Source organism: Tubulanus polymorphus, chromosome 9 (assembly GCF_964204645.1).
Source record: "Tubulanus polymorphus chromosome 9, tnTubPoly1.2, whole genome shotgun sequence".
Taxonomy (NCBI): Eukaryota; Metazoa; Nemertea; class Palaeonemertea; order Tubulaniformes; family Tubulanidae; genus Tubulanus; species Tubulanus polymorphus.
Window position 1 is genome coordinate 10,048,472 of NC_134033.1, and position 144,179 is coordinate 10,192,650.

Below are 144,179 nucleotides of genomic sequence, written 5' to 3' on the forward strand. Positions count from 1 at the left end.
GGTCTTTGCATATGGTCACCAGGGGGCGTTGAATACTAGAATAACTTAATATTTCCATATTATATTAGTAACTAGGCATAGTTTGTTACCGCAATCGATTACAAAATCGTAGCTGCTGACATGTTCTGTGATTGTGGTGAGTTTCAAGGTCATTGGTTTTGTATATGGCCACCATGGGGCGTTGAACAATTCAATAACTTAGTATTTCCATATTATATTCTTACATAGGCATATTTTGTTACCACTATCTTAATTGGAAAGTTCTAGCTCATGACATGGTCTATAATTGTGGTGAGATTCAAGGTCATTAGTTTTTGTATATGGCCGCCAGGTGGCGTTGAACAATACAATAACATAGTATTCCCTTATTATATTGGTACCGAGGCATATCTTGTTACCATGATCAATTGAAAAGTTGTAGCTCATGACATGATCTATGATTATTGTTAGTTTCAAAGTCATTGGGCTTTGCATATGGTCACCAGGGGGCTTTGAATAGTAGAATAACTTAGTATTTCCATATTATAGTGGTAACTTGGCATATTTTGTTACCACAATCAATTTCAAAATCGTAGCTGCTGACATGGCCTACAATTGTGGTGAGTTTCAAGGTCATTGAAATTTTTTTCAAGGTCATTGGATGGGGGCGTTGAATATTGAAATTGTTAGATTGTTGAGCATTTGAAACCACTTCCAGGTGGGCATGGTTTCTCTGGACCCCTAGTTATTTTCTTATGATGAACTGGAGCAAGTCAAACCATGGACGTATACGTCCATGGTCAAACTAATCGGATAGACGAGACCTTCAGTAAGTTGTGCCCTTGTGTCCTAATTAACCAGTCAATCAAGAGAAATCAGCACAGTGTTCCATGATGATAAGGATGACATTCCCAGCTATTCACAAAATGATTGGGCATGTGACCCTGGGTGTGTCTCTTGTATGCCATTTTATACTGCATTTGCTTAAAATTTTGAATTTTGGATGTTTTTGACAATGGAAATAAACAAAATTAAATGTCTTGGTTCTGTCCACTTAACCTACTATGGATCGAGTCTCTGGAAAACTCCGGCCCTCATATGGATTTTTAAAAGAAAAAACCTTCCGCCCTCGTCTGTTTGGAAAATATTAGTTGATTTCCACTTTTTAATTTCAAAAAAATAAACTCATAAACAAAAAAATAGCCCGCCCTCGTCATGTCTAGAAAAGAGGTTTGGATTAGAAATAATTAAGTTTGAAGGACATAATTATCATAATTAAGGATTCATTTGTCTTAATATTGAATATTAATCTTAATATAGAATCATCATATTGATGTGAGTGGAAAAGAATGAAAAATGAAGCTTTTCTAGATCATATTACTAATTACCATTTATTCGACAAAAACACGAATTGTTCAATTTCACATGCAAGTGCGTACATCTAATGATATTTCATGCACCACTAAAACTGCGTCCAACTTAAAACGAAACACTTAAATCAAAATACACGACACTGCATCATACACACAGCTGGGTTTATTTCATCAATTACACAATAACATACAGAGAAACTTGACTGAAACCGACTGTGTCTTATTAATATTCACAATGACCATCACTCACCATGGCTAATCAATATTCTTAACGACCGTACCTCACCATGTCTCATCAATATTCAAAATGGCGGTCAATGGTATTGTCACATTTATATCCAAAACATCGATCCCTCGCAATAGCTCATCTATATGACTCATTTTAGATTTAGACGAGTAAAACGATTTATTTCACTCGGTTAAAAGTTCCAAATATTAAAAATGGTGGCTGTTAATCGTAACAAATATTGAATATATTTATTTTGAAACACGTAGAATGTGTTAATTGTACGGGTTGTAGGGTTTATTTGAGCCATTGTAGGCTACAATCACTCCAGCTATATATAGAATCAATAGTACAATCCAAATCATATGACAACATAAACCAGTTATGAGTCCAGCGACACACCAGTTTTTAGCCTCATGAGACCTGGCAGCGGCCACGATGCGGTCACCTCTAGCGGAAGCATCTCGCGCGTCCATAGCTTTAATCAACCCAACAATACCAAACGGCAAACAGCAACATAACATAGTACAGATAGCAAAGCCAAGATGATCACTGACCGGAACATATGGGGTGGCGGCTGGTTGCTGCGTTACAACAACGGTAGTCGCTTCGGGCACTGACTGGTGGTAGCCATAACCAGGATGGGCCTGCGGAAAGTATTGCTGGTTTGGTAGTCCTATAAGAGATAAAAAAAGGTTGACATATATCAATAGGTAAGACATATTATAGGAGAATGATGGGATAAGATAGAGTTTTTTACTGACTACATGACTACTAGTCACTAGGACCTATACCTGACATTGACTCATCGGGCCGAATGTTGGGATGGGGTTATCCCTCAATCCCTGTAGGGAGAATGGGATAACAGAATCACTCACCTTTTTGAGGATCAGCAGATCCGAAGTCGTACGGGGGAGGTGCCGCCTGACCTTCCATATTCACTTATAACTCTCGGTATTGCTAAACAATTCTTATATAGAGTCAATTTGCGACGCAGTTTTCTTTCAGATAAAATATGACCGTTGCAATTGAAGATCGTGCATACATCTGAGTACGTCATACCCGTAGCCTAGTGATGATAAGATAACGATTTGAAAATAATGGAGCATTATTTTACTACCTGATAACACACATGATCCGGTGTTGTATGAGTGGTATATATATCACTGCACGTAGAGGCTATATACCCGGTACATACATGTGTATAGAGCTTTTGATTGATTTAATATAAGACAAACAAATTCAAGTCCAATGCCCCATTTTCTTTTCAACAAAATTATTTTAATACGTGGTATCTATAAAAGATACCTGTCTTGGGGTTTAGTGCCCTTCGTGAAATTAGAAACTGAATTGCCCCTGGGCTGTATAATCTCAGATAGTGATAGTTAGTACTGTAGTGAATAGATCCACCCAATCTGGCTGATCGCCAGTCACTTCACCCGATTGGTCACCAGTCACCATACTTGACTGGTCATCGCTCACCAAACCTGACTGGTCACCAGTCACTACACCTGACTGGTCATTGGTAACCACAAGTGACCAGACAAACTTACACGCCGATCATTACTTGGTTAGCACGCTGGAGGTCGCATGTTAATGAAAAAAATATGAGCGCTGCCGCGACGTATGTTTTTTGCAACGTTATAGCGTCCCGACATAAGAATTTGTATTTTTACAGCGACGAAATACTTTAATGCATTTGCGACGACGTAAGTTTTTGCGTCGACGTTAGTTTTTGTGACGACGTAAGTTTGTGAGACTACGTAAGTTATTTCCGAAAATCACCACCAAGTGGCACTGCAGATGTTGATTGAATTCAATTGAATTACATTTTCCTCCTGGAATCTATCAACCAGGTGTGGAAGGCTAAGACTAACCAGAATACCTTCCATCTCCATGATTTATACAGACGCGCCAAATACACATACACAGTCCGGATTTTCCGGTTATGTTTCTTCGAAAATTGCAATTTAATTCAATTCAATTCAATTGAATGAACATTTGCAGTGCCACCTGGTGGTGATTTTCGGAAATAACTTGCGTCGTCGCAAATGCATTAAAGTATAACGTCGCTGTAAAATATAAAGTCTTATGTCGGGACGCTATAACGTTGCAAAAAAATGTCGGTGCAGCGCTCATATTTTTTTCATTATCGCGTTCCATAACCGCTAGGATTATTTTGGTTTAATGAGCGCAATTGTTTGCCGTCAAATAGTATATATTTCACTTAATTAGGTTTAGCTTAAAGTCACGCACTACTGGGCTAGGTATTTCAACAATTTTCCGAATATGGCCTGGGCTAAATGTGATTAATAGCTATAATGATTGAACTCATTATCTATTTTGAAATACGTGTCTAATGGAAAATCGGGTAATGGATGGTTGCTATAGGTAACGGGATTGTTGGTAATTGAAATGGAAACTCATTGTTGAGAGAAAACCGATAGAATCTTGCAATATATTGCGTTTATTCTACGCACGCGCGGGAACTGTAGAAACAACGACTACAATTGTTCGGAACTACTCAAATGAATTTACTTCTTCTAGACTTCGATTTACTTCACAGAATAAGAAATGCATGTAAGTCATTCAATCATATTTTATTCGTAATGAGATTCCAGAGTGAAAGAGTGAAGAGTGAAATCATAAAATATATCCACCATTAGCCTCAGAACTTTAATCAAGTTATATTTTTTTCACATAACATATTTCGATCGGTCGCATTAGGTGACTCTGAGTGATATACTGTGAAGGCCAAGTGAGTTGAAGGTCAAATACAAGAAGCCACGGCGTAGCAGTTAGAATACATAAGTTGTGGCGACATTAAAACTGTTCTTACTAGAGCCGATATTTCACAGACAATGACAGCATGGAGTCAGCTACCCCTTTACAAAACTATAATAATTTTGAGAGAAATGTGAGAAGTTTATTTAGTTTCAGCGGCGTCGCGCACTGCCGGATTATTCTCGATGCCGCCGAGCAGTTCCTCGTTGCCGCCGAGGACGGCCGCGTTATTCTCGACGCTACCGCAGTCGTCACACTCTTCATCCGTTATGTTCAAATCGCTCAGCAAGTTAGCGGATTCGAACCCAACCGTCGAATCGTCCATCATCAAGTGACCGCCGGTCCTCTCCGTCTCGCTATCGATACCATACGTCACGGGATCACTCGACGATCGGTTGAGTTTCCCCTTTCCGTCGCTAGAGGCGCTACTCTCCGTTGAAAGCGTCCTCTGGCGGATACGAGTGTTTTTCTGGCGTTCTTGACGAGTTTTATTGAGTTTCCAGTCAGTATACGCTACGTGAAACGCTCTGGACAACTCGAGCGCTAACATATTCGCTTTTTCAGACGAACTACAGTAAACCGCGTAACACTGCATCTGCTGTTCAGCTTTATTATTATAGACCCATGAGAACAGTTTCGGGTGGATGTCAGTATCTGCACTGCAATAGGATATATATCGAATATCGAATTTATCAGTCATAGCGTGTTTCGAATGTTTCTCGCGTAGAAATAAACCGCTTGTATTCACCGTTATGACAGCTTTACGAAGGCTGCGCTCATCAGTCGTCGCAAGCGAGTCGACTAACTTCTGGACGGGCAGCTTCGTACACCCCTTACCGCTACTGACTAATGTATCCGTGTATCCGAGAAATCGAACCTGGAATTCAGGATCGTCCTCGCTGAATATGATTGTACCGCGCCAGTTAAACATGTCATCCCAGTTTTCGCGCGATTCGCAAATAGAGGGTTAACTACTCGTATTTAATGTCTTAACTCCAAGATGTACTCGTGAACCCTAAAGTGTACTCGTATGAAATCTAAGTTGTGTTCGTATCACCTTACGGTCTTCTCGTACGAACAAAAAGCGTGTACCCGCATGAAGTGTGTCTTGTATGAACTCTAAGGTGTCTCGTATGAACCCATAAAGATTTCTCGTAACTGAAAGGTGTACTCGTACGAAGTCTGAGAGCTATAATGAGCCTTCTATATCCATGTAACCAGGACTATTCATTCTGAAATCAGAACCCGCATCAGAATGATCGAGTTTCGTATGTGTCGCGTGGTTGTAATGATGTTCGTTGTCACGCGGAGACGTCTGGTGGGACAGGTAACCGGTATGAGTTGGGTGGGTTTCCGGTGTCACTTGACCTGGAGATTGAAAATTATATTATGAATGCCACTGCCGTTTTGAGAGAGCTCTTCTTTTAATAGGCCTATTCTATATTATTGTAGCCATTACAAACACTTGAAGATGAATGAATTTATGTTATCGAACCATTGCAAGGTGTACCCATACGAGTTATGTATAAATTTTACCTTAAAGTCTTTCAAAGAAACAGTTAATAGAGGCAGTAATATGCTCAGATATTTTTGCTGAATATATACATCGAAATCTTATCAAATTTCCAATACATGCGTACATCAGTTTCTAAACTCAATATAAACACAACACTCTTCCCAAAACCCAGGATCAGGAGTGGTCCTAACATCAGACAATTCATGACACATTGTCTATCCGCGTTGTAACGATAATATGTAGTCGCAGGAATAGAAACAGAGTCCAGGATAGGTCTACTTATAATTCCTGACGATGAAAGTAAGGAAACTAGTCGAAAATAAACCAATAACTGAAGGAAACATTCTTGCTCGCTGCTTATTGTAGGATTATATATATCATAATTTTGGAAAAGAGTTCTGCTTATATCTTACTTATATTCTGAATATAGCGTATATAATGTTCACTAATCACTATATTGTGTTGTGTATCGTTACCTCTGATACCCTTCATATATGAATTCATTCCCAGGGAAATTAATTGATAATTTCCATCTGTACAAAAGGCTCTAAACCATTGGTATCGATTTGAAGTGAAATTTATACCTCGAGCAGAGAAGGCTTTCATTGCGTGTATTACTGAGTATATGCGGTTTGAAGTGGCCATACATACGTAGTGTAACATTACACAGCGTGGATATGTTAAACATCTAATATCTTACAAATTCAGCCTTAAAACCGGTGAAATTACTTAATTAAAGTGTGAAAATGTAAAAATGGAAAAGTGAAATAAGTCGCCAATAACCGTTTCTATAGTACATGGGCTCAAAATAAGGATTTTAAGCGCAGACATAAGAATTGTCGGATTGACCTCAATCTCCCCTACCATATAATAGATACGTGCATCATACTTTAGGCTTGGCTTTCGTTACAATGAGGCGGATCCAGGGGTGTTTCTAGGGTTCCAGAACACCGTCGAGACTTGTCAGATCTTTGAAAAGATAAGTGCCCTTTAAATTAAGGAACACCTTCAAGATATAGCGCTGGATCCGCCCCAAATTTCTAAAACCTTAACCACAAAAATAGCAGTTCGAATAGTGTTGAGGATAGAATAGTATTGATGATAAGATACAAGTTTTACCGATTCACTTATCCTTAAATATTTCTCTAGCCACAGTACACACGTTACGTCGACAAATTGAGCCGATAGAGGGAGTTATCCGAATCATTATAGCGTAGTATGGTAGTGTTATTGCGAGAGGTAGTGAATATCCCATGTGTTCCCGCACGAACGCTTAATGACGCATTGACACGCACCAGATGCTGCTCGTGGGACGCGACTGATATGCACGTAAATACGTATCATATACACCAGCAGCTGCAGACCATAAAAATCGACAATAACGACACTCTGCGGCGATGCACGCGTACTTATAATGTGTGGTTTTTATATTTCGGCAGTGTTATAATGCAAAAATGTTTTGTATAAACTAGAAAAAGCGTTTAAACTCTTGCGTTTCTAGGATTCGAACCCACCAACCACCTAGAAGCACGGATTCGATGACGCATGTACACTCGAAAAGCTTCGCGAAAAGGAACCCACCGATTACTAACAACAGAACGGATTTCGCACAAATAGAAAAAAATAATTTATTCAAAATTTGGTGCATGTTTTTTCACGCATAGTCAAACTACGACTTACAAGATAATCAAAAGTATAACGAATTTTACAAACTGACAATAACTAACAAGGTAATGAATAATACAATAGGGTGCGCTGCAATTGCAGTTACACTACCTGTTAGATCACAACGGCCGTTCAGTGCAACGATCCGCACGGGGGCGCCACTGCCTCCTCGTATCTTAATTGGCATGACGACGGCTACAGCTCCAGATTCCCGAACCAGTTTCAGATTAGCCACGTTCTCTAGACCGTACACGTTATACGAGCCGGTTTTAACGTGTACTGGGAATAGAGTACTGGATCCCGGGTCCAGTGAGGGCGTGTCAACACCGATACCGAATGGCAAACGATTCTTCAACAGCCAATCAATAGCCTCGATACTCCATCCGGGATAACGAAGTTTGGACGTTCCGTCTTGCGCTTTCCAGTTTGTTACATCCGTATCACCGAACGTCTACCGAAAATACAACATATTCAAATACCCAAGATATAAAAATACTCAAAGATATTAATATATAATAAGATATAATAGAGGCAGAATATTAAAACATTTACAAGTTCTCATTAAGACGGTACAGAATGAAATAATGATGCAGCTTTATGGAAAAAAGACCATTAGGTCTCTTCTAATACTTCTATTCAGATGATTTGAATGTTTGCCGCCACCACTAGGTGCGCTAGTGTTCGGTCACCTAGGTCAAAGGGGAAATGAGAAGAAAATCGTCCGAAATCGACAGTGTGAGTAGAATTTAACGAAATTAACGAACTGTAAACCATAAAGAGCCACCGGTCACTGAAGATTGAAGTATTTAAATTATTTAATTTATTTTTCAGTACATGATGTGTAGCAGCCAGAAAAGATTCCACAACAAATTGTCTGTGGTCTAAACGAGCCGTTTATTTACGCAACATACCAAGCTGTTTCTATAAAAAATACAAAGAATGAATGCTCTAAATGACAATCAGAAATTGCCTATAATGAAAAAGCTTCAATGTTCGAAATAATTGAATTCTAGATTCTCAAATATATAAGGAAAATGAGCCATTAATTTACAATGAGTGAATAGTGAATACGGTCGAAAATATAAAACTTACAGAACGGTTGAGACATAAATCTAACGAATCAAGGAAAAAACAGCCACCAGCTACACGTCAGATCACAAGACTCAATATCAACTGCCCGGACAGTGACCGGAAGCATAACAAAGAAATAAAATTTTTATCAATGATAGCGGCGCAAAATACAGTAAATAGGGCGCCACAATTTGAATTCTGAAACTACTATTGAACGAGAGAAAAATCGTTTACAGATTGAACAACACGAATGTACTGTTATATGCCTTTGATTCCTCAAAAAATTACATTAAATAAGATAAATCAGCAATGCAATAACAAGACAATGATGGCAGCACTATACGGTCATTATTATCAGATATTTTGTATATCGGGTCGCACTAACCGAATTAGTGCCCGCAGTCAAATTATTCAGTATATTGGAACTGTCATATCCGTATTATCATAAATATATAAATTATTATCATAAACTTTTGATTTAGGTCCTTTCATATTCTATCACGAAGCTGCGGCAAGCGAGTATACGTGTTGCATAGATTATCATGTGATTGATTAGACTTCTCCGATAAAATTGTCAAATAGAGCTACGAAACCAATTCAAAATATAGTTTTGATCATCTCCAAAAAAAATAAAACACTGGAACCTTCTAGAATTTGGAGTTTGCAAGAGAAGGGGATCTCTGTCTAGATGTAGTTCTAGGAAAGTCACCCACAATTCAATGCATTTTGCCTTTGAGGTAGGTTACCCAACACTAGCGCCGCTAACGGCGGTGGCTAACATTGAAATCATCTGAATAGAAGTATTACTTTGGGTACGGATCCGTCTCCCGAAATTCTGCAAAAATCATCGAATCGAAAAAAACTAATTTTTCTAGTTGTTCGTGTGTTTATCGAAGTTTTTCAAAACCTTTTTGTTATGTCCGGTTTTCTTTCAATCTGGTCACTTCCAGAATTCATGGTTATCTTAATTCATCCCAACTTTCACTTCTTTTTAATTTGTTCTGCAGCCCTTCCAAGGTACCGATATTCTAATTTTTTCCCTGTTCCCTTTCATTTTAAAACGCCGATTATGAAAAAGATTCTTATTTTCATTATTTTTCACTCCCTATTTTTCTTGAAAAATCCGTACTTCGGGTTATTAAAAAGGCCTTACGACACTTCCTATTACACAGGGGCCAGTCGATAGTTGAGGCTTGAGTCAGAGTGACCCTAAATCTTAAGACCGGTCGCAAGTTATAAGATCGGTTATAGATTGAACCAAGATGAGCTTAGGCTGGTCTTAGATTGTTTGTTCAGATTGCTTGAGCTTAGGAATGATGTAGAATTGTTAGATTTATTATAGAATCAAATTGAGCTCAGACTGGTCCTAAAGTTAGATTGGCTTTAAAACCAAAATAAGCTTACACTGGTTTTAAGTTGTTGGATTGGCTATAGAACCAAAATGAGCTTGACTGGTCTTGACTTGTAAGATTGGCTGTAGAACCAAAATGGAACCGGCCTTTGGTTTGAGGGAGAAGGATGGAGGCAAGGATTCAGGGGAAGTGTTGCTGAAAAAGATTTGCGACAACCTCATTCAACCACTGGTCAATGTCGAAATGGCCTCATTGGCTTCGGTATACTAGTTGCAAGTTCAAAACGGGCCCCCTGTTCGGATCAATCAAAGTTTGATCTCTTTGTATTTGTTGTTTGGGGGGGGGGGGGTTACCTTTAGTCGATCAGGCCAAAAGTCTGCCCAACCAGAATCCATAATCACGATTGAGCCTTTCTTTATCTGACCGTGTTTCCGTTCCCAGTTTAGTAGATCGTCCACAGTGACGGCCACGTTTGGGTTTTCAGCAGCTCTGCGAGTGATATCGATTTTCACGAGTGGTCCAATCAGTCTATCTACCGGTATCTCGTGCACCCGCCACGCGTCTTTGTAAAAGTGAGCCGGTGAGTCTAAGTGAGTTCCCAGGTGTTCGGGTGACGAGAAAGTATTTGACTCGTACCTACATACAATACACAATACGCAAAACAAAATACAATACACAATACGCAATACACAGCATGCAATACAAAATGATCAGCTCCATCATCTGGGGTTAATTTTGTTTCTATTTATTCCCAAATCATCACTATTTTTAGATTTTATAGTCTTTTCACCTCCCATTTATATAACAAAAAAGATAGTTGTTACAACTAAAATTTAACTAGAATGTTACTAAAAATATACTAGATTTAACAGGCTAGTTGAATTATTATTGTTTTTATTTATTTTTTGTTGAATTGTATTTGATTTTTGTTGCAACTACCAACAACAAAAATTTAACTAGAATGTGACTAAAATATACTGGATTAACAAGCTAGTTGAGTTGAATTCATATTTAAATGGGTGTTGTTATCTAAATAATAATTTTGATCTGTTATTATTTTTCAATTTATCCATGTATTCATTATATAAATCATGTGGAATAATATCATTTTCCTCAAGTGCATTTTTCATTGATTTTCTATCTTTATTATAGAATAATACTAAAAATCAAATGTTTTCTCTACAATCTTTGACAATTGAATTATATTTTTGATTTAAAACCCACGTTGTTATTCCAAAATGTCTATATCAGAAAAAGCTAAATAACATAATTCACTTTCACTAATTTTTGAATCACTATCATCTATAATAAGGAATGTATTTGTTCCTTTATAAATATCAATTGCTATTTTAATACAATTATCTAAATTGTCTTTAACTGTTTATTATTTGATTTATCTTATTTACTTGGCACCATATATTTTTTTACAGAAGAATAGGCTACTGAACTCTCAGGATTATAATATGAATTTCTTAAATATTGTACTTTAGGATTAAGAGAGTTTTTATCTCCCATTTATATGTCATTAATATTATTTTTATATTATCAATATTGAATACTATGTAATTGTGGATTTGTTATACTTAATCAGCATCAGAATGTACATAAATATGCATTTTATAATTATCGACTCCTTTTTTCTTTTTCATGAATAATTCTATTCCATCTTTTGTATTTTGTAATTTTTTCCCAGAACCATGTAATAAGTCATCACCAGTTGTTCAAATTTATTGCCAGTATAATAATCAATTTGATTGATATTACAATTTTCAGATGATTTTTATTTTTTTTGTTTTTTAATTTCTACCCATTGATCTATCATTCTCATTCCTTGGCTAAATATTCTATTTGCTATACCTTCAATTACTTTTACTTTGTAAGTCTTTCTAGAATCAACATATATTCTATATTCTTTTAATTTTACCATTTATTGCTTTAGAAAATTACCTCGAACCCCACAGAAAATAATTTCAATGAAATTTGTCCTAAATACATGGTTAAGAAGATAGAGTGTGAAATTTGCAATGAATTACAAAGTAATATGGCAAGACATATGAAAAAACATGATGAAAATTATAAACCCCCTAATTAGTAATGTTTCTAAAATTTCAATCGCATCTTTTATTTCTAGCAAATCAATATAATTTCTAACATTTTCCATATAAGGTTTATTTGAAATAGATTTTTTTACTTGAGATTTATCATCAAGATATTCTGTATTATTTTAACTGAAATTTTGTTGATGTTTTTGTGATTCAAGATGTCTATCATAATTCCTTTTACTTATAAATTCATTACAAACATCACCTTTAATTTCATCTTTTTTTTTCATATTTTCTAATTGTTCTTTTCTTTCATTGGGATTTTCTGGTATCTCAAAATCAATAACATTATTTTTATGATTTGCAGATTTTTCATGATGAGATTTATTAGATTTATCAATGTATTTTTTACAACATGTACAATAATATTGATTTTTATTAACATCATTTTTTCTTGTTTGGTGTTCACTCTCTCCCATTTTATAAGTAAAATTAAAAAGTGTGATGAGTCATACTCTCGTACCCTGACCTGAAACCCTGATTTTGCAATTACTTCTACTGTATCTCAACAGCAAACGTCGACTATTACAATACGTACCAGTAATTGGGGAATTGTTCTCTAACACCGATCAAAAACTGGAAATAGGGATTTGTCGGAAATTGCAGAGAATCATTGGACAGCTCGTGCGTTAAATCGACCATGTTACATTTGTGCGTAGAGGAGACGACGCCGCTGACTGGAGCCGACCACATCAACCATAACACGCTGACAACTACACCTTGCATGATATTAGCCGTCATTTTTACCAAGTCACAATCTTCTCTCGACTGTTTCGGTCGCCGTTATTCTACTGGTAAATTCGGTCTGTTCTTATACCGAATTTTCACACCTGACCCTTATGGAAAACAAGTTTAATTGTTAATGTTTGAGACGCATTTATAGCACCAGTACCGACAAAATGTAATCCGTCAACCCTTTATCTAGTTACCACGCATCGATAGAGCCTTCAAGTAGAGAATATATGTATATATATATATATATATATATATATATATATATATATATATATATATATATATATATATATATATATATATATATATATATATATATATATATATATATATATATATATATATAAGCCCCTCCAGCGAATTGCATGATATTATGCTTAAATTGTGGGACTACCATTGTTCGAACATCGCCGAATCGCTGAAACGCTGATTATAATATCAATTTTGCTGATCCATAGAATTTATTCCTAAACACGCTGAATCCATGTCACCCTATCGCATAAAAAAACGTATATTATTTGGTCGCTTCATTGATAAATAGTGTTACATTCGTTAAAAATTCAGTTGGACTACGGTAACGGACGTATTTTGCAGAGAGCGGTAATGGCTTTCGGCAAACGTCATCGGTACTTCGATGTAGTCCAGCTTTAGTAGGGATTCGCCCTGGGAACCCGAGGTTCAGATATGCTAGAAAAATATACAAAAAATCATGACGATTCATTAAATCCCGGTGATTCTTAGAAGAATGGATTGGCACGTTTTTCTTTTTAAGGAAGTGGCGCTGTGGTGAGCTCGAATACATATAGTAAGCTCCACTATTAGATTCCCCAGGCGGAGGCGAATTGAGGTCACCTGCGTCTCTGTAGAAAAACAAGCAACAGCCAATGGAGCATCGCAGTAATCTCTACTATTAGATTCCCCGCGAGGTCACCCGCGTCTCTGTAGGCAGAGAGATGAATTGAGGACAATGGACTGTCATTGTTCAAGTTCAAGTTCAAATTTGTTAGCAAATTGTTGTGCTCCCTTGCTTGTATAGTGTTTATGCCTCTGTAATTAAGCCTTTGTTATATATCAATTATTCCCCAGCCTGGGGCTGCTTCTACAGTACTCTACTAATTGCTCACTCGGTGACTATTTTTGTTTATTTTACGTGTTAATTAGTGCTAATAAGTGTCACCACCTCTAAGATTGAAATTATATAATAATGACTCAGCCACTTGACCTCAACTCAGTTGTAAACCAAATTGATTTAGCTGCATCTCAAAATGATATCAACGATGACATTTTCAATTTTACGCCCTCTCCTTATTATGAATTAGATGCCTTAATTGATACCATTGAACTCCAGAAAAAAATCATGAGGAACCAGTAACCTTAAAATTTTGAATTGGAACTGCAACGGTTTAAGAAGTAAACTTGAGGACTTATCAACTTTCTTATATTTGCTCCAATCTAAGTGCAACTTTCATTTTGATGTTGTTTCTCTTCAAGAGACCAAATTAGATTCCGAAATGACTTCTGCCATTAATTTAGATTCATACAATTTTGAAGCCTTCTGTCGTAATGCTCATGGAGGTGGGATAGGTCTTTTTATATGTAGGAACCTTCAATACTCTATAATGAATGATTTAACATCCTGCAAGGATGATATCTTCCAGTGGAAATTCGTGAAAGTTTGGAGAAGTAAATTCAGAAAAGATTATAAGATCATTGGCTCAGTGTATACCCCCGAATAGCAACTTATCTGACTTCATTACTAAATTTAAACAAACTCTCACAAAATTAAAAAACAAAAATCAGGAAATGATTATCTGCGGTGACTTCAATATAGATCTTCTTAAGTGTAATGAGGAAAACTATAGTTCCCAATTCTTTGAATTGATGGTTGGAAATTCCTTCAAACCCCTTATCACTCTTCCAACGAGAGTTGAACTCTTCGAACAAGTCGAACTCTTTCTCTTTAAAAAATATCGCAATAAACTCAATGAGATAATTAAACTTTCGAAGAAACTCCATTTTCAAAAAGCACTTTCTCTTTCAAATGGGAATATTTAAAAAACCTGGAACATTCTCAAAACTATCATCGGTAAAACTAACAATAAGTCTGACATTATCCACACCTTCAACATTAACAATGAAGAGATCTCGGTATACGGTAAAAATGTCCCGGGAAAAAATGTCCCGGGAAAAAATGTCCCGGAAAAAATGTCCCAGGGAAAAAATGTCCCTGGAAAAAATGTCCCCGGAAAAATTGTCCCATTTGTAAAGTAGGAAAAAATGTCCCAGTCTATTATTAACAACTTGGTAATTCAGTGAATTCCACATCAAGCTGTCGGGTTGAGGAGTTGAGTTACTTCTTTGATCTTTAATTAATAATTATTACTTAAGAGTTATTTAGTCACGGAGCCAACCCATTTGATTTACAGTTATTAACTTCTTTGATTTTTTGGGCACTGGAGTGATAACCCCTAAGATGATTTAAGAATAATTACTGTAGAGACAAAATACTTATTCTAAGGGTACGAGTCAGTTGATTGAAATTGGTCATTTAAACTAAAGTGGCTAATTAGGAGTGGTCACTGTTGAATAATTATAACTTAAGAATTATCTAGTCGCGGAATTATCTAGTTTACAGTTATTAACTTCTTTGATTTTATCTAATGTACTTATGTATTCCTAAATAATGTTGAAAAAAGTTAATCTTTTCTACTCTAGTTTTATAGAAAAGTGGATATGGGGGGATTTTTACCAGGGGGGGATTTTTACCTAGGGGGGATTTTTACCGGGGGGATTTTTACCTGGGGGGATTTTTACCTTGTCGGATTTTTACCGGGGGGATATTTACCGGGGGGATTTTTACCGGGGGATTTTTACCTACATTCATTTAATTTAGCAACCGTGCATTCAATTGGATTGTAAAATCTTCTTAAATTTGGCGTACCATATAATGTAAATAAACATATACCAAATTATCGTGTTCACTTGAAAATAAGGCTTATTTCTTTTTAACTAATAACCAAGTTTGTTCTGTGGTGATCTCTGAGTTGGGTTATTTCACTAAGATATCCACTAATCGTTCCTTTTGATTATCAGGATTACCCTGAAGTTTGGTTTTGATTTTTTACTGAGTTGACACGTTCTCAATAAGCAAAATGAGTTGATGGGACATGTTTTCCTACCCTACAAATGGGACATTTTTTCCGGGGACATTTTTTCCCTGGGACATTTTTTCCTGGGACATTTTTTCCGGGGACATTTTTTCCGGGACATTTTTACCTACATTCAGAAATCTCGGGCCCTCATTTAATCACTAACTCATTCAACAAACAGTACAACAACATAGGGCCAAATCTTGCCAGAAAATTACCTACTCCAACGCAGTCATACATTGACTATCTAAATCGTACATTTAGGCACAATACTAATTTTTTTCTCACGCCAGTCACAGAATTGGAAGTTATTCGCACGGTTAACAGTCTTAAGTCGAAACACAGTTACGGCGATGACTTGCTATCCACATTTCTGCTACAACAAATTATCTTACTAATTTCCTCCCCGCTAACTAATCTTATAAACCAATCATTTAAATTAGGTATATTTCCAAACTCACTCAAAATATCAAAAATAATTCCACTTCACAAAACAGGGGATAAATCGAGCTTAGAAAACTATAGACCAATATCTTTATCATACTCTCTGTCAAAGGTTTATGAAATGCTCATGCATGATAGATTAATAAGCTACTTAGACAACAAGCTTTCCTCATCTCAATATGGTTTCCGAAAGGGCCACTCAACTGTACATGCCATTATGGAATTAACTGAGCGTATATCCACAGCTATCAACAACAAATACTGGTCAATTGGAATCTTTCTTGATCTTTCAAAAGCTTTTGACACGCTCAACCATGATATTCTTATTCATAAGCTTCAGCACTACCGTATACGAGGAACTGCTCTTAATTGGTTGTCCTCCTTTTTATCAAACAGACACCAATATGTTTCTTTTCAAACGGTTAATTCATCTGTTCTTGAGATTTCATGTGGAGTACCTCAAGGTTCTTTCCTCGGGCCATTATTATTCCTCGTTTATATCAATGACTTGTACATTTCAACACCTAACTAAGACTTAGTTCTTTTTGCAGACGACACTACAGGGTTGGCGTTATGACAGGGACATCAATTCTCTTCTAACAAAAGTTAATAAGGATTTAGACTCTCTTCACAATTGGTAACTTGCTAACATACTATCTCTCAACATGAAAAAAAACAAATTTATCCTATTCCACTCTAGTCAACGTAAGCCTTTCATTAGTAATGCATTGAGAAATCCCCTAAAACTCTTTATTAAAGGTAAAGAGATAAGTAGAGTAGACCACATTAATTTTTTAGGCATTATTTTACAAGAAAACCTGAACTGGAAACCCCACATAGAAAAAATTCACAAACGAATTTCACAAGGCCTGGGTATCATCTATAAATGCAGTCAAATTCTAAATCAAAATCACCTCATCCTAATCTACAGTGCACTTGTCCTTCCTCACTTAAACTATGGTATATTATCATGGGGTCACTCACCACACACGCATAAATGTCTTTTACTTCAAAAACAAATAACTCGAATTATTACTAAGTCTAACTTTACTGCCCACTCTGAACCACTCTTCAAACAACTTAATCTTCTCAAAATAAATGATCTCTACACACTTAAAGCCTCTCTTTTCATCTATGACACACTCAAAAACAACCCTCCAAAATACTTCAAAAACTTTTTTACTGCAGATCTTCTCTCAACAAATTACCTAATAATTAAAAGCATTCACTTCGACCACAACTATTCTTCGAATGTAGGTAAAAATGTCCCAGGGAAAAAATGTCCCCGGAAAAAATGTCCCATTTGTAGGGTAGGAAAAAATGTCCCATCAACTCATTTTGATTATTGAGAACGTGTCAACTCAGGAAAAAATCAAAACCATTATTTCATGAGAGAAACTTCAGGGTAATCCTGATAATCAAAAGGAACGATTAGTGGATATCTTAGTGAAATAACCCAACTCAGAGATCACCACAGAACAAACTTGGTTATTAGTTAAAAAGAAATAAGCTTATTTAAGTGAACACGATAATTTGATATATGTATATTTACATTATATGGTACGCCAAATTTACTTACAAACCCACATTTTAAAGAAACAAAATCACCGAAAGAATATCTTGCTTATATATGGGGAACATTACCAATTAGTAACGTTATCGACCTTCCAAGTAAATCATCCGTTAAATGTATGTTAAAGACCTATCTCATCTCCACTTATAGTAACCTAACTTTTTGAACTGCTATAACTGTTATTTAAGATTATCGAATCCCCAAACTGTATAACTATTAACCAATCACATAAAAATTACGCATCCACATTCTGCTGAGTCATATTGTTAATTATATTTGTATAATTTGTGTATATTTTTGTTACGGTACTTTGTTTGATTTTTTGAATGGGTGCTAGCGTTAAGAGGCCTTTCTGGCTTTGCTAGGCCTGTATAGATTGTATATATGTTTACATGTTGTATTCTATTCTATGCAAATAAATCTATTGAATTGAATTGAGGTCATCGGCGTCTCTGTAATCAGCGGTACTCGAAAAACGCCTAATGAAATACACCGTATGGGAAAACGCATAACGCCTAATTCCTAGAAAATGACCTAATTTCGTAATTGCACCATCTACTGAGACTCACAATCCAACTCATCAACGGAACAGTTTGAAAATACATGTGTTTTACGCTTCACGAAACGAGACTACTACTCTAATAAACTTCATTATAGGATGATGATAGAATGTCCGCCGTGCAAGCGATCAATCACATAACGCCATAGAAGTGTAAACTGAAACAGTTTACACTTCTATGATAACGCGAAAACAAACGCCGCGGTTATAAACCGGCTTTCTTGAATTTTGAAACCGGAATGCATAAATATGGTACAACCTTCGCTCGTAGGTACAACGCACACAGAGACTGATAAAATAGCCATTCTCAAAATTATCCTCCAAAAATGTTCACAACCACGCTAATCTTCCGAACCTACCGAACCAATGAGAGACTAAATAATGTCCAGCCCCTGAACTTCCTTGAACAAAAATAATAAACTATATGTTCCATAAAATGATGTCTTTTATTATCATAATACTCTGTCTTAATATGAAATAATAACACAGATAAGCCTGCGTAACCAAAGACAGTAGAAACGAAGATGGAACAGGCGGCGCTCCACGCACTCCGACGTGAACTATGTAGCGTTGTGTACATAGTTCACGTAGGGATTTAGGTCAATTTCTTGGATGTTACTTGAATTAGGCGTTATGCGTTTTCCGATTCGGTGTTTTTCATTAGGCGTTTTTCGAATACCGCTGTAATCAGGCACGCTATACAAAAACCGAGCAACAGCTGACGCTCAAATGTTTGTCTTGATCATCACGCGCCCTGGTTGTGAATAATGAGGAATGAAGAAGTCCCAAAAATCCAATAAGAAATTATTCTGAAAATTGATCGGATGCACCCATGAACCGATCATCTAATGGCAAATTCTTTTTTGAGGTATGCACTCCGAAAATAATCTAGAAAAAGGAAATAATAGGACGTCAAGAATTCGAAGATAAGAAATTTAAAGATGATCTAGTTCATATTTATTCATCACATTAGTTCATTTATAATCTCCCTCCCCAAGCAACATAAAGTAAATTGCGTAAACTGAGGCGCAACGCGTAGAAATCATTGTCTTCTCCACCGCTACATTCCGTCAGATGCCGCCTGCGTAGAATAGATTGAGAATTAGAGGTTATTTGCACGAGCCATTAAAAACTGGTTTTTCGGTGGAGATGAGGAAAGAAAAGCGACGTAGGGTAAAAAGAGAGAGAAAGAGAGAGTAGTGTGATCACGTATGTTGATAGAATTAAATTAAATTTATTGTTTTCACTTTAAGATAACAGTGAAATGAAAAATATAAATGCCGAGTTTTTGATTGAATATAATCGATACACTCACGCCTGCCCAATATAAAAAAGAAATGCACCTAGTTCCACACTATTGAAACCAGTTCAGGGCAGAGTTCTACAATTCAGGGCACAGTTCCGCAGTTCAGGACCCAGTTCCATAGGTCTGGATCCAGTTGTAAATTTCTGCACCCAGTTCCACAGTACAAGGCCCAGTCCCACAGTTCTGGACCCAGTTCCAGAGGCCTGGATCCAGTTCTAAAATAATGGTCACAGTACCACAGTGTTCCAGATAAAGTCTTACAGTTCAGGGATCAGTTACACAGTTCAACTAGTCCCACAGTTGTGGACTCAGTTCCAAAGTTTTGGGCCAAGTTCCACAGTCAGGATCTGCATTTAGTTTCACGGTAAGTTCTGCATTAGAATTTACCTATAGTTTTCAAATTAGCGCTTGCGTCATCTTTTTAAAATCCACAACTGTGAAACTGGATTCGTTTTGATTTTCTGGGTATTCTTAGATTAAATTAAAACTTTTACGTTCTTTGATAAGATGTCTCACAGAATGGCCGTTTTACGCATTGTTTAGAGCATAAAGACCACCAACGCGAAATAACTTATTTACTGGAGCAAAACAGCAAAAGCAAAACTATTACATTTTCGTATAAGTGAGGTTTCAAGAGGGTCAACAATATATCAAACCATTTGTCGGACGAATTCAGGTCTAAACCGCACATAACTTAGTCATACACGATATTAACATGTTATGTGTATTATGATATAAAGCATATATTATGATAACGCAATGTATGCTGTACAGATAGATATTAATTTCTGAAAATTTCACTTGTAAAAACAACGTTTACCGCAAACAGTATATGCGTATATATATATATATATATATATATATATATATATATATATATATATATATATATATATATATATATATATATATATATATATATATATATATATATATATATATATATATTATATATATATATATATATATATATATATATATATATATAATATATATATATATATATTTATATCCACTGACACGCTTTACACTAGCGCTTAGTTCGATGATAATGAATATAGGCCTACGTAGTTTTTATTTATTTTGTGCTCTATGTCAGTATTGAATATATCATACGCCATATGTATCCGGTTTTTGGTTTTTGTTTTGGTATTTTCGGATTCTATTCTCTCACCACCGTTAAAACTCGTCGTGAACATAATGCATATTCGTCGTGGAAATTTGTGATAGAATGTCGTAAAAAGTGTAAAACACAAAGTAAAGATCGTGATATTTGTCACTATTCATAGACTATATCCGGCAATATACCCGGAATTCGTTACTATTTCAGGTTGGGTTGTCTACAGGTGATCGCACGAGGTACTGCCTTATTTTAATGAGGTAGGCCTATAGGACCGACATAGTATACTTGATTACCTATAGTGTTTAAATGAATGCAGCTGGAAACATGATTGTTGAAAATTCTTATGCGACGGATTTTAATAACGGGTGATTGTTACCAAATGCTTCCTCTGATTAGTGCGGGCCGCCAATATTGTGAATTAAATTGACGCTAGGACACTTTGTAACTCCGAAGGAAACTCCGTGGCCAGAACCAGTGTTATGTATACATACGTATATGTCATTGAGATCATATGAATCATTAGAAAAAAACTAAGGTGTTGTGATAATTTTGAATACGTTCATGTTACTGGCGAAATGAATAACGACGTCAGAGGAGACGGTTCGACTTTCCTATCGCTTGGTATTTCTCCCCTCCGGCGCCTCCGACGAGATTTCCGTCCGATTGATCTTTGTATTTTACGTGCACGTGCGCGGCGGGAAAAACCGGCTGCCTGCCTGGCTGCTGTAGGTTATAATGTATAATCCCGTTCGATCGACCGATCTGTGTAAACTAGGAGGAATACGTACACACCGCCGCCGCCACCGCCGGTACCGAGGAGCAATAGACAATAAAATGATGCAATACGGCTACAGAAGTAGAGCTATTTTCTACAGCGTTTTCTCACATCAAAAACTACCGTTTTTCGAGGCGTTACTAGTACCATGGATAGAGATACCGTTTCTAGGATTTCTAGTCGTCGTTCTCGGTCGGAGCTGGCAGACATCTTGCTCGTTCATGGTCGACGGCCCTAAACGCAGACGCGACGCCGTCAGGTCAAGGTCACCGTCGAAAGATGAAAGTGTTACTGCGAGAAAAAAGCAACAGGTAGGAGGAATTCTGTTTGTGGTAGCTGTATAGATATGTAGTATTTAGACAAGACGAATTCCATCACGGAATGAAAAACAAAGATAGCCGTCATTCTTGTTACCCATAATGTATTCAAGATAGAAAATCAAAGGTTACATACAGCCCGATGAGCCAAGCTACGACGTATAATTTCCTAACCCATTCCGATTGCTTATAGCTAGCGATATCGACGACCACTATTGACCCCAATTCTGACAGAATAGAAATACAAGCCACCGCCACATCATTACTATATAAGATACACTACAGCGAAACCCATAAAAACATAGTTAATTTTGGATCTATATCTAATATGAAAAGCCATATTTAACCATATAGTGACAACGTCTCAGCGCTAGAAAAGGAATCTATTCAAGGAATCTGTTGTGAAGAAATCAAAAGAAACTTGTTCTATGGTTTTCTCCTTCTTAAAGGCGTAGGAAATATTAGGAAGTAAAAAGTGTTGAAAATCTGGGTCATTCCACCAACAAGTCACTTTTTTGTAAAGTTCTATGTCCACGTTTTCATTGTAACGGAAACTGACAAATACTGCAAAGTTTTGTCGCAGACAGAATCGAGGAAATTGCTCCTTCTCTGGGTGCAGAGTACGCAACAACGAGAGGCAGGAGGACTACACGGGGTAACTGTGACAACACCTCGGGCATCATTTCCTTCACAACAAGCAAATCATCAAATACAAAAATTCTCAGGTCCAATAAATTAAAGCAGGTAGAAAATAATTTCATCAATGATGAATGTTACATTTGTTCAGTTTTTGTATAGTATTTTATGACATGCGGTTTTGAATTTCAAAAAACTCTCGTATCATCTACGTTCGTTTCCTTAGACATTTTGGGCACTTGTTGATGATTCTGTATAAAAAATCGTTTAATGAAAATCAGTGACAAATAAAACGCAGGAATCATTGTTCTGGGTTACCCGCACGCAAAATACTCGTGGGTAAAGTGAGGAAAGACTTGTTCATAGTAAATGAAAAAAGAATTGTATTTGTCACTCCATCTATCTAGTCATGGTCGCCTGCCAACTCGTTGTACTATACGCATGTATTGTATATGTGTTTTATTAATTGTACGTGGTAGCCCGCTAACACAGTTTACCATGTGTCACCCGAGCATTAAATATGTGAACAGCCTTTAATGTATTTATACAGTGACAGTTATGAAACTGAACTGTATTCACTATTCTGAAGTCTATGAAAATCGCATAGAATGAGATCCATTAGCAATATAGTTTAAAGATTTAAAACAGTTTTCCTGACTGATAAAATCTCATCTTTAATTTTGGCTTCGGTATCGGTTATAGGGCGTTCAACTATCTATATTATTGCGACTTTGTCAAATGATGTACCCTGTAAATCGTGGTGTGAAAAGTGTCTAAATTCATGCCCTAGTGGCCCATATCCTGTCTTATCTGACCTCGTTACCAACCCATACTCACAACCCATACTTACAGAACACTCCACTCTCACACATACATACTAATTTTTTCTTAGTCTCATCTACGAGCAATTTTTGCTCGTAGGTCTCATCGAGGTCAATTCAGTAGTCTTGAAGACAAATTCTAATCTTGTCGAAATCTAGCCAATCAAAAGAGCCATCTTGGTCTGTGTTGGTGAAGTCTGCCATATATCAAAAACATGTAATATTTTCATTATGAACATAAATTATCTATGATATTCATAAAAATAGTACTAAAATCGATATATAAAATCACCATTAAAAAATTTATCGTATCTACGTATTACATATGTTGATATTCAAAATATATCAGGAATCGATATTTTTATAGTATTATATATAGCATATTTTATTAAGAGCGCAGCTGATCTTTTATTGAATCGATATTTACACTATTTCAAGTGTTTCCTACAACTCCACTATTCTATACATTTTTTACATGTATTACAGATTGAGTTGAATTGAAAAGGATTTTCTCGCCTGATATTTGAGATACTCGCCTGGTTTTTAATCACGTGTGGTTTTGGATCAGTAAGCATAAAGACAGTACTTAGAAGATTAACCAGATTCATATGAAGAGCGAGCTTTTGTTTGGATTTAATAATATGAGAAAATGAATTGTTACAAAGATAAGATGAAAATAGCTCATTCTGCTGGCTCTACCTAAGTAATGTCGGAACTGTTCAATTCAGGGATAACCGTTCAACTTTGATGTGTCTGAATCTATGAATTAGGTATACCATGGACGTATAACTACGTCCATGGGTATACACACCATCCTCTCAACCCGTACATCGCTCGGGCAAGTTTCCGTAGTCTAAATAAGATAAACCAACTCTCATATCGCTCTCCAATTCGGTTAACTTAGTAGTGACTTGAGTAGGGTTGACTGTTATAAAAATGTATCTGTCTCATAAATGGAATCAGTAATAACCCCGTGACAAGGCCACCGTGATGATTAGTACAATTACTACGAGTTCACTAGCCTCTCTCCCTCTCTCTCCCTCTCTAATCTCTCCCCCATCTCTCTCTCTCCTGTGAAGTTTGAGAGAGCATATGGCATAGAGAACCTTTCAAATTTATCGGATATCAAACTGCGTGCGTCTAGTCTAAAGTAGACACGGCATAGAACCCGGATTGAGGTCAACAACGGTCCTCGTGATGTCATCTACTGCTGCTGTCGACAATTCGACTATATACATACATATTAATATGTTTTTGCGATGACTAATAACGCGATAACTGTGATAACTAGATGAGCAATGTTTCTTTCGAATATCTATATCATATTCAGTTCACGGTTTAGTTCCACAATATACAAAAAGTTAGAATTAATGAAATTTAATAAATTTTCATTTTTTTTCAGAGAACGCGGAAGCGGGCCTGGTGGGCTTGCTGGTACAGTTTGTTGTGGGGATGGACGCAGTTCATCAAACCGCTATTCAATTACACTCCGAAAGACGATAACCAACCGGAAACAAGTGATATATCGAAACGTAAAAAACGTCGACGCAACCGGAAATCATTGCTCGGCTTTGACCTTGTCGATGCGGTTGAAATAGTACCAAGTTACGTGGTTCGCGGAAACGAAATTAGTGGCGAAATTCGGACTTTGAACATTAAAAATGTTACAAATGCTGAAAGTTTGGCTGAGCTACCGGGTCGAATCTCACCGGAGCTGTCCTTACCGGGACAGTCTCAATGGGTTCACAGACCGTCAGAGCTGTCCGCACGGGTGCAGTCTCCACGGGTTCACTCCCCATCGGAGCCGTCTCCACCGGTGCGTTCTGCGAAGGAGTCGAAAGTCGATATCAAAACAGTCGATCGTTTAATCGAAGTTTCGAGCGATTTATTGAAACATCGTCGGTTTATAGATGGCACTCATGTCGCACAAACGGAATTGAAATACGATGACGTCATAAAAGAAAATAGGTCATCGAGTAAAAGCGATGTTGATGACGTGTCCGCTGAAACGACGACCTCAACTCAATTCCATTCAATTAGCGCTGCAAAAATCGGTAAAACCGTCACGACTTCACCGAGACTTCCGGTTCCACTCCCTAGACAACCGAAATCAAATACCGCGATGACGTCAGCACATCCATCAACCACCAACAACAGCGGCGGGAAAAAGAAAAAAACTAAAAAGAAGAAATCTGTTTCTGAACCGTCGAGTGAAAATATAAAACCGGAAGTCACTAGCAATATAGAGAAACCGGAAATTGCATCGGATGTTCCGCCATGTTGGGATCTAGATGAGTCTCCACAGTTGAATAGTGATCTCACTCAACCGCTGTTTGTCTCTTCGTTACCGAGTGACCTTCACCCGATGACAGACGGTGGACACTCGTGTATACTGAAGAGTACGATCTCACCGCTCTACAACCGCCATATTACACTTAATGCTGCTGTATTACTTAATCCTGCTGCTCAAACTGGGTTAAATATTAATCCTGACCAACAGCTCAATATAGAACATGCTGATAGATACCCGCGTAAAGGCCATCTCAATTACAACCAATCAACGCATTCTACCTCAAATTCAAACGATAATTCCCGACTTCAGAAGTTCGTCTCTGAATCGGGGAATGGCTTGAGGTCAATTCCGACCCTGGATATCGACGCCAATTGGAAGGATGACGTCATGAGGGGAATTAGTGACGTATCACCACCTATCGTCGACTATGCGAAGATAGTTGTCGATTCGGCGGAGCCGCTTCCTAAGCGGTCTACTCCTACCGGCGGTAAAATTAGTCTAGTTTCGAAACTAGCTCGACTTGAGGGTGTGGATATTCGGGATAGGAGGACAATACAAAAACCGACAACACTTGCAGATTACATGGTGCCCGAGGTATCGGACCACCGCGGTCGGGAAAAATCCCCTAGAAATAGGCGGGGTAGGAGCCTTGAGCTGGATGGAGCAGAGAGATACCAGTGTCCAAGTGATCAGTCCAGTGTCCCAGTTGATAATAGTACTAACTCAACCTGTCAGTTACAAGATGACATAATGAATCACGATAAAGCTGGACCTGGTAATAACTTGCCGAGTCAGGAAAGCGCTTCGTTCACTAGATCTTACAATAAACAGGTTAAAAACGAATACTTGAATGCTAAAACGCGTGAAGTTCATGTCTCACTGATGGCGGCTGGAATTACGGCCATTCCTCAGAGAAGTCAGGATGATCACATCTTACAATCACAATCACAATCACGATTAGAATGTAAAATAGTTGATTATGTGGATGGGTCTGACGTCCACAGTAAACACAATTTCAATCACAGCGAATACAAGGCAGTTGAAAAACCTGAATGGGAAGAGTGCTCTAATCAAGACATTAAGGGGATTCGTAGTGGCGAACCGAGTTCAAAAAACATTCCGGAATTTGAATTAGCTCAAGCTGTCAGCGGTACAAATAACACGATAGAGAAATATAGGGCAAATACAGCAGAGAATATAGACAATATACAACAACCCGGACGTGATAGGGACATTCAGGATGATACGAGTTTAGCAGGCCCTATACACAGGACTGGTAGCGTGTCTAGGGATGTATTCAGTCCAGCTCGTGCCCAGGGATCTCACGAACGTAACTTTTGGACAATAGGAGCGAGTCGTGTCCATCAGACACCGTCACCCCGGGCGGTAGTACGACTCGGAGAACAAGCCAAGGATACTCGGCATAAGGGTAAAAATGACGCTCCTTCTACTGTGGATAATGTGACCTGTCGCAACACGGCAACCTGGGCAAATTGGAAAACGAGAATTAACAAGTCGGTGAAGGGAGTTCAAGTAGAACAAGAGCCTAAACGAGGTAGGTGTAGAAATCTATTCAAACATTCCGTGGACTGTCAAGTGTAAATATAGGCGCTTGACTCTATGTAGATAAATATCTTCAAAACCTTTATCAAGCCACAATTACCATCCCCTCCCACTCTTCACACACACATTGATGACGTCACCGCTGCATTCCAGAAAAGAATCTATTAGGCAATAATGAAACCATTAACTCTTTATTGTAGAGTTAATTATTTTGTTGTTGGAACAGATTAAATCAGAGAAAGGCGTTAATGAATTACATATGGCACTGATTAACTCATGTACAGCGCCACCTGCTGGTTGGCAGTTCACTTACCTTTCTCTGTCCCAGCAATGTTTCTTGTGTGTTCAGCTTTATTCAAATCACTGGTTTTAAAGTCTAGACTTGCGCATGAACTGACTCGTATATATTTTTTAGAAGTTGAGTTTTTAAGATTATTTAAGTCGCATTTTTATATATTTTTCATACTTGTTTTTCATATGTTAACATGTTTCTCATATCTATTTTTAAACTGCTTTTGATCCGGTTTCGCAGATGTATAGCAGTTAAATATCTGTGACGTGAGTTTGAATATTGAAAACAAAAATTACAAAACAAAATTATGAATTAGAATTAAATGATTCACCTGATTTTTTCCTAATTAATTCATCAACTATATCAATCAGTTTTGCATTATTTTTCACCCAATAATTTCAATGATTCATCACCTATCGCAATTGACTTTCATTAATTCATCGATCATCTCAATCATTTTTGTGTTGTGTCGTTTGGTAAAACACGAATTTCTGGCGCCATCTTATTCTATTCTGATCGAGTATTAAGATAAACACAGTTAAAATGTTTGCATGGCGCCTCGTTAAAAAAACCTAATCGAATTAGGTTTCCAAGTCTCAGAATAAAAAGTATCAGATTCTTATCTACAAAAACAATATTCGATTAGTCTTAATCAGTTATCGTCAATGCCAATAATTTGGGTGTGATAAGGCCCGGGGTTGGGATATAACAATGCTGAAATATTGCATTCGATTCGATTCAACTAGAATGAAATATAAACGAACAAATGCCACCCACAACTTAGTAACTCGTGAATCGTTATTAGGTATATTAATCGGCCTGCTATATCATCCGGCTATTCTGGCGAATACTCTGTATGAGTGTGCGTTTATGTCTGCAAGTATGTACTTTAATAAAGTGTACTGGTGTGCGTCTTGGAGAAAACAAATTCTAATACCCTCTCGTCGCACATCTCTTTAAAAGTAGCCTCTTGACGAGTCTCCTTGACATGAATGATAGGAACGACAAACTGATATCAATGACAAAAACACCGTGGAGCACTTGAGAAGTAAAATATGTTTATATACAGTACATGCATGCATACGATGCATAAAACAATTTTCCCAGTTTTAATCGGGGGTTCATTTCACATTGTGCGCAGAAGGATTTTTAAATGTCGAAGTTTAGGATTATAGAAACGAAGCAGGTATTTCATTCAAAAAAGCTTTATAAAGAGCATCTGTTCTAAGGTATCCGATAAAAAATATAATTTATTTGCTGTGGTGCGAAAAAGCTGTAAGTGAAATGATTTGGGGGAAATGCATTTTGCAAAACAGTTTGCACAATAGATGTCAAGACTGGATTTCAGAAGATGTAGGGCCTTTACTAATGCCTGGAGCAAGCCCACATATCAAATCATAGGTATAGGAGCCAGCCCACCACAGAGGTAGAGGGCCTGTGCCAGAAGCAAGCCCGCATGTAGGGCCTGTACCAGGAGCAAGCCGAACGAGATGTAGGGCCAATGCGGAAGCCAGGCGCAGACCCTTAGATTCAGGGCACGTGCCAAGAGCAATCGGATATAGGGCCGATACCGGTGGCTGTAAGGGAAATAGTTAAGGTTATTACATATTACAATATGAAAACAAAAAATGAGAATGATAATAATATCTGCTCTACTTCCTTAGTTGCATCAATCACGTTTTCATACCAGGCACTCCATACTGCATACTGAATAAATGTGCCTATTGCTTTTTTAAAAAACGTTTTTCTGTAAATAACATCTCCAGTCAGCCATCAATTGTACAACTGTTGTTGCTGCTTTTGTCTGAATAGGATTTTTATTCCTGTCTATAGTTTTATGGCTCATCGTATCGAGAAGAGCTTTAAGATTCTTTACTACGAGAATCTGGAATTGAAGATTCTATCCCGATCGATTGTCAGTTGACTCGCTAACATCAATCCCTCTCAAATGATTCTTGATTTATGTCACTGCCGTGAATCTAATATTGCCGCCGCTAGCTCGTGCCAAGACAAACAAAAACCTTATATCCTCAGTGGTGTAATGTGTGCACTCTATTGATACAAAAATTAACTCAGTTACTGTAGGTCAATAATAGAACCGTCTTTTAAACAGGTTCATAGCATTTTCAAGGGCTGCACGGGATATCATTCTACCAATTAAGGAAAACTTGTGGCAAAATATAAAGTTGGGGATGAAAATAGAGCATAACAAAAGTTAGAAATATGGGGTTGTTTGGCTATTTCTACAAAAAGAAACATCCCTAAACCTGTGTGGACACGATCCAGCGACCTCTAGCATGTTTGCCGAGCATGGTAACCAATAGAATATAAACTGGTTGCGATTAAAGGCGTTTGCAAGTTCGTCTGGCCAGTGTGGTGACCGGTGACCAGTCAGGTGTAGTTCGTTAACGGTACCCGCTGTAATTCTCTGTTGATTACGACAGTTTCTAGTCGGAACCATTTGTCAAGAATTCTTATCCGGTCAATTCTTCCACCGATAGAAGTAAAATTTAGAGAAACTTTAAACGTAACAATTAGAAATATATATGTATAGTACCGTATTTCACAAACAACGATTCTTAATGGTCTATCTACTAAGTCCTTATTTGGTTTTTCAATTAATGCATAATCTACTGACATATTACAATGCAGTCCTGTTGAACAAGGATATATAGGGCTGTATAAGGCCTGGGACAGGCCTACTCATGAAATTCATGTCCAACGATTTGCAATTCAACAATGCATGTAAATGACATGGTTTTACCATGGTAACGTTGTATATAGCAGCAACTGATGTATGTATACTTTGACTCAATGACTCCTCTATAATTCAAGCAACGATGCCGGGTAAAATCAATATGCAGCCCACGTTTGGACAGACCTTCCAATTAGTTCCACGAAAGAAGCCGAATTCTTCGTAGCTTCGGAAACATTTGGTTCACAAAGCAATGAATTCAATCATCTAGCTTTAATTTCTCGGCACCCTGGATACACAGAGTTCCACAGTTTGAATTACGATTTAACTCTATAGAATTAATTAATTCATTTGTTACTGAAAATGAACTGATTCAATTTTATATCAAGTCAAATATTCACCGAAATTTATAGAAGTAGATCTTAATCCAAATCCATATTTACGCCTTACTTACATCTTTGGTTGAAACTTTGAAACTCATTTTTCTCATGATTAAAAACCGAGAACTATGGAATTGGGTCATGAATTGTAGAATTGGGTCCAGAGTTTAACTTCGTCCTGAGTGATGGACCAGGTTCCTGAACTGTGGAACTGGATCCAAAACAGTACTGTGGAACTGGGCCCAGAACTGGGAACCAGGGTCATGAACTGTGGAACCTGATCCAGAACAGTACTGTGGAACTGGGTCCCAAACTGAGGAACTGGATCCAGAACCGCGGAAACTAGGGACATAGCTGGTCCTGAACAACACTTATATTTGGGCCCAGAACGGTGGAACTGGGACCGGAATATGGAACTGGATCTAAAACTATGGAACTAGGTCCAGAACTGTAGAACTGGGCCCCGATCTGTGGAACTGGATCCAGATGTGGAACTACTTCCGGATGATGAAACTAGATCTCGAACTGTGGAACTGGATCCAGTGTGAAATTGAGCCCTTCAGCTGGCTCTCGAGTTATAAGTGCAGTGAATTTAGTATTGAACAAGCCCTTCACGATGAAACCAGGCCTAGCTATCATTGTCTTCCTCCAGGTCCAGATATTTGAGAGCATCATATATTTTGTTATTACGTGATGCAGTAGGAAACTGATCAGACTCAAATGATACGTTGTATTATTGTTAACATATTCTTTTATGTGGGAACGAATAACTAATCATATTTGCATACGCTAACATTAACAGCAGTGATATGATATATACATATAAAAATGAAATTACTATTCTCTGTTGTGTATGAATCGTCATATGAGATTCGTGTTACGCGGAATTCTCTATTCTCTTTCAGAAACCGACAGTATACTCAAGACCGACGAACAATTACTGAAATGTGATCGTAGTTCTACGGGAACCGCCGATACAGGGGAGGTTTACGGAGCAGTCGACAACAATACAGACCAGAAAAATGCGGTTGCGGACGATCCGTTCAAACAGACATCTGTTGCAACCGATCCTGGGACACCAGCACAAACAGCGCCTACGATCATCGATAGCGGAGTAGAAGTAACGGAATTTTCATCAGCAAAGCCTCGCTATATAAAATATGACACTGGAGACTTTTCCGATAAAACAAACCTGCAGACAACAACATATACAAGTGATACTCGTATACAGCAGCGGCATATAAATAGAGAGAAGGATTGTGAAACTGTTCATTCGACTCCGGTGGACGGTGCTACTACTGCTGAAGGCAGGCTGTCCCCTTATAAAAATAGTCAGCCAGGAGATTTATGTGAAGCACCTGGAACAGGCCTCTCCTCGTCACCGGCAGCCTGTATAAAAAGGAAACATCCGAGCGAGGAGTTTTCTAGCGAAGCGGATTGCAGATATCACCTGTCGAGTGGTCGAAACAAGTGTAACAGAAAGGGTGAAGGAGGACAGGAGACTCGAGTCGTCGAGACGGTGAGTCTGACTAGCGGCGAACAGAAGCAGCAGCAACAATTGTTTGAAGATTCACAACAGCGGCAAAAATATTATAGCGATACTAAACGACGACAAGAACCCGAGCCCGGAGAATCTGATCGCGTCCCTGGTAGAAATCGGAGAAAAACTACAAGGAAAAATAATCTAAATGTCACCGACGCCGGAGAGAATGCGAAGTTAGAAAACAGTGAGGCAATAAACGAGGATACTCGCGGCTCGATCGATTACAGGGGACCGGCGGTTGAAACGGCTAATGTTCATGTCAATAGTAGATCTATGGAAGAACAACACCTAGATCAGTGGCGGAGAATTAAAGATATTTCTATTGAAAATCAAAGTCTTGAATACGATGATTTCCTAGAGAATTATCATCAAAATAACCCGGATAATTTGAATACTAGCCCTGTTGCATATTCATCATCGAAACAACCCATACTCGATCCTAACTATAGCGTCGATACTAACTATAGTTTCTTTTTGGACGGTTCGAATTCGTCGCTTGATTTCACTGCGAGAGACGAGGAACTACAGAAACTGTTCGATACGTGTACGCCTAACTCGATCAGTACAGACTCACTGAACGAACACGCTTCTAAATATAGAACGACGGCCACCGTTTTATCCGATATCGAAAATTGCGAGATGGAATATAAACACGATCCAAACGATGATGATTCGGTCGGGGTTGTAGATTCGGGAGATATCAATAAAACTGTGGATCCCACTGTAACCGGTGGAGATGATGACTCAGACGTGTCTCAGCATTATAAAGTGAAATTCACCGATGACGAACATTTTACTTTAACAATCACGAAAACTGTCGAGAAAACCTCGCCGAAAAAAGAACATAAACGGGCTGCGAAGCGGATCAGGCTTCGGCGGTGGATCGAGTGCCCGAGGTGTCTCGACAGTAGGACTGCCGTCTCTGGAAGTAGTGATTCTGATTTTCAGCCTGATCAAGAAGATGCATTGTGGATCACGGAAGGAAGGCGCGCATCTAAAACGTGCGTGCATTTACGCGACGGGGAACAGTTAACACCTGCGCAGATGCAATACGTAGATGATATTACTGAGTATATGAAAGGCAATAACGATGAATCAATGGACGAGTTGAGGTTGAATTCAGTGTCTCGTGAGGCGAGTGTCGACCCGGATGGGAGGTTGAGATTTAACGGATCGGTGTCCAGAGACCCGAGCGTCGAGCCGGATAACGATGACGTTCAGGTTAACCCGAATTACAGACGCTTCAAATACGTTCACAGTTTGGACCAAACGAGTATTAATTCTAGCGATGAAATGCAAAGTAGGACCGAATCGGTCAATTCATACTATATGAGCGAGGACGGAGAACTGTACCCGGTTCAGGAAGCTGTAGGCGAGCAGGTCTATCCACCTTATACAACACAAGCTCAGCTCGAGTTAGAAAAACAATATGAAATTGATAGTGATGATACGTGGGAGCAATGCTGGCCTGGAATACAACGACAAATACACGGCTCAACAGGCTCGTTACATTCGAGATCAACTCAATATCAGATTTACGAATATCGAAATGTTCACAAGTCGCAGACTTACGACTTTACCGAGTACAGAGGTAGTAATATCGAATATGATTTACACGGACATACGATCCCCGATCGTAGTTCAACGGATAGACTTCCTGTACAGGATAACTGGGACGATTTCGAACGCGTTTTGTTTCCCGATGGTCGCCGCGCCTCGCGAGCTGTCAACTCGCTTCCAGAATCGGTCGCCCGTCGCGGTAGCACGTACATCGTACAACACGAACCAGCAGCTACAACTGCATCGGACGCCAGCGCTACCGCAGCAGCAGCTTTACAGCTGCCGTGTGCTGCCTCGGAAAACGATAGCAGTTCTCAAAGTGAATCGCACAGTGAGAATGTGGATAGAACGTACGATAAAACTGATAGCAGAACAAACGAATTACAACAAGCCACTAAACAACTTCAGTGTATTCTCGATAATAGACAGTTATTACCGGTAGTTAATTATAAGCCAGGAGTAACTACAGACGATCAGGTTACATCTTCAGCAGTCGCCGATACCGCGGTGGTGGTGACAGATGAATTGCGTGTGTGCGCTGATCGAGTCAGGAGAAACCGGCGACGATTAGATGAAAGCGAAACGTCAAATACAGCAACGAGCGCCGTACGACTTCAGCAGCACGAGGCTCCGCTCAAGTCTGACGACAGTCCAGCGCTTAAAAACAATTCATCCGAGGCTCTACTACAAAAACAACTCGAATCGGATGAATTATTTACATCGGCAGAGCTTTCAACGACTACAACAACAGCAACAAAATTGCCACAATCGGATAACGACGAGACTATATTCGCAAAAAGCTCTACACAGATATCTGAAGCCGATTATGACGCTTCCATACATTTAAATGTGACATCGCCGCGAAAAGACATCCTGTTAACAGCGTCGAGTCGTTCATCCGCTAATAAACTACACTCTAATGGTGACGAGGATGCGAGTAAAATTGATAAATCATCTTCTGATACTGGGATAAATAACGATACAGGAATAACAGCTGAACACAGCGGACTCGACACGATTCAACCACTGACTGAAACAACTATCGATGAATTAATAGATTACGGACAACAGGACGTGAGCAGTGACGATCCGAGTGTAGTTAAACAGTTATTTATTGCCAGTGGTGGAGATCTTACTACGCGAGAAGTCGCTGCAGCTGCTACTACTGCTGCGGCTACTGCTAGTGCTCATCCTGTTGAACTGATTACGAACGATAAATCTTTAGAATGGCCTCGTAAAAATCAAACCAGTTGCAGCGCCGATAGTCAGAACGATATAACATTGGATTCTGACCGGCTAAACGATACAGGAGCAAGAACAGCAGGAACAGATCATAAGGTTTTACAGGATACAATTGAATTTATAGTTCATTCACAGGACTCTGAGAACGATATCAAACTTCCCGGTGATGTAGATTATAGCGATTCGTTGGGATTTACTATCAGTGCAAATTTTGAACAGGGAATAAAGGATGAAACGGAGCCAGTACTCATTACTGGTGACAGTGAGATTAAACTAGAAAAAGGACGACGACATAAGAGAAAAGCTAAAGGTAAGAAGACTTCAACTTCACTGAAAAATGTTGATTCTCCATCGACCGAAACTGCACGATTTAATATAAATGAATTGGAAACTGAGAGAATTGAAGATAGACCGTTTCAGGGCGAAACAGAAGAATCTGTTATCAGTGATACTACTCATAAACCTGAATACGATAAGTCGACATTGAAGTCAGAGAATGACATAATTGAGGAGACCATGCCCATTTATGTATCTCCTGAACACCTCGATCAGGGTCAAACGGGGTCTCATGTTCTAATCACTGGTCAAATATTAGATCCAAAAAATACTGACGTCAAAACAGACGGTGAAAATTTGAAATCGACAAAAAAGAAAAAAAATAAGAAGAAAAAGGTCATAGTGTCTCAAATTACTGGATCTTCTCAAGACCCTGAAGTGCCAAAAGATACCGGAAGACTTCCAGATACTGGAGAACGACGAGAACATGGAGCACGACGAGATCCTGGAGTACCACGAGCAACTGAAGGACTGCGAGATAATGAAGGAATTCCTCTAGACAGCAAAGTTTTGCCGCAAGAAGACTCAAATATGTCAACGACTGAAATCAAACCTGAGAACATTTACAGTTCTTCATACGGCATTGAAATCCGACTCGTGGACGATTCATTATCAAGTGAAATATCACCAAATGATAAGAATGTTTCCCCCGAGAAAGCAATAAACAAAGAGCGACCAGAAACTGATGTATGGAAGGAAAGTGCCACAAAACCAATATCAGATACTGAAAACATGCCACGACAGATTACAATATTACACCGCAGGGAGTTAGATTCAACTGTAACTTGTAAGATGAGTTCGGATGAAGATCATCTTTCCGATGTGGATCAATCCCCCGATGTCTCAATGACCTCGTCGAATCTGAAAGCTCAGGTCGCGTCGTATAGTCAGGTGGATACTTCGGACCAATTATTATCCAGCTCAACCGAAGTTGCCTTGAAAATGGATCCGAACATAACGACTGTAAATCAGACCCAGTCATCTGAAATGAATATGCCGACTTCTAGAGAGGAGACTGAGGAGATAACTGACAGACCTGATAATAACTCGATCGAAGTTTGTCCACAATCGAACATTTTAGATTCAAGCAAATCTATGCAAACTCTTTCAAGTAAGACTACATTAACTATAGAACAAACAGGTACAAAAACCACAGGTGTTCGATCAGAAGGAACACCTCAGCAACCACAGCTAGACGCAGAAGTAAAGACTGAACAAACAATTAACTTGGAACGATCTGAAACATTAATGAGTGACAAACCGATGATGGTTACCAGTGAAAAACGGAGGGGTAAAAAGAAAAAGGCTAAAAAGCACCACCAGTTACGAAATGATGACAGTATTGATAAATCTATAGTTACAGTTGATCCAACAGGTTTTCATATAGAGCACGCTTCTGCAGATGAAAAGAGTCAACATGAGAATGAAACTGGATTTACACAAGAACGATCTACATATCCATCAGAAATCGCTAATCAAGATATTACCGATATTGGATCTAGACAGGGACGACTGGTGGCAGTGCCATCAAGAGTTACAGTTGAAGTAACTGATATATCTCTTGTATCAGTAATAGAAGCAATAGCAACAGAGGAGGAACTTGTGAGCGTACCATTCGGAGTAACAGATGATGTCATCGATGTTTCTCCTGAATCAGTAGCAGCACAGGAAAAAAGGGCTTACTCACAAACTGACATAGATTCACCCGAGGTAAATGTTAAGAGTGCGTCAGAAGAATTCAATCCGGTGAAGAACGAAATGCCAATATTACACAATATAATTATGCTTTGTCAGAATGATGATTTGGCAGCGCCTGATAAATATCTTCAGGAAGACGAGAAAGAAAACCCTGCAGCCAATGAAGATAACTTTGTAGATGTGACTGAAACTGAACACTTAGTTAGAACAGATTCTAACCTAGACATGAATAAAACCATAGCACAATGTGATAATAACTCTCACCCTGAGGATACCGATGATAAACCTCAGAATGGTACGCGCCCGACTTCTTCAGTCGATCGAGGATTTGCATTAGTTACTGTGTCAATGAGCCAAGCATTTACACTTCCTAAACAGGTTCAGACTATAACATCCAGTGATGATGTTAAAACTATGTTCAAATCTTCAAATGGTAAAAGAGAACACGAAATTCCGGGTTCAAGGTCGCAAAATGAATCATTTGAGGCTGATAGGGAAGATAACATCCAACTAGATGGAATACAGATGGACCATAGAGATAAACATAAGACAGATTTCGAGAATGCAAACGTATCTGTTGAAATGGTAGAATCATCCTTAGAGAATGTTGAACAGGAAGCAGACGGTATTGAAACGGCTGTTAGGACGAAAAGCCCCGAGGTGGGAGAATCTTCTATCGAGTACCAGGATAAGTTTACGTCTCCTGCGCATGAACCCTCAATTGAATATACACAGATTGTAAGTACAACTGATCAGATCAACGCATTGAACCTACAGACGAGTAAAGAATCAGTCGGAATGTATGATAGCTTATACCATGATTCCAGATCTGATGAATCCAAGGCTCCGGCGGATCAACCTGCCTTCGATCCACACGCTGTAATCGATCAAACGATCATTTTCAAGGACATGCCAACAACTGTTGAAGTCACTGTGACGTCTGATGATGTAGTTCAAGACCTGAAACCCACACATCATGTGTCTCTAGACACTACAGATGCACCATCCGGGACGTATGATACGGATAGAGACCAGCCAGTGACACCTGACGAGCAGCCAAAACCCATAGAACATCTACCTACAAATAAGGAAAATGAATCAGTCGTGTCTACTGAAGATAGTTCGCTAGAATATCTCCATCCTGGGCAAACCACAATATCAGATGGAAAAAATAGTGATACCAGGCCTGATGAATCCAAGGCTGAAGTCGATCAAATTTATATGTCTATGGATCCATCTACATGTAATGAGTTATCCATGACATCTGAATATTTTGTAGGTAAAAAACCACCGCCTTTACCTAAGGCTAATAAGAAAAAGAGGCGGAAAAGAAAGAAGTCGAAGACAGATTCCAATAGTCTATCGGAGGATGGATCCACCACCACGCCTCAAATTGCCACAGGCATTGATCATAATACATTTGAAAATCTGTCACCAATTTCAAGTGGAATCTCTGCATCAGTGGAACTAACATCCACTAAAACTATTGGCGATATGACTACCACATATACTGGAGAAATAAAAATTCAACCAACTGTAGATGTTGCAATCGATGATGCAGAACTTAAAACTGTAAGTGATAATTCAGATGAGTCTCCTGTTCAGAAGGATACGTACGAAGGTATTGACTGTACATCAACTACGGATATTGATAAGATTAAAGATGGCGGCATTATTGACAAACCAGATGATTTCTCTGATTCAGCAAAACCATTGGATAATCTAGGGAATTTTGACGATATCTCAAGAGGCACTAGTGTTACACATCAGCCAGGTGATCCAGCGATATCCGATGATCAGTCGAATCCGCCGGAATATGTATCTACAGACAAGGAAGGTGCAGCAGTGATGTCTACTGAAAATAACAAACTATACTATCTCCCTCCGGAGCAAGCTCTCGAATCAGTTGGAATGTATGATAACTTGGATAGTGATTCCAGATCTGATGAATCTAAGCCTCCGGCAGATCAACCGGCTTTCGATCCAAACACAGTAATCGATCAAACGACTATTTCAATTGGTACGCCAACTGTTGAGGTCACGTCTGATGATGTAGTTCAAGACTTGAGACCCAAAAAACATGTGTCTCTAGACGCGCCATCAGGGACTTATTTTGGAGAAAATACGGATAGAGACCAGCCAGTGACACCTGGCGAGCAGCCAAAACCTATAGAATATCTATATACAGACAATGAAAATGTAGCAGTTATGTCTACTGTAGATGGTACACTAGAATATCTTCATTCTGAGCAAACCACCACATCAGATGAAATAAACAGATACACCAGGCCAGATGAAGCCAAGGCTGAAGTCAACCAAGCCGATTTGTCTATAGACCCGTCTACAAATAATGAGTTCCCCATGGCATCTGAATATTTTGTAGGTAAAGAACCACCGTCTTTACCCAAGTCTGATAAGAAAAAAAGGCGAAAAGAAAAGAAGTCGAAGAAAGAATCCAATACTCTACCGGAGGATGGAACCACCACCACGCCTCGAAACCAAAACATATCTATCGATGATCACGGGAAGACTGATGCATGCATCGATGCCAAGGGTATTGTAATAGCTGACACCAAGCATGACAGTGAATCTAATCCTCAACAGGTTGACAAATTTGAAAAGACAGAGCAAGTAAAAGAGATTTCTACATTACATTCGCCTAGAGTTATCAGAACAGATACTTCATCGATTGAGAAAATAAAGACTTCAATTGAATTAACTAGCTCTACCGAAACAACAGCTACAACTTCAAAAAATATTTCCTTGTCGGAAATGGAACCCGATAAAGAGGCATTGACTGATAGACGCATCGAGAATATATTTATCGATTCTATCGATAGCAATTCAATTGTCACGAATATTTATAATGAAACAGTTACAATTATTGGTATGATGGATAATGGGGCCCCCGTAGAAGTTGGAGATAAGCTGAAGGCACCAACTATAAGTGCCTTGCTATTAGACACATTACCCCCTGATGGACCGAAAGATGATAGTTGTGTTGGAGATCAAAGTAGTGAAGGCACTTTCCATTGGGTCTGTGATAAGACTAGGAGAGGTACGGATGACGAGGAAAAACAAGTGCCTCCTATCCCTGTACCTCTGGATTATACTGATGATATCAATGTTACAATTGACCGGACTGAAAGACGTATAGTAACGACTATATTGGATCAGTTAGTAATTACCACTGGCACTAAGATATCCCGTACGAGTGCAGAGCTTGAATCAGAAATAGGAGTAGAGCGAGGTGAATCCTGGCTAGAGATGGATGGCAGAGCTTTAATTCATTTCCCTTGTGAATCTGAACCTGGTGAACTAGTCGCAGCCAGCGAAGATACAGTGGAAGATGTTGAAATCAGAAATGTACAGAACAAACCAGTTGATAGCAGAGAAGACGATGGTAAAGTAGCTTCGGGAGATGATCCAAGTGACACCAAAGACGTACCAGGACAAATACCTGACGAGTCACCAACTGAATTCACTGATAGCGATGTAATAAAATTCAGACAAATTGAAACTGGAAAAATCTTGGTTACATATAGTTATTCTATAATAACTACCGGGACCAGAATAATCTATAGCGACGTCACTGTGAACAATGAGATTTGCGCTGAGAGGGGTGAATATTTTATTGAAGCTGATGCTAGACCATCGATTCAATTCAGTGAAGAACCTAACATGATTGAGATAGACGAGGAAACTCTCGGTGAACCAGAAATAATTGCAAAGGTAGCATCGAATCTGAATTTGACTGAAAAAACTACTGTGGTTGGAACTAATGACGCAAGTCTCCGAGAACCAGATGAAGAGAAAGGAAATGTTATAGACAATGAGCCTTTCTTATCCACACATGCTGAAATAAACCCGGGAACAATAGCTCGAGAAATAGCTGTAGTCAAACCTGACGATCAAGCTCTCGAAGCGCCTTTATTGACGAAGAAGAAAAGGAAACAGAAGAGACAAGAGAGACAAAAGTCTCACAGAACACCGAATAGTAAACCAAATGAGGGTAAATACATTCCACACTCGAAAAACGACTGCGATCCGGGTTTATCAACTGAACAACCGAAACAGCCTACTGAGGATGTACCACAACCTACTGAAGGTGTATCGCAACCCACTGAAGATGTATCACAGCCTACTAAGGATCGACCACAACCTACTGGAGATGTATCACAACCTACTGAAGATGTACCACTCTTTACCGAAGATGTACCACAACCTGCTGAGGATATATTACAACCTACCGAAGAAGAATCTCAAAATACTGATGATGTATCGCATCCTACTGAAGATGCATCAAAACCTAATGAAGATGTGTTAGAACTTAATGAAGATGCACAAAAACCTACGGTGGATGTATCGAAGCCCACTGAAGATATATCACAACCTACTGAAGATGTATCACTACCTACTGAAGATATATTACAGCCTACTGAAGGTGTATCACAACCCATTGAAGATATATCACAACCTACTGAAGATATATTACAACCTACTGAGGATGTACCACAACCCGCTGAAGATGTACCACTACATACTGAAGATATATTACAGCCTATGGGAGATGTAGCACTACCAAATGAAGATGTATCACAACCTAATGAAGATATATCACAACCTACAGAGGATGTTCCACAACCTACTGAATATCTATCACAACCCAATGAAGATGTATCGCACCCCAATGAAGATGTTTTACAACATAATGAAGATATATCTCAACCTACTGGAGATGTATCGCAATCTACTGAAGATATTTCACAATCCACTGAAAATGTATCAAAATCTACTGAAAATGTCCAACTGGGCAAGAAATCGAAAAAGAAGAAGCGAAAATCACATGGAAAAAAAGGAAAGCCTCTGAAGCCGATGGATTCAAGTGGGGTCAGACCAGAGGAAAAATCATCAGCTGATGACCCCCAACCAATAGCAAATACATTAGACATCATTACAAAGATTTCCAGCTTCTCCCATAACGTAGACCTGGCAGCTCAGGAAGGAATAAACAGAGAACCTGAGGGGTTGAGTATATCAGCAATATCTACTGAACCAGATAGAGTGCATCAATCTGGATTAAAACATTTTACAGACGAAGCTGGTAGAACGCTACAGCAAGCTGTGGACAATATTTCACTTGATTACTTGACGTCGACTGGTACACAGCAGTTTATTTCGAGTACGGTTTCATATTCAGCCACTATTGAAAGCCAGAATGTGCTGGAGTCTCCGGTTGATGGTGTCAAAGATACTAAAATATCAATCAGCGACAGTCTGGCTGAATTTGATGACCAAGACGGAGGTGATCCTGAGAGCAGAGATTACTCGAACCTAATACCTAATAAAACGTCTACTACCTATGTTGACTGCACGGACACAAGAACAATCATGTTTCCATCGGACTACCTCGTTTTCATTCCTGGGACAATTGTGTCATACAAGGAGGTCGTTAACGACTCACACGCTGACACTGAAAGAGGTGAGACGTGTTTAATATTCGATGGGCGGCCATTGATCGATTCCACCGAACGATCAGGCACCCTGGCAGCCAGAAGTGACGTGGATGCGAGGCATAACTTTCCAACACAGTCAGACACTACTTTAGCAGACAGGGAAGATGTGGATGAGGGACGGGACACTCGAACAAAACAAAATGTGGATAAAATTCCAGTTGATACTAAGATATCACAGCAGTTTGTTCCAAGTACACTTTCATATTCAGCTTCAATTGAAGGCGCGAATGTACTAGAGGCTCCGGACGACGAGGCCAAAGATGCGCACACATCCACCAGCGCAATTGTGGTTGATGTTGTTGCTTTAGATCAAGGGGGAGATCATAGAGCAATGACCAAAGGTTCTGCTGTTGTTAAGCTAGACGCAGGAGACCCTGAGATCAAACATAACTTAACGCACAAACCCGATAAAGTTTCTACAGTTGATGGTGACCTTACAGACACAAGACCGATTCGAATTCTATCCGATTGTCTCGTTATCAATACTGGGACGTGTATTTCATTCAAGGAAGCGGTAATTGACTCGAAGGTTGACAGTGAACGGGGTGAGTCGTGGATTAAAGTTACTGGACGACATTTCATTAATTCTAGCAATCAATCAGACATAGCTGTGTCAGACAGGGACTTAGAAAAAAGACAGGACATTCCGACTCAACCAAACACTACTGTAGCTGCCACGGGTGATATGAAAGAGGGACAGGACATTCGGACTGAACTAACAGAGGTCAAAACCAATATACCAGAGACAATGGTTAATCATCCCGAGGAGGTTTACCCGACAGAAACCGTGCTATATATGGCTACAGAAGACGGAGGAGTGAAGGAGCCCAGTAAAGAGTCTCCGTCGACCAAACCTGAACAAGGAAGAAAGACGAAAAAAGGAAGAAAACACGAGAAGTCTCAACCTCGGGAGAAACCAGATGATTCAGGAGATAAACGCAAATCTTCTACTGACAGAGTTGATACATTTAGTGAAGTACCGATGATGTCAACTAAGGAGGATACTTCTTCCAAACACGGTGAGAAATCTAGGAAAAAGACAAAATCCAGAAAAGGTAAGAAGAATGAACCTGCAACGAGCTGCGTAGAAGTAACTTCAATGGGACCAGACTCAATAACTATAGTGGCCTCGACAGTTTTTACAAACCTATCAGAGGAACTCGAGCAGCAGCAGCTGACTAGTGACGACTATCAATCAACTACTGGATATCAAAAGGACAGTGATCTACAAGTGAATAAGCGTGATCGAACAACCGATAAATCAGCTACATCAACAATTGGCGATACTCAGATTGGAGACCGAGATCAGACATCACGGGATCAAACTATTGATAAGTCAAGTGAACTAACACCTGAAGACACTCGCACTGATGACCGAGACCGGACCTACCCGGATCAAACTACGGATGAATCGACTGAACTAACTTCTGAAGAAAATCAGACTGACCATCGAGACCAGACCTCACGGGATCAAATAACTTATAGATCAACTGAACTAACACTTAAAGACACTCGGACTGAAGACCGAGACCAGACCTCTCCTGACCAAACTACTGATAAATCAACTAAACTAACACCTGAAGACACTCAGATTGAAGACCAAGACCAGACCTCACGGGATCAAACTACTGATAAATCGATTGAACTAACACCTGGAGACACTCAGACTGAAAACCGGGAACAGACCTCACGGGATCAAACTACTGATAAATCGATTAAAACAACACCTGGAGACACTCAGACGGAAGACCGGGACCAGACCTCACGTGATCAAACTACTGATAAACCGATTAAACTAACACCTGAAGACACTCAGACTGAAGACCAATACCAGACCTCACGGGATCAAACTACTGATAAATCGATTGAACTAACACCTGGAGACACTCAGACTGAAAACCGGGAACAGACCTCACGGGATCAAACTACTGATAAATCGATTAAAACAACACCTGGAGACACTCAGACGGAAGACCGGGACCAGACCTCACGTGATCAAACTACTGATAAACCGATTAAACTAACACCTGAAGACACTCAGACTGAAGACCAATACCAGACCTCACGGGATCAAACTACTGATAAATCGATTGAACTAACACCTGGAGACACTCAGACTGAAGACCGGGAACAGACCTCACGGGATCAAACTACTGATAAATCGATAAAACTAACACGTGGAGACACTCAGACTGAAGACCGGGACCAGACCTATCCGGATCAAACTACTAAAATATCAATTGTCTTAACACCTGAAGACACTCAGACTGAAGATCGAGATCAGACCTCACGTGATCAAACTACTGATAAATCAACTGAACTAACACCTGAAGACATTCAGACTGACGATCGAGACCAGACCTCACGGGATCAAATAACTTATAGATCAACTGAACTAGCACTTAAAGACACTCGGACTGAATACCGAGACCAGACCTCTCCTGACCAAACTACTGATAAATCAACTAAACTAAGACCTGAAGACACTCAGACTGAAGACCAAGACCAGACCTCACGGGATCAAACTACTGATAAATCGATTGAACTAACACCTGGAGACACTCAGACTGAAGACCGGGACCAGACCTCACGGGATCAAACCACTGATAAATCGATTGAACTAACACCTGGAGACACTCAGACTGGAGACCGGGACCAGACCTATCCGGATCAAACTACTAAAATATCTATTGTCTTAACACCTGAAGACACTCAGACTGAAGATCGAGATCAGACCTCACGTGATCAAACTAGTGATAAATCAATTAAACTAACACCTGGAGACACTCAGACTGAAGATCGAGACCAGACCTCACGGGATCAAACTACTGATAAATCAACTGAACTAACACCTAAAGAGACTGACACTGGTAACACGAATGAATATGCTGTCAATATTGAATATCTGGGTGATAATAATTCAGTAATTATCGCACCAATCCTCACCGATGATTCATCATTAATTACAGGTGTGATAAACGATAAGAAATATACTACATTAGAAGACGGAAATCAGATGGAAGACTCAAGCGGAGATTGTGAAATGGTATCTCCGCCTGACGTGCTGGACCAACCCGACGATGATACATTAGCCAGCGGTGAAGTTCATTCAGAGAGTTGTGTAGTGCGGGAGAATGCGCACCATGGAGTCGCCAACTCTGAAATAGTGTGCCTGGTTAATGACCCCGAGGTTGTTCCTCGGAATGTGTCATCTAAAGGTAACGACATTAATTCAGTAACCAGTGAAGAAGGCTTTACGGAGGTGCAAGAAGTCTGGGAGAATACACAACCTAGTGATAGAAACCCTGGGACTGTATCTGAAGACAAGGACTCGGAGTCAGAGCCTCAGAAAGAGGACTTTACCGAGGCAAGTGAAGCCAGCCCGGCAGACAAGGATCCTGAGCCAATAAATCAGGATATACCGGGTAAGGACAGTATCGGCCAAATGACTAGCGAGATTAGTTTGACAGATGTGAGTAAAGAATTGAACAATCGACCACCAAATTACCCTGAATCAGTAAATCTAGAAATACCAGGTAAAGTTGATGACGACGATAATGTAACCAGCGAAGGAGGTTTTATGAAAACATTAGGGGTTTGGGAAAATGAAAACAAACAACCCGCAGAGAAAAACGTTAAAGGTGAGACCGGACCTGACACTGACACTGGACCTCAAACTGAAACTGGTCCTGAAACTGAGACCGGACCTCGCCCTACTAGGAGAATTCGATTCGATGATGAACTGATTACTAGCGAAGCTGGTTTCTACGAGACTCGTCACGTGTTAGTGAGGAAACCTGTTGATGAGGAGGTGAGTGACGAGGAGACTGATGAACTAGACCCAGCAGCAGCTCGTGAACTGTGGGAGAAACGCAGGCACGAGTTACTAAAAGCTAGCGATGCGGTAAGACAGAAGGGCGACGCGTTTTCTACTCGGCGGATGAAAACTAAAAGTGAAGGTTATGATGAAACTCGTGAACGCGAATACTGGATCCGAACTGAAATCTGGAGTAATCCGGATATGAGTGAAAACGATAAACTAGAAGCGATGAGACGCATAAGTTTGAGCGGTCGATTTCTAGATACCGATGAATGGTCTCGTGTTAGTGAAATGAGAAGCCCCGATCCGTTTAAATCGGATGTAACGTCGTTTGACCAGGCGATTGCTGAGCGTAACACCGGCACGTTCAGATGTGTGCCGCGGGACGAAGACGCGGCAGCGGCGGGTAGTGGCGTGCATGATCAGTCGGTGGAGGAGTACGGCGGAGGTGAGATGGACGACGAAGAACGCCGCAAACTAGAGGAATATTACCGCGTATCGAGTGGCTTCAGTTCCCGGGGTCGAGGTACATATAAATCTAACGTCAGGCGACATAGTCTGGCTACTGTGGAGAAATGGACCATGTCTTTAGACGGATCGATGCATCGAAATTATGCCGTTAATGCGTTAAACGGAATTTCAGCTATCAACCCGGGACAGTTCAACATCGCGCAACAAAGTACATTTTACGACGATAGCGATAGTGATGATGATTTGGCGGATATCGGACTCGCCGCTCCAAAATCTAACCGACGACCGAGTCGTTCTTTAGAAGAATGGTGTCATTCGCTTCAGAGACGATTATCCCTGGCCGCTATCGGGGGTAAGCGTATGGAGCGTGATGTGGTCGCCGGGGGTGGGCGTAGACGCTGGTCTATGGTGGCTAAAGGTGCTCACACTGGCGTGCCCTCGCGACGCATGTCGGATATACCCGATATACAGTACGGCGCTAGCGAGGAAGATGAGACTAAACTAACCGGTGATGAGTACGAAAGTGATACCGGTGAAACTAAAATCTTCAGTGATTTCTATCAGGATCAGAAACAGATTCAACTAGCTACGTTAACGGCAGGTTCGGCCCTGGATGCGGCTCGAGCTGAGCAGGAGTCCGAGCAGGAGTCCGGGTCAGCAGCCGCGGATGAGTCCGAAGAGGGGTGGACGTCGACCGAAACCGAATACTACAGCGTGATGGAAGTCGAACAGAAGTTCGTAATAAGCGGTGTAGTAGATCCTCGCGTGCCAGCGGGTGAACCAAACGATATAATCTCGCTGGATAAAGCTCGTGAGGAAAATATAGTCTGTTGCGATCGCGGTGTTTATATGAATCCGTTAGATGGCAGCACGATTCCGCTACTGGAAGCGATGAACGAAGGTCTCATTCACGTTGACGTCGTTTACGAAAACCAATCATAGAACTTTCAGAAAAAAATGAAATCTTTTGTTATCGATTACAGTTACGCAACAACATCTGTATGTACGTGTACGTGTGCCTCAGTATGGACATGTACGGTGTCGCTCCACGTGTGCCTTCAATATCGCTTATTGGAAACTCACTGTTTCTTGTGAACTCGGATATACTGAATCTTTGTTATTTCGTATTACCACCTGCTCCCACGCGCTCAATGCAATCCACAATATTCAAGCGATTAGACAAACTCTGAAAAATGCGCATTCTTAAGTGGATGCAGTTAATATTGTGACTGTATCATCGATTGTGTAATGTGTAAATGGAACCGTTTGAAGAATAATTTGCCTTGAATTAAACGCAGTCGTAATTCCATTTCATTCCTCAATAACTCTATCGTGTTGTCTGTGATTTATAAGTTGATCTCATCGTCGCTATTTTTCATTGATCATTAAGCGCGAATTAAAGAGACTCGGTCCAATATTGTAATGAGCGTCGACACGACGTATTTAATGACCGCCATGTGTACAGTTACATAACATCAATCACAGCAACAACCCGAATGGAGATACTACACACTCCGATAGCGTACATCCATACGCGCAATTGCGGTTTGTTTTACTTTGAAGCGGGTTCCGAGTGAACGTATTCTGGTTGAGGAATATCAAATCTGGATTACAGACTCTCTACCGGCCGCTTCTAACCAGATTAACAAATTACGCTATTCCGGAATAGGTAGAGCGCATTCTGGCCAGAAAGGAATTCTTATCGAAACCTACGCGACTGAGATATGTCTTGAACGAAGTTTTACCAACTGTAAAATTGTGTATTAGAACTTCTCAAAATGCTACATACATAATGAGCACCTTTTTTATATGGTGACGTTAGTTAAAAAATGCTCGTTCGCTATTGTATTTCCTGTAAATATTACTAGTTATTATACTACGAAATGAGGTTTTTACCTGCGGGGTTGAGAGGCGTGAGAATACCATACTTTACGATAATAGTATTCGTCAGGCGTGTTGGTAAAATAACTAGTATTTATGGCTGTAAGTTCGCTTTGGTGGAAATCCGTTGGGATCTGTAGCTGCTGCTGGTCGCTGCTTAAACTAGTTATCAATCCCCGATCGTGTGAACAATCACATAGATTGGGTTTTCATCCTCTCATTGTAAATATTATATCTATCTAGAAGCTACTTAATAACATGCAGACGGTTTAGAACATATTGGTGTAATCCAAATCTTCCCTTTATGTGCATGTGCTACTTAGCTTGCTCTCGGGAATTGTTCACGTAATCATTCAGGACTGTGGGGACTGTGGTTCCCGAGATATAGATAGCCAACTATAAAAACAAATCTGAATAATATCTTATGTATGGATCTGGTGATGGTTTGGTTGGTTTGATCGTATATGTACATTTATAAAAAGAAATTACTGCGGAACTGAATGAAGTTATGTTAGTTTCATGTATTCCTGTAAATTGAAAATAAGATCTGAAAACCGTTTAAACGGTTACGCTGTATCACGAAACGTCGTAAAGTTTTATGACAACTCTTTTACTTGTCTCAGCATAAGCGACCGAAATGTCTCAATATATTTGAATCCAAACTAGGATCCAGTTACACAATAAACATACATGGTAATGACTCTCATAAACTGTAGATATATCTACGGAATGAATGTTTTGTTCAGTAACTGGGTCCAAAGTGTATTCTAGGTATTAAAACCTTAGGTTACGGTTGATGTGTACATAATGTAGTCCAGAGTGTAGCTTCTGTGCCAAAAATATTTGTGATAAACGAGTGTATGCCTGATGAAATGATGATGAGAATATCAGATAGTTGGATTAATAGATTGTAACCATGTTAGCAAGATAAATCAACATCTGGTGGTGGTGGTTGGGGTTAAAGAAAATGACTGATGTCTGGTCACATATCAGAAATAGGCTTTTATATACAATGAAACTTGCTGCTCAAGTCGCCACACCAGTTGAACTAGAAAAATAAATCGGGACTCGGGAATAGAGACGACTTCACTAATGACGAGTTATCCAAATGATAACTTATAATTAGTGAAATGAATTGCAAATACAACACATTATATAAATTTGGAACTCGACACAAGTTTGAGTGTATTGCATAATTTGCATCGTATCCATATGAATGAAGTATAAATGTCAAAACAGCATCAATGGTTCGGTATCCTGTACTATCGCCGAAGTTTGGCTTTTCATTTTACTATTCTAATGTCTATATATTTTTTGTCAAGGAAGGAACTCTCTATCATGACAGTTAAATTTTCTCCTCTAGTGCTACGGACGCGTTAAACGGCGCCCGAGCATTCACAGAGTGTCTCAACTTAATGCACTGATAGAATCATTGCCCTTTACTGTAGTAACGATAATTTGATTACAATGTATTACCTGAAAAACTATTTCGAGCGATTACACGCTTTGCCTTAATGTTTCTTACTCGATTAGTTAAATGTCAGAGTCAGGAAAAATTGCCCTGAATCCGATGAGCTTAACGAGATACGAGGACACAATAAAAGTACATGGTAACCGCGTTTATGGTTTCGGCTATATTATATGTACTACATGTATATATAGTCAGTAAGGGGTCGGGTAAATTAAGTACTGTGAGGTGTTTTAGAAGTCGTACCCGATGTTAAATAGTTGTTTATTATTGGACAACTCGAGTGCATTATGTGTGATATCATTACCAGTAAATTCAGTTGAATGGTTAAAATAAAATGTAATTATTTTTTGTGTAACGCTGAAACTATATTATTATCAAGTGCCATGAACATAATGTAATAATGTATACGTTCAATGTTGTTTTGATGCTGTATTCATACATTCCACTGCTGCTGGTCGCTATTAAATAAAATTATATCATTTCATCCAATATTGATTGTCTCTTGATTGTCGTTGCTTGTCGTGATAAAAGATATCAATCTGCTGCCCGAAACATTCTACCACGATCCGATCATCATCATGCAGGCGGGCCAGGTCACAGTCAAAACATCATCCTATAATCAGGTCGACACTACTCTCTAAGTCTGGATGGTATCTCCTAATGGGTAGGACATCACTATAATTACTGGGACCTGCGTTTGAATCCGGGATATCCCTGTACATCCTCTATTCAGCATCAGGACCACCCTGGACCAGTATCAGTATCAGTAATTACCGGGTTCGAACCCGGGACAACCAGGTTGTTATTTATTCGATTTAAATATTAATTCCAATAGATGGCGAACACATAATGGTAAGTCAATCGACATACGATTCCGACACCTCTGTTCATCCTCTATCCAGCATTTAGACACTCAGAATCAGTATCAGTTATTCCCGCGTTCAAACGCGGGACCCCTGTATATGTATACTAATCAATATCATCAATCACTGGCTTCGAACCCGGGACAACCCTGAACACCCTCCTATTCAGTAACAGGATAAGTCTGAATCAGTAACAGTGATTACTGGGTTCGAAACCCGAAACACCACAGTACAACCTCTATCCAGCATCAGCACCACTCTGCATCAGTGTTAGTGATTACTGGGTTTGAAACCCGAAACACCCCTCTTCATGCTCTATCCAGCATCATTACCCGAATCAGCGTAAGTAATTACTGGGTTCAAACCTGGGATGTTCAGTGATTACTAGGTTCAAATCCGGGATACCCCTGTACATCGATTATTTAGCACCGGGACCACCTTCCATGAGTTTTAGTTATTACTGAGTTCGAAACCGGCGACATCCTTGTTCGTTCTCTTTTCAGCATCAGGACCACTCTGTATCAGTATCAGTAATGTGTGGGTTCGAAACCGAGACACCCCTGTTCATCGCCAGGACCACTCTGAATAGGTGTCGGTACTTACTGGGTTCGAAACCGGGACACCTCTGTAGATCCTCAATTCATTATCAGGACCACTCTGATAAATGGGTATGACACCACTCTAAAAGTATGGACGATGTCTCCGTATGTGTAGGACACCACTCCACTACGGACAGTGTCCCGAATTGGCAGGACACTACTCGGTTAATCTCCTTATGGGTAGGAAGGATACAACTGACTCTGTCTCATACATGTTTTCTAACAGTCTGTTTTAAGCCGGACCAACAGTCCGAACATAATCCTATATGCAGGTCGTTTCACTGGCAAAAACAAATAACAAAATCAAACTGTTTTGTTTGCCACTCATAGATTTGTCATATTTATTATTTCCACGTTTTAATCCATGTACAAACTTCCGTTTAAACTTTATACAAACAATTTTAAAATGTGTGACATTTATTTACAATATTACAACAAAACCCAACCACGTGACACCGACGTATTTACAAACGTGACACTGACGTATTTACACCTACATAAATATATACAAACTTTACTAAACAGTTCAAAGACTCGTCACGAGGTGGCACTGTTACGTCAGTTTGGCATTAATCAAGATGAATACAAAACGAACTTTGCAATTGAAACTAGAACAAAAATTCTTGAAACCTTTGAAACTACGTTTTCACCGCGTACATCGATAATTCCACCCAGTTTAGGGATCTGAATCCTGAAACTTAATTGTTACATAATTCCAGCTAGGATATCACGAAAGAATTAATAATCGAAAAAGCGATACCGTTGGCATGGTCACTACTTATATGCAGAGACTCTGAGGCCGAGAGATGATCTCGACGCGAGTAGGCTCGAATCCCTGAATACACTAGCTACTAGCTGCTACTGACTAGAAAAAAAATAAAGATAATTAATTTCAACACTAACTAGAAACAATTATTAACATAAAATCCTGAATATCTCGAGTAGCTGAATAGTAGCTTTGTTGAACGTATCGAAAAAAATCAAATCAAGGATATCATCTAGGCTTTATGTGAAGAAAAATACATCATATGGCACAAATATAAAAAAATACGATCTTAACATTTATTAATTACCATCAATCTCTTACTAATTATTATAATTAATATATACATTCATATTATTAATATCGATATTAAATATAACTTATTATATTTTCATTTCCAGAATCTTCTGACATCGATGAAAACGTACGACATAATCATTAATATGTTTCAATACAATATCTATTGATTTTATACAGTTCACATCGATATTTTCTATGTACATGAACTACCCAGACTTCAAGTGCTTTTTAACTTATTTTAGACACTCAATTCGATGAACCGTTTCTTTCTGAAGATCATGCGGTTTAGAAGCGACCGTGAGACCCCTTACGATTGTTTAACGCTAAGCAACGCGATAGCATAGTATGTGACGGGGGCTAATGACGTCGCGTTAACGGAGATCTAGTGACGTCGCTATTACGGATAACGGGAGTGCAATGACGTAATTATAACGGTTGACAGTTTGAATAGTCCTGGTATTCACGCGAGGTACTACTATTCTGTATCGGGCGGTTGGTACACGGAGTATTCAGTTCGTTGTTCGTTGTTTCCTCGCGTGGTGGCGCTGTGGTTGTGGATGTTGTTGTAGTTGTAGTAGTTGTTAAGGAGTCGGTTATTGCACTGTTGTTGTTGTTATTGTTGTTGTTGTTATTCGGCTGCTGTTTACCGGTCGTTAACGAGTAACCGACCTGATTAAAGTTGCAATCTTCCTCCACTTGTTTATCGGTTCCTTGGTCGTCTATGGCGTCGTTGTCGTGGGAAGTCGATTTTGAAGTAACAGATGGTGAGTTATCGGAGACTGATTGCTGCTGCTGCTGCTGTCCATCAACTCTCACTACCGGGTCTGAAGCGGTTAATGTCATATGACTCGCTGTCGTTGCTGTCGTCGTTGTTTCAGCAGCTGATGTCGATACGGTTACCTTTTTATTCGACGCGTTTTTATTTCCGGTACTAATCGGAAGTCGCGAGAGTTGCGCAGCTGTCAAGCCGCTGCCGCCGCTGGTGCTGCTGCCGGCGCTGGAATGTAGTCGGGACATCACGTGTGAATTATGATGATAAGTCGGCATCGGTTGCGAGGCTGTGTGCCCTCGGTATAGGGGGCGCTGCGGCTGCTGCTGGTATTTAATTTGCTGCGTATAAAATTGAAAAGAAGACGGCGACGCAGAAACGGCGGCTCCGGAAACAGGCGAACTGAATCGATGATGAATTGAAGACGGGTGATGAAACTTCGTCTGTACCTGATGCTGCTGTTGCTGCCGCTGCCGTTGCTGACTTGTAGCGCCATAGAATCTGTTCATATATAGATTATTAATCGGAAGTCGTACATTATTGATTAAATCGATATTAACAGCAGCAGCAGATGAGGGGGAAGATTGAATTTTTGTTTGCCTGTCGTTAACTGTCGCGTGATAATGTATTGTTTGACCGGAAGTTGGTCGTTCCGGTTGGTTGTTTATCGTTTTAGCAATAGCAGGTGATTCGACGTTATTTTGTTTTGTTGCAGCGGTAGTAATATTTATTGTTTTATCGGGTTGAACGTCACCGTTTCTAGAGTTGACACAGGCCGCCTGTTTTGAGCCGTTACCCGGTAACGAGGCTGCGTCGCTTTTATTATTTACACTATCGATTTCCGCCGTATCGTTGTCTCCACAACCTACGATTGTCTCGGAGCTAGAACTGCTCAGATTGGCTAATACCGAATCGGTTATAGCGCCGGTTGATGAGTCATAGCCCGCACCGTCACTACCACGCCCGGGCTCTATCCCGGGACGTACGGGTCGCGATAGTTTTTTCTTATCGGGGCTCTCCCAATCGTCCTCATACACGATGCCCTTAGCGACGGAACATTTCAGTTTTTTCTTACAGTTCGAGCCCTTACTGTCGGTCGAGACGGTCGAATCCTGACTGAATCTACGTTTCGTCGCACTAAACCTTTTCGTAGATGACGTCATTGATAGCTGCGTATCGCTGCCGAATCGTAGTCGGTCGTATTCGCAGTCGGTCCGCGCGTTTAGCCTGATCAGAGCGCCATCTATTAGATTACCAGCGACGCTGTCTAGTGGAACGACGTCGAAATAAGACGGTCCCCGCTTGCCGATTTGACTGATGCACTCCGGCAGTTCAGTCACGACACTCTCCTGCACTTGTTTGCGGAATATCGTCGCCGACACCCGCCGCAAATCAACATCACCGTGTTTGTTCACGAATTCCGCCTTCGTCAATTGCAGTTGCCCGATTACGTGATTCAACATGACGTAGTGTCGAGGCCTGCAACGAAATTAACAAATATATTTTAGACACACAGAACACGAACAGGCCTTAAATACAATTCTAAGCACGTCGGTCGGAAAGGAATAACCTATTCCAAACACGTTTGAAGAATCTACTTCTATCTAGTGTGGTTTTTTAAATGTTTCAATTTGAATTTTCAGTAACAGCATGGATATAAAAACGAATATAACTATGATTACATATCTAAAACAATATTCTATATCTTAAACAGTTAAGAAATGTCTGTTGTTGTCATCTATTCTTGTCACTATTCACGACACATTGCGAATTATTACTTCTTTTACAAAATATTAACATAAAGCCCGACGAATGCTACACAGAGAAACATGGAAACATGTTTCAGAGCATTTCTCGGTGTCGTGTACGTTGGACTTTAGGGAATGGAGGCTAGAAAAATTCCAAATAGTGTTAATGGAGGGGGTGAGCTAAACTATTCGATGGATACCTGGTATCACCGGGAAGATGAAGAACATATGACGTAATCTGTGGTCGGCTGCTGAGTTCGATCTGTATGTGGAGATCGGCATCTTCATCGTCAGGCGGTAAATTATCGAATAGATTACATCCGATGTCCTCATCATCAGCGTCCAAACAACGACTACCATAGAAACTCCACTCGTCATCGTCATCAGCCACTCCAGCATCGCCAGCTGCAGCTGCATCGGAACTACCGTTTATATCTTTAAGAAAACCTAGAAAAAAATACATCAGCATTTACACATCTTCAGTGTGTATTTCCATACTTCAAACTCAGAACTGACGCTTTGTGTTAAGTGTCAATTCAGCAATATCCAATCGTTTGTCTGTGGGTAAAATTTTAACTTAGTAAATTTTCAATTTTGCTTTCTTCAATAATGTAAACAAATTAATCGACTTAACAAGGTCCTTAGCAAATTTTCAACTTTGGGTTCTTAGATAATGTAAACTAATTGGTCGACTGAAAACGGACTCGAGCCGTTTCGAAGCAAGGTTTGACCGGTGAGGAAAAAACTGAATGAATTTTAGTGGTTGAATCAAATCAGGAACATGAATCAAATATGGAATACGAGTCCTAAATTAAACTGACTCGGTGTAATTTAAATGAAAGTGGTGACTGCGGCTGCGGTTTGCATTAAAACCGACCCTGGCGAGTCAATTTCCGACTCGGCAATCATACGAATTTAACATCCTCACTTCCGGATATTGAGACACTTTGACGTCATAGATAACGGAAGCAATTTAGGTAAAATATCCCACCACTCAATGCAATACATCAACTCGTTATTTCGCTGCGAGCTGCGACGCCTACTTTTTAATCGACGAGAGGAAAATGTCAACTTACCCCGGAGGAATGCTTTCATGCACGACGTGCGCGCAATAGACAGCGGAGTCTTACCGCCGTACGTGGCCAACAATGGGTCGGCGCCGTAACTTAGCAACAGTCGCACGAATTCGATTCGATTGTTGTCGACGGCGTCGTGAATTGGACGGGTTCCGTCGCTAGCGCTGCAGTTGACGTCAGCGCCGAAGTTGATGAGGTGGATGGCGACTTGTATGTGACCTCTTAAAGCGCACTCGTGTAGCGGGGTGTAGCCAGCGTTATCCCGGATATTCACGTCCACGTGGCCAGTCTCCAGACAATACAGAGCCACGTCCTAGTAAAATACAACAGAAATCATGTTTGATTAACACTTTTTTGATTGATCGTTAAAAATTGAATTCTGTCCTGTGCTAGAAATTAATAGGTTTAGAAAGCATCCATGGATTCAAGTAACTAAATACAAAAGTCATTGACTCGTTGAAATACACGTTTGACCTGCATGTCCTGCAACTCTTGCCCAAAAGCGCCCCCAATTTTCATTCTCCTGTCTCCCCGGGGTTTATAAACGTATTTTCTCAATTCAATTTTGGTTTATTTGATTATCGTCAGTTCAGTTGTAGATTTATCTATTTGTTAGTTTTGGCTCAAAACCCGCTACCTCATTAAATTCGGTTTGAGTAATCTCACATTCGTAACTTGGCTTCGGACCATAGCACCCGGCATAGGATCTTTTGCGAGTATTAATTTATATATTCAGCATATGTTTACTTTGTTACATTATGAATTATCATGCGTAATTGATTTCAAATGAAATAGGTAGTTTATGTGCCTTGTATGATATATATTTTTATATATTCTTATAGTTTTGGCAAACTCGAGATTTTATCTTGATTCCGTTCCCCCAAATATGTTTTGTGATTAAGATGAAAAGGTTTAGAATGCATCCACGGATTCAAGTAATTAAATACATGGACTCGTTGAAATACAAGTAATTAAATACATGGACTCGTTGAAATACACGTTTGACTATGTCTTGCTGATAAGATAGATAAGATAATTTTATTACTCTCCAACCATTTCCATGGTATGTGGAGGGAAAAAGGATTTTGTTTACAAATATCTATATCCTGAAACTCATGAGCAGAAGCGCCCCCTATTGTTATTCTCGGATTTTCATCAATTCATCTTAGTTTATCTCACCAAAACATCGTCATAATACTGATAAAAAAGTTGTTGCTTTGAAGAAATGACGGATGACTATTTATTCAGTTTATTTCCCGTCGAGTAAGACGTAATTCATGGGTTGCGGGCTCGCTAGACACGTGACGCGATGGTCGGAGAGCGCCCGTTACGCCCCGCACATCGCACAACACGCACCACGCATTATTTCATATCCGGTCTTAGTCGAGCGACACGCCGTTTGTCAGCACCGTTAGAATCTCGCCTGCCCTGCGAGATTACGCGGGAAATCGTGTGATCTGGCCTCGGTTTAATTACTGAACCAGCAGCGGCAGCGCAGCCGGAGCCGCAGCGGAACAGCGTTACGCCGTAATCCCGTTATAGTTTTATATGCAGCTCTTATCGCAGCTGTCGCGTCGGCTGTAATTGCACCGGACATAACAACAACTAACGCTGCGACGTTTCGTGCATACGTTAATAAGCGGCGGCGACGGCGGCGTTGACGTTACGGCGTTATCGCGGCGTTATATTGAACGCAGTGACGGGTGAGAGCAGGGATCGATTGTCACGTCAATCTCTCTCACACAAACCGCCGCCGCCGCCGCCAGCACCGAATCATAATTTCATCAACGTCGGAAAAAAGACACGTAAAAGTCGGGACCTACCCGGGAGTCGCAACTAAGCACCCTCCTCCCCTTCCGAGTCGACGACGTAATCTTAGAAAAATAAATACTTTTACTAGAAGTTGAATAAACGTATTCTGTGGTACGAGATAAATTCCACTATAATGTCAGCCAAAGATGAAATGTTGTTATGTTACTATACATAAATGCTCTAATTTTCATTTTTGGTTGAAATGTGGGATTTATCTTGTATATCCACCTTACATGGATATTGTGTCACGACTTTTGTCTGTTGCAATTTTAACTTGAATTAACTTGAAAGGTCCGTTTAACCAGTTAAACTTTACGCGGAGTGCATCGAATTTCAAAGTGGTCACATACGTATATATATAGAGAGCTAACGCGACCAGTAGGTCAGTCCGATCTTGGAGTAAAGAGACCGTCTTTAATATTATTACCACAAGGTCTGACGAGGGAGTCATTGATAGGCGCGCTCGTATCAGCCATAAACAGCTTTACCGGGAAAATGGACGAGTTTTATCCAGCTCTCTGTAGACTGCAGGTTATCGAAGTACGCACGTGATAGATCATCAAGCACCTGAGGGGCAGTTTTAGATCGATGGGAAGTCTCTGAATACTCCGCACCGAGCGAGCTGCTGCCGCCGCGGCCGCCGCCGCCGTCGCGGCAGCTCTTTAGATCTTACAGCGCTCCCAGAACCGTCTATTTCACTTTCATTAAAACGGCTTTGTTGTAAACGCGACGGTTTAATATCGACTTGGTTCTTATCATTTTTATTTCTGGCGTCGCAATTTTATGTTTACGATCGTATTTCAAACGCATTCGTTTTGCCGGCGTGCGTGCATACGTGGTGTGCGTGCTTGCAAGTGCTGAAACAGCGATATGTAAATCAGTCCCTCGTCGATACTTTCTTTTTGCAAAATAAGAAAATAAGAAGCGCCAGAATCGAGACTCAAGTTTACACAATAAACAACGAACCTTTTCGTTTTTTATCGAGTCTATCGATGGCATGCATGTGCGTTAAATGATGGAACTAAATAAAGCCCAGTTGTACAGTCGTGACTTCCAAACCAAAAGACTGGTCTGGAATAGTAAGACCAGTTAAACGTTCTGGTCTTAAATCTAAGCTATGGCTGTGCAACTGGTCTTTGGTGAACATTTAATCGTGTTTTGTACTTTTCAACCGCCTGTAATTCAAGAATTAATCACAAAGCAGTCGTTTGGGACAAGAAGATATCTTGGCTCGATCGGGGGTGATCCGAGACGATTAGCTGCGAATAAAGATAGCCGCCAGGCAGCTCAGGGAACTGGCGTCACTCGGTGTTGTAGGAGAGACAGCGATCAATAATAGGATTTTATGAGTGTCTCTCGAGGGTTTAAACTGGTTTAAACTGGTTCTCACCACACGCGATCTTTAACACGCTAAGCCAATCGATATTATCGATCCGTCAACGACAATACGGCACGAACGTTAATCACTTTACTACCTCACTTACCCCGGGCTGGCTCCTACAGCCAGGGATACGGTTAACGGTGTGGTAGCTTATCATCAAGCGCTGGGGAGATTTGTTCCGGAATAAAGGCTCGCTATCATCGATTACCTTGACACGATTAGATGAACGAACGACCCGCGTCACAGAAAAAAATGTGTTGTTACAAATAAACGGGTCAACACAATGGGTCGCTACTAGGTGGCGCTGATAATCGTCAACCACTGTGTCAAAGAAAGTGGCACCCTCTAGTTGTGAGCGATGTCGTCTATACGTGACGCTGCACCCTCTATATGTGAACGAGATCGTCTGTACATGATGTGGCGCCCTCTATATGTGAGCGCTGTCACTTCTACGTGGCGTGGTCCCCTATAGATGTGGGCGATGTTATCTCTATGTTATCTCTCTGGTGCACGATCTATTTAATACCGAAAAAAAAATATAGCGATTTTCTCTAAAAAAATTTTTCAACGGAGGCAATTCTGAGAAATCGACAACGGCGTGGTTCTCCACCGCAACAGACGACAGGAGGGAAACTAACATCGATTTTATGTCATAATTTGCTGCTCGACGATTTTCTGTTAACGCCGTTTGAGCTCGTGCAGAGAAAGAGAGAGAGAGAGAGAGAGAGAGAAGAGAGAGAGAGAGAGAGAGAGAGAGAGAGAGAGAGAGAGAGAGAGAGAGAGAGAGAGAGAGAGAGAGAGAGAGAGAGAGAGGAGAGAGAGAGAGAGAGAGAGAGAGAGAGAGAGAGAGAGAGAGAGAGAGAGAGAGAGAGAGAGAGAGAGAGAGAGAGAGAGAGAAGAGAGAGAGAGAAGAGAAGAGAGAGAGAGAGAGAGAGAGTGAGGGAGGGAGGGAGGAGGGAGGGAGGAGGGAGGGAGGGAGGGAGGGAGGAGGGAGGGGAGGGAGGGAGGGGAAAAGGAAGGGAGGGAGGGAGGGAGGGGAAAAGGAAGGGAGGGAGGGAGGGAGAGAGACGGTGGTATGGAGGCGTCACCGGCTTCAACATCGCCCACTTCTTAACTGGTGTTGCTGCCGCTGCTGCCCACGTCTCATACGGCAGAGAAACCGATCTGAAAAACTGACCCGAGTGACCTTACTGACCCGACTGCACCGACCATCGAGTTGGTGATAATTGGCTTCATTGGCACTACCGACACGGAATGCGTGTGAGTGGGCTTAAGTGGGGTTTTAGAATGGTAGAGATCGGAGTAGAACGTGCTCCACATGGAACAGTGGAGTGTTCCGAATGGATTCTGTTCCGTACGGAGTGGAGTGTGTTCCGTACGGAGTGGTGGAGTGTGTTCCGTACGGAGTGGTGTTGTGTGCCGTACGGAGTGGAGTGCGTTTCGCACGGGATGGAGTCTGTTCCGCATTCTTTCTCGACGATTCATGTAATGATTACGCGTTACGCCGTACTGCGGTAATCCCCGGTAACGTACCGTATTATTAACGTTCGAAATGTCAGCGTTGACGTCTCTCAGACGGCGACGAATGCTGGGGAAAAAATAAACTACCAACGTCGTCGTCGTCGTCGTTTCAGCGGCGATGCGGCAATTTTTATAAAAGGCTAATTTTGAGATGGAACGACACGACTAGGGTACGGATAGTTAACATCATACACCGCTTACCTCGTAACTCAGTCTGGCGGCGCGATGCAAAACAGTCTCTCCTGAATTCTTATTAACCACCATTCGACGCATGAGTGGCGGAACTGCGCGTCGACCGCTAGGGGACGCTTCATCACCCGTGAAATTAACCTAAAAAATATAGATAGAAAATATAATATCTATGCAGAAATAAATCAAAGTATCAATGAAATTCTATTGAAAGTAGAAAATGCGATACGTACGTCGTTGTTTTCTGGTTGGTTTTCATTGTCACGAGGTGGCGCCTCCTTCGTCGAAGTTTTGTTCTTCTTGGCGCCGGTGACGCCGCGTTTACCGGCGGAGAGTTTTGAGTCGGACTCTGACGAGCTATTTTGATCGTCTGTCGACCCGTCTTCGTCGGTTCGTTTTCTTTTCGCCGTTGTTGATTTATTACCTACAAACAACACAAAGAAATAACGCATTATCAGACGCAGCGAGTTGTACGGGGATGAATTTGGCCCCGTGCCAACAACGATTTATTTTTTCTTCTTCCAATTCCTCGGCATGCTTCGAATTCTCAACGAGACGAATTAAACTGATAACTCGATTCGCGTAAATAATTTATGAAAACTCTTTTGTCGTTGAACAGAGAAAAAAGTTCTCGGTTCGATCGTCGTTTCGCCGTCGGTTCATTTTTTTATATCTTTACGACGTCTACCAGCGGTGCTAGGCGACGCCCTTTCTTCCCCGGGCACGTCAGACGATACCTTTCTATTCATATTACAAATATATCGTTACACTAACACGCACACACACACACGCACGCGTGGAGCCAAGATCGATTTCACAACCTGCCCGTAAATTTATATACATATATACAACACATGACACGACACGAGAAGAAAAGAATGTATCCCATATACGCAAAACGAAGCTCGAGGCCATGACGAGCTTCTTCGTTCGGCTCGAGTTCTAGAGCGATATCATAAACCAGTTCCCTATCGACCGACGACGACGATTTGTTAGCCGATTCGAGTAAAAATGGTCGCGATGACGATAGTTATATATTTGTGTTCGCCGTTAAAAAGGACACGTACACAGGTAATCGCGTACATTGATTTTGCGAAAGTTTTCAGCGTTTATTCGACGTGTGCGAAAAGGTTTTTCTTTACGTCGGTATTTTCCCCCCACACAAAATTCACGTACGCACGCAACGATTTTGCGTTACGCACTTTTTACTGATCGATCGATTTTTTTTTCAACCGCGCTCTAAACTGCGCTGCAGGGGGTCGAATAAACATAAACAAAAGCAAACAAAAAAAACAGCAAAATTATTTGCATTTATTTCGCAGCCTGTAAAGAGGGAGGGAGTTGGGGAGCGCGGAGAGTGAAGAGGGGTGGAGAGCTGAAGGAATGGGAGTGGGAGGTGAGATTACAGAGAGCGATGATGGTGGAGATATAGTCCACGAGCCCAGAGTGATTTGGTCAGCCGAAAAGGTTACCAATTTCTAAGCACAGCTGTGCATTAAATAGGAAATTCTATAAATGAAAATGTATTTCTGCTTGCGCAACTGTGGTGGGTGTGGTCACAATCACCAAATTTTCACATGGTGAAAATAGGCTAGATCAGCTGAAAAGGTTACTGATCCAAACCCCAACCAATATCACATAAATCATGTATTTGTTTATGAATGACATGTGCCAGATATTTTCGTTGGTGGTGAGGGACCGATAGACAGGTTTTAATGGGGGGCTAACATGTGGCTAGGTCAGCTGAAATAGTTAGTGATAATAGAAGAGCGCGGACAATGAGAGGGGATAGGAAGAGTATCAGGAGTGCGCTATTTCATTTCGTGGCGCACAAACTGCCGACCTTATACCGCTAATTAAATGCGATCGTCGTTTCGTGCGGCAGCGGAAATACGGTAGTGGTGCTGGAAAAATTTCATTAATTTCGCTCAATTAGGCGTCAGTACGGTATCAGCGTGCGACGCAGGGTGAGCGAAGAGGGGCGCAGGGAGACGGGGAGCAGGGCGCACTATCAGCCAGTTTCACAGAGAGACACACGACAATTTGATCAATAACGTTCTCTCTTCTCTCTCCTCTTTACCTCTCTCTTGCTATCCTCTCTCCCTCGCCTCGTCACTCTCCCTCTCTCCTTCTATTCTCCCTCTCTATCCTCACGTCGGCGGGGCCTGGACGTTTACGCTGAACGTCAGTATCGACTCTGACGGCGGCGGAATGATTACGTGATTACACACGGTTCGACGCGTTAACGCTGTAGGCAGATCGCTGCAGATTGATTTTATATTTATTCGTCCCTGGATTCAACAAAACGGTTCAATCGATCGATCGTCCGTCTTAGTGAGACTGGTTCCCGCAACGGGCATCGACTTCAGTTTTACGTATAACTAATGCATTCCCAAATATTCGGATACTAATAATCTTAGCTCGTATCAAAATCGTACCAGATTCTATGGCAGGGGCAGAGAGTTTGCCTTCACAAAGTCACCCGGAGATCACTATTGACGTCAAAAATAACAGGAAGTCAGGAATTCGTTAATTAACATCAATTAACACTCCTATTAACACGCGAGTAGTGTGAAAAATTTCTAAGATTCGTGTCGTAACGCTAGAATATCCGGGGCACCTATACGTAACGGAACGCAACGCCTTACTACGTACAAGGATTCGAAACCATGGGATTGGATCGATACTACGCAACGAAATATTTAGAGACGTTTGTATGACTGGGGCCCAAACCCGCTTTCCCGGTAGATGACTCTCGTCCGGGTTAGGGTTAAATCGGATACGTGGCAATTGACGTGGCTATTGTACGGCGAACGATCACATTCCGATCTGTCTGCGAATACTCGTTAAAATATCTGCGTTAATTGGACCCAACGCGAACTGTCGATACGTCGCCATCGTGTCGGCAGCTGCTGCTGCTGCTGCTGTTGTCGTTGATGCCGCTGCTGTCGCCGCGCTGTTAGTACCGATTTTACGGCCAACATAAACCGTCGGAATCGACTTACAGATAGAATCAATAAAGGGAATTATCTGAAGCGATCCCTGGCAGTCGAGCGAGCGACGTTTATCTGCGGAGTTGCACCGACAGCGAGTCGATAATGATTAAACCGGTCGCTAAGGCCACGTGAGGGGCATTACTTAGATCTTCGGCGATTAATAAATACTGAACCCGCACCTCACGACCTTGGAGAGAAAAGATTCTTTGAGTCCATAACCGAGGTTAACTGATATGGGGCAAAGCCTCGAATGCCCAAGCCTGAAATTCATCACCACATGTGCTAGGTGCTAGGCTCTTTTCCCCTGGCGGCCAGAATTTAAATTTCAGACCTTTTAGATAGGGATCTGCCCTAAGCGATGCCCTAGTTGTGAACCAAATTTAAAAATCATCGGCTGACAAGTGCGGTCTCTAGGCTGTCGTTTTACATGTCGGCCCCTGGTGACCATTATTTGAACCTATTCGTCCCAATTTCAAATTGGGTTCTGCCCCAAATGCCCTTCTTATGAACCAAGTAAAAAGAAAAACGGCTAACAATTGCGACTTCTAGGCTGATATTAACGTCACATGCGGTGGCGGCGGCTGTCGCGGCGTATTCAGACGCGGGTAAATCTATATGTCCCCTCTCAACTAAAGTCGAGCCGGGGACAAAAAGATATATCCTGTCCAAAACAAAAGCAAGCATTGATGCAATGTTTTTCTGCAATATATTCAGGCTTATTGTGAGGCCCTCGGCCGTTCGGTTGCCAAGCATGGTTACCACACGAGTTCATATTTGAGGTTAGAATACCGGAACCTGAACCAGAACGTGTAAAAAACTTCAACAGTGAAATGTTTCTATTTCGAGCTGTTGCACGATCGCGAACTATTCTATTGAATTCCATTAACACCCGATAAACTAAAACACACAGATACCGCATAATGTCAGACACGCCATTTATACGTGTTCCCCATTTTGAGGGGAAGCAAGGAGAGGAAGGAAGAGAGAGAGAGAAAAAACCGATTGAACGGAAACTCCGCGCGTTTCCAGTGAAGTAATCTGAACTGCAGGCGACGGCTTGAAAAAAAACTCCGATATCGGGATTGAAAAAAAAACTCGAAAAGCACTCGTCAGTCCGCTGTGCGGCTACGGCGGTGCGGTGCGGTGCGGTGCGGGGCGGTGCGGTGCGCGTGGTATTGATTCAGTCTCAGCTGGGAATATTTAAAAAATGCCACGGCGACGGCGACGACGACGACTGTGGTATATCGTATAATTGCGTCTATAAGCAGCTGTTGGTCTGTGTATATAACGCTCGATTCTTGTGTCACGACATCCAGACATTTATATGTATATATATAAATCCGTTATACTAACTACGGAAATGGACGATTCTTCCTTATGGACAGCGACGACCCACCAGGGGCGCCAGTAGTTACTCATCTGATGTGTGATCACGTAACATTTCAACGATGATTAAAAGTGAAATGCGCGCCAGCTGGTGAGATAGTTGGAAGTAACAACATGCGGTGGCGCCATCTATGTATTGACAAGCGGGTGGATATATTTTTTCTAACGGATGAAATACTCTTGCGAGTTATTTCAAATTTACCAATCTTCTCGAGCCGGCTCGTACCGCCGATGATGGCAAGCCGGCTCCCCGGGGACTGATTCAGCGTCAGTAAACCCTTGAATAGTAATTGCGACGGTTACGGTTTGAAAAGACGTCGAACGAAATACCGTCAAATTAATATTTACGACACACACACGCCTCACACACACACACACACAACCCTCCGTCACCGTCCGGATCATCCACTTTTAAACGTTGCTTAGCGTTAACGGCATCCGGCGCCACCGACCGAAGTAACCGCCGCCGCGTATATATATATATATATATATATATATATATATATATATATATATATATATATATATATATATATATATATATATATATATATATATATATATATATATATATATATATATATTACGGTAACTCTGGAGGAATAAATCCTCGCGCGCGATATCAACGGTTCTAGCTACGTGACCCGAATGTGTCACGACACACGGCGTCAAATCTCGCAATTATCGTCGCCGCCTATTTTCGCTCGTTGGTTAATTCCGCGGGGATCTATCATTCGCGACAGCATTCGCCGAGACGCTAGACGCGCGCGTGACCTTTACGATCGCGACCTGGGTGTGTCTTCATAACAGTACGATGACCATACAAGACCGAACAGTACGCTAGGTTTAAAACTAGCGATGGAAATCATTCCAAAAACCTCTATCCCCCTCCGCTTTCTTTCCTACCTCTCCCCCTCACTCTTCTTTCCTCTCCCAGTCTACTGTCTGACTTTCCATCTTCCTCTCCCTTTCTCGACTCCCCTATCTATTCCATCTCCACTTCTCAATCCCCACGCTGCCCCCCCCCATCTCACCCTATTCCCCCCTCGATCTACTCTCTCTCTCCTTCCCCTTTCCCCCACTCTTTCTTTTTTTCTGTTTTTTTTTTCTGTCTCTCTCGCTGGGAATTAGCATCGACACGAACGAGCTGTCGCCATCAATTCTACAGTCAGTTAAAAGATACCGGACACGAGCGAGCGAGTGAGCGCCGCGAGAAAAACTATAATCACCCTGGCGTCGTCGGTTCGGGTGACAGATTATCAACTTATAACGACGCGTATTCGTATCGAATCCAGGGCCGCTGCCGACACCGGCAAATAGTGTAAAACACTAATGACATTGAAGGGTCATATTTTTAAAGCCAGACAATCAGTCGTTTACCACCGGTTTGGGTTGGATGGAAGATCTATTCACATGGACAGGAACCAACATTTCCAACTATATCTCACTTCGATTTCCGATTTCAAAATCGAAACCCTTTTAACCCACCAACCGATGAATCAAATAAAGTAGACAATTTCCCTCCTTTGCAAGTTCTTAAAAAGAACTCCGGTAAAAATACACCACGTGTCTCGATGATGATGATGATGATGATGACGAAGACCTTTTTGAAGTGACTCTCGCCTCGCTAGTCTGACAGCGAGCGAGCATGTCTCAGAGCGGAGAGAGAAACACGACAAGAACCGAAATGTCATTGAGAATCGATATCTGCGCGCGGAGAAATACACGACATCTAAAAGATCACCGCCGCCGCCGCCGCCGAGCCGCGCGGAGTAATATTCCCAGTCGATAGCGACGAGCGATCGCCGAGCGAGCGAGTCTGGCATCCGGCCAAATTACCATCGGCGAAAAAAAAGAGACGGTAGATTTATAACGTAAAAACGCCCTGAAACGAACGACGACGGCGACGACGATGACAGCAGCAGCGACGAGAGAAGAGCGAGTTGGAGAGAAGAGGGAGTCGGAAGGAGAAAGCCGTAAAAACTCACGTCTGATATTGAGTAAATAACGTCGAAGGAAACCCAAGTAAATCCGGCAAAAAATGTCACCGAATCGAAAATCACTTTTTCCGCATTTAGCGCAGCAAAACAGAAACCTCAAAACAGATATCGTTTAAAGAGAAAATAAACATCGTTCAATTCTAAATGTCAAAACTAAAAAAAACCCCAAAAATTCGCCAATTTATCATCGTTCGATAAAATGACGCACGCTTAACTAACTGAGTTCGAATCCCGCGTATAAATAAACATAAAATATTTTTCTAAAGTATCTTTTATTCTCTGGCAGTCTGTGTCTTAGAAGGATCGATTTTTTTCTTCGGGAGGTTGATGTACGCGGACGCCCCCAGAGTAAACAGCCGGCAGTAACGGGTAAACGCCTTGTTAGCGAGATGTGTGCCGTGGACCCGGTACTTACTCAAAGCCGACATACCACACGCGTCTAACGGATAATGGTTGACCGATTTTTACGTCGCTATCGGTATCTGCTCTCCCCCCCCCCCTCTCTCTCTCTCTCTCTCTCTCTCTCTCTCTCTCTCTCTCTCTCTCTCTCTCTCTCTCTCTCTCTCTCTCTCTCTCTCTCTCTCTCTCTCTCTCTCTCTCTCTCTCTCTCTCTCTCTCTCTCTCTCTCTCTCTCTCTCTCTCTCTCTCTCTCTCTCTCTCTCTCCCCACTCTCATCGGAAAGGCGACGCTTCGAGCGTGTGCGTTCGAACGTCGTTGCCAAGCAACGCCAACTTAATTATCCTTAATCCGTTACGCAGCACGCAAGTCATGTGTGTGACACTTTTTGGTCACTTGTCTGTTCACGGGTTCGTCACCGCCGCCCTCTCTCGCCCCCTTCCTCTATTCATCCCTCCGCGACTACGTCAGTCTCAGATCCGTCCCCCCTGAGGTGCCATGCAGTCTCTGGCGGAAAGCATTTAACCGCGTATCACGTGTCTATTTTTAACACGATTAGTTTAAATCAATATTCTGAAAACGGGCCGTTTTTTAACGGGCGACAATTCATTCGATAATTTATGAAGATATTAATGGATTTTATGGCGGAATTTTAACACTAGACTCAAGCGGGTTTCTAATTGCCACAGCGATCTCTCCGTACAAACACGCGTTCCCGGAATTACCGATATTTCGGCGCCTTGAATCGAGTCGCGGCGGCGGGATTTTATCGGGTGATATCGGGGAGCGAGACGCGCAATAACAACGAGCGGTGAATGTTTGTACGCGGCGTCTTGGTGATGCTTAGAAAGACTGTTAGCGGCGTCTTTCTGTCCGGTTAGAGTAATACACAACTGAGTGGTGATCGATCAAACACTGAGACCGAGCGAGCGAGTCGTCTCTCTCTCTCTCCTTCCATTCGCCGTCGCCACCGCCGCCGCCGCCGCCAGACTCTAATTTACGTCAATTTTTATCTACGGTTGCATTTTTAGGAGGGACGTTCCGCGTGATGCCGCAATCCTTCTGCTGCTGATGCTGCTGCTGCTGTCGCTGATGCTCAGACTGGTGTTGATATTGGTGCTGGTGCTGCTGCTGCTGCTGCTACAGCTGCGCTGGCTGGTGCTGATGCTGGTGCTTCTGCTGGTGCTGGTGCTGCGGCTGTGACGCTATAAACCTTCCTGCCCTCGACAGTATTCTACAGATTAACGCCCGGCTAATGACAAATCGGTCGGCATCACATTACCGCCGGTACGGCTGTGGCGACGGCGGAAGCGATGCAGAGAAGTGAATGGGTCCAAAATAGAGAACAAAAATAGCGGAATGATTTATTCACTACTTCGATTGAACTAAAAGGAACTAGTAAAATTAAAATTAAAAAGTTAAAATTAAAAGGAATAAATTCAATATATTAAAAGGAATAAATTCAATATATTTTCACTCATTTATTTATTAGATTAATTCACTAATCTGATTCAATAACTTTTATTATTATTATTATTATTTCTATGATTATTTCCATCTAATTTTCTCCTGCAACTAAATAATGTTTCAAATCACTTTCTCCGGTTGGGAAGAAATCATTCATTTATTTAAGAAAAAAAAAATTAAAAGATTTATAAGTAATTTGAAATATCTTATTTTGAATATTTTAGTTTTATATATCTGAGATGAAATATATTTTTCTTTAGAGTTGAATTATTATATTTGAGTTATGATATTTTGATTTAAGATGGTGTGATTTTTTGTGCTTCGAGTATAATATTTTCAACAATTACATCATGCTTTTTCATTAGGTTCATATTTCTTTTTAGGTGTATCAATTTTATTGTCTAAGTTACATTGAATTCCCACATCTTTGAATGATTTTTCATTTGAACGACCGGGATAAACCTTTTTTCTTCTACTCTGAAAAACATTACTTAACATTCTCTGATAACGTAAGTGTATGAATAATGATTTATCTGAATTTTCATTATTTAAAAGTGATTGTATTTCATCTGTAATTATTAAATGTTTATCTATTTCATTAGATATTGTGAATTTTGGAATTATTGTATTGAATAAGATGTTATCTTTTTCATTCGATAACTCTATCATTAGATAATGATTTTAAACTTTAATTCAGCAATATTATTCACTTGAAAACGAAAACGTGCAGTTTTAATCAAATCTTTAATCGGAATAAAATCTTTAATTGTAAAATATTTTTCTAATTCATGTAAATCAATATCTTTGAATTACTGCTCATACATTTATCAGTAATTTTTTCCAAAAAAATTGATATTCTAATCAACTCGTTAAATACTCGTTTTTTATTTCATTAAAATTGATTTTACGTATTTTTGATTCAAAATCTATATCATGGTGCCCTTTTTCATTCTTACCCTTATATATGAAATAGAAATCACCAGAACACACTTCTTCGAGATCTTCACTAGATAATCTATGAAATCTATCTGGTAAATATGTTCTGAATTTATATCTATTTCCTTTTAATCCTTCATATTCTAAGTGACTAACTAATTTATTACCATATCTATTAGTAATTGTTTCAATATTTGAAATTAAATATTTCTTATGTACTGTTAATTCATTTAACTTTTTAAATTTATAATCTACAGATTTGACATTTGTAGTGTCTTTAATCATTTTAATAAAGTTTATATTGTTTTGTGATTGTTTACTCTCCATCTTAATATATAATTTTTTATTTAAATTAAAATTAATATATTTGAATAAATATTATATTATATAAATATGCAAATATATAAATATCAGAGTAATAGGGAATAAGTTGTTTCATATCAGAGGTAGAGAGGTTGAGTGAGTAAAAAATAAAAAAAAATTTTATTCTTTATGAGCTCGACTATTACTTACACCTTCAGTGTTTCAATTCACTAGTCGTCGTGTTTTTTTTTAATTCTAAGAATCAATTTCCCAAATCCACGCTCGTCGTCCGTACTCCCCCCTCCTGCGCTTCGTCCGGTCACCACCGTGAACCAATGAGACAATACGTAAATTCTAGCCGATGTTGCCAATTCGACCTTGAACCCTGTGTTTAATTGCCGCTTTGGTACACGTTACTCCCAGGGCAGTAAATCGTGCTCCAGAATCTCATCTGCGGCGTCAACGATAATTCTCTATCGTCACCATCGATGTTGAGAGAGGAGAGGGAGAGAAGAGCAAGAGAGAAGAGAGATGAAGAGAGGAGAGAAAGTGAGAGAGCGCTGCGCTGCGTCTCGATTCCCATCGTCGATCGCCGCAAATAAAAACACGAGAGAGAAGAAGTATTTGCTCAGACAGCACGTGCGCGCGCACCCGCTATCGGCTGCGTGTCACTGCTCACGTCATCGGGGGTAACCATGGTGATCGAAAAAAGGACGAAAATGATACGTTTTAAAGACTTTTTTTCTATTTTGCAACGTCCTCCGTCGCGGAGTGTATAAAAAGTGTCCCGGTGCGGTTAACCAACGCTGTACCGCACGCACCATACGGCCCAACGCACACGGCAAAACATTTGTTTCGCCGAAAGAGAAAACACGTTTTTCACAAAACGTCTTTCGTAAAACGATAAAACGTTCAACGCACACGGCATAACGAAAACGCGCAGAAAACATTTCTTGCACCATGGAGACAACAATAAACTAAGTTATTCACATCAATTTTTGTAATGCCATGTGATACATTGTTGGTCGCTGAATGGCTATTAAGCCGTGGTTGTTTCGCAAAACACACAAAAATCCACCGCACACGGAACGAAAAACGTTTTCGACTACACAAAACGCAAATCAAGCAGTGCTTGTTTCGCGAAAAACGTTTTTCTGTTTTGTGTTTTGACTCCCCCGCACACGGCATAACAAAAAACATCGAAAACGTTTTTATCGGTGCCGTGTGCGTCGGGCTTATCGGGCTAGGTTTATCACGTGATTATTTCTCGACGGCGTACGGACGTGAGATCCAACTAATGTCACCGCGCGTATTTACAAGCTGCAATTAAACGGTTGTTAAAGGCACGCCAGGTGCGGGCCCGCGTGAACACGGACATATTTATTACTTTTGTCGTAACATCTGTCCGTCCCTATACGTGTGTGTATCTGGGGATTGTGCGATTTCAATGGGTGACAACTTTCAGGATATCGATCACTGACACCCGAGCGCACAAACAAAAGTGCCAGACGATTTCAGAATAAAACGACAAATTGAAACCTGAATGAAATCTACGCAGCAACAGGCGGTGGTATGTTGGACCACACCGGGTGCCCACGTATTGTATAGGCCTCATACCGGAAATGCAAATAGATCCCGCATTGGCACGTGATACGCTGGCGTATTAGAAACAGTTCTGGTCGACTGCCAGTTCCGGTGTCACCGGCGTCATCGCAAAAGATCAAAGTGTCGACGGTTGGAACGCTGACACATCAAAGGCGAACTAATTCGTGGAAGCGCTGGATGATCGCGGGAAGGGAGGAGGGTTGGAGGAGGAGAGACTGCAGGTGAACACACGAATTCGCTACATTGTTTACAAACTGTAAAAAGATGTTTTTATACATTCGATGGAAGACTTAAACGCGGCTCATAAAACGATATGATCAAGAACGCGGAGGGCAAGAGGATGGATGGAGGGAAGTAAGACTGGTAGTCGGACGGGGGAGATAGCGAGGGAGAGGAAAGAGGTGATACTAGGGTGTGATAGATAGAAGGGCTATTTATCTGGTATTCCGCACTAGTAATGAATCACTGAGGAAATTTATGTTTTATTTATTACCGATAGACGAGCGAGCAGCGAGCGGCGAGCAGTGAGTTGTGGATAACGAGCAGCAGCGAGTTGTCTGCTTTGCGCTAAAACGATCCAAACATATTCGCGGGCCTGCGTCACGGAGACGATATCCGGTTTCAACGTGACGAGAAAATCACGCTTAATTTGACAAGCGACCGTCACGATTCTTCTCGCTTCGAGATCGTCGTCGCCGCAGCCGTCGAGGAGCTCAGCGCCGTCGAGAATACATCTGACGAGTCGATTTGACGGAAAGTCTGTGAACTCGTCTATTTGTATTGCTCAGTTCGATTCGGTTGCGGTCGCTTTGAACTACAATACAAGGCCAAACACCCATCCAAATTAACCCTCATCTCCTTCCGATCAAACAAACCCTCCCCTACGCGGCCAGAAACACGCGAATCGCTGTAATCATAGCTATCTAAGTGCGTACGATTTCGAAGAACATGTATTTATCAAATTCCCTCGAACATTTCTACGTGTCGAATTTCAGTTTGTTACTGACTGGCTAGTTCCGTGGCGGAGCTTGATGGGTTCTGGTGATTATACGGGTTCTAAGGCGCTTTTCCATGGGTTCTATGGCAGTGTTATGTGGGTTCTATGGCGGTTTTCTGTGTCTATGCATGGACGTATAAACTAGATTAGTTTTTAGTTTATACGTCCATGGTCTATGGCAGTGTTCCTTGGGTTCTATGGCAGTGTTATGTGGGTTCGGCGGTGTTCTGTGTCTATGGGTTCTATGGCTGTGTTATGGCCGTGGTCCGTGTGGCGATGATTGTGCGAGTTCTATGGCGGTATCTGTTATACCCGTGTGTATGTCATATGAGAGAATCGATTTCGGATACTCCAACTCGCTTGGCTCGCGCGGTATCGCGCCGGCTGACGACTTGTATCGGGTGCGAGCCGCCGCCGCCGTCGCCGTTGCCGCAGCCGCCGACAATTGTCGATAAATTCCGTTTTATCTCGGCGATTAGTGCGTCCACAATCGATCGATACCGCGGAAGCACTGAGGGCTATTACTGTTTCTATAGAAAGAGAGAGAGGGAGCGAGAGAGAGAGAGACGAACTGCGGCAGTCGTGGTTATTACTTTTCTGCACGCGATGTTAACGGTTAGCGTGAGAACGGGGAAAGTCTTTACGAGACTTAAAGAGAGTACTAGCGTTTAGACTCGATTCTATAGGAACATAATCTTAAAATCGCAATCTCAATTTTAAAAAAGTATCATAGAATTCAGTGTTATATATATGTTGTATTTATTGTTATATATATGTTGTATTATTATATTGTAAAACAGCGATATTGTGGTCAAAACCATCAAGTTTTGCGTTCTATTCGTCACTATTTCATCGGCTATCAACTTTTAAACAATCCATAAACGACTGCACCCCCCATCCCCCTCCACCCCAAGCATCCCTCTGAATACATTTTAAACCGCCAACAGAAATGTGAACAGTCGATGTTTAAAGGAAGAGCGATGGGAATAAGATCCGGCGCGATTGCCGCGTATATGTACGTCTACCCGATATCGCGCGGTTTAAAATGACACTTGGCTACCGATAATAAAACATCGCAAGCTACCTGTCGAACGACCTTGAACTTAGTCGGGTAAAAGAAAACTAAACTCACATATATTTCTTGATGCTGGTGCTACTGCCGCTGCTGGATCAAGACGCGATAATTTCCTCTGCGGTTGTTGGATGTTTTCCTCATCGGTTCCCGCTGTGAAAGTAAACATACAAAAAATATACATCGCATCATTGCAATACCGGGGGCAGGAGGGGGTGGGGGGTGTTGAAACAGGTAACGGAAATAATTTAGGTGATTGCAATATTCTTTATCTTATTTTATTATTTTATCTTCGTGTTTATGACCCGCTGCAGCGGATAAAGTTTCAAAGAATTAATGCCCGAAACGAATTGAGAAGTTAATGGGTCTTCTGTGGTCTGGACTCGGGCAGGTTGTATGCGAAACACGATCGGGGAATATTTCTTAGAAATAGAGAATACTTAGCAAAGAACCCGTCCTGGAAAGGTTTTATCATAATTGAGTTTGAATTTATTATTTTGTAATGCTTCTCGCGTGGAAAGCACAGTTATATCATTTTACATATTATGATTGGAAGATTTGACTTAATGATTTGATTGGGATGGTCGGTTGAATGTACATTGTATTTTGTTTTGTTTAATCGAGGTAAATTATTGGAAAAATATTTCAGTTCAATTTTCATACTGTTAGAATATTATACGGTATGTGATCTCCCGTACAGCACAGGCGAACAACCCGTCCGGGACGGGCTCTATCAGATTGTGTTTGAATATAAAACCTACCGAAACTCGCCCTGCACAACGATCCCGATTCTACTTCAGTTTTTCGTTTGAAGCCCTAAAAAAAGAATGACGATAAATGAAACATATGCGCGAAATAAAAAGAAAACCGCACATCAAAAGTTGAAGAGAGACAGCGCTCAGTTGTCATATCGGTCATTGGGTCATACATTGTACGGGCGCAAATAATGGCCGAGATTTGTCCGTCGCTAGAGGCGCATTTTTAACACCAGCGGATGATCATTTTTACGACTCATTGTTCTCGATATAGAACGTGATTTTCTGCTCGGTAAAAAAAGCTACAAAAGAACCGCGCGTAGAGACTGACGCGGAGGCTATGAAGGCTGAAGGCGCTACGATAGGTTCAATACAAACACAACACGAAGGCGTTGTATTGGCGTTATTACGGAGCGTATCGTCTCCACCACTGATGCACCTGAAAAGAGAGAGAGCGAGGGAGAGAGAGAGAGCGGGAGGGGGAGGGGATGGAGGGGGAGGGAGGGGGAGAGATGGGGAGAGATGGGGAGAGGGGGAGAGAGGGGGAGAGAGGGAGGGAGAGGGAGAGGGGGAGGGGGAGGGGAGAGGGAGGGAGAGGGAGAGGGAGAGGGAGAGGGAGAGGGAGAGGGAGAGGGAGAGGGAGAGGGAGAGGGAGAGGGAGAGGGAGAGGGAGAGGGAGAGGGAGAGGGAGAGGGAGAGGGAGAGGGAGAGGGAGAGGGAGAGAGAGAGCGCACGGCGGTTCGTCACGCTAATAGTAGTATCAGGCGTGTTTTATGTGTTACGAGAATAGTCGTAAAAATAACAGCCGCCGCCGGGAAACAAACTACGCTAGAGAGAAAAGAGAGGAGGTGAGAGGAGATTGAGGAGAGAGGTGAAAGACACACACACACACACACCCTGCGAGTGAGCGCCGTATCTATTCACTATAGAGTAGCACACGTTACAAATCATTGATCACTATCACGGCACCATACTGATACACCTCATATTAACACTTATCAAATATGTACTATATTCTACCAAGGAAAATGTCTCTCAACATACTTTCACCCCCAATCTATAACTGTGTCCTAATACTGGTGTAAAACGCCTACGATCGAACAGTAGCAACGGCAGGAGACGTAAAAACATATCTCCTCATTCAAAAACAACTCGTCGATTGTCGTGAGAATTATTGATGAAGTAGTCGACAGAGGAAGTCACTAAACTATAACTAACACAAAATTGGAGAGGGCTTAAAACCGATATTGGACACAAATATCAGAAATTTCGGCCGCGACGTCGAGTCAACACTAGCCCCGTGTGATGGCAGTCAGTTAGCCCGGAGTGGTCACAGTCAGAGACCCGACTTTAAATAGATATACATCAATGGCGGCCATTTCGATTTGTGTTATGTATGTTATGTATAAACGCCTGGAGCGGGGGCGGATGCGTCGTAATGAACAAAGGGCTCAGGCGGTGTCGGGCGGGTGGGTGGTTCCGACGGCGTATATATATATATTTTTATGTTGATTACGAAGTAGATCGCAGATTGATACGAGCCGCAACAAGCGAAAGGCACCATCTGATCCAACACTGCAGAATATCACACTTAAATACATCGAAAGAATATCCTTTTTGAACTGTAATTTAGACATTAATTAATTATGTTTATCGCAGGGCGGCGGGGAGGAGGATCAGCGGGGTTGGGGTTCTGGCTTACGTGTCGTATGTTCCCTTGACCCTGAATACAATGAAGGTAACGTGAATCAATGTGTTTGAATTATGTCAGTAGATTTGAGGCTGGCGATTTTTGTTCCAGGCGGAAGGGGGGAGGGGGCAACAGCTGGATACACTGCTGTTTACACGAGTGTTTCCTGATATATTTCGTATGTATTTATGTTTCAAAACGAATCGGATTTGAAGCACCCAATAGAATCCGGGGCGGCGGTGCCATTTTACCAAAAACAGCTGTCGCCATTTTGAGAGGTTTGTGTACAGTGCGTGTGTGATCTAGTATCGATCGCGTTGCGTCACAGTTGTAGATTGTATTCGTGACGTTATCTCTCTGACTTTTTTTTAGTGATTGGCGACAGATGCGGAGGGAGCCGTACAGTCACGTGTAGAAGTCACGTGGTCTGGCGTCTGCAGTCTCTGATCTTAAACAACTAGACATACAATTAGATCCGTACATACAACATAACACCGCATACACGAGATAGAAATAATCAATATATAAATCGATTTAACATCGTCAGGATCGGATCCCGGGGCAGGCTTTACGGAAGCACAAAGAAATAAAAAGGGCACATACTGAAAAAGTCCACACCACCAAAATATGGGCCTGGAAAAGTTTCAGGAAATTTCAGTGCACTTTCATACAATTTCCAGGCACTTATTCGGAATATATTAGGGAATGTCAGCTAAATTTTGTGCTGGACGCTGTCGCATCAATTGCTGATAGAAAAGTGCCCTGAAAGCTATTGCTATTATCAAAAGGGCACGCGGAAATTGTGATGGGAGCAGGTGCTCCGTGAGTTACCGTATGGATCCGCCTGGACCGTTGTTAAAACCAACTGTTTAGGGTGGCGAGAGGGAGGGAGGTGATGGGAGATGGGGTCCCATCAGTCACTCATTATTCCATTCATACCCAACAGGTATCATTAACTGATTCATTCTACACCCCCTTGTAGCATTCTCTTGATCAATGACGCATATATACGTACTGTACGTCTCCACCCCTGTTCAGACTGTCAATTAATTATCAAACACGATATTATCGATCTTCCTTTGAACCTTTCACCGGCGCGCGCGATCAGATCGTCTCAAGGTCGTTGAGCGCGAAGACATCCCGTCGAGGATGTACATTATGCATAGAAATCGTCGTTTATATCAAAATCAACAGCTTTCGCGGACAGTGGAATCATTGTTTGTGTCGTCACGGTGCTGGGTGTCGTCTGACAGACTGCGCCGCTAACGAGAATCCCTGTAGGGCAGACACATACGGGGACTCACGACCCCTCCGGGCAACGCGTCTATAATTCACGTACAGACCACCGCCGTCGTTCGATTTACGTCGGAAGCGTTTTACGTTGTTTTCGTCGACGTAATAATAATATCCCTGTACACAGTGGTGGCAATGACGTCATAACATGTCGAAGACGACTCGAGGAGCTCAGATATCAAGATCTACGCGTTACAACAATTAACAGCTCAACACTTGCTGATTATAACTGGTACTGGAGACTGACTGTCAGAGTGATTATAAATTCTATCCCTGTCAACAATAGGCTTAGTCTACGTACAATCGTATTACAAAAGCGCGGCCTAATGTAACAGTAGTCAAAACCTCGAATTCAACCATCCCTGGACTCCAAAGACCATGATCAATCTATCCCTGGAATCTAGAGTCCCTGATTCAATTCCTGCCAATAGAAAATCTCTCGATAGAAACATTAAGCCAGATACATATGAAATATAATTCAAATTTTCGTTCGGAAGAAAAACCATTCGTCGACGGGTTTCAATCAATTGTTTCAACTTACCGTATGAAAACGTCTTACATAAGTATCGAACCAGGTATTTTTAAGGAGCGTCACTTTCTAAACCACTAATACTTGTGAAGTGGATTCCCTGATAAATAGCTCTTTCCTAACAGCACGTGCTCGTCCCAGCTCGTGCATTGATGAATCTCTTCTGAACGAGGTCATCACCTACATCATAGCCCTGATCTGTAATGTCGGGGGGGGGGGTTCTGTTTATAGATCGAATATCACTGTCAGATAATTGCCTCAAGTCTCCCCCGTCCCCCCACCCCTATCAATGAGTCTAATGAAATCAGGAATTCCTGTCCGATTTTATCGTGTTTTTGTGTCCGTTTATTTTTTAAACATCGACGATCTTGCACGACACATCAATATACCGATTGACGATAAACACAACCATCATGAGTCGTGTCGTGTAGTCCCACCAAACTCGGTACTCATTATCCTATATTGATCATCTAGTGCATGTAATGACCATAGGTGGCGCCATGAATATATTCATTCATTTCCACGGTTTTACATTGGTTTTACATATTGCCTTGACACATGAAACCCGACATAGCTGTCTTGCGGCTATATTTAATTTGGTTGATTTGTCATTATATATTTGAGGTTAAGTTAAAAAATGGAACTCACCTTAGTGACCGGTGACGAAGGCAAGCTTAAATTCTGCGAGTTCTTTTGAAATCCCGTAGTTGATTTCAGTCCCAGTCTGGACAGCTCAGTGGGCGTCCCGACCCGCGATATCGGGGCACTTGCCGATGGTTTGGGGCTACTCGTTCGAGTTCCACTTGTCTCAATAAGCGATCTGCGCAATTCGTTATCACTTAAGTTCAATTTAGGATCGTTATTTTTCGACGACGTTTCGTCAACCGAGTTTTCTTTATTGTTCGGGCGTCGGCCATCGCGGTCGGATTTCTCACTTCCGCTATCGGATATGGTGATTACTTCCGGTGTTTTAACGACGCGATTAAGGTTCAAGGTCGATGGCATTGATTGATCGTCTGCGATGCCGGATAACAACGTGTCGTGAATACTATTCTGTATACACGATATAAACGTGATTTTCGGATCGATAATTGGCCCGTCCGGTAACCCGGATAACCCGGCAGTATCAACTGCTGCTGCTGCTGCTGATACTGATACTGATGAAGAGAGATGCTGTTGGTCTGTTTGACTGATCGATGATCTCGGAGTCGATTCGAGCGCCGGTGAATTGCGTTCGCTGTTCGTCTCGCGGTTTTCGCGCTTAAGTTTCATTTTCGGGCTCAAACCATGGGTTTTCCCCCCGACGCCGGAAGAAGCGACAGTGCTGCCCCCTGCAGCTGATTGATGTTTTACGTTAAACAGAAATCGATTTGTCGAATTCAGGCGATCTTGCTGGAAACAGCCACGTGTTAGTTTCGGCGGCAGATCGACTCGTATCGGATCGACAGTGTCGCCGCCACTAGGTGATTTACGGTGCGGACTGAGAACCGGCATCTGAGGAGAACCGGTGCGCAGTATTTGTCCGGGTTCTCTGATCGATGATAAAGCACGCGATGACGATGTTGATAACTCGGATGACGTTGGAAGATTTCCGAGCGATTGAATCATTTTATGTTCCTGTCCAGCCACCAGGTACATACGGATCCGATTCATTATTTCGTTATGAGTGTCAATACGCGGTGTCAACATGTAGTTGTCTGGAATGGCCGCTAGGTGGAGCGGGTATAAAGGAGCTGCTCTGAGCGCCTCGGCGGAGGAGGATGAGTCTGAACTAATCGGTTTAGATGTTGATGATGCTATTTTGTTGTTGACCAGTCGCTCGGCTATGATGCTATGATCGGGAATCATCGTCGGTTGCGGGGGTAATAAATCTGTTCGGTTGGAACTGGGTTTCGTCGTCAAGGTCGTTGTGGAGGCTGTTGCGGAAGTTGCTGTCTGTTGAGAAGATGGTTGATGGTGTACTGATTTAGAGTGTGGCTCATTAGACAGTTTAGCGTCGAGATTATGAGGCGGTAGATGACCACTAAGTGGCTGTGCCGGACTGTGCAACGGCTTGACACCCGGGTAATACCCTGTGTTCGGAGCCTTCCGTCTATCAGTCGACTCCGGTCGGAGTAATCCATTACCGGCGGGATATGGGTATTCGCGACTCGTTCTCGATCGATTCATATTGTTATAATGAGCTGCTAGTGCCCTCTCGCGGTCAGAGAATGAAGCCGATGATGTTTTTGCCTGTAGACCGCTACTGCCGCTGCTGGTACTGTTGTTGGTACTGGTGCTCTGAGAATGAGGGGATACGGGAGGGTAGAGTAGTTTACCCGATGGACTGATTATCGGTTTCACGTCTCGTATGACGTCATCGCGTTGTTGTTTTTGTTGTGAACGCTGTTGCTGTTGTAAATAAGCCGCCATTGAACCGGCGGATGGTGAGTAGTACTGCGCATGCGCGTGCGAGTAGACAGCTGACGCCATCTGTGGAGATAACTGTGGGTATTGTGACGAGTAATGCCGAGCTAGTTGACTCTGATACGCTGCAGCTGCAGCTGCGGCTGCTGCGGCTGCTGAAGACCCCTCAGACTGTTGTTGCTGCTGTTTAGAATGCTGTTGAAGATTAGTTTGTTGCTGTAATTGTTTGTAGTAATGGGCGGCGTTTCGGGCCTGTATTTGGGCCTCTATTTGGGTAGTATCTATTAGAGGGTACCCAGCCGGTGAGGTACCGTATACTCGATCGTGGTAAGCTGCCGCCAGCAGTTTTTCTTTTTTTAGATTTCGTTGATGTGACCCGTCAGTGATGTCAACGTTAAGCAGTTTATGTGGTTGAATTTTCGGTGATTCAAGTTGTTTATTTAATAAATCGATATTAACCTCAGCCGTTGTGTCGGCGCTGCGTTTAGTAGTCCTAATCGTCAGGTCTAGCGGACTCTCCGTTTCGCGTCCTACTAGTTTCAGACCCAGTGATAAATCTAAAGGCTGAAATCCTTCAGGACGATCTTTCCTATCGCCTTTCGTCGATTGACTCCTAGACGCGCCGCCAGGTGCTACTACGCGAGGCAATTGTGACGTTAGAGCCGCCTGCTGTTGCTGGTGCTGTTTTTGTTGTTGCTCTTGGTGATGCTGTTGTATTTTCTGTTGATGAAGATGGCGCTGTTGTAGTTGACTCATTTGTCCGAGTGTCATCGTTTCGGCTGATTTACCGGTTTGCATTTTAACTCTCTCCTCGTGAATACGCTTCAGCGATTCGAAGTAACGCATGGCGGCATCGTTGTAAATTTGCATACGCATGACGTCATTCGCCGAGTGCGGCGGAGGTGGACCTACTGGCGTAGCGGCTGCGTGGTGGCGCTGTTTCGACATTTCTAACAATCCGGGCATTTGCGACATCGACACGGCAGCTGCGACCGCCGCCGGATGAGTAGGGTGCTGTCCAGCCAAGTGGCGCGGTAATGGATACATCTGTAAAAAAAGATAGAAATACAACTTTAAAACCAGGTGTCGCTGTTGGTAGTAGCGGGTGAATAGCCGCTGGGGTGGTACAGTGGTTAGAGCGTTACGCTCGTACCCTCGAGCTTGCGTGCTCGGGTGAATAGATGGCAATACAGTGCGACATGTGACACGTGAAAGTGAGTTGTTCGAGTGAGTGAGTGTGCGCAACTGGTTTCCGTTATCTCTCACTGATAGCTGATTAAAACTAAAACCAGTTGTATGCGTATGTGTGCGTGTGAGATTCCGTGTGAATTCAACCTATATTCTTTTAGTACATGCCGCCGCCGTCATCGCCGTCGTATTTTATTTTGCCCGGTTTCAATGTTTTATCGCGTCGAGGGAGTGAGTGAATAAATGATAGATAGACTTCCATCCGGTTCAAATCGGGAAATGAAACCGATAAAACGATGACATCCGCGATACAGACTACCCCCGCCTTAATATAGAAATAGATATTACCTGCCATCTAATGGAGATACAGACATGGATATACAGTGTATCCAGTTATTGGATAGACATATATGGCTAAGTATCCCCACTATCTAGATACCCATTATAGTAATACATGTATCCAGATACCGACGTGGTAATACGTTTATCTATAGATATATCCCGTCATGGTAATATATGTAATACATTCATCTAGATACGATCGATGTTATGGAGATAGATGACATAATGGTAAGACGACAAGGCAGACGTTTATACGGAACGGAATCGTCGTATAAAGTTCAAAGATCGTAGTCAATCGACGATAGAAGGCGGAACAGAACGAGCGTCACCTGGTTCGATCACAAATTGATGACGTACCCATACAATACCGCGATAACAAAATAACGTGAGATTCGAACCCGATGGCACCCGAGTCCCCGATGACTCTCCTATTCGTATAAAACGACGCGTTTAGGATTTTCGTGACGCAGTTCGTAAAAACCCGATCTATAATATTTACGTTCCACCGGGGTTGTCTGTGTATAGTCTGTCTCTGAGACATGTCGCGTATTTCATTATTACCAGTTTTGAATATCAATTGAGTGCAAAAAAACAACACGTCTTTATATCAGGGAAACAACTCCAACAGGACAATTGCAGCGGCTACCGCGCGTGCGCGACGGTCGTTTGGACGGGAACGATTTTTAACAACGGCACCTTCTGCGCGTATGAACAAATAAAAGACCGGCGTAAAGTGCAATATAAATACGAGTTGGGTTTGTTTATACAGTTACACACATACCGGGGTATATATATATATATATATATATATATATATATATATATATATATATATATATATATATATATATATATATATATATATATATATATATATATATATATATATATATATATATATTTATATACCCCGGAGGCGGGGTGTTTTCAGGGATCAGTGAACGCGTGCGAGACGCGTCGCGGCCTCCGAGCGAGCGAGCGAGCGAGTGAGAGAGCAATAAAAACCGGTTGGGATTTTTAAGGCGCGCCACCGCCGCCGCCGTTCCGTGCCGCGGATATTGGCAATTCGCCCATTTAAACATATCGTATATTCACGAACGAACATCTATTTCTTTTTATCCCTTTCCACCTCTCCCTCCCTCGGTCACTCCCTTACTCCCGCTCTCTGTGGCGGAATGACATGATCGGGTTTTGTTCCAGTTCGTCGCCATTAGAAGTTTTATATAATTGTCGTAAAATTAGGCAAAATACATTTTTAACTGCAGTCAACGACGGCTGCGCACTGGGACGCCCGCCAGCGCGGCGGTGCCTCGAAAAAATAACACGTGCTTTTGCCGATTCTTGACAACAACAGTTTCTAAATATACTTTTAGATATCAAAACGAACTTTATCATTGAGAGCTAAAACACAATAGACTCCGCCCGGTGGGAGTGGAGATTAATGTGTTAATTGAGCATTGTATAATTGAAGGTATATACTAAGAATCCGAATTCGATTAAAAGCCGCGGGGTCAATATACGCTATACGTATATGCCAGCCCAGATATTGATGAGATATTTCAAGGTCAATAATTGTGATGACTAGGGGGGGTGTAACTCTAATACCCGACCGGTGTATATTCATAAAGCTGCTTACGCGCATTCAAAGGTTTCATCGTCGGATGTATATTTTGTATTAGGCCCGATTGGAAACGCGCCGATGTAATTCGATCTACAAGCTCTCTCCTACTCGCCAAACTCGCACTCGTGAGTAAAGGAGTATAAATTATGCGGTACGAACCAAACATAAAACGGGCGGATATGCGCGACCTCGTGTCGACGGCTCTATACGTCATTAACTAGCTCTGAGGACAAAGTGGTTTAATATACCGGGAACTGTGTCCTTCCTCTTTCGTTGGCTAGCTCGCTCGGCTCCGGCGTGGCTACGATACATCGCCGTTCCGTTGCGTTTCGTGGAATTCAGTTATTCAGTCGACGCAGTTCCCTCTCCCCCTCCCTCCCTCTCCCCCTCTCCCTCCCTCCCTCTCCCCCTCTCCCTCCCTCCCCCTCTCCCTCCCTCTCCCTCCCTCCCTCCATCCCCCCTCTCTCTCTCTCTCATCGGCGCGGTGATAATCTAGTTCCTAGAATGTCTTAGTATAAACCGACTGAACACAGCGGAGCCGTCGATGATTTTTTTCTGCGTCGATATAACACACACGCACGCACACCACACCGGCTCGGTGAAGGCGAGTATAGTAGGAAATTAATGTGTACTTTCTTTTTACGCCTGAGAGAGAGAAAGAGAGAGAGGGGGGAGAAGAGAGGGGAAAGGGGAGAACAAAAAGCCACGATGGCAACGGCGCAGATAAATAATCAATAGCACGTATTTTATAAATCAGCGCAGTAAACATTCTGATCGCGAGAGAGTGAGAGGAGAGAGGAGCGCGCTAATTACATCCAGATTCACAGTATACCGCCCCAAGCGACGGACGGTCGGCCGGACGCTTCACGGGTGGTTGATGTGTGTGGCACCAGATAAACCAACACTAGAAATATCGACGGAGCTCTAACGATTTCTCGCATTAATAAAAGACGATTCTAACTGAATAACAATTATCATAACGATAATGATATTGAAACCGATGAAAATTAATGAAACAATGCCGCAGATTGCTGTGAGCTTTGATCGTTTCGATCGCTTTTTGATTATTGTAATCGGAAAATGCTGGCAGGTGTTGACCTGACAAACTCACAAAACCCGTCAGTCACAGTGGTTAGCATGCTCAGCTGGCATTCCGGGGGGTCGCAGGTTCGAGTCCTGTCAATAGCATTGGTTAGAGTTCACACATAGGGTTAAGGTTAGGGGCTTCGGATCAATTTTCAGCCAGCGACGTGTCTTTTTCGTGGAAAAATCCACTTTTAGTCCCGTTGAAAATCCTCACTGGTAGGCATTCGGAAATAATAGATTCCTTCCGATTTCTTTTTCTTTTGTGTTTTATCGTAGGCCGGTGATTAGAGCGAGTCGACGGATTTGTGCCGCGGGCCTTACAAGGGTCCTATAGTAAATCAGACAAACACACCTTCTTCAAAATCGGGTTGAGTTGCCTGTTTTATAGCGGACAATAGAATCGACTTTCAGGTGCTATAGTATAGGATCGGGTGGTTATTGTTCCGAGTCTCATAGAAATACGTCGTCGGATGGTGAATGAGAGTATAGACTTCGTTCTATGAAAGCCATCGACATGATCCGAGCGGAGATCGCAGGAATATTTTACGCGACGAACTTTACTCTCCGGACACTGCCGCCTGGGAACCTTAACCGCCCCTCTCCCCGGGCACTGCCGCCTGTGAAACCATAACAGCCTCCACGGACACTCCTTTATTCCGTCCTGGGAAAATTAAAAAAAACTATCACATCTTCAACAAATATCAATTCCGAAAGTAATGAAAACAAAACCGCAAAGCAGTTATTCACAATTTAGAACCGTTATTTGAGAATTCAAATTGACTAATTATGGGACTAAAATCCCGAAGCAATCGGATTCGAATCCGTGAAATTAATACCTCGTAGATGAAACGTTTTATTTTTTTCAGAGCGACATGGTGTCCTACGTGTTTATAATGGGTTTGTTTACGATGACGCAGTTAAACGCGCCTCAGTCGTTTTGACCTAATTGAGTCAGTCGTGTATCGGCGCGGCTTATATATAGCCCTCGTGCGCACACGCCACGATTATGCAGTACGGCATACTGTTAAAACTATAACTTAATTAACAACAATCCCGTGAACGCTTAACCAAACAAACTGTGACGCGAGGAGTGATTAGTGCAGTGCGGTGACTTTTTGTATCCGGCTTTAAAAAACCAGATATTTAAAATATTTGCGCTCTCGTTTTCATACTATCCGGCGGCGGCAGTGGGAGCGGTGGCGCGATATGCGTGAATATGTTTAGCATTAATTCGGGATTTAGTTTCTGCCCGGCGTAATGCGATACAAACTGTGACCCGGAAACTGATCTATCGTTGCCGGTTTATTTTTTGTATAGTGTGACCTATATTTTTTCGTTTATAAATAAATAGTCGTCAGTCAAACGAAATGTCGCCGTAGAGACGATACATAATATTACCGGCGGAACCCAACACACACACACGTTCTTGAAATAGAGTAGAAACGGGCCAAACCGGGCCAAGCCTAGTGTAATGCAGCTTTGACTCTATTCACGCGGGGGCTGGCTAGTAAACAGTGGTTTTATATCACGTCGGTTTCTGTACAAGTAGTTATCTAATCTTAGTACTTTAGACTAAAGCCCGTATTTGGTGTTAACTGGACGATACGTCAACAGTGGTGTAAACTGGGTCAACTGTTGAGCCGGCCACACGGCCCGGTTCCATAGTCGAGGCTTAGACTTAAGACAAGTTCAGTTTCATCTAAGTTCCTTAGCCAATCTAACAACTTAAGACCAGTCTTAAGATTTAAAACCACTTTTCGACTGAAGTCTTGACCATGGAACTGGACTCCTGGACTCGCTGTATTCTGGTTTAGATCATTGGCAGCAGTTAACCATTATTCATTTTTTCTTTTCATACCAATTTTTTCACAACTATTTAAGCCAGAGTCGAATGAAATAGAGCGTTTAATGGAACGGCTATGAAAAATTCTCTCCCTCGTGCGCTAACTGCAGCTGTGTGTAACAGTTCGTGAAGTCCAGCGCACTTGAACCCGAAACTGTAGCAGCAGCGGCAGCGGCAGCGGCAGCTACACGGCAGCCGTACACTCAACAGACGACGCGAATGTGATAATATCGAGTGTATTGAGTGGCAACAGCTGCCGCTCACGTTACAACAGAGCAAAAAACTATTTTTTACGGATCGACGTATATTTCGCGTCGACGAGAACTCGAACACATGTTCGCCGTTCGAGCGGCGTGTGCGGAGCCGGCGAGTGTGTGCGTGCAGCAGTGAGTGTCCCTCCCTTTGTTCGGCGAATTCTACGCTAAAATCTCACACGATTACGTGATGTTACGTGGAAGCTACCCGCTCGTATCAGTCCGTAATCTATCTACCGTTAAAAATATCTTGATTCATCGGTTTAATACCGTATAAGCTGCCGGCTATCATTTTGCGTTAGTTGTATCACATGTGTGAATACGCGCTGAATTACGTGCGCACAGTTCGCCAGACTACAAACCCGGATATTATTATATCACACTTATATACATATCGTTATAAAAACCCAAATTCCCCTTATGCGTTTTTTCTATACCTATGAAATAATATTCGATCTTTTTTTTTCATGATCGAATCGACGGATTATCGCATAGCGCGACTACTGTAAAACGATAACGTCGTACCGAGAATACTTGAAAATGTTCCGGGTCGTAGTGGGATTACGACCACTCGCTTTTAATATAGATTATAAATCGCTACGAAAAATATGCTAAAATCGAGCGGGAAATCCATCAATTAATTTCAACTTCATATAATAATAATAATAATAATAATAATAATAATAATAATAATGATAATGATAATAATAATAATAACAATAATAATGATAATGATAATAATAATAATAATAATAATAATAATGATAATGATAATGATAATAATAATAATAATAATAATAATAATACTAATAATAATAATAATAATAATGATAGTAATTTTAATTATTACAATTTCAGTTATGATAATAATAATATTGATTCTAGTAATAATATATCGTATATGAACTTATATAATTATTGTTTCGATAGAAATTAATATCAAGTTAGCTTACACGGTGCTTAGTTTAGTTGGTTATTCATCCAGCAGATATTTAGTCTAATTCTTGTTAACCGTCGTCGTGTCTTTTAAAAGCGCTCGGCCGTCGACGGCATCGACGACGTGTCCGTGTCTATTTACGTAGGCGTGTTTACCAGACGCGTCACGGAGAAAGAGAGAGAGAGACACGTTTCCGACTTCGCCGAAGCCGCCGCGGTGTCAAGCATCGCATTACAGCAATTACCGCCAGCCAGAAACGTCGCTATATACTATACTCGTATATACGATATACACTATACTATACTCATGGTTCCCACGGTTACATGAATCCAAAATTCCCCAGTATTTAATTTACAATTTTCCAAAATGGAAACGTTATACTCGTTGTATCGCAAAATTAGCTTATATGTTATACTATCATACCCCACAGGAACGTCAACATTTCGAGAAAGATTTTCAAGAAAGATTGCTAAAGAAAGTTGCGCTTGAAAAATACTAGGTGAAATTTAAAATAATAAATTTCCCGGATATTTCCCGGATTTGTATAAAATCTATCGAAATCGCAAATATGTCCAAACCACGACATATCGTAAAACGGATAATAAGTTTAAAATCCACTGTACAGATTCGAAGATCGAATTTTATTTATCGAGAATTAAAATCCGAATACACGACTTTAGAAACTCTCACTAGATATGATCGTCTATACACGATCCCTTCAGTACCCTCCCCGGCCGTTCCATCAGACCCGACACCGCGCAATAATACCGAGAAAAAAATCACATCGCATTAGAAAAAATACAACACATGTTTTTACGACCGTTAAAAATAGAATCTAACCTAATTTTACCGTCTATTTTGTCGGGGGTCACCTCAATAGCGCAGTGTTGTATATCTGTTCACCTCAACGCTAGTTCTCGCTCTGATATTACGCAATGTTACGCATTATATCCGGAGTGTTAATTGATGTGTATGTTTGCGTACTATGCGCGACTGAGCAGTTTTTATTCCGAGAGCTTTGTTTTATCGTAACATAAACAGGTTTTCGGTTGCGTTGTTTAAGCGAGATCGTTTTGACGGCGATCGTCGAAGCCTCGGTTCCCATCAGTCTCTCGCTAATCGCGGCAGCCGCGGCGTCGAGTGTACACGGCGTGTGCAATTATAAAATGGTCGAAAATTGAACCACCCGCATTGTGTGTAGGCCTTTTACACGTAGCATACGAACATTACCATCTAGACGCCGCGGACCCGGATTCTCCGTGTAGAGTTTGCGGCTTATATATTTGCGAGTAGAAAACCACGGGCCGGCCGGTGATACTAGGAGAGTTTAGTTAGTTCAAACTAATCTAAGCTTACCATCGCAAATACGTGGATATAATGTATATACGTATTATGAAAATTTTACAGTAATGAAATATTTACGTGTATATATAGATATATATGTATACGGCGGCCGCGGCCACAGAGAGCGCCGCCGCCGCCGACGTGTGGGTTGAATTCCACTGCGGCGGAGTTCCGTCGTCGTGGCGTGTATATTGCACCAATACGCACCCGACTTGTTTTTGTATATCGCATTTTATAAATGTCGAAATACGACGGAGAAAAACCCATTACTGTTCTCGCAAGTGATTAATATTTAGAAAAAATAGTTAACAAAAACTTGAGAGACGCAAGAAAATATCTAAAACCTACCGTTTATTTTTGTGTAGTTTCAGTTTGTCGTGTATTTAGTCTGAATCGTTGTAAGTTGATCCTATAAATAGCGATAACGACGTAATTCCACTGTTAAAACCGTCTTCATCCCGTGCGTCGGCGATTGCATTTTCAAAATCATCCATCATAATCTTTCAATCAAATACACTCAAGATAATCTTCGCGAATCCGAGTCAATATTTCCTGCGCTCTGCGTGTGTGTACGCGAGTGTGAATACACTGATGTGTATGGACGTAACGCCCGTTTTTCAAACCTCGTTGTTTTTAGTCCGTCGTACGATACACTACAACAAACACTACGTACGCTTCGTAGCTCTATTTGCGCCGAAATTTCGAAAGCAATTTATTCAAAACGGGCGCAAACCGCAGAATCCAACATTATATATTCACTCGTGCGATCGTTCACCAGTTGTGTCCATAGACAGGAGCGAGGTTCGTTATTGAAGAAGTATTTTTCCGACTGACGATGTTTTCCCTCTCTATCTATATCTCAATCTGTATATATGTATACTCGACTGACGCGAGTGCACCGTTTAGTACCAGAATATTGTCGACGTGTTGTGTGCGCGCGTGTCTGTGTACATCCGCTTTCAAAATCACGCTGTTTACTACCGCGAAAAATATTCTCGCGACGAACACAAAAATCGCCGTCTGTATTTCATAAATCCCTCACTGTCGTGTAATCTAATAGACATATATTTTATGATGATATCTACGGCGAGACGCTGAACGGAAAACGATCGCCGTCACAAAACCGACATGCGGACTCCGATAGAGGAGAGAGATATAGACGATGACGGCAGCTGGTGCGGTTATAACCGTTTTATTCGTTCGCTCGCTCGCTAGTAGACAACCCGATCGACTAGCTCTCTCGCTCGCCGGCGCCGTCGACTAATGCAAGCCGAAATCGATTACGCTGCCTGTGTCACGTGATCCGAAGAGGTAAAGCCGTTCGCGGGGTGAAGGTCGTTCAGTCGGATAGATCGTTGCTCTATTACGCGCTGGTTGTAGAGACGCGGCGGCGGCGGCAGCGCCGAGTAGTTTCTGGTGTTGATGGCGGTGGGTGATGTTGTTTACTCTCGCAGCGCTCGCTGTCGCTACGAGTACTAGACCTAGTAACAATTCTCTCATAACGAGTAAAAATGTCTGTTCACTCCCTTGCCGGAAATGGCATATGTGGATACCCGAGACCGCTGCACCCCGTAAGCCGTCAACTGGTCTGAAACCCGACAACTGCGCGGCCGCCGGCGTTGCGTTAAGTCAATATTTATTGACATAATTATTTTTTATAAAAAAAACCGATATCAATTTTTTTTTAAATTGGGAGTGTTTGCACGTGTAGATGTATCTAGATAACACGTCTTCGAAGCACATTATTAAACAGTCTCACCCCCTACCCGCGTAGAGCCGTGGACAAAAACGGCACGCCATATAGGATACTGAGCGAGCGCCAAACACCTCGGACCCAACCTGTGCATTCAAATTAATTATACAAGCGGCCTGTGCGGCGGCCGTGGCGGTTTTGTCTGTTGCGAGAAGCCGCGGAATTACAATTAAACTCAAACGTGATACACAATAAAAAGTCGAACAGGCGCCAAAAACGTCGCCCATTGACGAGCAAGCCGCCCCGAGCGCCGAGCCTACTGAACCGATAAATCCACAAAACAACCACCTTAATACAAACAGGTTCCCGGATATAATGTATGTTTATTTTCGCGAGTTTGTTAAATTTACGCGTTTTCATCAAATTGATTCACCATCAGAAATTCGTTGGTCGCCAAATGAAGGCACCGTATACCTCACTGGTCTTAATAAAGTAACATTTTCATTATGGCAATCTAGACAATTTTAGAATCATTATTTTGACCAACAGTCGGACGTGAAAATGGCACTGAAACGTTAAAAACGAAGGCTCGCCGTTTTCTAAGAGTGCACCGACTAAACGTATACACGATTTCACACTTGAAATAGCTTCCAAACGAGTTTCGAATATCAAAAACAATATAACGCTTATAGATATATACGGGCTCGAGATAATTTCACTCGGCGGTGGTGACACACCACGGACACACATCGTCAACAAGCAGACTGGTGACTCTACTGACTCAACAGGTGGACTCCAGGATTTAACCGACTCAGCAGGTGACTCCGAAGATAACTGACTCTTCTGGTAATATTTCGACGCACTGGGAGTCAGGGAGATGCATTTGAAGGATTTTCCCAAAAATAATTTCGAGTGTGAAAATACACCGCAGGCGCAACGCAACTCGAGCGCGGTTTTGCGTCGGTGTTCATTACTATAGGAAATCATAGTTTTCAATATCAAATTACACACAGTGCGATATCAAGTGTCCCTCCTAAACACACGGCGAATCTAATCTATTCAACCTTTACAGTCTACAGTTTACAATTTGATATCAGAGTTAAATGAGGGTAAATAAACAAAAACTAAATCTGATAGTAAATTTTTGATGCCACTCGCGTGAAAATGACGTTATTCCGGAACCCTATAGATATAGGGTACATTAAACCGTCCGTGCTGCTTATACTTTGAAATCAACTTGAATAATCGAAATTTTTTCAAAGAGAAAAATTTAGATACAAGATAATGAATATATCTAGGCCAGCTGTAAACTACGATTTATGAGGTAGGATTGTCTCTGTGAATATTTCACATAATGTCGATCGGATACCGAGTCCAGAATCGGTACTCTGTTCTAGACAGTTGTAGGCTACAACAGTCAGCGAACATCTGGACCCAGTTCCACAGTCGTGAGTTAGAGTTAACTCTGAGTTAAAGTTAGTTCATTTTCAATGAGTTAACTCTGAGTCAAATCTTAACTCAGAACTGTGGAACTGGGCCCTGACGATGAAAAATGAATTAATTTTTAAGGGCCACTCAAGTTTAACAGGCAACGGTGGAAATCGGTCTAGGGAAATCTTAAGTTTTCCAAATGAATAAATGTCAGTAGAATTCACACCTGATCCGAGCCGCGCGCAGTATATGCCGAGTTTACCGAATACGGTGTAGTCTACTGTAGCTGGTTTTGTCCTTTTTTTCTATCTAGGTATAAAACTCCGCAAGGAAAAATGTAGGTGGTTCAAATAGTTGACGCACAGGATGCGACAATAGAAGAAACCGGTTTGAAGGGTAAAAGCGAATGCGCGCAGAGCAGCGCAATCCACGCTAACAAAAACACCACCGCCGAGAAATACGTGTAAAAAGCTCCCCCGCGGAGTTGACGCTACGTAGGCGATTCTCAGGATTCATCGGTTCTTGTAAATATGTCTTCAGGCTTAATTTGACTCGTATTTGATCAACAAATATCATCAAACCTAAAAAGTACAACTGATATCGCTGTCCTCAGTCAAACCATGGACTCTAAAATGATCGTTTTAGAGTCCATAGTCAAGCAAAAAGCAAGAGCCCTAAATTCTTGAAATAAAAACCAAAAAATCCATAAACTCATGTTTGTAGATCATCTTACGGGTGCAATCAAACCAAACCAGTTCTATGATTTTAGGTTTTTAGTGTAGAATATCAAATTAAGCGGTAAAATTTCAGTGAAATACTGAGAATCCTATATACGTAGAGTTTACGTTAACGAGCTCAAGGGGCGAGTTCTTTGAAAACAAATTCCCGGGAGCCTCCAGGGCCACGGTGAAATACTTCACATGAAGCTATGTCGGTGCGGCCGTGCTTGTCCTTCTTGAACTAGAAAAAACTCGTTCTAGTTTTGTAGTAAAACTACAAAAGTGCGCGTCACGTAGGCCGCCGCATAACTGACGTGTTCTCCGTTCAGCGGGAGAGACGTGCTTCTTTTAAATCGAATAAAAATATCACCGGTTAGTCATAGATTCCGTTTCGACCTTCACGACGCCGAAGGGTGATTTCCGTAACCCTAGATGGCGCCACTAGCCGGCGGCGGCGTGCCGATTGACGTCGTATGGAAAATACGGTTACTTTTTTTCCTCGGAATGACGCGCGATTTCCCCGCGCAGCAGACTCATCAGAGGTGCACAATCGATTAGAAACTCGCGGATAAAAAATACTCGTAACCAGTCGACGTATACATGAAATAAAACGAGTCTCCCCCGAACTGCGCGGCTATTCACTTCAGTATTGCTTTTTTTCCATTTTTGCTATGCACTTCCCGTGCGTATGATGCCAAAAACCTTGAAGTTTAGACAGGCATTTCAACTCACCACAAAATATTCACTTACAACTAATTAGATAATAGACTCTGACTCTGGGTCGATTCGGTCTGGTTGAAACATCCCAGGATCCATGTGTCAGTCTGGGTAATTCTGGATTCTCCTATGCAGTCTGGGTCATTCAGTCTTGGTTCTCCCGTGCAGTCTGGGTGATTGTGGGTTCCCTGTGCCAGTCTGGGTCATCCTCGGTCTCCTGCGTCATTCTAATCAGTCTGCGATCCCCATGTGTCAGTCCGGGATGCCCGCAGCGGTTCACCACATTGAGGTGTCAATTCACGGTCGGGAGATTAGTGATAGTAACGTAGCCCCTTTAATAATAGTCTCGCTCGACGATGAGCCGAGTCGTCACTCACTCGTTCGCTGCATCTAGAGAATCGATTGCGTCGTCAGGCGGTGGTACAGTTTCCCCCTCTCTCTCTCGCTCCTCGGCTGTTCAGTGGTGATACTAGCGGCGCTGGTGCCGCCGATCATAATATGATATCTCGAGCAGTCGGGGTTTTTATCGCAGGTCACCAGCGAGCAAAACCGTTTCAAACAAAGTCTTACACGTCGCAGCCGATAGAAGATGGATGGCGACAATCACCGATAAGCCTATGTGATATAATATTGACCGGGCCATGGAATGATCGGCTTTGCGTTACTGTGCACTAATTCGGGAGACCCAGTTCCTGGGCAGAGAACGCAGAGAACTTGATGAAAAAAAAACTCAAATAATCTTTGGTGATGGTGGTTGCATCGGTCAGGGGGATGCAGATTGGGCTCAATGGGTGACAACTAAAATGCGTCATGCCCGAGCCGAGAACCAATAAATACTATTCTCCGCTGTGAACCGTTACTGCTCACCGAGTGAAGTAATGAGCGTCGTAAATTTTACCTTATCAACGACCACGACTAGAATCGCACGGCAATTACACTCGGCTCCACACGATCCGATCGATCGCTCGCTTGCTCGATCGACATTAAGGTGTTTCCGCAACCGAGCGATGTGGAGTATGCCGACGTGGTATCGTCGTCGTATACCACTCACTTGCCGGGGTTCGTTTAAGTACGAACCGAAATGGTATTTATATTGCGCTGTGCTGATTGGTCGCGATTGCCTTTAATGGTAATTGCCTATTGGGTGGATGTGGCGAGGGAAAAGTAGATCTAGTCTAGGATGGGTTTGTACGCGAAAAATTTTATGCGCTGTCAATTCTGTAAAAAAAAGATCCGACGCTTTGCGTCAAGAGGAAGACGGATAGATCTTAAAGTGCGGTGCAACGTCTCCAGACAGACTGACTGCTGCTGCTGCTGCTGCTGCTGCTGCTGCTGCTGCTGCTGCTGCTGCTGCTGCTGCTGCTGCTGCTGCTGCTGCTGCTGCTGCTGCTGCTGCTGCTGCTGCTGCTGCTGCTGCTGCTGCTGCTGCTAGTCAATCTAGCGAGGGAATTGTGAGGGTTGGTTTATGAGCATATATAGTGTTAGGGCAATTTAGGCAAATAATTTAGGTTAATATTTTTCGTGAAATAATCGATCTTGTGTTATTTGGAATATTACATAGCAGTCTTGGCTGAAATCAGTGCCGGATTTTGATATCTAGGTACATGCCCCCAAACACTTCATACAATTTCAAACCCTTGTTGAATCCCATCTCAGTTCCAATCTTACATCAACTTAAACTGATTTAAAACCACTTTCGGGATCAAGTCTCGTCTGCTGTTTAAGCTATAGCGTTTATCGTTGATTTGAAGTCAGGATGTGATTTTCTATATAATCGTGAGTTAATCCTGCTCGTGCAGCGGCAGCCGCCACAGTTTTAGAGGCAGAGGGAGGATTGGGTATCCGCCAGTGCGTTACGGCGTCAATCGCTAATTTTCTCAGACCACCGACTGTGGCAGGCGACTGTACCGTATCTCTACTCGCGCCAGTGTCGAGGAGAGGAAGAAGGAAATCGATCGTGGCTCCGTGCTGGAACTGAGATTGATGGCCTGGGGACCTGACCATCGGGGGAATGATGTACCGATACTCGCCGTCGCGCCGTGCGTCATAAAACTGCACGAGACTGGATCCAGTGTAATTATACCGTACACACGCAGCTGCTCGGTGCCGCCGTCGCTTCACTCTCCCGTTCTCCGATAAATTCACGTAATTGTCATTGACCTTAATCTTATTAGGATACGGCGCAAATCTGCGTGGTTAGGTTGCGCAAGCAGCACACCCCGGCCCCGCCGGTCTAATTCGTGTCTCAGTGATTAAAGTAATCAGCTGTAAATGTATTTATAAAGTAAACGCTTCGACAAGGTTTAAGATTCGACAGTAAATCAATGCATTCGATTCACAACATGTAACATGTTTATTTTCACACATTTTGTCAAAAATGATCTATCTTATTTATTAAACATATTTTTTGTACATACAATTATTGGGTAAGTATTCACAGATTTAAGTATACAAAACTCATATCTTTTGGAATCTTAACAGCTATAATAAAAAACGCTTTGATTCATGTTGGCTTCCCATAAGGACATTTTGCTACTAGTGTTACCAATCTAGGCTTATAAAGTTTTTTTTTGTAATAACGTGCACGCTTTATTGAAGAGAGTTTTTTTTTGTAGAGATGTCTCATCTGTGAAAGTTCATAGATTCTTCTTTTACAGAAAATACAATTTGAAAATTTGTCATTTTTTCGAAATCTAATCGCGAACGAATTTTTTATATCCTGACCATGGTATCGGTTCTCTCTTTCAGGGTTCATTGATAACCTAGCAAGCGTTGGATAGCGCAAGAGCCGCGTTGGTGGTTTGCAGAAACAACGACTCTATCTCCGGTCGAGCCGATACAGTGTACACGTTCGTTCCTTACAGAGACAAGAGAACGCTTCCCGAGGCTCAAGTGACAGTGTCTGTTAGGATCAGCGTCGTACGTAGTTTATTATTGGGGACTGGTTGAACTGCATTTGAACAGATTATGTAACCGGGAAATGAAAAAAAAATCCCTGAACTGAAAACTGAATCTTTTTCATTTTACTGCAAGCGTGATGAGGAGTGTAATCCGATGAGTTCGATCGCCATCTTGCGGAAAATGCCGACACCGATGTTGTAGAGGATTTTAAAAACTGACAGGTGCAGTTATTCACGATTGCTTCGTTCGCCATCTACCGGGGTTTACTGTCACTACTGAGTCCCAAACGAAACAATGTTGACCTAGTTTTGATAGAATTTGGATAGGTCGCGAGCCAAGTGTAGATCGAGCTAGTTTTCGGATAGACTGATGGACCTGACCACAGGCACTTGAATATGGGCTTTGATAATGGATAAATATTTGATAATTTACCAGCGATACGTTAATCCTACTTTAATAGATCGCCATGTTTTATAATAAATTTACCCATGATGCAACGCGCGCCAGTCGTTTAGCTATACTATACAGAAAGGCTGGAAACGATCCTATCTCCGTAATGCTTAAATCTACCCGCAGTTATCGGGACAGATGACGTCACAGCAATCCCGAAGAGGCATCGCGAATTTTCAAAAATCAATTTTGCTGCCATTTAAAATCTTTAATGGAGCTAAAACAGTGTCAATGTTTCCAAAAAAATCATCTACAATTGAAATTATGGGCGCTCCTATATTTCAGGATTAAAATTGACACTAAGGACGTACTTCGGCAATCATCGGCAGTGTTCGGCTGTCCCGATAACTGCGGGTAGATTTAAGCATTACGGAGATAGGATCGTTTCCAGCCTTTCTGTATAGTATAGCTAAACGACCGGCGCGCGTTGCATCATGGGTAAATTTATTATAAAACATGGCGATCTATTAAAGTAGGATTAACGTATCGCTGGTAAATTATCAAATATTTATCCATTATCAAAGCCCATATTCAAGTGCCTGTGACCTGACCCCCGTTAGAAGTAGAACAGATTGGTTGGTGTTTTGGTGCGATGTGCAGTAAAGAACACAATGTTGTCTCTTGGAACGGAGTGCTAAAACAATGGGCAGCAAATCGAGATGAATTACAGAAAACATCATCGATTTAGAAATATTCAATACGACATTTATTTTAACTCTATTTACAAAAAACAGCTATTCATATTGAAAATTCGATCAAGACAATGCAGTATATATATAATACAAATAATATACGACAAACCAGCGGGGAAGCAACTTTACAATGTAACTCAATATTCAATACAGATGTTAAAAGTCGCGATTAAAAATGTCTCTATCTGATTAAAACACCAACATTTGGGAAATTACAGTAGGAACCAGTTCTACAAAGCAGATATGACGATAAGTTACTTAATAACCACTTTCTCGTTCTCAATAACTTCAACGATTCAGTAAAATTATGATTAATTACTAATGGTGCCTTCTTATTCTCGATGACTTCAACTATTCAGTAAAATTATAATAAGTTATCAATAACTTCGATAATATGATTTGATTATAATGGAGCTCCATGGAACTGGAGAACCTCTGTCAATTCTCTGATCTTAGGGATCTTCCCTGCTCTCCCTCTCTGCAACTTCTCCCCTCTTACCGATGACAGTAAACATTATTATACCCTGTTAACTATAAAAGAAGTATCATCACTCTGTGAGGACCAGTGCGTGACCCTTACGGAGATAAATCAAGGCGTGGTTCATACTAAAAAGCTGATAAACCATCACTAATTTCAGGATGAGATCCCGGGTTTCTGGACTCCCTTCGGTTTCGATAAAACCCGAACGTTATGTTCTACGTCGTTTCAGTTTGAGTTCAGTTGAAAGTTTTTGATGAATTATTTTACATATATATCACACACACACACGATAAATACTAAATACAAATCACAATTAATTTATTTCACAAACTGTAATCAAAACCCGTCATCTCTACATACACATTGTCCTAGTCCGGACTTCCATACAATCTGATTGGTCCATTACACGAGCTATCTCTGCAAATTGACCAATGAGAACAGAGAACACATAAATGATGTCGGTCCATTTAAATATGGACCCAAACAGCACATATTCATAACCGGTATCACTGGACCTCATTGGGCCTGCCCCTTACCACACAATCTTTAGATAAGTAAACTTCAAAAAGTCTCTTAGTTCTTTACCAAATTTCCGTCTGTGGGTCCAGTTCCACAGTTCTCGGTTAACTCCGTTTCACTCAGAGTTCAACGATATTCAAAAATGAACTGAGAGATTTCGACTCTGAATTAACTCTTACTCAAAACTGTGGAAATGGGTCCTGAGTTGAGAGTAAACTCTAACTCAGAACTGTGGAACTGTGCCGATCGCGGACCTGGAATGGTTAATTCATTAACTTCCTCATCTACGAAGAAACATAACATATCGACAATGTTCGAAGGTGATCAAAGTCAAATGTCTGTCTGATTTTCACCTAGGAACCAGTCTTCCTCCTCGGCTAACGGTGGTTCACTGAGGTCACTCAGAGGTCGAGGAGGTCGCACTTTTTTATGGTGTTTAAGTGAACCGTTTTGCACAAGTCCAGATTTAGAAGCGGGTTTCGGGTTGCCTTTATAACGTGGTTTTGTAGACCCGAAACTTGGTGGTTGGTTATGCAATAGATTAGTAACGGCTTCCATTTCTTTTTTAGACTTCATCCGTCTTTTCGTATACCTGAAAATATCGAAGAAAACAGCTCTCTTATTTCTAAGAACTTGCGAATTTAAGTGGATTTTATTTTTTTTTTCCGCCTAATCCTGCAGCCACACTTACTGGTCCGATCGCGCCTTGTGTACGAAAAATCCGATCAGGATAAGTAGCGCAATAAACAGTAAAATGCACAGAGTTCCGCCGATGATGAAATGCACTGCAACAAAAATGAAGAAAAATCAGGATTCGAACATAGATACAATACATCAAACGCGTCATATACACAACGTCCTGCAGATTATGAAATCTACTAAAACAAATGTTGGAAATAAATCAGGACTCGAACCCATATTAACTTACAGTTAGCGTTTTGGTTTTCTCTGAATCTTCTAGCTTTTGCAGCCGACAGGTTATAATCGACTTCCGGTTGATTTATTGGTTCTTTACGAGTAACGTCATCTTTCTCGTCGAACGGAACGTCGTTGACGCAGGCCTCCGACGAGTGACGACCCAGCGTACCGTTAGTCGTGTGTAGTTCCGGGCAAGGTAAACATTTATCGCTGGCCACACCCGGCTGATAGGTATCTACTGGGCACGGTGTACACACCAGTGTCATCATCTCAAAATAGTATCCGCGCTTACAGGGAACTGAAAATAGTGAAAAAATCATGATTACTGATGAACAAATACGTCGATTTTGTAGTTTGAATATTCATTGATTTTGACGTTTGGCCCTTGCCAGGTGGACAAGGATATTTCCAATAATAGCTGCCATTACAACTGTAAAGGTATCCATGATAATTGCTAAGAAAGTCTGGTGTCCACTGAAGTTGACACTTAGTATATAGTTTTCACGATAGATGGCGTCAGGTATATGTGCTCATAAATTGAAGCTTTTGAACCATTCCGCGATAACCTAATGTCCACATCTGAAGAAAAATTTTGTTCTCAAATATGGCCCCGAGACCACCCCCCCCCCTAAATCCACCCTGGTTAATAATAACAGATATTGACAATTTGATGAAAATAATTTCAAGTCCAAGTAATGAATTATTTTTTCAAAAATATGACAATCTAAATCTATTGAACTCACTGCAGCCGCTCATGGTCATTTCGTAACCGGATTTACACGTGGTTTGAGCTTTGTTGATTTTACTGCCCCACGGGAATAGAGCCGTCGGTCGGTTATTCATGAATAACATCGTCCCGTAATGAGCTCCTTTTAACATTCTATCCATATCTTCATTCATCGCTTGTTTCAATGACGCCGGTGACTGTTTATCACTGAAATATCGGACATGGGAAATTTCATTCTCATGAAAGCTATAGAAACTGGGCTTGAGCTGTGAAAGTGAGTCTAGAACTGTGAGACCCGAGTCCAGGATTGTGCAGCTGGATTCAGAAATGTGGAACTTGGCATAGAACTGTGGAACTGAGGCTAGAAAAATGGAACTGAGTCCACTGACTACGGAACGGGTTCAGAACTGTGGAACTGAGTACAAGGTGTAGAGAGCTGTTTCTCTGAAATCAAAACTGTGGAACTGGGTCCAGAACTGTTGAACTGTGTCTAGTACAATGTGGAACTGAATCCTGAAGTGTGGAAATAAGTTCTGAACTGTAGAACTCAATCCAGAACTGTGTTACTGAGTCCTGTACTGTGCTATCTTTATAGTACGTAGTGTATTGTGATTTGTTTACCTGGTGGCGACAAGTTCTGAACTGTGGAACTCAATCCAGAACTGTGTTACTGAGTCCTGTACTGTGCTATCTTTATAGTACGTAGTGTATTGTGATTTGTTTACCTGGTGGCGACAACGTAAAAATGCATTTTCGCATCTTTTCCCTTCTCCGAAGATAACGAACGCTTTTTGCGCACATCATCCAAGCACTCCATCTCGTGAACGACCACTGTGACGTCAGGGTGTAACTGGGCAGTTTTCATAAATACAGACAGCAAGAAATAGCGCGTCTTTCGGCGGAAGTCCTTTACATCAGACGGGTCGCTACAGTTCACCAACATATTACGAAAGTATAGGTATCCTCTGACCAGGGCTCCACGACCGCTATCAGTCCCTGCAAAATAATAACATGTACATATTTATCTACATTGAGGTGGAGAGTTGTGAAGAAAACGTGTTATACTGGTCTTTAATTGATAAACATGAATGAAAACAGTTAATCTGTAGGTTAACTAGATTTTATCTGAAATAGTATCTTCATCGGGTAGGACATCAAGCTATCAAGTATCTTCATCGGGTAGGCCAGATACCGTACATACATTACATACGTACATTAGTAACGAAAGCTCGTACTTCAAATAGATTTTGTAAACTTGCAAAATGCTATTTGTTTTTACTTTATATGCTTTACGTATATACCTCAACAGTATTGTATAGGCATAAAGAGGACCTTCGTCCACCGGTTTGGTCAGGTTTGACTGTCAAAAGTTGACTCCTGATTTATAAGTCTACCGAGTAAACTCTTAACTGACGGCCGTGCAACTAGCTCCCGGTTCTCATATAGCTATGAATACATTTTTCCAATTTAAGAGAAGATGTGGTGCGTAGGGCTAGATATACTTCGATATACTTTTTTCTTATTCACAAAATATATTTAACAACATGTGACGATGCCACGCGTTGCGGGGCGTCAATAATTTCTTACTCTCACGGCTCGGCGCTCAGTGGAGGGGGTCGTTTCTCTGCAAGTAAACCGCAAATACCAGTCCTACTCAACCGCCAACAAAAAGACGGCATATTTCTACGATCATTTAAAATCTCTACGGTTATAAACTCGACATGTTTTGAATTCAACACCTCTAGTGTGTTATCGTGTGGTCTATTTATAGCGATAAGGCAATGACATTATTTCGTCGTTTAAATATTAAACGACCATTTTTTTTTATTTCAATACATATCGATATAAATCTCCTTGTCGACAGTGCGAATTACTGTGACCTAGTAATTGCTCTCATAGCCAGGGTTGTTTTATATTTACCGAGTTGGGTTTTATCTTTGTTAAAAGTTGTCTCTGTATTGCAGGCGGGCGCGCATTTTATATCTAATAGTACGCGAGGTGTCCGACATATTAAAACATATAAGAACAGCCTATAGCAACGCATTATTTACGACAGTAGGCTGGCTAACTGATCTCATTAACTTATGAATTTAATTTAGGTAAGTTAAACATTGATAACTATTTCCTAATGAGATTCATACAGAAAATCATGATTTAAATTCGATGATTTATGTTTTCGTCGTTTGAATATGAGTGACTATTGAATGCACAGTGAGTTTAGTAGAGGTGTTTACTCGTGAACTTGTTAATAAATATTCTGTTAGTATGCGTTGTATATATTCAACACAATCAAATATATATGCTGTATATTCAATACCGTTTTTGTCAACCATTACCGAAATCATAATGCAGTATCAAGCTATATTACATATTTCAAGGTTTCCAAATGTTTTTACACCATTTTCATTCATTCATAAGCGAAAAAAACGACGGACTTAAAACGTCTCACTGTCCGGGGTAAAACCATCACGCTGCACTCACTGTAAGGCATTATCATACTGATGCAAACGGGCACCTGCCACATGCTTCATTGCTGACAACGACAGCGAGAATGAAAATAATCAATTCTAATGACAACAGGTAAACTGGTAGCGTGTGTCGGCAGTGCGCAGGCGCAGTACGCGGGAGCTGTAACAGCCGGTATAACGTCATGGTAATAATACACGAAGAATATTGACGCGCATAAAATGGCGGCAGTTGTAGCTACGTGATACAACAGTCCGTATACAGCGTTTTGTTTAAAATATGGATGTAACGTTACAAAGTACAGCGTTACGAGTTTGAGATTAGAATAGAATTTGGATGTAGATATTAACAGTATAGGTAAGATAGAATGCATTGTATATTCATGATGGCGAATCGTTCGACAAAATGCTGACAATTTATACTGCTGGAATGAATCACCATATAAAACGAACGATATCGTATTGCGTATTATGCGTTTTATAGTAGAATCGCCCATTGCGGTCGTTTATTCACTGACGAAATACCATAATTTCACCAGAATTTCATGATAAATCTAGATTCCAAATCACAATATTTCTATTCAACTAGACGTAAATGTCGTTCCACACATACATATGCCAGAGAAGGATATTTTACGTATTTTATGCACAAAGCGAATGGTTGAAAATGTTGAAATGCGTGTCGAAATCTCGATATTTTTAGAGGTTCCTGTTTTTCGAAATGCAATGACCTATGAGATCATAATAATTGGCTATAGTTCGTCGCACACGAAAAAAAATAAAACAATGCCAGAGAAACGATCTTGCATACATTGTGAACGCTTAAAAATTGCGTTGATTCTATATCGATAGTTTTATTAATGAAATGCATAATATTTTGGACGTTCTTTTTTGTTGTTTCTTTTTCTGTGTGATATGATCTGTATCGGATATTTATAGTATATTATGTGTATATGAACAATAGGGTGTTGCCGGATAAACCAACAGCTCGCAGAACTATACACTGAACATTCGTATCATAAATATCAATAAGTTACTATCAATCAAATGTTTGTTTGATACCATTTTATGTCTGACAAAAAAAGTGTGTGAAATATGAATTCATTTCAAGATAAACTACAATGTATTATCAATTCAATATGTCATGAAAATGTAGGTTAGATTTTCATTACAGATCTATCAGATTCTTAAATATACATCTAAAATCTAGGCCCCTCTTTTTGATAAAAGAGTTCATATACGGTAAAATCGTACAGTTAGACTTATATGAAATCATATTCCGCAAATTCCAAATTATATATGAGTTCCAAAAAACTGTATTAACGAACACTGTTTTGAGAGACCTTGTAGTGTGTATGTATATATGTATGCTGTGAGAAGTAGAGTGCACGGTGTCTACAACATGCATTGAATTCATCCAGATGTTCAATCGATATATGAATAATTCCAATATATGATAAAGAACTAAAACCCATGATGCAGTCATACCAGGTTCCAGGACCAGGACTCCAGTTGTTGACCCAGATCTGGACTAGTTGTAATATGACTGGGCAAGAGTTTTATATCATAAACTTGTCAAACCTAACCGAGGAGAAGTCATCGGTCACGTGGAACTGGACAAATCTACTTAGAATGTCGGGTCTAATTTAAGCCGAATACTGTTAATCAAACACCGTCCACATAATCTCTACTCGTTAATTTTCACCCGTCTTTCATTTCTATTTTATAGATACACGGATACACGGTTAAGATGTACCAGAAGCGAGGCCAGGGAGCTAGTCAGCAGGACCGGGCATCAGCGGGTTCGGGGTCGTCTCGAGGTTCTCGAGGGGCTGAGAACGGTCGAGTGAGTTTCGCACCTCAACCCGGACCGCAGGAAAACTACGCCTATCAACCGGATACGCGTCCATTGTCGCTGGACGACCACCGGTTACCCCCGGACGCGCGAGGGCAGATGCCGCTTAGATTCAACCCGAACTCGACGCGGTCTCCACGTCAACCACAGAATGTCCTCCAACTAGAACCGATCGAGTACAAGCCGCCGAGAGCAGCCGAACCGTCACGAGCAGTTGAGCCGGTGCGAGCCGTTCAATACGCCCCTTCAGGCGCTCCCAGGCGAAACGACGGTTACGACAACCCGTCCTACAAACCCCCGGATTCAACTGTCATTGAACCCTACGCTGGCACGCGACCAACTCGACACTCAGAAGCCATACTGTGGCCGAGTAAATACAGCTATGGAAACTACGCAACAACATCGCCTACCGTCGTAGAACAGAAGCGCCCTCATCGGCGAATACCCAGAGTTAAAATGGTGATCGGACTCGGAGCGATACAAGTAACGATTGGTTTAATTGCATTTTTGGCGAACATTATCAGCATCGCTAGTGAATCGATCGATTTAATCTATTCCGGGTTCTGGGTCGGGTTCTCACTCGTACTCGCCGGTGCGTTCGGTATAGCGGCCGGTAAAAGCAAATCGTTTCGGCTATGCGTTAGCACAATGATCCTGTCTATAATGACAGCGTGTGTCTGTGTGGGAGGCATCACTCTGATGCTGGTCGTTATCTATCTGGGCGAGATGGTCAACGATCGTCGTGTTACCACGTACGGTTATATCAGAACTTTGAGTTTTATTTTCGGGATGGGAATCGTGGCGTCTGTGGCCGAGACTTTTTTCTGTGGGCCGTGTTGTTACAAGTAACAGTCACAAACACTGCTGTATGTATTCTATAAGACACTTTCCCCAAGTCACAAACAACGAAACAACTTGAGCGTTCAGATACAATTTGGAAGCGATTGTAGGAATGAAACTGACCAATAATTTTCAAAGTTACAAAGTGCATGGAAGAAATACGAGGAATGAGAAAGGTGGAAATATCCTGATACAGTGGTGTAAAGAGAGGGAGGATAGAGAATATGATTTAGAGAAAGACAGAGGGGATACAGAATAAAAGAGAGGGAGAGGTGAGAGGGAGGAGAGAAAAAATACGATGAGGAGGGTGGAAGGAGAGAGAAGAGAAAAAGAGGGACACTTAATGGAAAAGAACTTTTAGAATGATTGTAATGTAGATATTTTAAGATGTTTGATAGTTTACTCTCGATTGACGCTTAGAGAATTGTATTTAGTTATTTTGCTTTATCTTATTTTCAGCCAATGAAATGATGAATTTAGTCCAATCCTTCGTTTAAATAACTTATTCCCCTATATTATTTTTATCATTATTAATATCCTATTTTGTATTCACAAGTATTTTAACTCAGTACCCTCCTCCCTTGCGTGAGGCGCAATGAAACTCAACAATATTGAGAAACTTATAAATACCGGGAGTTCGTTATTTTCATTATATATATTGTATATACTATGTTGTGTATTGGAAAAAAACGCCCGAAAGGCATCTAAATAATGTATTAACGATATCATACATATCTATATCTTATATCATTATATATTATTTTGTCATATATTATTAGAATGTTTTTGTATACGTTGTAAACCGGTCCAGATTATAATGCAAGTATCAATCTGCTTCGTCTCCCCCTGCCGAACCACTCTTTCCAACATCTGTAGTCGTAAATGTCGGAAGGATGGTTCCAGGCTGAAGGGGTGGTTCCGAACTGATGGGGTGGTTCCAGGCTGTTGATTGATATCTATGATTCAATAGTATTCATCCGTTTTGAAGTGTTATTAGAAAAATCCATCCGGAAAAGGGGGAAAGTATAGAAAAAGTATAAACATGTATTGTCCATTTTAAAGACTCCATCCTAGCAGCAACAGCAGCAGCAGTCGCAGCCGCAGCCACGGCAGCAGCTGCACATATATTATATATGATGTATTGTTATGAATCAAATGTAAGATGTTATTGTTTTTAGTAAAACCGTCCTTGAAAACAAAATACATTCCTAGTCTACGTTGAATAAAAATCAATATTTTACAAGTCAGATAAAAGTATATGAACATACACCGGTACGGCAGTTGTTTTTGTAGGCATATCACAGTCAGCTGAATAAATGAATGAATTAACTTCGTATTATTGTTATCTCGATTTTCATATGAGTCAGTCATAAATTATAATACATGTAATATCAAGATGGTAGTACAATGAAAGTAAATCGAATGATTATAAGAAACTTATTGATGATGAGTTTAATGTATGTAAATTGCCTCGCTTTGTGAAAGGAACTTATTCATCTTCCAGAAAAAAAATACTCTTTTCGACGCTTCAGTGCAAATATATGATTTTTAATATTTCTTGAGATAAACCTTTTCCAAAAATGTTGGAATTTATTTTTGAGTTTGACGAACTGATGAAAATAAAATATAATGATAAATGATGGCCGTTGACTGTGTGGTTCTATGTGACTAAAATGTACAAATCTTAAATCGTATGGCTGTTCCGCTTCTAAGATGATGATAGTGTAGGTACTTGTTTGAGGCTTGAAAGGTTTGACAATATTGCAACGACAGGGTCCAGTTGCGCAGTGGTTTGGATCTAGGATAAGTCTAAGACCAACTTCTAGCCAAATCTAACGACTTAAGGCTGGTCTTAAAAGATATAAGGCCACTTTTGGACTCAGGTAACGACTGTGCAACACGACGCAGGATTCAACATTCAAACGTAACGGTTCGTGAGGAATCTACTTACTAATACACTGAGGAGATCGTTTTTCCGGGGTCCACTTTCCGCCGACACATTTCAGGAATTCGGGCACGTCGTCAGACGGTAAGAACTCGTATTCCGGTTGACAGCTCGGTTTACAAGTGGTAAACGCGTGTTGAGCGAAACAGGTCATTATAGTCGATTCGTGCTGTTTAAACCGTCGACAGCCATCGATAGACCGCGCTTAAAAACACATCAAAATTACAGTCAGCACCATCATGTGTGTTTGTTACTTTTACTTAAAATGTCCAAAAGGCTTTGGAATTGAAAACGTAATTGAGCTATCAACATATATATATTAGTTAGTTAGAATCGAAAAATGAATTACTGACTGATGAATTATGACAAACGATAGATTGCATAAATCTATAAATCTAACATCGATGAAATGTTAGATTTTTCATTGTTTAGAATATAAACAAGATATTTCACCAATATTGTGGAATTTTTAGATTCAACAGAGTTGCTCTTTTCAATCATGCCCAGGCCATTCTGTTCAATCATACTATTATTACCTTTCATGAAGAACGGATTTTCAGTAATGAATCTCACATGTGATACTAATCTCGATACAGACGTTCCTCTTGTCACTAATTTCCCTTCCTTCGAATGTGGAATCTGTTTTATGAATCTGTTATAATACAAATCGACGCTCGATTCTAAGATTTCTAAATGTGCATGCATATACACCAAGTATTTACTAGTAATACATTGTAATATTTTGGTACCTTGGCACCATCAGCCAACCAGTGGCTGAATTAACATAAAGATTTCGAACATGTCCCCACGATTACTCAATTTGAATCGAAATTCTACACTCAGCAGATGAGTTATTCCACTAATTGAAAGTTTTGATTCTGATATCATTTTCAGTCCGATAATCTGCATACGATTAATGTTCACAATGTTTTTAATAAAAGCCCGACTGACAACTGATGACTTACCCAGATCTGTAATCCGTAGCGTATATATTCGTCTGATCGAGAGCGAGGGTTGTAAATTCAGCTCGCCGATCTGTGGCGATTATTTTCCGCGTGTTCGTTTTTAGATCGATTCCTTCTATTTTGCCCCCGTCACACCAATACAACGTGTTCTCTATACAAATACATTCAGAACGAGGTGTCTAGGCTAAAAAAATGATACCTTGTTTCTCCGCTCTGCTGAGCTTAAAAGTTGACCCGGCCGGCCGCCTATCTACCCTATACATAACTTTTCTTAAAAATCGTGATCAATTTTACCATAACAGACCCGGCCGCCATAGAAATGAACTATTTTACAAATTTTATCATATTTCACAAAAATGAACCGGCCGCTGCGGAGAAACGAGGTATAATTTTTGTTTAGCCTTAAAGAAATTAAGTTCGAATTCAGTAAATCTAAGATTTACGATACAGTGTTCAGGATGCACTAGTATAACTTACTGGCGTAAGAGACGACCATACCGCGCGGTCGATGTAGGTCAGCTGACACGACCACTTCCTGTGAGTTTTCGCCCAGTTTCACGCGCATCATACGAGACTGATTTCCCCATTCGGTCCAATACAGATATCTATACAAGAGCAATAGAACGAAAAGCAAACGGGTTCAGATCCAAAATCCATGGAATTAAGTTCAAGTCTAAGATCCGGCGTAGAAATGAAGAGAGCAAATAAAGTGAGAATTGTTGGAAGAATTGTTTCGTTGTTTACTGCAAAGATATGAACTCATTTTAAGTAGAAGATAAACAGAGAAGGACAAGATCTAAAATGGTTTCAAAGAAATGAAGAGCTGAGTGAGGACTTATATTAATGTCAATATAGAATAAGAAAGAGTCCAAAATATTTCCTTGAGGTAATATTTATTCGATGTTTCAACTATATCCCTATGTAACAATATCATTAGATATGCAGGATGTTTTCATCAACGATTACTATTTAACTGGTGGAGTTGGTTTAGAACGGGTTTACTGAAACCTACCTCTCCACGTGGTTAATAACTAATGCGTAGGGTAAATCTATAGTTTCTATGTACAACCCGATCTCATCATGTCTAATATCATAAAGCATCACAGCTTGATCTTCTTCAGTCGTGTAGTAGATCAACTGATCTACAGGATCTACGACCATGTCTAGAACTGTCGCATCTGAAAATATATCCAGGTCGCACTACGTCATCCTACCATCGGTGAACGCTATATCATCATATACCATGCTGAGCACTTCAGCATAATGTCAACATCATAGATAATTAAGCAATAAATGGATCGTAGAAAAGACCATTTTCGGTATTTCTTGCAGCAGAGCGAGCCATTACAATGAGTACAGGGATTGCACTTATAGTGCCGTTTTGGCATCTTGGAGCCTCAGCCTCATGGAGCTTCTTGGGGCCTTTCTTGGAATCTAACGGCGCTCAGGGCATTGCACGCTTATTGTCTTCCTTTTCCGATATCAAGGAAGAATATTTCGGAGTATCACTTACTTTTCCCCGTTTTCTTCAAAGTTTTCGGGTCGGTACCATCGTATTTAGCAGTAACGAATGTCCCATTCTCATTGTCGACCCAGTAGATTCTGTTCGTAACGCTGTCGTAATCCATAGGGCCGGGTCTAGCAAGCAGAGCCTCCGGTACAATGTCGATACAGTAGATTTTGTCCGTTAACAAGTGTAGCAAGCACACATCTCCTCCCGGGGAGCCGTCGCGACTTTTCACAGTGAAAAGTAAATGGTTTCCTTTCGTCTTTAGAACTGAACAAATAGAAAATAATTGCTTCCGAAAAGTTGATAAACACAACGTTCGTAGAAATAGAGTTAGGATTTGCTTCTATTCGGTTTCCGAATGATTCTAGCTTTATGAACCATACGTATACAAACTTGACAACGTATATGAAACTCCTGATCATAAACTGATCTGGGTTACCCGCACCGCTACTAAGGCAATCGAAGATTCCACGTATGGCAGGCGAAGATCCACAAGGTTTGCTAGTAGATAGTTAATCGTTCGCGTTCGATTTGTTCTACATTTCAACTAAAACTGAGTGAACTTTTTTCTTAAATGAATCATTTATCAATGAAATCTATACCGATTTCTGAGTATAAAAATGAATTAATTGTATATTTCGGTGGGTGCTGTGATAATATATGGATACGGGATTCTAAAATTCAGTTCAAAGTTCATTTAAATGAACTAATTTTGACAACGTAAGACCCATTGGCTTGTCGCGCCATCTGGTGGAATAGCTGGTGGTGCGGGTTTTCCTGGTGTTATTGGTTGCATCTTGAAGATGTCCCCCAATTCAAGAGTAAAAGGTGCTGCATGTAAGGTAAACTATCGCTGTAATGTATGTTAATGATGTTCACCTCTTTTGCGACATGTTTTCTGATCTGCTTGCATGATCATACCGTCCGGGCATGCGCACTGCATACTAGACTGCGACTGTGGTATGCAAATATGACTGCATTTAGAATTCTGTAAACATGGTCCTTTGCCTAAAAAACCGTTAGAAACTTATCAAAGAGTCGAATTTCTCTAAAACTCTACAAGATATCACTTGTCATGCGCTCTTACCACTAACGCTTATACGCGAGAATTTGGCTCTGTGCCAATACGAAGCGACACCTGACGGTATACCCAATGAACTACTAAATTCTTTAATTTCTTTCATCACTAGTTTCCCGATGTCTAATTCGGGAATCTTTGGTATTTTCGACTTTTTAACTTTTGTTGCGTCTTCATCTACCTGACCTAGATCAGCAGACTCAGCAGTTTCAGTTCGATTCAAGGTCGTTGAGTTGGAACTGTTTGGCAGTGTGGTTGCACTATCAGTACGGTTTGAGTCATTAGTTACAGGAGTTGGCGTAGGAGGCGCTGTTGTCGTTGTAGTAGTAGTTGTAGCAGGTGTAGGTGTTGTAGTGGTGGTAGCTGCTGCGACAGGTACCGCATCTGGTATATCCATCGGTAAATCGACTTTCACTATTGTCCTGAATACGGAATGAAGAAAACATATGAAAAGATACCATGAAATGACAATTTCTCCCAGTATTACTTGCGTATCAGGGAAATTGACTTTGTGTGTAACTTATGTATATATAACCTAATTGATCTATGAACAATATTGTCAATGTAAAACTTATCACAATTTGCGAGAGCAATGCAATATAAAGTGTAATGATATTGACAAACTTATTCAACCAGGAAATATGCTGTTATGCCATCTCATAAAATACTCCTTCCATAGAAACAGAGTTCAGAAAAGGCTCTCAGTTCCGCAAAATGCTTTAATATTGGGAGACATTGTGGCTAGGAATCAAGCGTTCTTTGGTCTACGGTGTGTGGTTAGTGTGCTCGGCTGCCATGCCGGATGAATCAGGTTCGGATCCTGCTAATGTTAGAGTTGCAGCTATGGATGAGCAAGGGTTAGGACTAACTTTTTTCACCCACAGTGGCAGGGGTTTATCAGTCCATTTAACCAGTAAATGTTGATATTTCTACATGGATAATCAGTTGGAGGAGTCATACATTCTATGGTTTACCAGATTTTCTACTATGATGTAGCAGTAATAGATACCTCCATAATGACATCCACGACACAAAGTAGATGGACAACTGGGGAAGTATACTATACCATCCAACACAGATATCCTTCACGAGTCAAAAGATCTGACTGTGTCATCCAACTCATATCACTCTCTCAAATCCCCACGGTCCTTAAAAATCAACCGAAACATATACTGTATTTCAATCTTACCTTCGTAAATGTTCGGCAAAATAAAGTGTGTTTTCGATAAGAGCCAAGCCGTACGGTTGAGCATCAGAATTACGGTATAGAATCAATCTCTGTTTACTGGCAATATCATAGGACTCGATTTTACTCAGTTTTCTGTCGCACCAGTAAAGAGTTTCACCTTCGTACCAGAAATAGAATTGTCATTTGAGAATCAGCCTTGAACGGTAGTTAAATATAGCAGGTGCGATTTGAGAAACATCTCCGAATGGTTGATACAGGTAACAGCTTATGAGATGTAGAAAATATCACGAAAACTAAGATAAAGGAGTTTCTACAAGAAGGTCGTTAATCCCACATGATAGTCAAAATCTTCGTATCAAGATTGGGGATGATTTAAATGAAATATATTCGAATTACGGATTCGATGTGGTTGTATGACTGGGAAGAAGGTAGACAGCATTTTTTATGAATAATACATTCATAGACAGACGCAAGACGGATATACATTAATGATACAATAGTTTTTGTGTATCTCTTCTCATATCTAAGAAACATTTAATTAAGAATGCATTTAGGATTATGGTTCTTATGGGAATGTTTCTTTCGTCGACAAATTGGATGGATTTAAAAATCATTCTCTAACGACTCTATCAGTCATAATTAATGCTGACGTCGCTGCTGCTGCTGCTGCTGCTGCTGCTGCTGCTGCTGCTGCTGCTGCTGCTGCTGCTGCTGCTGCTGCTGCTGCTGCTGCTGCTGCTGCTGCTGCTGCTGCTGCTGCTGCTGCTGCTGCTGCTGCTGCTGCTGCTGCTGCTGCTGCTGCTGCTGCTGCTGCTGCTGTTAAATAATTCATTTACGTACTTACCACTGTGGTCTAGAGCGACCCCTGACGGTTCTGAGATCTGTGTTTTGATGATTGCCTCAGCCACACCTCCTGACATAGATGATGTCATGATACGTGGTGAGTCGCCTCTTTCAACCCAGTACATCCGTCTGTTAGAAGGAGAAAAAATGGTTGAAATATCAACGAAATCAAGAAAATGCTCTACGATAAAACACTCGCCCTAAATAATTAGTAGCTTGGAGGCTGTAGCTTAATCTAGATAATCTAAATTTAAGTCCAAAAAATGTTTACTATATCTTAAGACTTGTCTTTTTTTAGATGGGATGAAGACAGTGGTCGTAACTAATTTTCTATCATCTTCGCGTCCCCGCAGACCGATGCAGGTACTCATCTTATTTTCTTAGCCAAGTAAGGGGTTTTAATGTTCCTTGTTTTGCAATGTTTATTTGAAGTGGGGATTATTGGCCCCAATTCATTTTAGATGGAATGAAGACAGTGGTCGTAATTTATTTTCTACCATCTTCGCATCTCCGCAGACCGATCGATGCAGGTACTCACTTTATTTTCTCAGCCAAGTAAGGGGCTTTAAGGTTCCTTGTTTTGCAATGTTTATTTAAAATAGGGATTATTGGCCCCAATTCATTTTAGATAGGATGAAGACAGTGGTCGTAATTTGTTTTCTTCCATCTTCGCATCCCTGCAGACCGATGCAGGTACTCATCTTATTTTTTCAGCCAAGTTAGGGGTTTTAAGGTTCCTTGTTTTGTAATGTTTATTTGAAATAGGGATTATTGGCCCCAATTCATTTGATTGTTTCTGTTTCGATTGGAAGCCTATTCGGTGTTGCTTTCTCTTACCCTGAACTGGGAGATAGCACTATCGCTTGAGGTCTATCGACATCTCTATGGAATATAGTACGATGCAGTTTAGATGTTAGTTGTATCGAACCTATCACTCGTTCACCACTGTCTGTGTAGTACAACATTCTAGAATCTCCATCGACGACGAGACCGTGACATTCCGAAACTAGAATACAAACCACAAAAACAAACATATATGAATCAGTTTTAGGTATGAAGTAAGATTACATTTTCGATGGCGCAACCCCTGAAAGTAATCACGCTGCGTATAGTAATCTTATCTATAGACTCCTTCCTCCAAAAATAGCTTCCCCTTAAAGCCCCGAATTGCATTTGGGAAGGAACGAGAAGAGGAGTCACCTTTTAAGAGAAAGTGGATTGGTGTAAGATATTTGAATGATAATGAAAAAGGTTAAGTTTACATAAAAGATAGATTGGAAGCGACAACTCAACCTGTTACAGTTATTGTAACAGGTTGAGTTGGTGCACGGTGATGACGGTGATATATACTGTAGTCTAAGGTGAGATGTTGACGCGTACCTGGTGATAGATGATAGAATACAGTCGCCTCTTTTGAACCACTCGGTAATACTTTAATAGAATGACTATGTATATCACAGAAGTAGATAGCTTTACCAATCGGATCGTAAGCTATCGCGCTCGGATCACCGAGAGTTTGAGTCACCGATTCTTCTTTATCAAACTGCCCATACTTATTCAACGTTGCCTTAACGATCTTTGCCTTTGACGTCGTGTCCCGATAAGAAATAAACAGCAGATCGTCACTGGCTAATACTGTGGAAGATATAATAGAAAAGCACATTATTGTAAAACGAAGAAAATCCAACAATGTTTTAGCAATCATCTAAACAGCCATCATCAGGCATACTCGCTGAGTATGCTGCACCAGTATGCCTAGTGATGCCTATTAGATAATAGCAGAAACGTCTCTGAAATAGCCTACAATCACATCTTACAGAATATTAGGTCTTTTGCTGGATTCATCGTGGGATTTCTACTTATTCATCTTACACACGGAAAGTGTTTACTATCGCAATATATAACGTTGTTAAAACCAATGGGCAAAGATGGATTAGAACATGCTGGGGTCACGTCTCCCCTCCTGAAGAATAATGATCCGTGGCCGCAGTTCCGAATAGAACCACACATTGAGTTTTGTCTGGCCCCATCTTGCGTCTCCCACGATGGTTAGGAAGCATCTCAAAATAGTTGCGTCAATTAGAATAACTGTTTAATTCGTTTTAACCCCCCCCTTGATTAAGACACATGCCAAAGTTGGAACTATTGATTATCTAATGAGAGACCACAGACAAAAAAAAGACATTCTCACGAGTGTATTTCGATCACAACTTTTAATTGAAAAATAAATTTGTTAAATTACAAGTGGAAAACCTATTAAACTCTAATAGACCTTATAAACAAAATCAAATATACCAACAGCATCTAAAAGAGAGACGGTTAAATCTACTGCTTGTTATATGAAACTGCAATTCAATTCAATTCAATGTGATATATTTATTGCCCCGCAATAAAAACTCGATAGTTCGGCAGTCGTGATGAATCCGCAAGTTATTCTAATTGGAGTAACTATCGGAATTTTGAGATGCTCCCTTACTCGAACTGTTTTCACAGTATAGGACCCCTACATATTGGGCTTAAACGATTGCCTTGACCAGGAACAGGACCAATGATAAGTAACATAACATAGCTATATAGCGAATAGCAAGTTATTCATATCTATCAAGTGCTTGGTAGATAAATCACATACAGACATATTAGGCGCCTCTCATAAGATGCACTTGAATAAAGCTGACATTGTAAAAACGTTTGTCTGAGAAGAAGATCGAGTTGTATGAATTGACGCTGAAAGATTGATGATAATGGTGATGATGCTGGATTTATGTAGATACAACATCTCCAGTAATATTCAGGATGCAATTTATTGTCATCGCTAGAATAGTTTCCACATTGATTTTTTTCAGCTACAATGACTCGACAGAATGTGAATGTGTCGATTATAGCTTCTAGCGTTTCTGTATCTAGATTCATTACGTGAATCGCTGTCTGAATGCATGCATCTACTCAAATCAACTAGCCACTCTGGTGGTAGCTAATACCATTTGACTCGTGGTGCCGATTCGCTATGTCTGGTAGCCACACTTCTATTTGACTAGTGGCCTCAATTCGCAATGTCTGGTAGCCACAATTGCACTGTCTTGCTGAGATCCTTATTGTTCTATCCTAGAAAGTGGATAGCTTCAATTTGGTTATCAAAAGGAATGGGGGCATTACCTGTTATCCGCATTCTGGAACAATCTTTAAAACCGCTGACTGTCTCGACTGTGGAACCAGCAGTGGATCCATGGGTTGCACGTGAATCCCCCCCTAAAGTCTTCGCTACTCGAGTGGTTCTACTTGCAAATGGAACGCGTCTCCGCGCAACTCTCTTCTTTTAAAAATTTGTGGGGAAGATTCTTTCCTTTTCCAGACCCCCGTCCTAATTTGTGCACCCACTCCCTGAAATCCTGGATCCGCTGGTGGAAACTGTCAATAGAGTTAGCTGGCTCAGGATGCCTGAATACGGTGATGAATGGTGGGATGTGCTTCAATCTACTGAAGGCTGACACTCTGAGTCTCTGGAACCCCGAATTTGAATTTATCTCAGATCAAAACACACTCCACCTAATACTCAGTCGTTGAGAAGAGTTGTTTTGATCTGATCGATAATTTGTCTGACGGAAAAAGCGTGTCTATTGTTAGAGAGAACATATGATCCACATCTGTTGTCGTCATCAGGTTGGTTTAAGTACATACACACACACGCACAATGTAAAATCGATACTTACAGTGGAAGACATTACCATTGTAAAAATAAGCGGTTTGTATTTAATAAAGATAAAACTGAAAGGGCGTTATCAGACTCAATAAGATTAGAGATACGTTTTAATTTTCTACGGGGGGTCGAGTACGTAATATTTAACTAATAGTCGCCGAAGGGCGGAGCCCGCTCGGGCACGGAACGCATAGAAATGCAGTGTAGGGGGCACAACCCCCTCTCGCAGCGCAGCGGAAATTTCTGCAAAATCATGTCATGGTGATGCATTCTGACGCAATCTACTAAGCCTATTACCAACGAATACGTCGAGAACAACGGGACCTAACCATCCACAAATATTAATGATTCCATCTAATATTTGATCCGAGTGGGATCTGCCCTTCAGACAGAAATATTTTAGGTAGGCAGTAAAGACCCAGCATCGGTGAGTGCAATAATCAGGCGTTGTTTGTGACTGGTGACGACGCATCGACGATCGTAAAGTGCTTCCATCGCATTATCGAGGTCAATTCCCTATGCGATGATCGTTTGGGAAATTTTTTAAAGGGGGTCGTTCGCACCCCCCGGCCCCCCTCTGGTGCCGCCCATGGATTTTATGAAAATGTTTATCTAAACAGTTTTACATGGCTAGCGCTATACCTAATACACGATGGGCAGAGAACTAAGGACCTTAACTGTTGATTGGGGCCGTAGACCCGTTTCTAAATAGTTATCTTCAGGATCGAATACTCTTAGGAATATTACCGGTAGTCAAAACGTCGAAACTTCATTATTAACTTCAGGATCCCTCCAATACTGATGAACTTAAAAATCGGTACGTCAGATGCACGACTGGATCTTGTGCGCTCACAGAACCCCGTGCACTGGCGGACCTCAATGGGACTTGGCACTGCACTTTGGACAGCGGAAGGTCAAATATAGTGGAAAGTCTATTTACATCATCTGTGTGTATATGAATTGGGGTATGTATTGGTTGGATGGGATAGGGTTAGTACATATCGAAGTAGATATTGCTAGAAGGGAAAATAAATCGATATTGAGGCATTGATTGATTATAACCACAGATATCCCGGTCGCCGCTGTGGATCGTCGAGTGATAATCGGCATCACACACGGGTAGACTATTGATGACACTGTTACTGAGTTGAATGCTTCCCCGCCAACTCTCTCGCTCACTCGCTCTTGAGGTGAATGTAATTGTCCTATAAGGTTTGCGGCTTTTCATCCGCGTTTTGTCAGCTTCATTTTGGATCACCTCAACATGGAACATGTCGACCTCAACTTAGACGGAATTTCAGCTTTGAGAACGTCATAGTCCGGGGTCCGGGTCGTGCGTAGAGCTCGATGTGGAGGCTGCTCTAGACAGCTGCCAAGGGGGAGACAAACAAGGATTGGAACTTGTGATAAACAAACTCGATCCTCTTACAACTGCGACGCAACAAATTCCCTACACCTGGGAACTGACACGACTCTGTGTCTATCTCACACTCAAAGATTAACAGATTTTAATGAAACTTACCGAATATCAGTAGCACAGCGTGAATTTCCATTATAAACGATTTAGAACGACTTAGATAGTCCCGTTGCTCAATATTCCAGTAATTACAGGTAATCTAATGTAGTAACATGCAATCACCCAATGTAATTATACAATGTAGTCATATATAATTATATGTCTGTCACCGACTGATGGTGCAGTAAGACACTCGTTAACGATTCTCAGATGTCGCAACAACCGAATTTCGGAATTTCAATTAAATCTTCGACAAATTTCTTCGGCATCCGCTCCTGAAGAATTTGGTTGTTTAATTATAGATTGCTGGACGCGGAAACGATAGAACCGTAAAAAAAAATAGTTTCAAAATCCAGAGATTATACTCAGTGAGTTAAAAAAAAAACTTGGTGCACTGTTCCCAGACTAGTTCATTTCTCTGTATTTAGTTTTCTCATTGTTGTTGTTATTTTTAGCTATACGTCGTTTTTTCAGCAGATCTGCTGCTGCTTTTGTATCATTTTCCAGTCTCTTTTTTGTTTCCCATGAATCGAACGTTGAAACGGTAACAGCAACAAATACTGAGAGGTGAAAATAACGCAATCCTTTTCCGTACTATTCACACACCGTAAAATTTCCGAGAGAAAATATTAAATGTTGTTTGTTCTAACGGTAGGAAGCTGAAACTTTTCTATTTCCAATTTTCCTGATCTTTATACTACTGTATTTCAGATATTCAAAAATATCCTTCACTGCTGTCAGTTCGGCACCAAGCGGGTCACATCATTCCGAGTTTAAAAACTGTAGTCGCCTTGAACTCAACGCTTAAATCGTAGCCAAAGGCTTTAATCATCCGCCGAATTGATAGCTTAAAATAACTTTAATTATCAATTTGGTTGTTGTTTTATCTCCTTTGATTTTCGTCATTCAAAGACGACGTTCGAACGGTTTAATAAACTGCAGACTTTGATGATCGCTTTCGACTTGTAACAAAAGAAGCCACGAAGAAAACCGCCGCCGCCATGTTTACAGCTACACTGAGATTGACACAGTTTGAAGGTTCGTTCTAATCGGGAATAACTAATATTCAAACCACAGCAGTTTATCCTATATACATGAGCTTTTTCTTGGGGGGGGGGGGGGCTTGATCAAATATGTATATATATTTATATATATCCAACGGTTCCCTTACTCTTCGGTTCCTACTGCTCACTATGTGTGTATATATGTGTATGCGGGCTTTAAGGGTCCTCGAACCTGTTTAATTCCATCACCACAAAAGATCGGTAAAAACCGAGTTCTTTGTTTGTTTGTCGAATATAGAAATGACACCGCGAAAAAATTACATGGCTTTGCTTATGTTCTAGAATTTGATATTTGATTGATCTCGTTAACTACGAAAAGATTAATCTTATCAATTTTGAAAATAGAAAAAAAAACAATGAATTTAATTTCTAGAAAACTTAATTCTGTTCTTCAATCATTTTCGTATACATTTAATATTCAAACGTAATTAGCAAGTTGATTCCGAAAGCGTTTCATCCTAAGGTCGTCGAGAACTTTACGATTAATCAGTAAATTGATTTTGTAAAAAAATCCAATTGAAACCTTTGAAAAAATAATGCAATATATAATCAAATCGTTTATGTTGACATATATAGCATATCTGAAACATTTATCTAAATAACCGAATCATCGAAACCTTTGATTCACAAGAAACAGTTTTACTTATCTCCCTCCCAGTCCCTCTCTCCCCCTCTCCCTCTCTCTCTCTATCTCCAAGGCGAATCTTTACGTTACAGTTTCATCTATTCAGGCTGAACAGTTCACTTTGTTCCGTACTCTATATTCTCTAACAAGTAACGCACGGCGTTGTTTTAGTAAGTATCCGGTATCATCTTTTTCACCGAAAATAAATCATCGGATATACATTACACGATATTTCCTTCGAGAATTATTTCTTGACTTGAGAAGTATATCCGTGGATTCCTTTTGAAATATTTCCGAATTTACAGCAGTCCTACACGAACCTACACAACCTATATGCACTAGTAACGAAAGCTGAAAATCTTTTAAAAAAATCTGTCACCCTGCAGAGTACTACCTGTTTGCACGTTTACTTAGATTTAAAAAAATGAAGAACCGATATGAACTAAGTTTGCGGTAATGGCGACAACAGAATGTAAGCAGCCTGTAGCACAGTAAGTGAAATCAGTGAAATCCTAATGTATTCCTTGAGAATATTTGTATTGTTTTAAATTGCAAATTTACGCAGGAATTTGCCACAGAAACTGTGAAATAGATTTGATACATATACATCCGCTGTTAGTTAATGTTTCCCTTTTCGAATTATGATTAACTCTAGACGATGAATGATACATCTCTGAAAGCAGCACCATGTTTGACTTTATGAGAGACGTTACTGTTTAATGTAGGAGACCCTTCTTTCTGTCGCCGACGACGTTTGCTGTATTAATAATGATCATAAAAATCTAGCCAATTTACCGATGTGTTTTCTGCGTAGAGAGAATCAGTCAGAGCACACTGCGAACTCATAACATCAATTCAACATCTCAAATCATGCGGAGAACGTGAATTTAATAACATCAAATTGACGTTAGTTATTGATAATGATTTTTTTTATTTTCGTGACGTCACAGACAGGCGCAGTGACGGGCAGCACGTTACCAAGTAAAGCCATGCTGGATACCTTGATTCTAATTGAACCCTTCCGTACGAGAACCGTTTTAAATCTATCGTTTATTCCTCAATATTTTTTCTAGGTGGAGTGTGAATATCGTTAATTCTAAACACCGATGCAAATAGCCACATCTAAATGATACTACCGCTAAACTTATGCGAAATATTTTGGACCCATAACAGTTCCTGATCTGAGACTGAACGACGACTGAGAGGCGACTGAAATTAACTAAAGTTGATACAAGATCAAACTCAATACTGTCTACTGGGTTTTATAGTCGTAACATACTACAAACGTTTTTGTATTGTAAGCGAATATTAGTAAACCTACTATATTCATCAAAACATTTTTAGAAAAATTCAGCTTTGATACCGCAAAAATCTGAAATATTTATCCAATCTCTGTAAAACTGTAGTTATATCCATGTTAATCCTGATTAGAACGAACCGATGATCATATAATGAATTCCATTTTCCAATGATGACAAACACAGAATCATTAACTCCGCGAACGTAAAATGACGATAACTGTCTGGTCCGGTATGATGACTATTTGGTCCGATATGATGACTGTCTGGTTCGGAAAGTTCTATAGACTATATGATCCACGGTAAGCGACTACCTCTATATGAAGGTCCGGCGAGAACAGAGCGATTCATATCGACCAGACTCACTCTATATGTACATGGATACGCAAACCCCGAGAGTCGTGAAAACCTATAGAGACACGTATATATATACACATATATAGTATATAGTGTATAACTACGACTACTCTTTACGTATTACCCCCGCGACAGGTGTCTCGATCATCAGGAGTACGAGATTCAAATCCTATATAGTATCCGCCTCGCAAATGTGACACAGCCGCCCGTCACACCCGGATATTAGAGACTGGGAGAGTAAATACGTCACTATTCCACGGCTGAACGGCTGGGGCTAGGGTAAGTTTGGGGAACGGATGCTTTTAGAACCTGTTGCCAATTAAACATTATCCATCGTTGTACATTCAACAAGATATATGCAACTTTATATCATGTGTAAATGTACACAATGCGGCGAGAAATGGAAATTAGAATTTACGAGAATGCGCGGGAAGAAGCTACGAGCCGGATGAGAATATGGCCCTGGAAGGGCGGTGAAATTGATAAGACACCTTTGACGAACAGAGGTTCCCCTCCCCTACGAGGAATCTATGCTAAAGGCCAGACGTTTTAGTACCAGATAGAGAGTGCTGCGAGAACCCGGTGCTAAAAAGAATGGAGTTCTGGTTGATACAATATTCTAGCATTGCTATTAGTGATTCATATTTTAAAACTGATGCAGCAATTTTTTGATGATAAATTACTTGAATGAAACTGAACGGTAGGAATTAACGGCAAAGATCGTAGCGGGTGCAGCATCTGGCTCTGGTGCTCCGGGTCACCAGTGACGCGTAACGCCTGAATTCCCCTGCGGAGACAGACGACCACAGCGTCAATGCTGTAAGTGAAATGATAATAAATAATCAAATAAATGACTGACGTGTTTAACTTTATTGTTAGAATCACGCCGTTGCTCAGTAACGACGGTGCTGACTGGTGACCAGGGACGGCAATGTCTGGTCGACGATGAGGATGACGTCATACGATACGATCGATGTGATTGGTCTAAAATATTCGCATCACATAGCAGCGCTAGAACCGGTTATAGAAACATGGCCCGAATACATGCTTACATTGTCTATATCTATTGTGTTTATATACTTATTGATTGACATTAATGTGTTTATAAACGATAAGATCTTTGACTAATTCTCCATGTTTGTCACGACGGACATTTTCAGCCACATTGCGCGAATTGTGGGGAACATTCCAAACCTCGTCCACGACAGCTGCAGGGGCTCTTACGTACGGCGTGTAACAGCTAATGCTCGACATCATCCTCAGATCCTCGACTTTGTCATGACATCTCCAGCCTTCTCAAAATGTTTTCAGCACGCTGGTCTTAGGCCTAACATACATACGTAATACTGGCGTCATAAGTCCTCGTACATTCCATCCCTCAATCCCTCTTCCTCCTCCTCGCTCTCTCTTCCTCTTCCCTCTTGTGAGAGAGAACAAAGACACACCATCATCCTCTTAATCCCACGCACCAGGGTCACATTCCTGGTTACCTTGGTAACGGTTCGGTAACACGGTTTACCCGTGTTTATGTGATGAATGCAGTTGGTGACTGACTGCAGCTTTCAGAGATAAATGAAAAAATTATGCTTTTCACAAAATTGTGCAGCCCAGTGACGAATATTCTATTGGTTAAAAATCAAATTAGTCAAAACGCCAAGCAATGCGCGAGGTTTCCGAACCTTGTATTTCGGGTTGGTGGCAGGGGATTTATGATATATAAGGTAATTCTTACAACGGACAAAAAGTGCTATTACTTATTCTAACGATGGCGAGCGATTGTGTGGGCCCTCGTAGACATCGACCACTTTCAAATCTTGTAATATCCCTAGTGACAACCTGACATCGTATCAAGATAATTGAATCAAAACATTTCCCAGCACTCTCTAAGCTGCATCTCTAAGCTGTATATCTAAAGCAATGGCGCTGCATGGAGAAACAATAACGAGTTAAGTAACATCTTTGTAGAATCCAAATGTGCGCGATAAAACCGATGCGATGGTCATCGGGAACCAGTTCCACATGATAGTGACTCTTAAGCAGTTATTCGAACCGGCTACGGTTTATACACTGATGTTTATGTTTATTTTATGAAGCCATTATTCTGCTTTAAACTGCCTTTTTTATGCTGAGATTGTGACATTTACTGCGCCGCCCGGTTTCATATGAACCAATCACGAAATATCAGATTTCTACCAATTTCTAAATGTCGTTTCCCCGGTATTCCCATTGTTCGATCCTCTTACTGCTGGTCCAGATGATCTTAACGGGCGCGTATGGAGCACTTGTGGAGTAAAGAAACGTCACCTGAAACTGTCATGGGATTTATAACATAATCACTATACACAAGAGACGTGAATTAAAAGTAGGCCTAGTCATATTCATCAAAGATGAATAGAGGGAAGGGGTGATGGGGAGGAGAAGGGAGCGAACGTGGCTGTTTTGAAAATAGAGTAAAAACCGATTAGTTTCATATATCGATCGTTAAGTAATCGTCGCGCTCTGTTGGTTTCGTCGTGTATATGGCCTATACTAGTCGAGTTGGTAATGGACCGTTTGCATAAAAATGGTAGGTTCGAGTCCTGATGGGCCTGGTTGTATACAGATTACCTTAATTGAAATGGAATTGAACATGCCCCCGGATTAAAGTCAATACCAGTTAAGACTGGGCCCTGGGTTACGGTTAGGTTTTAAAGCAGCGACCAGACTAACCTTACCAACTCATTCAAGCACTACTAGTCTTTGGTATAGTGGTTAGGATGCTCGACTGTGGCATCTGGAGGTGTCAGTCCTGCAGCCAGGGACCGCTGAGGGTTATGGTTATGGACGAGTTAGATGAATTTTTGCACCCACTGTGCTTAAAGATCTCAGGTTCGAATCCGGAATGAAAGGCATATTTAAGAATATTTTGCCGATTCCTTGTTTTACAATTGATTGAACTTCTCTTCAATTTTCTGCTTCAATTAAGTACATTCATCTACTACGAATTTTACTATACACATTAGAACCTTTATCTAATTATGGACTAGATCATAAATCTCTCGAAGCCAATTTTCTGCGTTGACGACACGATTTTCCACGAGTATTTTTCTAGGTTTAATTTATCATATCGCCTGAAGCCGTTCTGTCGTATGGAAGGAAGATCATGGCTTTTCGATTTGTTGCGTTCAGCCGAGCACGATTTGTTGAATGATGAAATTTTAATGATCTCTATGTAGCTCGACTCTGTTCTGTTCTGCTCCGCGTCACTTTGAGGTGTTTTTAAAACCGATTACACCGTTTGAATAATTAACGAATTACGTGCTTAATACAAACATTCACATTTCTGGTTTCGTTTACGACGCGCGGTGAACAAACCACCAATAGAATAATTTGATGAATTATCGATACCTTCATTTAGCGATGAAAATCTATGAGCAAAAATAATAAAGGTTTTTTAGTTGAGCGGAACTTTCAGATGTTTGTAAATATAAGTAGATCGAGACAAAACGTGGGGTTTGTGATGAGCTGTGTTACATCGTTTAGTTCTAAGCCTAGTTGAAACGTTACAAATGAAGAACACCCTAATTCACCCTACCCACAACTTTTGCTAATGAATCGGTGAGTAAAGGTTGTGTGCATATAGGAAGGTGATGGTCGTATTTCATCAATTCAGACCCGTAATGATTGGTGTCAGTGATAACATGGTGATTATGTGCTTTACACTACTACGATTCCTACCTTGAACGTTCCAGTGAAGTATCCAAACCAATAAGAAACACACGGTTTTCGAGAAACCCTTCATCATTTTAGGTCGCAGTTTTATTGTAAATCCATGTTAAACTCCATAATGATAAATTCCTAAATACGGATTTTCACACAGAACATCTGTTTGCGGGGATCTTTAAGGCACCATCTTATAATATACGTACATATGTTTTATATATCATCAAAACAGATGTTGTCTCCGTCCTGGACGAGTCTGTTAGACCCTCGACATCAATATATCTAGCTATCTCTTTGGGTTTTACTACTTAACTCCGTCGTTTTTCTACATTCAATCTTTACGCATTTTTACGCCCAAGATTCTAATCATATTCCCATTTGATTTGTGAAATGGCGATGCTCTGCTGCATATACATCTAACAACACACGATCCACGTGTGTGTCGCCTGTCACTTCTCAGCACGCTCTCCCTAGTAAGTGCTGCTGCTGCGGCTGCTATGTGTGCTTGTGTAGCTAGATTTGTAATCTGTCATATCGTGTAACTAATGGTGGAATTGAAGAATCTTCAATTCAAATACTTATGAAACGCGCATCACTAAAATGAATAATTCCAATAAATTATATCTCTATCCACGGTGTCGTCTGTTATGTACATATGTATGTACACATATCGGTGGTTGGTTATTGAATCTAATTCGTTCGTCGTTCGCTGTCAGATTATTTCAGCTCCAGTTCTGTATTGATCACAGTAACTGTGTAGTTCTCCCTCTGCGACAGTCGCATTACTGAGACATGCAGCTGAGAGAAAAAGAGGGCAGTGCTGGTCTACTCCGAATCCAACGTCGTGTGGAACTCGAGGGTATCTCAAACACCGGGCGTTATTCCATCGTCGTTACTGCTGCTGGTGCTTAGGACTATCATCCAACTATAACCTGTTTGCGACTGACCCCCGTCCACACCAAACGAAACAAGCAATAAAAAACAATACAAACGACTACCAATTGATTTTTCACCACTTGAACATCATTCATCAAAAATAGACTGGAAAATAGCGGGCGATTACTTTTGTGTCGTTTCATTGAGGCATTGTGTCCCCTCGACAATGTCGCGGGTTACTTGTACTTTAATAGTAATGTAGTTTTTTCTCTCGCCAGACTCTCAGAAATTATCAATATACTATAAAGATAATTTTATTTCTCTCCTACCATTACCATAGAATAGAGAGAAAAATGATTTTATTTACAAAATATGTTTAGAGAAAAAATTAAACATTTTATGACATAAAAAGGTTTTTTGTAATATACAAATACATGTACTATTTACGATACACTAAAGACTACAGTAGGGATCAATACATATCTAAACCATCTTTAATAAATCAAGCTTATTGTTGTCTAAACAACTGCGCCATCTACAGTTATTGACATACAGAGTAACTTCAGTGTATAATGTAAATCATTCGTTTCTATTTTGAATGGAATTTCTTTTTTCGATCGACGATTAAAAAAGTCAATTTGAATTCACTCAGATCTAGCTATGATCTTGAGACTCCAATACGTCTCAAAGCCGAAGTGTTTACGAAAGTTCAACTAAAGCGCCGCCACCGGTCGCATTTATAATCAGATTACTGTAATTACATTACGCTTAACACTGGGACAATATGTTCGCTTTTTGACGGGGCTTACAGCGAATGTTAGTATTGAAACCAGTGAACAGTACCGGTGAAATGGCACGGCGCTCGCGTGGACGAGACCTGCAGTTATTATTTACAGTAAGCAGTAAGCGGGAACGGGTTGGTAACTAAGGACTGTACCGCTCAATGTCAACATTTCCGTGTCGTACTCTAACTATACAGACAGACAGACAGATAGTCACAGATAGGCATACAATTAATAGTTATATCTACTGTCTCTGTCTATGCATGGTTATTTATTGCAGAATAATCTAACTACATTAAATATCCGGGAGTGAACAATTGAATAGCTGAAACGGTTTCCTTCTTAATGGAGATATTTGGATAAAAAGACTTGGATAGTTTATCCGGTCCTGAAGGTAATTGGCAATTTTTCTAATGAAACTTCTACTTTCCAATAAAATATTTCTACTGGACGTTTATCTAAATAACGTATGGCAGTATCTTTGGCTTCTAGGTTTTCGTCGACGTATACATGTGTTTATTAAAGACACAATCGCCAAATACAGATATCTTAAGATACACATGTATAAGTAAAGGTTTGCTATTATCATGGACGCATCAAAATGTATCTGTGACATATTTAATCAGAGATATAGATATCAACGTAGATAAGAATCACCGGGGTAAAATTGACAAACCACTTATCAGTGATGTGACAAATGCACTAACTATGATGTCAAATGCTACAGAAAGAACTATAATTTGTCATAAATTTGGTAAATAAAGAAGTATCAGCATTTTACTCGAAATACATTCAGGAATTTGTTGGATTTTCGGTAATCATAATAGAATGGACGACATCAAATTTCAATCGCCCGAACTCGCATTTCAATTTCAGGTTCTTAACTGAAATATCTTGAAATATATACAAATTGCAGGTCTCTTAATACAGATGAGATATTTTTCAAATTGCCATAACATTGAATACAATTTTGAACGACTTAATCCTCTTTATTCATGGAAATCCTTTCTCGTGAAAACCGCTTTAAGTATTTAGAGATTCGATTCTGAGCAAGGTAGATGAATAAGGCTTAGTGTTAGTTCTCCGGCGACGACGCGTGTAAGAGTAACCGATCGTTCATTTCCGGCTGATGACGTCACGGCTGCTAATGCTGGGCGAGAGAATAAATCGATTGCACAAACCGCTGTTAAGCGGATATTAACCATATCAAATACCAACACGAGCCATTGTGTTAAATTTGTACGGGAGAATTGCTGTCTAATAAAAGGCTTTGTTTTCGGCATCGAAATGATAGATACCATTATTAAACCTTAATGGTTTTATTCGTTCTTACATTAAAGTACATGGGACCAATGAAGTGTGATGAGAGTCGCATTACACTTCCCTGGTCGAACTTAGAATAATTTGAAGTTGCAACTTTCGGAAATTCTACAAAAAGGTCTGATATGACTTGAACCTTAAATCTCCTGTTTATGACTACTCAATAGCTAGTTGGTGATCAGAGACAATTGTTGTGTATTCATTCAATTAGTTAACAATGTTCTAATTTTCTGTTGTTGAAGAAAGGTGTACCGGAAATGACGCATGGACTGGACGTCGAAGAACAGACCCCGAGAATGGAAGATTCCAAGTTGTATCACATGATCAATGTTGGTACGAAGGATGCTTTCCGCGAGGCTTGGAGATTAGTAGGCCGGATGAGTGAGGACGAACTGCGTCTAACTACAACCAATGAGGGGCATTCCTACATGCACTTAGTCATCTATTCCACGCAACATCTTTACGATCAGAATAAACGCGATCTATCGCCTAGCATCGTATTGTTGTATCGCCTGGCGTTACGAGGATGTGATATCAACGCTCAGAACAACCACGGTAACACGTGTTTACATTTGGCGACGTTTCGACCGTGGGCAGATCTTCTGTGCCAGCATCTTATACGATTAGGTAAACATCGTTGTGGTTATTTTGATGAAATACTTCGGGTTGAAACGATAATACAGTAAAGTACCACATTACAAAACTAAACAACCAGAACGAACGTGTCCTCAAAGATAACTATTAGGACATAGGCTAATAAATGCTACTTTCTTTCTCCCGATCGACCGGGTCATTTTTTTAGAAATGCAATTTTAGCAATTGTAATCAGTTCATTTCGATACTCGCGGTTAGCTTGACTATGATCTAAAAATGCGCTGGCTGTGTTACCTTTTAAGCTCAGCAGAAATGAGAAACAATGTATCATTTTAAGTAATTGCTGACACATTTGAATAAACTACTAGTTCGAGGAAACAATTCGGTTTTCTTTTCAATAAAGAAGTTTCCAGTTTCTAGGCGCCATTTTGTGGCGGTCCCTGTGGGGAGTTTAGCGTTATGCTAGTGGCTGATAATAATTATGATAATAATTGTGATAATGATAATCTATTACTGAAAGCTTTTTCTTAACATTATTGAAATATCAAAGCTCTTTACAAATAAAAGGTTTGGCGTTTCATCGACATGTTGTTCTATCCGGCGTCTAAACTGTGTTTCGATTTCTGTATTATAATTTCCATAGGTGCTGATTGCGGATTGCGGAACACGAATAACTGCCGAATTATTCATAGTTTCCGCGAACATTCTTGTCACATGGTCAAGAATCAGGACAAGGCCAAATCGGGAATCTGGAGTGCGAGTAGGTGACGTCGTTACCCAGACTAGGAAACACATTCATCATTTTACACTTTTTGCAATTAATGAATTTATTTTTGCAGTCGAGGGCGAGAATAAAGATTTAGTTGAGTCGTACCTGCGCTGCTGGGTCCGGGTCAACGTCCGACGCCGTAAACTGACTCTACGCGGCTCTGCCGACCGTACCGGAAATGATGACCTGTTACAGATGTTGGACAAGGCGAAGAACACGAACGAACTGGTGGTGGCAGCCCTGGCATGCGACGTGCAAAAAGTCAAAGAGTTGCTCAACTTGAAATCTAGTTAGTGGGAGACTTGGGTAGCTGGTTCTCACAAGTTCCACTGTGCATTAATTATATTGAATATTTCAGATAAACCAGACCTGTCTACATGTGATGAATCTTACCGCATTCCAAAACCATTGATAGCAGCTGTGAAGGAGATGGGTACTCCTGCTACAGACGTCATCCGTATACTACTGGAGCAAGGAGCTCCTGACGATAAGGAGTATCAAGGTAACCAATCAAACCAAAATGAGGATTTCAATCTTTAATCATATGACATGCTTGTTCCAGCAGGGTGAGTGCCGTTTGATTCAAGTAGAGGATCACTGCAGGAATACATATGAACTTTGGAACTCGATTATATTCACTTTATGTTTGTAGCGAAGATTAAAAGTCTAGAAGACGAATTCGAAGAGTCGGAATTCTACGCACTGATTGATGAGGGTACAGTCGACTCATTGGATGCCGCGTTACAGACGTTAGAGGGCGGCACTGTTTACGTGAACTGTAGAAGTAATAAAGAAGAAACTCATGGCTCAACATATCTTCATCTCATAGTTAACAAGTAAGGTGTAACCACTCTCCCAAAGCCTTGTACTGAATGGTGGTTACCCTCAATGACTATATTTGACTTTTTTCAGTTCTAACATCACGAGCCATTACCAAAACGTACTGTCAAATTCACTGCTGTAGTCGTGGTAGTTGTCACAATAATCATTATGTTAATGACTTGCACTTTGTTAATTCGATTGGAAATAGAAATTGTGAAACGAAATAGAGACGACTGCAGTACTTTGACCACTGATTTTGACTGTATACGTATTCGGCATTAGCCAAGACAATCAATTCGTCCCAGGGAACTTCATTCTACAGTTGGAAAATGAAAAATCATCGTACTAACAGAATTTCGTATTTTGAACATTTATGAAAATAATTCCATATTACCTTAAGAAACTAGCAGACAACCCATAGATAATTAATTGCACGTGAGCTCAGCCCCACTATACGATAGATCAGATGATGCATAAACAATGCGGACAAGCTGTTCAACTTTAATGGACACTCATTATGGACCATCGCACTAATTGTGTTTATTTACCATAAAAATGAATCGGAGTTCACCAAATTTTGGCATCATATTTTTTGGCAATCTCGTATTAACTTGCTCGTACCAAGCAACTATTTTTTTTCGGAAAATACTATACAGAAAGCGGGGAATTCTCAAATTCATCGTACTACTGAGCTTTTCGTTGTAAGCCGAATCCTACTAACGAGTGTATCTTTCTGTTTTGATTGAGTGTATATATGCTCAAGCTCACAGCCCTACAGCTCTAAATCTTCTGGTATAATCACGTATATTCAATATCCCTGAAGATGACATTATTTTCGGACGGCTTCCTTGTTATAACAGTGTGGGATTCTCTCTCTATATATATACATATCTATATAGGTATAAACAAGAGACAGATGTGAAAATACGGCGTTTATTGATTCGTCTGGTTTATCGATTAGCTCTCGACGGAATTGATGTCAACGCACGTGACAATAACGGAGAAACAGTAGCCATAACTTCATTCGATGAAACAGATCACAGTTTACTCGATCATCTCATCAAAATCGGTAATACTTGTGTATCACATTAGATTAGGCCACGCAAAGAAATACCCTTGTTTCTCATCGGCCCATTGTTAGAAAAGTGAAGAAGGCGGCAGGTTTGTATTCCTTTACAACCCTTAATAAAGAGGAAAATAAAAATCCTTATCCAAAATTCCAAAAGTGACAAAGGCGACTAATTCCATTTTTTAAATGGGGATATTTAGGGGTCAACAACCTTAAATCAGGATGTAAAGCACTTCTTCGAAATTCTTACCTGCCACAGTAAAAAATTGAGTAGCGACGGTAAGGTAAGATTAAAAAAAATATAAATGCGTGATCAGGTTGTTGATCGAAATGCGAGCGAGAGTGTTTTATTAAAAAGATAGAAGTAACGAATGCAGATTTCTGTATGCGGGATGCTCATTTTTATTTCTGTTCTTTAACGGCGCTCGCGGAAAATTAAACTGATGAGAAACAAATTATTTTTTGCATGGCCTTATACATACTCTCATGTTGTGTATAGGTATCGATCTGCACTTACCCCCTAGAACCCAGCACCATCCCCTTCAGTGAAGATCCAGACATCCACAGGTTTAGTGGAAGTCTGACACAAGTGTAGCCTCGGATGTTTAAAGAATGGGTATATAGGTTGCTGATCGGTATCTGTATATCACATACAACGATTATGTGCATACTCCAAAATATACCAAATATTCAACCGTCACATGAAATCTTAATAAGCTGTTTCAAACAGGCGTTGATACATCAAAGATAACACCTGCTGGTCGAGGAATAACTATAGAAACGTACGACTTCAAAGGAAGATTGATCCTGAGTAAAGACCCAAGGCGCACGGATATGCCAGGCTTGTGGCCAGCAGGTATTTTAAGTAGTTAATCCCACGCATTATAAATACGTACTGCTGTGCGTAGATGACCGCCAGTGTAATGTCCTGTTTTCTCTCTTATTCTCTAAGTTGAAGATAACGACATCGCTAGAACTAAACGCTGGTTGCAGTCGTGGTGTCGCGTAAATACGATCCAAAGCGGGCGCAAGTTGCGAGATGTGGCTGTAGCGATGGGACACACTGAAATAGCTAAACTTCTCGAGGAATTCAACCACGTTAATGAGTTTGTTTGTGCTGTATTCGCCTGCGATATGAAACGGATGAAGAATCTGCTCGCTTTAGGCAAAGGTAATCATTAATCTTACAACGTTAGGCATCAGCTCACTTCAACCAGTCCTGGGTCTGCTTGTATCCACATGGATCTACCACGCTCTATGATACTGTATTGTAGAATCTAACTATCTAGTGGTACATTCCAAGATCCCGCCGGCCCTTAGTAAGGCATCCAGTTTTCTGTGGCATCACTATGTGAATCTCTAAGTTCATTTATGGTCACCGTACCTTTACTTCAACAGTTTCCATCTTATGGAATGCTTTTACCTTTAAGAATCAGATCCTATACTTAATATGATTGCTTGCAGGTAAATGGAAAGTAAATATCGCTGATGAGTTTTTCCACGCCGGGTTTAAGGTTGATAGAAGTTCTGAATATGTGCGTCGACCTTTAGTTTTATCAGCGATGGAAATCTGTACTGCGCAAGTCGTAGAATACTTACAGAAGTTTGGAGCCGATCTGACGATACAATACGAGGGTAAGTGTGGCCTATTTGATGGTATCAATTCCTGTCGCGACAAAGATGCAGATCTGACTTTTCATTGAGCCACGAATAAAAAGTTGAATATACGTCCCACGACCACAAAGCCGATAAGCTAAAATATCGAAACGTTGAAAATTATTCATTATCCTTTTTGAAATCCGAAGTTTTCGCATTTCACTAAAAACCAATCAAGGAATGAAGATCTGTAATGATCTGTATCTATCTATTCCAGAAGTTGCACCATGTGGCCCATGCGCATTTTGGGCGTTTCGAGATGACATCGAAAACTCGGTGACGAACGTCGTGTCCAAGCACGCCGATCTTGACCTTCGAGATGAACGGGGCGCAACTATGCTTCACAAAGCGGTTAAAAAACGGGACGATCTTAAAGAGGAGAGCGTGAAGATTTTACTGGAACGTGGCATAAACGTCGCAGCACGTGACATTGACGGTTTAACAGCACGTGATTACTGTACGACCGGACTCATTCCTGAGTCGGAAGGATCTCATCTAGCTCAAGTGATTGATGATTATGTTTTGTATTGTTGCGCCACCGGGGAACATGATATCGTTGAACATTTAATCCTGGATAGTTACGACCATATTTTGGATATAAACGGAACGGCGAAAAGAAAAACGGCCAAAGAGCTCGCGTATCTGAAAGAACAGAAAGATATGCTCGAACTTTTGAATGAAATACCGGCTTATGAGGTACCCCTTAACCTTCACCCATCTCAACAGATTCGTAACTGGTTTAGATATATATTTTTTCATTGTACATTTTGACACTGGATGTAATTGCACAGTTGTTTATTGCTGTTTTAGAAATTGATCGGTGATCTACACAACGCTTGCCAAAACGGAGATCTGAAAACACTGACGAAGCTTTCACAAGAGAAAAAAGGTGCTTGGGGTAGGTAACGTTTATTAAACTACTGCTGATTCCACTATAAGATCTAAATTCCCCTCGTAAATCTATTCTCGTTTCTGGTAATGTGTTGTTTACAGGTCGTGATTTGGGTGGGAGAAACATCCTTCATAAAGCGGTTATATTCGGTCAAACTGAGGTCGTCTGCTGTTTGATTGAACAGTACCCGGATCTAATTAAGGGTAAAGACAATGTAAGTTATGACATGACACTACTTTATGCACGTGTTAAATTTTTTCTATATTAGTAAACTCCATTTGAACGCATAATCGTTTTCAGTTACTTCGAACTCCCGAACATTTCGCCGCGTGTCTCGGAGACCAGCGACGTATGTTGAACTTACTTTGGTCGGAGGGCACTAAGGATCTTGGGTTATCAGAAGCGGTAAGGAGTGCATCGCCTGTCTGCTTTCTTGAACAGTTAATCGAATTGAAATCCACTCGAATTAGCACGTAATGACGGCCCATGTTTATCCATTTCAGAATAACTTATCTGTACAGGACTATCTTCAAGAGATGGACCAAGAAACTCTAACCAGGGCCAAGCCAAGAGGTCGCCGTCATTACGATTACAAAGTAAGGGAAGCACTTCATCTTTTCTAAGTTATTTGTGGTCATCGTCTGACTAATTATGTTCGTTGTAGGTGAAATCCGTCCTCGAAATCGAGCGCAACAAGAAATACGGCATTGTCCAACTGAATGATGATGAATGAAATTGCTCGCTACTGATTTCGATACAACACGACGTGACCTATGCATTACATTAGTTTAATGCTCAAAAAAACATTTCATTCGTTTTTTCAAACATCAGTTTATTTGAATTACTAACTCATATTCTCAAAATTGATGATGAATAAAACTGTTAGGGACAAAAGCAAGTAATATTGACAAATCTATGTCAAATTATCATATTATACGAACAGATATTGTAACTGTTATGGGAGGTTTATTTTTATACTTGAAGGAGGGGGGATGTTTGAGGTTCATTGTTGCTGTGATCAATCGAAACGTATATGTGTTTATACAGTGTACCTATATCATAATCATTTGTAAAACGTATATGTGTTTATATCATAAAACATCTGTCATGAAATCTAAAAATTTTAAAATATATGTTAGTAATAGGGTATGTGTTGTTTCATACCGAAAGGTCGTGCTCATAAAAATAAAAATAAATTCTCACAGGTTGAATTTATTTTTATTTTTCACTCACTCAACCTTTCAACCTCTGATATGAAACAACACATACCCTATTTCTCTAAAAATCTCATATATATGAATATCATTTATATGAATATCATATATACGAAAATCAATTATATATATTGATTATAAAAGTGTGAGTAAAGTTTGAGAAATGATTCATATGTTAAAAAAGGTAACGAGTAATTAACGAGTTGGTAGAATTAAAGTCAATTTCAAACATAAAAAGTGTGAGTAAAGTGATTGAATAGATTAATATTTTAAACATATTTTAATATTTATATTTGTATAGGTTAGATTTTCTAACATAAGGAGTGTGAGTAAAGTGATTGAAATGATTCATATTTTCATATTGAGTATTTATATATGTATATATATATATATATATATATATATATATATATATATATATATATATATATATATATATATATATATATATATATATATATATATATATTGAATATTTATATTTGTATGAGTTAGATTCATTTTAATAAAAGTTTTGTTATAAAAATGAATGAAGAAGAGAACCCAAATTTAAAATCACTTTTGAAATTGATTTTAATTCTAACAACTCGTTACTTTTTCAAAATATGAATTATTATTTCTCACACTTTACTTGATTTTCATATATATGATATTCATGTAAATGATATTCATATATATGAAATTATTAGAGTAATAGGGTATGTGTTGTTTCATATCAGAGGTTGAAAGGTTGAGTGAGTGAAAAATAAATATAAATTCGAGCGTGTGAGAGTTTGTTAGTATTTTTTATGAGCTCGACCTTTCGACCTCGGGTATGAAACAACACATACCCTATTACTTATGTTTATCTATCGAACAGAAAATTCAGTATTTTATTTTCATTAAAAAATCACTTGCAGACATTTTAAGTAGATTTTAAACCAGGAATTGCCGATACTGGTTACACAGGGGCTGGTATAACAAGCAGAGTGGTATCATCCCTTACCTTGGGATTTAACACTTAGTCGAAATGAATTGAGTTATTAACATTTAGTCGAAATGAATTGAGTTAACTCCCCTGGTTTGAGACAATAAATACCCAATCTATAAAACCAGGCCCAGTTCACCAGTTGTGGTGTGTAACACCCTTTTCTAAATCCATTCGTTTATCGTTCAAGGTCGTTGAACGAAACAGAATATGAACTCGGGTCAGTCTACTTCACATGTTGCTTGCCGTGACCTGATCTTTTCGTATTGTCGAAATCACTTTTTAGCGTTTTACATTAAACTTTCGTCATGGCGGCTGATTGAAATGATTCGAAGAAGCTTCAACCATCGAACAAGAAGCAACGCAAACTATGAGAGCATATTAAGATTAGATTACAGGAGTGAAACACAGTGGGCCGTCTATTCGATGCAAAATGACTTTGGGACAGTGATGCCAGGAAGTATTTTGAAATAACTTTACTCCAGCTGGATTAGGCGTGATGCTGCTGTTGCAATCACTCACCGATCATTATCAGCACTGGACGTATCGGCCCCACTGTGCGCGGTTTCGCCACCGCGCGGGATTTACGCGAAGCAGCAGAACACAAACATGGCCACTCTCTCAATTTTCAATGATAGAAATCGTGTGTGCATTTCAATTATTTCGGCTGTTAGGGTTTTAAGGCACAATATAAGTTGATGATGAGATATGGCGATGTTAATTAATGATAATTCCGCAGTGAAGGTAGTCACGAACGGTGCCGATTGAGTGTAAAGCTGCCAACAACACTGAAATGTGCGTAGTTGCGTAACTATTTGCAGTGAATTGCAGACGAAACATGAAGCCTTAACGGCCGTTTAAATAAGATTATACCAATCGCAATTGTAAAATAAAAATGAGATAGAACCTAAGTTAAAATTCTGGCCATTTCTAAAATGTTATTACTAATTTTTAGTCAGTGCGGAACGTTTAGTTTTCCAACAATGATGAGGGGTGATAGGTAGTCATGCAATTCAAGTCATCATTTATTACACGTTACTTCCGTGTTGTTGAAAATCTCGCGAGTCCTGGACCAAACCCCAATGAACAATGTGATCTGTGTGCTGGCCACAAATGCACACAGATCACACTACACTACCCATTACACACTCCAGTACCCACAGCTTTCATATATCCATCCAAATATTTAGTGTCTTTCTTCCTGGGTAACAAGGGGGTTCGAGTCCTGCTGCTGGCTGCCGATTACCGTTTTGCTTCAATAAAAATGATTGGAGATGTCTAATTACTGAATTCTCAGAATCCTCTTTTTGCTAAACCCATATTTCACCCCGAAGGCCTATCTTCAATATATTCTCAATGAATATATATATTTATTCCCGCGACACCTACACTGATAAAGTCTTTTTTTTCTAGGTAAGCCTACGGTGCTTTGAATCAACATTGTATTGCTATATTTTTTTCATTTCCCTCCGTTTAAAGGGTTTCTCATTTGTCAAGCTCCTTTGCCGATGCAGCTGTTACGTTAGAAATGGATGATTATTGAGATTACCCCGATGATAGTGAGGACCTTCTTCCCTTCAACAAAGGATGAGAGTAAACACGTCTGATTTACATGAATACTACGGCTAAACTAATGTTTTTAATACATAACCAACATCCATAATGCCTGTATGTAGGGAAAGTAATCGTACAAATCCAGCAACTGCGCCGCCAACAATCGCACAAATATTCGTATATTTCTTCACTTTCGCAAATTTTGTCATCATTGTGTATTTGACTTTTGATTTCTACGAACAACGTTTGCAAAATTAATGAAATGGTTGTCAATGTGATGATTACAGATTCGATATCTCCGGACAACCCGCTAAAGTAACAGCATGTTCTAATACCGTCTTACGGTCGTGTATACGTAAATGTACTGCAATTAGCATTGATCAAGTTTCAAGTTTCAAGTTTGTTTATTCATTATAATCACATGCCATGATCGTCAATGAACAGCGGATTAGAAGAAAACAATATAATACATATATACAATACTAGGATTACAAAAATATTTACAGGAAAGAGTGCATAGGACATAGCGTACTGTACAATATAAGTCAAGCATAAAATTAAATATAATATTCAAATCCCGATTGGATATACTTACCCAAATTTATCAATTCTGATTGACTACCTATATCATTAAAAATTCTATTTATATCATTTACATCACCAATTTCCAAATCAAATTTCGTCCTGAGACAGTCGAATTTGCTACACGATAAGATGAAGTGCTGCTCGTCTTCCACACAGTTACATATATCACAAAGTCTGTTTTCTCTACTCAATCCCAGGTGTCTGCCTGTTCTATCATCAGTCGATGGGATGAGGTACGTAGTTTGGCAATTGCACTCCTAATATTAAAATTCTTTACAACCAATAAGTAGTTTTCTAGTTGGTAGGACTGTTTAATCGTATTATAAAAAGATAATTTGTTATGACTTGCAGCTTGTTCCCTCCAAAAATAGACGAAATTTTCTTGTAGTTTGGATTTGATGCTATTAAAAATAAAGTCAGGATTGCTACAGGCACCTAAATTTTCCAGCAGGTTATTAAAGTTCAAATGAGTGAGTAGAGTCTTGATGCCCGTTATAAAATTACAGTTATTATTGCTGTCGTCCCTATACATATCAAGGAGACTCTGATAGACTAAACTATTAGGATTATTCGTCATGATAGACATCCAGAATTTAATTGCTGACAGAAGTACATCATTGAAGACTGGGAAGACCCCCCAGATCACCAAAAACAGGTAATAGAAGTGATTTATTGTGTAACGCAAGGATTAATCTACAGAATCTTGACTGTACTTTTTGACAAATGAGTTTATTGTAATGAGCACATAGGTAGTTCGGATTAACACCCTTTTTCGTGCTTTCTAAGAGAAAAAATATACCCCAGACCTCTGAACCATATACAAGTATAGGCTTAATTAACGCATTAAATAGTTCAAGTTGTTGTTGGATATGGAGATTATTAAAACCAGGCATTTTAACTAAATTAAACATAGCTCTAGAGCCCTTTATGACTAGAGATTCCTGTGCTACTTTTAACTTTCCATTACAGTGGATGTTAAAGCCCAAATAATTACATTTCTTAACTACATTCAATATACTACCATTGAAAGAAAAGTTGCTAGAATTATCAAGCTTTCCAGCTCTATTGAAGACAATAACATTTGATTTCTGTACATTGACATTCAGACCCCATTTGTTACAGTAAAGTTCTAGTTTAAGCAGGGCTTTTTGTAAACCCTTTGCCGACTTAGAAATCAGTATTAAATCATCAGCATACATAAGGCATGGAATAGAGATACTACCAAGCAAAGGGCAGTCACATTCTGCGAAAATATCTGCTATGTCATTAATGGAAATGTTAAAAAGCAGCGGGCTAAGTATATTACCCTGATGCACCCCTACTTTAACTGGGAAAGGTGCAGACAGATGTGATTTATTCTGAACCTGTGACACAGCGTGACTATACATGTCTTTCACCGTCCTATAGAAATAACCATTAATGCCGGCTTTAATTAGCTTGATAAACAGGGCCTCGTGCAGGACACTATCAAAAGCGCGCTGGAAATCGATGAAAGGGCAGAAAAGCTTCTGCCTACGACTTGATGTTCGCTTATCAACCAGATGCTTCAGCGTTAACAGGTGGTCAGCACAATGTGCACCCCTTTTGAAACCTATTTGACTTGGGGACAGAACATTTCTCGATTCAACAAAACTTATGAGGCGATCATTTAAAATCGAGCAGAATAATTTACTAATACAACTGGTTATTGTAATACCTCTATAACAGGTTACATCATTGATATTGCCTTTCTTGAAAACAGGGGTTATTATACCTTGGGACCACTCCTTTGGATAATTACCAGTTACCAATATCGCGTTAAATAGTTTTCGTAATGGCGTGACCATATGACGAGCTGTACTTAAGCATCTCGTTTAAGACTGAGTCGTGACCCGATGCCTTGTTGCGTTTAAGTTTCCTACACGCATTTATGACTTCTTCTTCTGTTATCTCAAAATCTAATTCAGTGAAGTTAACAGGTTCCGTTTCGAGGTCCAAAAGCTTATGACTTAGTTCCTTGATTTTGTTATGGAGATTAGGATTCGGAATGCTTAGTTGTTCAAAGTGTTTATGCCAAGTAGAAAGATCAATATTGGAGTGATTAGATTTGTGGGGATTCCGCAAGTCATTAATATTCTTCCAGAAAGTTTTATTATAATTATTAGTTTCGCCTTGAACTGGGTTATTTACATCATTTACGAGTTTATTGACATATTCTCTCTTTTTCGATTTAAGCAATTTCTTATAAGTTTTACGGTCCTCATGATATTCCGATATCAGCCCACGATCAGGCAGACTAGATGAGGAAACTCTCCTTGCTTTTTTTCTAAGCTTACGTCTCTCATGTAAACATGACTTATCAAACCATTTCTGTTTGGGGAATGATTTACCAGTTCTGTCCGTATCAGTTTGTGGGTTTCTTGACTTTAACGTGTTCAAAGCGACTGTTTGATAGATATTAACACATGACGAAAGATATCCAGGTAGGTCATCTACAGCAGAACGTTACACAAATCCGAAATGGTACTGCTTATATCGGGACTAATGAAAGCATCGTGGAATTTATCCAGGTTTTCCTCCTCCCATATAAACTTGGTTGGTTTACATGATAGATTGCTATCAGTATGTTCATCTGGCGGTGCATGACCAGGTTTTTGGATTTTTGCTTGAAGATATACAGACAAATTTGCAATGATCAGAAAGGACACTTAAACTATCAACTCTCATGCTTATAGCTTTCTGAAATAAGTAATCGCTGCAGATGAAGTAATCAACTGTACTAAACCCGTTATACTTATAACAAGTAGGCGAGCCGGAGAAGTCACCTATCAAGCGGCCATTGACAATTTTTAGGTTACAAGATTGACATAATTCAATTAGTTTACGGCCGAAGCCGTTTATTACCGAGTCCCTGGATCTCCTAACTTTACAATCATCCGGCTGTAAAATACCTGATGACAAGTCATACCTAGAAACATTATCCAAAAGGTCAGTTAAGCGGCCACATCTCGAGTTGAAATCACCACAAAGCATCACGTTTCCCTTAGATGCGAACTCCGCAATATCCCTGTACAACGTATCAAAGATGCCATAAGGGTCTAGAACATGTGTTTTTGAATTAATTGGGGGAATGTATACACAGGCAAGATATAGTTGCTTATCAAATGATGTCAAATCTTTACTGACTTCTACCCAAATAATTTGATCATGAATTTTTTTTATACATTTAACACGTGATTTATATTGTTCTTTAATAAGTATTGCTATTCCACCACTGTGAGACTTGGAGTTAGATTTCAGCTTTTTACGATCGCTTCTAATGACGGAATAGCCATCTATTGAGAAATCAGCATAACCCTGCGTATGAGTCTCCTGCAGACAAATTATGTCATATCCTTCAGTTAAAATATCGGCAAGATCAAGCTTATTTTCCTTAAGACCACTAAACTTATCAGTAAAAACACCATTTACATTCCATGTACATATCTTTAACATACCCCTTTTAAACTGTGATGCAGACATAATTAGCTAGAAGAGATTTGTATATAAGACTTTACAATAAGAAAAACAAAATAATATAGAACAATTTACACGACTAAAATTACTAAAACTATAACAAACGAATAGAATATAAACCACTAATGATGATACACAATCACTATTCACGATATCCACACACGTGCGAAATTGAGTACAGCTGATTCTTCTGACGAGGGGTGAATATGTCTCTGAAGAGGTGCTTCTGTACTCGTTTATTCCTCACGAAATTGTTATTACTGTAAAACAGTATGTCAGCACCGCACCGCAAATAATTAAAATCAAGTATTTTATCGTCCAATTCGCAATCGGTGCTCGGGGTCAAACCAGAGATGATGACTTTCAACCCGTAGTGTTTTCTAAAATTCGACGCAATGCTCACAAGCTTCCGGGCTTGAGCTTCGACTTCGGCACGTAACTCACAAAGTCGTATATCATTTATACCGCAGTGTATAACGATGACATCATAGTTCCCGCGATAGTTTTCACCATAGCTATCCAGTTTCGCTAATGAACTTGTTTTCACAAACTCGGCGTTCGAGTTCAAGTTACGCGTCAGCCTTTCCGCATCCACACACTTCATAATAGAGTCCGAACATACCAGCACTTTAACGTTAGGATCACTAATTTCTGAATTACGCGGAGTCCCGTGGTTTGGGGTGATTGGATCACCTATACCGCCTGACACATCAACGGACTGCTCAGAAAAGGTAGGTTGTCTATAATTGCGTATTGACGGATTCGCATTTGTTCCATAGCCCGAGTTGGTTAACTTAAAGGACTGCTCCGATAAAGGAGGTTGCCTACTATCGCATCTTGCCGGGTTCGCACTTGTGATATCGTCGCGTAGGTTTCTATACAAAATATCGGTCGCGTGGCCTTAGCTGGCAATCTCATCCTGGGTTCTCAGGATAAGTTCATGCGTTTCCGCAAACAGGTCGTGATACACTTTGTTGTTCGTCGATATGTCTTGCTGGACGCTTTCCAGGCAACGGAGAACGGAACCTGAGTTATCCGAGAGGCTTGAGGCGACCGAGTTCAAACTACCTATCTTTTTTTCAAGAAGCCGATTGGCGCCGTCTTTGTTTGAGGCCTCAAGTGATGCAATGATAAGCTGTGCGTCACTTAACACAGCCTGTATAGAGTTTTGGAGTTCAGTCGATTTAGACAGAAGGTCATCTGTGTTGTTCAAAACGCGATGAACCGCTGGGACAAGATCTGCTAGCGAACTTTCAATATCATCGTTCGCAGTATGGTTTGAATCCAAATGCAGTGAAAAACCACAATTAGGACAGGTCCGGTCTCCAGTCTGTGTCAAAGCTGTATTTGCAGGTGATTTTGGCTTGGACTTTTTCGCTTTCGTCACAACCACTTTCTTTTTATTAGTAGTAGTGGTTCTAAGTCTAGTCTTTTTACCGCACTGATTATCTATCTTGGGCGTGAGTGTTGAGGTTTGATCCGGCTCACAATTTTCGAGTAGAGAGTTTAGCTGCACTGTAACGACTGGTGAGCAAACGCGAGATATGTTTACATTCACTGATTCGTCAGAAACTACTCGCTGCATGGAGGCCGCCATCTTGAATCCGACGTTCTTTGTTTAAACGTGGAAATATTCAAAGCTTATTTCTAATGTTA

The 144,179-nt window shown here is 40.6% G+C and overlaps 8 protein-coding genes across 11 annotated transcripts; 3 read left to right on the forward strand and 5 right to left on the reverse strand.

The window, feature by feature from the left end:
* Nucleotides 1-1,342: 1,342 nt before the first annotated feature.
* LOC141911090 (proline-rich transmembrane protein 1-like) lies at nt 1,343-2,637 on the reverse strand. Its single transcript, XM_074802052.1, has 2 exons — nt 2,457-2,637; nt 1,343-2,254 (listed from the first exon to the last, which is right to left on the reverse strand). The coding sequence occupies exons 1-2, from the start codon at nt 2,512-2,514 to the stop codon at nt 1,854-1,856; spliced, it is 459 nt and encodes a 152-aa protein (XP_074658153.1). The 5' UTR covers nt 2,515-2,637; the 3' UTR covers nt 1,343-1,853.
* Nucleotides 2,638-4,214: 1,577 nt separating this feature from the next.
* Nucleotides 4,215-5,293, reverse strand: LOC141910797 (low density lipoprotein receptor adapter protein 1-A-like). The gene has a single exon (XM_074801608.1). It carries the CDS (start codon nt 5,291-5,293, stop codon nt 4,505-4,507), a length of 789 nt encoding a protein of 262 aa, XP_074657709.1. The 3' UTR covers nt 4,215-4,504.
* A 258-nt stretch (nt 5,294-5,551) lies between these two features.
* LOC141910796 (isatin hydrolase-like) lies at nt 5,552-27,717 on the reverse strand. The gene is made up of 5 exons (XM_074801607.1): nt 27,676-27,717; nt 12,607-12,904; nt 10,320-10,602; nt 7,655-7,994; nt 5,552-5,730 (listed from the first exon to the last, which is right to left on the reverse strand). Exons 2-5 carry the CDS (start codon nt 12,807-12,809, stop codon nt 5,552-5,554), a joined length of 1,005 nt encoding a protein of 334 aa, XP_074657708.1. The 5' UTR covers nt 12,810-12,904; nt 27,676-27,717.
* Nucleotides 27,718-39,367: 11,650 nt separating this feature from the next.
* On the forward strand, nt 39,368-50,743 carry LOC141910678 (uncharacterized). Its single transcript, XM_074801390.1, has one exon. The coding sequence runs from the start codon at nt 39,470-39,472 to the stop codon at nt 47,855-47,857; it is 8,388 nt and encodes a 2,795-aa protein (XP_074657491.1). The 5' UTR covers nt 39,368-39,469; the 3' UTR covers nt 47,858-50,743.
* Nucleotides 50,744-52,053: 1,310 nt separating this feature from the next.
* LOC141910794 (uncharacterized) lies at nt 52,054-90,951 on the reverse strand. The gene is made up of 9 exons (XM_074801605.1): nt 90,083-90,951; nt 79,362-82,166; nt 75,208-75,262; nt 74,507-74,599; nt 61,522-61,712; nt 61,301-61,429; nt 56,386-56,698; nt 55,510-55,756; nt 52,054-55,040 (listed from the first exon to the last, which is right to left on the reverse strand). The coding sequence occupies exons 2-9, from the start codon at nt 82,164-82,166 to the stop codon at nt 53,219-53,221; spliced, it is 5,655 nt and encodes a 1,884-aa protein (XP_074657706.1). The 5' UTR covers nt 90,083-90,951; the 3' UTR covers nt 52,054-53,218.
* Nucleotides 90,952-98,407: 7,456 nt separating this feature from the next.
* LOC141910536 (uncharacterized) lies at nt 98,408-113,761 on the reverse strand. Its single transcript, XM_074801228.1, has 15 exons — nt 113,674-113,761; nt 112,830-112,986; nt 111,650-112,062; nt 111,442-111,570; nt 110,566-110,829; nt 110,065-110,230; nt 109,530-109,657; nt 109,053-109,203; nt 108,624-108,739; nt 108,094-108,291; nt 101,708-101,978; nt 100,999-101,189; nt 100,266-100,553; nt 100,029-100,122; nt 98,408-99,929 (listed from the first exon to the last, which is right to left on the reverse strand). The coding sequence occupies exons 1-15, from the start codon at nt 113,759-113,761 to the stop codon at nt 99,668-99,670; spliced, it is 2,916 nt and encodes a 971-aa protein (XP_074657329.1). The 3' UTR covers nt 98,408-99,667.
* LOC141911303 (uncharacterized) lies at nt 102,924-106,365 on the forward strand. 2 transcript variants are annotated; one of them, XM_074802296.1, is made up of 2 exons: nt 102,924-103,081; nt 105,177-106,365. In XM_074802296.1, the coding sequence occupies exon 2, from the start codon at nt 105,198-105,200 to the stop codon at nt 106,149-106,151; it is 954 nt and encodes a 317-aa protein (XP_074658397.1). In that variant the 5' UTR covers nt 102,924-103,081; nt 105,177-105,197; the 3' UTR covers nt 106,152-106,365. The 2 variants fall into 2 exon arrangements, with proteins under 2 accessions (XP_074658397.1, XP_074658398.1); XM_074802297.1 differs by lacking the exon at nt 102,924-103,081 and adding an exon at nt 103,630-103,805.
* A 13,822-nt stretch (nt 113,762-127,583) lies between the features above and the next one.
* On the forward strand, nt 127,584-136,038 carry LOC141910895 (uncharacterized). Of its 3 annotated transcripts, XM_074801767.1 has the most exons (17): nt 127,584-127,699; nt 127,867-127,980; nt 129,149-129,533; nt 130,144-130,260; nt 130,340-130,558; nt 130,628-130,771; nt 130,922-131,105; nt 131,991-132,160; nt 132,891-133,016; nt 133,113-133,331; nt 133,625-133,795; nt 134,034-134,512; nt 134,627-134,714; nt 134,810-134,922; nt 135,009-135,113; nt 135,212-135,304; nt 135,373-136,038. In XM_074801767.1, the coding sequence occupies exons 3-17, from the start codon at nt 129,164-129,166 to the stop codon at nt 135,439-135,441; spliced, it is 2,667 nt and encodes an 888-aa protein (XP_074657868.1). In that variant the 5' UTR covers nt 127,584-127,699; nt 127,867-127,980; nt 129,149-129,163; the 3' UTR covers nt 135,442-136,038. The 3 variants fall into 3 exon arrangements, with proteins under 3 accessions (XP_074657868.1, XP_074657867.1, XP_074657869.1); XM_074801766.1 differs by having other exon boundaries at nt 127,584-127,980; XM_074801768.1 differs by having other exon boundaries at nt 127,584-127,980; nt 129,153-129,533.
* The last annotated feature ends 8,141 nt before the right edge of the window (nt 136,039-144,179 follow it).

Coding starts and splice junctions, on each gene's coding strand:
- LOC141910797 (XM_074801608.1), bottom strand. CDS start 5,293: ATGTTTAACTGGCGCGGTACAATCATATTCAGCGAGGACGATCCTGAA.
- LOC141911303 (XM_074802296.1), top strand. CDS start 105,198: ATGTACCAGAAGCGAGGCCAGGGAGCTAGTCAGCAGGACCGGGCATCA.
- LOC141910678 (XM_074801390.1), top strand. CDS start 39,470: ATGGCATCTGAATATTTTGTAGGTAAAGAACCACCGTCTTTACCCAAG.
- LOC141911090 (XM_074802052.1), bottom strand. CDS start 2,514: ATGGAAGGTCAGGCGGCACCTCCCCCGTACGACTTCGGATCTGCTGAT. Junction 2,255..2,456: donor ATCTGCTGATCCTCAAAAAG/GTGAGTGATTCT, acceptor TATCTCTTATAG/GACTACCAAACCAGCAATAC.
- LOC141910796 (XM_074801607.1), bottom strand. CDS start 12,809: ATGACGGCTAATATCATGCAAGGTGTAGTTGTCAGCGTGTTATGGTTG. Junction 7,995..10,319: donor TTTGGCCTGATCGACTAAAG/GTAACCCCCCCC, acceptor TATTTTCGGTAG/ACGTTCGGTGATACGGATGT. Junction 5,731..7,654: donor CGGCCGTTGTGATCTAACAG/GTAGTGTAACTG, acceptor TTCAATCTCCAG/GTCAAGTGACACCGGAAACC.
- LOC141910536 (XM_074801228.1), bottom strand. CDS start 113,761: ATGACATCATCTATGTCAGGAGGTGTGGCTGAGGCAATCATCAAAACA. Junction 112,063..112,829: donor TTTGCCGAACATTTACGAAG/GTAAGATTGAAA, acceptor TTCCGTATTCAG/GACAATAGTGAAAGTCGATT. Junction 111,571..111,649: donor CTCGCGTATAAGCGTTAGTG/GTAAGAGCGCAT, acceptor ACGGTTTTTTAG/GCAAAGGACCATGTTTACAG.
- LOC141910895 (XM_074801766.1), top strand. CDS start 129,164: ATGACGCATGGACTGGACGTCGAAGAACAGACCCCGAGAATGGAAGAT. Junction 133,017..133,112: donor GCCAGGCTTGTGGCCAGCAG/GTATTTTAAGTA, acceptor TTATTCTCTAAG/TTGAAGATAACGACATCGCT. Junction 134,715..134,809: donor AGAGAAAAAAGGTGCTTGGG/GTAGGTAACGTT, acceptor TGTTGTTTACAG/GTCGTGATTTGGGTGGGAGA.
- LOC141910794 (XM_074801605.1), bottom strand. CDS start 82,166: ATGTATCCATTACCGCGCCACTTGGCTGGACAGCACCCTACTCATCCG. Junction 55,757..56,385: donor CATGAAAGCATTCCTCCGGG/GTAAGTTGACAT, acceptor ATTTTTTTCTAG/GTTTTCTTAAAGATATAAAC. Junction 55,041..55,509: donor CATCTTCCCGGTGATACCAG/GTATCCATCGAA, acceptor ATTTCGTTGCAG/GCCTCGACACTACGTCATGT.